This window comes from Apus apus, chromosome 2 (assembly GCF_020740795.1).
Source record: "Apus apus isolate bApuApu2 chromosome 2, bApuApu2.pri.cur, whole genome shotgun sequence".
In the NCBI taxonomy this organism is placed as follows: domain Eukaryota; kingdom Metazoa; phylum Chordata; class Aves; order Apodiformes; family Apodidae; genus Apus; species Apus apus.
Genome location: NC_067283.1, coordinates 52820531 through 52962897, shown reverse-complemented (window position 1 = coordinate 52962897; position 142367 = coordinate 52820531). Strand labels below are relative to the sequence as shown.

The 142367-nt window shown below is 40.8% G+C and overlaps 4 protein-coding genes and 1 long non-coding RNA gene across 11 annotated transcripts; 2 read left to right on the top strand and 3 right to left on the bottom strand.

The window, feature by feature from the left end:
* Window positions 1–3298: 3298 nt before the first annotated feature.
* CDK13 (cyclin dependent kinase 13) lies at window positions 3299–52173 on the bottom strand. Of its 4 annotated transcripts, none has more exons than XM_051610110.1 (14): window positions 50247–52173; window positions 39049–39654; window positions 35618–35785; window positions 35215–35354; window positions 33373–33543; window positions 24220–24409; window positions 21718–21774; window positions 18907–19008; window positions 18709–18786; window positions 16443–16559; window positions 15367–15498; window positions 12970–13175; window positions 9518–10075; window positions 3299–8427 (listed from the first exon to the last, which is right to left on the bottom strand). In XM_051610110.1, the coding sequence occupies exons 1-14, from the start codon at window positions 51446–51448 to the stop codon at window positions 7571–7573; spliced, it is 4584 nt and encodes a 1527-aa protein (XP_051466070.1). In that variant the 5' UTR covers window positions 51449–52173; the 3' UTR covers window positions 3299–7570. The 4 variants fall into 4 exon arrangements, with proteins under 4 accessions (XP_051466070.1, XP_051466072.1, XP_051466071.1 ...); XM_051610112.1 differs by having other exon boundaries at window positions 9518–9895; XM_051610111.1 differs by having other exon boundaries at window positions 13024–13175.
* A 16233-nt stretch (window positions 52174–68406) lies between these two features.
* RALA (RAS like proto-oncogene A) lies at window positions 68407–98028 on the bottom strand. Of its 3 annotated transcripts, none has more exons than XM_051610129.1 (5): window positions 97929–98028; window positions 78025–78179; window positions 77016–77224; window positions 72810–72984; window positions 68407–70372 (listed from the first exon to the last, which is right to left on the bottom strand). In XM_051610129.1, exons 2-5 carry the CDS (start codon window positions 78136–78138, stop codon window positions 70250–70252), a joined length of 621 nt encoding a protein of 206 aa, XP_051466089.1. In that variant the 5' UTR covers window positions 78139–78179; window positions 97929–98028; the 3' UTR covers window positions 68407–70249. The 3 variants fall into 3 exon arrangements, with proteins under 3 accessions (XP_051466089.1, XP_051466091.1, XP_051466090.1); XM_051610131.1 differs by lacking the exon at window positions 97929–98028 and adding an exon at window positions 96983–97095; XM_051610130.1 differs by lacking the exon at window positions 97929–98028 and adding an exon at window positions 95447–95580.
* On the top strand, window positions 72984–76005 carry LOC127380710 (uncharacterized). Its single transcript, XR_007888561.1, has 2 exons — window positions 72984–73068; window positions 75038–76005. It is a non-coding gene; the product is annotated as an uncharacterized LOC127380710 (long non-coding RNA).
* Window positions 98029–111066: 13038 nt separating the features above from the next.
* LOC127380705 (mediator of RNA polymerase II transcription subunit 1-like) lies at window positions 111067–125923 on the top strand. The gene is made up of 15 exons (XM_051610126.1): window positions 111067–111570; window positions 112635–112719; window positions 113070–113124; window positions 113569–113701; window positions 114764–114792; window positions 117065–117136; window positions 117230–117304; window positions 118283–118353; window positions 119175–119240; window positions 119716–119824; window positions 120569–120693; window positions 121013–121125; window positions 123327–123422; window positions 123830–123938; window positions 124971–125923. Exons 1-13 carry the CDS (start codon window positions 111499–111501, stop codon window positions 123402–123404), a joined length of 1083 nt encoding a protein of 360 aa, XP_051466086.1. The 5' UTR covers window positions 111067–111498; the 3' UTR covers window positions 123405–123422; window positions 123830–123938; window positions 124971–125923.
* A 496-nt stretch (window positions 125924–126419) lies between these two features.
* Window positions 126420–130584, bottom strand: YAE1 (YAE1 maturation factor of ABCE1). Of its 2 annotated transcripts, none has more exons than XM_051610127.1 (4): window positions 130448–130584; window positions 129430–129739; window positions 127770–127891; window positions 126420–127374 (listed from the first exon to the last, which is right to left on the bottom strand). In XM_051610127.1, exons 2-4 carry the CDS (start codon window positions 129544–129546, stop codon window positions 126945–126947), a joined length of 669 nt encoding a protein of 222 aa, XP_051466087.1. In that variant the 5' UTR covers window positions 129547–129739; window positions 130448–130584; the 3' UTR covers window positions 126420–126944. The 2 variants fall into 2 exon arrangements, with proteins under 2 accessions (XP_051466087.1, XP_051466088.1); XM_051610128.1 differs by lacking the exon at window positions 130448–130584 and adding an exon at window positions 130142–130319.
* Window positions 130585–142367: the final 11783 nt, after the last annotated feature.

Here is a 142367-nt window from a genome sequence, read left to right as displayed (position 1 = left end):
AGGTACAACACTCAGTACTTCAGCAGACCTGGGGAAGTCTCATGGTGGTTTCTCACTTCCAAAAGCTCCCTGAAGGATAATATCAGTAAGGAAAAACAGGAAAAAACCTAAACACAACCAGATCCTGGTTTGAAACCACTCCCATAACCCCTCTTTGCAATCGGTGAGGATGGAGAAGAATGAAAGTGAAAACACCCTTGCTGAACACATAAGTAATGATCTCTCCCTTGCTCCTTGTTCAGGGAAAATCCCCTCCAGGATTCAGGCTTCTGGTCAGTTGTCTGTACAGCTCCTTGCTCAGAGCAATGAGGAAAAACAGCACTGGCTTTTATGGCACAGATGCTCAGAGAAGTCCCCACAGCCGGGCAGGTAGCCAGCAGTACTTCCCTACCACTGCACTTGGGCAAAACCAAGATCCTCAGAAAACATGTGAGAGGCAGGAGAAATAGTGGGTTTTTTTCCCCCATCTCCAAACCTGCTAATGTATTTTACACATTTGTAAAACAGGTCTGAAAATAACTTGCTGGAGGAAAGCAAAAAGGCACCTGTCCGTGCTAGATCTGCACATAAAACACTTCCAACTATGTGCTCTAGCAACTATTACCATAGCTTAGCATGTAGGAAGGAGTGTAGCAGGAACACACATCAGTACAAGTCAGATACTAACCACAGAAACCAATTAATCCACCAGAGTTACCTTAAGAGTGGCACAGGGCTGTCAGATCTGCTTGTGAGTACCAGAAGCTCCCAGGATGCTTTCTGTAAAGCTTACGCTCAAGTATTCTCTTCTCTACTCAGTCATGTCTCTTCTACACTGTATTTTTCTAATACTGAAAAAAATCTTCACAGAGCCTCTTTGCAAGAAGCCCTATTAAAAACACATTCATCATGCTATGAGAACATGCTGTGCCAATAGTAAGTCCAAAGTACCCGCAGAGGAATTGTTGAAGCAGAACCGAAGCCGTGCTCTGAGGAGTGCCCTGAGTATTGCCCTCACTAAGGGGCTGCTATACCTGAAGAAAAACATTACTTTAGGCTCAGACTCAAAAGTTCCTTCTGAGTTAAATCACACTGATGGGAGTGTTCTCCATGGGCAATAATAAAAAAAAAAAAAAAAAGCCAAAACCAAGCAGCCATAATGAGCAAGTAGCTTTAAAAGCAAAACACTCCAGCTCCATGGAAGTGAACGCAGCTGACTGGGAAAAGAAACAGTTCCCCTCATTTGTCAAACGAAGGTCTCTCTCCCCTTATTTGTTGTCGCTGCCAAGAGCTCTAACTTGCATTTTCTTCCACACAATGGAGGAGTTTGGTGGCTGTAATCCCCTTCAGCCGGATGGCCTGTCAGGGTTTATGGGCATTCCTTAAAAACAGAAGCAACCTAATCCCAGTTTAGCTAATTTAACAGAAGTTTCTGCAAAACTCATGGCTCTCTCAAAGCTAACAGGCAGTAATTCATGACCAAGACATGAATGGTTTGCTTCCTCTCTTGCCACCAATTTCAGATACCTTCCTTGCTCTGTGTTGATACAGGCTGTTACTGTGTAGTTATTTGCATCTCTCCTCTTTCACTTGATGCAATTTTATTTGCCACTGAGGACACTGATTCACATGCAGAACCCACTGGAATTATTACCAGTATGCTTTTGCACAGCTTGGTGGCCATAATGTACTAGCAGCTGAATGTATGGGCTGCAGCACTGTTCTCAAACTATTACAGGTTCATACCCCAACATAAACCAGAGCCAACTTCAAGCCACATTAATAGTCACATTGATAACTGCAACAGCAGCTTTCATGAGAAAAAGAGCAGACAATAAGAAATTGTTTCATGTATCTGTCTGATCTGCGACGTGCAAGTAAACATCCTACGTAACACAGCCTGTATTGGTCATCAGAAAAAAAGAGAACACTCCAGGCTTTCATTGTAGCTGCAGCCCAAGTATTGTCTCCAAAGTGAGAAGATGCTTTGGTCTTCAGCTACATGATTTGCTAGCCCAATGTCAAAGGACACCTATGTAAGTGGTGCTGGCCTATGTACCTTCCTATTGCCCCTTCACTGCCTGTCTTTGGACTCCATCAATGACAAGTTATCAAAGCAGTGACAGCAGCAGTCCATCCAACCTGGAGTTTAAGAGTACTGAAGATATGACAAGTGGCTTATTTCTCAATAGACACAGAGCATTTATTGAAAGATGCAAACGCTTTTGTTAGATTAGGTGAAACAGTGTGTGTGTGTGTGTGGGAAAGCAGAGAATTCTCCAGCATAGGAAGCACAGTTGCTGAAGCCACACCACTCCATTTACACTCCCTCACCAGCAGCACATGTGTGCAGCCAGACACCAAAAATACCAGGCTCCTGGGGCTCCATTTCCCTTTACTTGTAACACACACAGCACCCTCTGTGAAGAGACAGTGGTGGGGACTATGAACTGCACCTCTGCTTGGACAAGCACCAAGCAAAACCATCCAGTTACACACAGCCCCCCATCCTGAACAGCTCAGGCAACTGGTTCTGGAAACAGCAGCAGGACCTCAGCATCAGAGAGGCCCGGTTCCCCTCAGCACAACCCAGCACACCACCTGCTTTTGCTGCACCTTCAGTGCTCACTGGTACCCTCTGCTGCACCTTGGCTCCAGCAACAAGTACTCCTGCTGGCCGCCCCTGAGGTTTTCCTTTGGAGAAAGTACTAGAGCAGGTTTTGTAACAGTTTGCAGAATTTTAACACTTTGAAAATTGTATTTCTTTGGATAGGAAAACAAAACCTCACTTTAACCCAACATTCTTTTCACAGAACCACAGAATGTTAGGGGTTGGAAGGGACCTCTAAAGATCATCAAGTCTGAACCCCTGCCAGAGCAGGACAAAAAACTAGGGCAGATCACTCAGAAAGGCATCCAGACAGGTCTTGAAAGTCGCCAGGAGAAGGAGACTCCACAACCTCTCTGGGGAGCCTGTTCCAGTGCTCTGTAACCCTCACAGTAAAGAAGTTCTTCCTCATGTTGAGGTGGAACTTCCTGTGCTTGAGTTGGAGTCCATTGCCCCTGGCCCTATCAGAGGGCACAAGTGAAAAGAGCTTGTCCCTGCCTTCTTGATGGCCAGCCCTCACGTATTTACAGACAATAATCGGTCCCCCCCTCAGTCTTCTCTCTAGGTTGAAAAGCCCCAGGTCTCTCAGCCTTTCCTCCTAAGACAGGTGTTCCAGTCCCTTAATCATCCCCGTAGCCTCCGTTGGGCTCTCTCAAGTAGATCCCTGTCCCTCTTGAACTGGGGAGCCAGAGAGGGAAAACAAGGAAAGGCTTCAAGTTTTCATGTATTTTATTTACAGGCCGCACAATACATTTTATATACAAATGGCTTAAAATAACAAAGAGTAAGCAAGCTGAAGCGTAACAGTTTTATCAATTAGGTTGCCTTGAAATAACTCCTGCAATAAAGTAATCTTCACCCTGATAAGCAAAAGTTAGTTCAATTTTAAGTCAACCCAAGGTCATTTCGTTTTTAAATATAGAAGTCCAATCAGTTTTCTGGTGATTCCTTAAATCCATTACACTTCTGCTTATATAGAACATGCCAGAACTATCAAGAAGGGAAACAGCCAAAATTTCCCCCTGTAAAAAACAGTGTAACAGAACAGACGGGAGAAATGTTGAACGTAAAACACTCGCGTGTTTTATTGATGAACAGAAGGACGCAAGAAATACATCTGAGATTTTTTCTCTCTTGGAAACAGATTTCACGGTCTGAGATCTAATTTGCCCACAGACAAGAGGTATCCTATGTTACTTCAGTACTTCAGTTTTTACCACACAATTGTCTATTAAACTCATCCAGCTGTAAACTTCACCACAACTGAAACTGCCTCCTGCACCAAGCACCAAAAGCAGGAGAAGAGCACTCAAAACCCTAAGAACTTACATTACAGCACGTATCACCTCTGCTTCTAAAAAGCACCTTACACTACTGTGGTATGGAGAAAATATAACATAGACCATGTTTTATGGAAGCGTAATAAAATATAGAAGTTTGCCATTTAAAAATTATTTTTCCAAGAAATTATATTAATATTTAAGGATACATGTATTTTTACACCTTTCCCCTAACACTGCTTCTTCTCTTCAAGGTAACAACAATAAGCAATCCATGATAAAAGCCATTTCCTTTTCCTTTGGCTGATTTTAGGGATTCTAATACTCTAAGCATTTTAAGTCATAGTCATAGCCGTCCAGTCGTGCTCACTTTCTTCCTCTTGGTATGGCTAAAGACCACTTAATATAAATAATGAAGTATTTGCTACTTGGTAGTCCATGATTACAGTATTTTGCTATGTTTATTTAAAAATACAAACACACAACACTTACTTTTTGATGTAGTGTCCAGGTCTCTGTAGCACACTTTGGAATTGCAGCACAGAAAACGTAAACCCAAAGGGATGGGGGGGGGAGGGAAGTAACAAAAGCCACAGCTCCACAGAAAAATAATGTTGTTTTCAGAATGTCTACCACTGCATCAAAAACGCAAGAGCCACATGATGTAAAATGCCAAACTCCTCTGGATCAATGTGGCTGAGTGAAATTTGTTCAAAAGGGTAAAAATCTGAATTGCCAATCATCACCTTGTCATGTGATGTAGTTAGAAAGAAATTTGGATAGATGATACTCAGGTCCAATACCAATGAATGTGAACCTACAGTCCTTAGATCTGGCCTGCTCCCTGGCTGCTAACCTGCCCAGACACAACTCCTAGGCAACCCCAGGGGCTGCCCTGCAGAGGGAGGGCAAAGCTCCTTCCCCACAGGCAGCTCATGCACAGCCTTGACCTGCCCAGGAGGAAAGGATGCCAGCAGAAGAGCCAAGATCATCTTCCAAGGTGGAGAGAACTCAAACTCTTCAAAGTTACCATCTAGAGAAATATGTCGACTTTCCCTTCAAATTGTCCCAACACTGTTGTCCCAAGCAAGTAAGTTTTCAAAGTCACAGGCTAGTAATCCTTAAACTGAATTTAGGGAAAAGCCTTTGTGCAGCATGCCATCTGCCACGGCGTGCCAGAGTTTTGTTTCTGATTCACCTGAAAGTCAACTGTCTATTGCACCTTCTTCTCCCTCTCTTCGTAGTCAGGATTACTTGTGCTGGGGTGTTTTGTTCATGACCAAAGACTGAAACCCCTGTTGGCAGACCGATGCAACATCAGATTCCTGCCAGTCCCTAAGGAAGCTACACTGTCCTTTACACACGTACAGGGGACTAACTTCTGAATTAAATGAACTGACTTAAAAATTTGCCTCCAAAAGGGAAGCAGCAGGAGACAGAACATCTTCCTCTCATTTTTGTATCAGAAGTGAAATAATTTAGTCCTCTGAGATCTACCTTCTATTTGAACTTACCTGCTTTTTTAGCAAATTATCACCTGCAGTTACATTTTAAGTGCAGGAGAGTAACACCAGACTGCTCATTTTTAGTGACAACAACTGCATAAGAGCTTGACTCTGAAAAAGAGCAAACTGTGTATCACCATGGGGTTGTTGTTTTTTTTTTTAAGATTAGCAAACAAAAAGCCTGAGCTGACACTGCCCATACCTAAATGAGACTAATAATTTTTGCCTTTTAAAATTCTACTTACAGAAAAATGCTACAAGGGTGTCCTTACTCAAGGAAAACTACCAATGCACTGTCATTCACAGGGGGAAGCTTTTGTTTTTCTTAAGCACAGGTTTTTTCAGGTCGTACTTGTTTCTGACCAGGCATTCGTTTTTAGACTGCAGGATTTATCTCCTATGTGTAGCAAAGGCAACTGCCAGACTCACAGGGACATCATAAGCAACTGAGCTCTCTCTCTCCATTTCTCATTTTTCAGATCCTCAAACACTAGGTAGTTAGCAAAGTGAGTTTCCCTGTGCTCTGCAAGCTGGCAGTCAGCCACACGTGAACCACGATTTTCAACTAAAACATAACAAAACACCAACGACTTTGGCTTCTATTCTGAAAATCCAAGAAGTCACTGACAAGACTACATTTGTAATAGTGTAAGTAGAAATTTTACTTTTCAAAAAGTAATCATTAAACACTCAGTTACATAAGGTACCGATTTGTCAACTGGATAATCAGTTGGAAAATTGTTTCCAATATGGGCTTTAAAACATTCTTTGATGTACATGCAAAATATAACCATTCCTCCCTCTCTGCAGGAGAGAGACCACTTGTTGTCAAAGGAAAAGAAAAAAACATGCTGGAAGTTGTAATTAATGTGAGGAGTGGCTCTTGGTAGGAGTTTCAACTACAGTCATCTTATCAGTTGTTCAGACTGACTCAATTCCAGTATTAAAATGTTCTGTGGAATAGCGGACAGGAAATTGATTAATTGGCACAATCACAAGTTTACAGAGAATTAGAACTAGTGTCAACCATTTTGCTGTTGCTTTAAATACTGGTCATTTTTCCTTTGTTACTTCCTATAATGCATTATTTGTGGTAAAAAGATAACAGTGTCTGCTTTTCACACAAAGTAGTTACTGCTGTTGACATTTCAGAGAAAAGCTATTTCATCACTTGGTAAGGACATATAAAGTATAGTTCATTTGGCAGAGGAACTAAAACACTTACTACAACTCTAAGAGGGAGCTGAGGAAAAACTACACTCTTCATTCTTCTCCTCATTTTCAACATTTCTCATGAAGTTCAATTTGGAAATTATTATTTAATCAAGATAAGACTAAGTCTCTAAATGACAGGCCCACCTGAAGTAAACAGCACAACATTATGACCTATTTGAGTTGCCTATTATTAGCTGAATTTTCACGTTAACTACCTAAGTTTAGGTGTTATTTTTGTATCCATCTATAAAGTAATTCCAAATTTTTGCAGACCTTAAGCTCACATGTTAAGGCACTTACCATTCAAGTAAATTTTTTATATAAACAAGCCTGGGAGATGGAGAGAACATTTTACCAGAACAACCTTTTTTTTTTTTTTCTTGAAAGAAAAAAAAAAAACAAAACATTGACGAAGTATTTATAAAATTTTGCATCAAGAGAAAGGTCGTGTTTTATTATCTGAAATGAGCACAAAGTACACCTTCCACAATAACACTGAAAGCAGTGCAAAGACTGACAGTGACCTTTGACTAAAGGTAGTTCTGTAAAAAGAAAAATACCAAATAAATCAGTGCCCTGCTTTGATTGTTGTAAAATTTTTTTACATAAAAGTTGGTCCAAACTTACAAAAAAAGCACAAATGTGCATAGTTCAGAAGATCTGAAAGAGTGCCATAAAAAGCTGATGTCCTTAAATTTAGCATCCACTTAAAACTGCCAAAATACAAAATAAAATTCAGAACTAGAGTTTGTGAACATGTACAATCAATTCATCTAGTTTTCAGACAGCATGAGTTTTAAGCATTTTTAATTTTTCCTACTGTACGCAAGACCCTTTTCCACATAAAAATAAAGCTGTTGAATTAATATTATTCAAGTCTGTTGAACTGCTGCTTTAAACTGCAGCTGGGGGTTGGGGGAGGGGGGGGTGGGGAAAAGAAGTTTTTCCAGATAAAAATGATGTGCCTGAGGAAAAACAGATACTCAAAATGGTAGTCCTCTGCCTCGCCCTCTCACTGCAGATGTGCTAATGTGTCCCCTGTATCCTTGGGAATAGCCAGGTCCTTGGGCAGGAGAAGTCCAAGTCTGTCCATGCATGTGGCTGATGCCACCGGGATTTTCCTGCAAGTTACTTCCATAGCTATAGTTGTGCATCTTTGCAGGCAAAGGGTGCGTGCTCTCCGGCCCTGCGGAAGCGTCACCGCCACTCCCCAGAACCGGGATGGGGCCGTGGCTGTATTCAAACCTATGATCTTTGTCTCCACTAAATAGCATGGGGCCAGCGTTGAGGTAAATGTCTCCATAACCAGTTACTGAGCTGGGAAAGGATTCTGAAAAGGCCGATGGAGGAGGGGCACCACCAGAGTGAGATGAAGCAGTACTGTAGTTATCCAGAGACTGGATATCCGAGTTGCCAAGGAAGCTCCTCCTTTCTAATGCTCCTGATGATCCGCTTCCTATTCCGTCGCTACTGCCGTAATGGGCAGATGAGAAGGAAGATGATCCAAAGTTATCCTTGTAGTCTGGGCCTGTTACATAGGGCTCTCTAGCCTGGTAATCCACACTCGTTTGTACCGGCTCCTCTGTCGTTGCCTGAGCTTGATGCTGAGCAAGCAGCTGCAGAAGAGCTGCTTTCACTCCTGCGTGAGGATCTGCTCCTGAAGAGTTAGTTATAGGCAAATGCTGGTTCTCTGTCCGATAATCAAGGTCTTCATCGGTGAGAGGAGGGGGCTCCGGGGGCTCTGGGGGTCGCTGGTCTGGAGGCAAGATCCGAGGGCGCTCTTGTTCGGGTGTTCGGTTCAGAAGCCTCATCTCAGACTGCCTAACCAAATCCTCTTGACCTAAGCAGAGGAAAAACAAAAGTCTCGGAATAAAAATATTAAACAACAAGACCAGAAAGGAAAGGACTCTTTCCTGGAACAATACAGAGGTTTGTTACTTCAGTTCTCATTAACTTCTTAGTTAAAAGTTATTGGTAGTTGGACAGATTGTTTTGGAGAAGGCAACAGCTCATCTGCCCCAGGAGAGTGATGCAGGTTTCTCCTTAAAGTACAATTACCAGGCAAGCAGTTAAAGAAAAGCAGAAGTTCCTTAAAAAAACCCCAAAACCCACAAAACTCAAGTGAGACACAAGCACTATAAAATTCAAAGAGGGATCAGAAAAGATCTGCAAATAGGAATAAAAGTCGTGATAAAAGTCTTGAGGGACAAAAGACCACCCTATCAAGGAACAGCAAAACTTAAGGTTTAAAAAAAAAAAAGAACAAAAAAACCACCCTCAAACCACTTGAGAGCATTTCTTTCAACAGCTGCCAACACCACAGAGCAATACATAAGCCACCATATGACAAAACTGAAATAACAATCCAAAAAGATCAACAACAGAGCTCTAAACTTTGAGAAGACTAAGGAAGCCACTAGTATACGCCAATGAAAGCCTTCAACAATGTGTGTCAGTGAGAGTTACAGGTAACCACTAACAGAATATGACACCAAGAAATTGCTCTACTCAGCATTAATAAAATAATAATAAAATATCCTCTCCTCAAAACAGGCTTTACCTGAACAAAGTTAAAATTGACAAATTCCACCTATGACTTTTCTAGAGAAGACTGTCTTCCCCACCACAAACACCACTAAGAAAACCCCAAATCCCCAGAATAATGATCCATGCCACCGTTTCATCAGAAATACTACCAGCACCTGTGTACCTCTTGGAGGGGGGAATCACCCTTTGCTCTGCCTGCATGGCACCTGTTACAGCAAGACACAAACTCCATGATCCAGGTGTAAAACACGACAGAATCAATTTCATCACCTCCCTTCTCCTCACACAGATGGATATAGTCACCACGTTAACTCTTTATCCCCGAACTATTACACTTCCACTGCTCAAGGTATCTGCTGGTTAGCAATAAAGACCTTCAGTACCTGCAGGTGTATATATTGACTTGATCAGATGCGGGTAGCCAGGTGCCGGAGATTCCACGTCGTCCCGGCTGACAGACGCAGGAGTGGTGGGCTCTGGAGGCTGCCTGAGTTGTAACGACATTTCATTTCCTGATCCGTTTTCCTTCTCCTCCAACACAAAATCTTTTTGTTTTGTTTGCTGAGCCTTTATTAACTGAGACAACAGAACAGCAAACGCACTTTGCACAGCTGCCTGGGCAGCATCAGTCTCAACTTTTGGCTGGCTCAGCTGAGCAGGTGGCACAGGAGGCTGCGCGACCGGCTGTTTGAGAGGCTCCTGTTCCGGCGGTGGTGGCGGAGGCGGCGGCGGCTGCTGCTGCTGTTCTGACTGTTTTTCACCTGCTGACAAAATTCCAGCAGGAAGATTTATTTTATTTAGTTGCTGCTGAGTCTCTGGGTTTACCTTAATATTCAACACTTGGGCAAACTGTGCCAAACTAACACTTGTTTTAGACTGTAGCAGGTTTAGCAGGATTGCCACTTCATTCTGGTTTAACTGCTGTCCAGTGCTTGTTTTTGCTAAAGACAAAAAAGGTGTTTTTAAGTATTATTTAGAACTGGCATATTTCAGAAACTCAAAAGCAAGACTAATCTAACATGGCTGACACAACTGGCAACACATGGATTTGGACAACATAGAAATGGAATGCTTTTACATATTAACTGCCTTTGGGGGAGTATCTATAGGAAATGGAATAGTAATATAAATAAAGTGACTAGCAAGCAGTGCGCACACCCACTCGGACGGATGAGAAACATCAAGCTGGAGCTCAATTTTTCACAACACAACTAAGCTGGGGCTTAAGGCCACCTGCTTTAGGCAGCTGTAAGATTTCCAGTCCCTGCAAAATTTCCGATCTTTGACGTATTACATTCCTCTGTTACAAAGCGGTCATCTGCAAAACACATTTCCAGTCATATTCTCGGCTGTTCTCATTCAGTATCTGGATTCTAACACCTGTTCAATAGACTAGGCTCTAGGTGACTCAGAAGTTAGCAGTATAAATGCAAAAGCAAGTGCTGAGTTTGAAGGACGAGATGTGAATCACTGAGTAGCAGGAAAATGCAGATTTGCAATGATATCCAATTTCTTCAATGAAATGGAGTCTGCCACAAACAGAAGATTAGGATGATGCAGGTAAGTCAGAATATCAGGGCAGTTTCCTAGTTTCAAACACCTATTGTGGTAGTTTATTTTGAAAGGAGAGGTGAAGCAGCATGGATTTCAATGTGCCTTATGAGCAGATGACTTAGAGAAGAAAACAGTTAAAAATTAAAAAATTCGTTTGTGTGGCTGTGATGGCGGAGTCCTGAATTTTTTAACTCAGATGAACATTCTGTCCTCTTATATTCCTGCCTTTCTGCTAATTCACCAATATATTAATTCACAGCAGGTTGAAATTCATGCCTGAAAAAATGGTCCCCCACACAAAAAGTATTAAGTATTTGTCTTGCAAGGGTAAAAGCAGCACGCCTGGAAAATGCTGCAGAACCCAAAACACACTACCCTAGTTGTGGATGTGTGCCAGGATCCAAACACTTGCAACCTACTCAGGCAGAATCCAGGCATTTCAATGATTTTATGTATTTATATAAATATAAAAATAAAGCCACCTTTTATTTGGCAATACAGAAGAAAACAATTTATAATGCCTTGTACTACTGGCTCTCACTCAGATGTCATGCTTAACAGTTGATTTTGTAACATCTGAGGATGGTATGCTCAAGATTCAAAACTTCTCTCAGACTCTCCGTAAAAATTCAGCAGAAAAATGCCAAACAGAAAAAACAATCTACCAATTCCCTACTCTTAGGTTATTTGCAAGTCCATTCCAAGTGAAAATTGTGTTCTGGGAAATCTGTCAGTTTCTACCAGGACAGAACTATTGATCTCTCATAGCTTCTGTTAAATTGTAAGAAGCAATAAACAGAGGTCCCATTCACAAATCAGAAGATTAAAAATTGATCCAAGGTGTTTTCAACCTTTTCTTTTGGAGTTCTCAGGAACAGTTTTGTTTAAAGCATGAATTTGCACATGCCTTATTGATGATATATTCTAAGGTGCATTATGGCTTCCAGAAGGGTTTTGCTTAATACACAAAACATCTCTATGCTAAACTGTCTAAGCTTCACTGAAAATTCAATAGTCTTCTCCCTAGATATATTTTTCTATGTACATATAGGTAAACAGCAATATAGGTCTGAATTATTCCTTCTCTATTTGTTTAGTTTATTTTTCCTAATAAACATAGTAGTCTCTTATCAGGCTGTTATCCAAGCACAAAGAAAATACCTATTATCCTTTGGATTCTTTAAACTTCTACACAATTCTCATTTGCAGGGTAAAAAATGTAAAGGGCTACAGAAAGTCATGCTTGAAAATGCTGCCAGAACTTTAGCCTAAACATAAGGAGTGACAGAAGCTCACAGCTGGCTTACAGTGACAAACAGGATGAACAGGAGCAAGAAGCTATAAATTGCAATAAAATATGATCAAAAGAACTATTTTCCATATATCTTTGCACCAACTATGTGGAACTCTGCTCTATTGTTAAATGAGGAATTGAGTTGATACTGTCAGTATTACAGAATTTTCAGGTCCTGTGAAGGCACTTACTATTTGTTTTTGTTCAGCTAAAATGCTGTACCAGTGCCATACGATTTACAGTCACTTTGCACAATCAAAAATGGTCTAAATTCAACTTATCGGGTACCCATTTCATACTGTTACTCTGTACATTTCTACATATTATGAGGGAACTATATCACTGAACTGCTGAGTATCTCAAATGGTGTCCATATGGGAAACCATCACTTTACTCCTTATATTACATTCATAAAATGGTCTCCAAGTAGGGTATTTTGGTATGTGAAGTTTATGAATTAATGGCTGTGCAACCTAAAAAGGTAGCTACTTCTTGTTATACCAGGTTTTGGAGGGGGGTTTCCGGTTTGTTTTTTACAATTTACTTCAGCCCCAGCAATACAGAAAGCTGAAGACTAACCTTCACAGGGAATCTGTTTGATTTGAAATTATGGTTGTTCCAAAATCTGCCTTCTGATCAATTTATCAATACTAATAAAGCTCCTCCAATCTATGAAGGTTGTGAGAAACTTGGGAGCAGCAACTGTCTTGTGGGATTACGGAAGAATTACAGATGAGCAAGAAATAAAATCCCTTCAAAATACAGATTAAGGTAGTTGCTCTGAACAGACTGAAAAACAAGTATAACTTTAAAGGAACACCTAGTTTCCAGAAGCAAAGGTGAATCTTTGGAAAAGAAGATTTAACTTACAATACTGTTCCTCCCTCAAGAATCCAGGAGGTGTCAGTACTCTGAAAATAACATCTAAAATTTCTAGAGGCGCAATCCAAGTAGAAGGTAATTATAAGAACTGAAAATATTACTGACCAAGTGCTACACTAGAGTTGCCCTGAGTTTTGAGTTGGGAAGAAGTTTGCATGCCTTGTGGGGTGTTGGTTCTGCTCTCATCCATGCCTAGAGACAGATCCTTCCTGGGGACTTTAGCAGCTGTTGAGTCATCAGTCATGCCCATCTGCTTCTGTCTTCTGCGTTTCTTACTCCACAGCTCATGGCAATCCTGCCACAAAGGAAGGCTGCAAAGAATTATGAGAGATAATCAGTTTTATCTCAGAAATACTTTTTTCATGCTTTTTTTGGACCATGTTGGTAAATCCAACGCTCATATTATACATAATGTAACTTTTGAATGATGAATCTACTGGGACGTGGAAATACATCAGAAAACACCCAAAGCCAACAAAATCTCACATCAGCTTTTTCTGGCTGAAATTTCTTTGTTGATTGCCTATTTCAGAAGCACAGGTTCCTCTGGCAGAAAAGGGGAGCATGCACCTTAAAATGAAAACCAATGTTACTTTCTTGCATTCAGGCTTGTGAAAAGCCTAATTATTTGTGTAATGCAAGATCTGAAAATCAATGCGGCACACTCACTGTGAAACAGAACTTGCAGAATAACAGATAATAGAGTTACCCACATGAAAAGGGTTTTTTTCCGGGTCTGGGTGACCAATTCCTTTTGCTTGCTTATAAAAGTACTACTGTCTCATGAGTTCAAATATTTCTCCACAGTAATAGACAAATCTAGTATTTATAGTTGTACAGCACAGACAACCAAGAAAAGCAGGAGGGAAGTGGCAGGAATAAATACCACTTGACACTAGCAAAGTTAAGATACCAGTAAGAGCAAGGGATATCCCAGTCCTTTATGAGAAATAAAAGCAGAGGCAAGTGTCTCCCAAGGAAGTCATCTGCCACCAGTTCTGTCCTTCCATTATTGCTCCCTGCAGGCATCACAAATCTGATTTCCTGAGGAACATAGAGACCCATCCCACAGATAAAGGAAACACTGAGACAGGCAGCAAAAATAATGCCTACTGTATATTCCTATTGCTTATTAATAACTGTATGAGCAGTTCCCTCCCCAGGAACATGGAAAAATTAGATGACAGATGACCAGAATCAGAAAGGCAATTATGATAACTGCTTCCTTTATTTTCTCCCTCTTGCCAAGTATTTAGTCAAAAACAACTGGAAGCCAGCAAGAACTCATTGTGAGAAGTACCCTACAGTCCCTGCAATACGCAGTCTCACTTTCTTTAAATGAACAGCTGATTCTTCTCAAAGCAGAACTTTTGTCTTTCAAGATAACAGTCACTTTCCTGTGCAGGCTCTGTCAAAGTGTGGTTCCCCTTATATTTTTAAAAGGACACCAGTGACTGGTTTGTGTTGAATTTTCATATATTAGCTTCTAGAATGGATGAACTACAAAGCCCCCTAAAATCTCCAAATTTCTTCCTGTTAACTTACTTTAAAATGCATATAAGCAACATGCTGTACAAGTGGTTCTGAGATTTTTGTGAATAGACTAAGATTGGTGATTACTGATATTCAGACAGTGATACACATTCAGGCAATGAAACCTCTTAGCCTCACGTAAGCAGAAGCATTAGTAACAACTGTGTGTAACAGGTAAGTCTTTTTTTTTAAATAAAATTCTCAGATAAAAGTAAAACATTGTTTCCAGTTGCTAATTAATTAAAAGTTAGTACAGGCTGCCTTGAAGGTACAATTTAATCAATATTAAATGTTCTGTGTTCTGACAGCTGTCTTTAAGGAAGAATGGAACCTGCAGATTCTCTAATGCCTTTTCATTTTTCTAATCAGGGCCTGTTCCAATATTATTTATACTGATTAAAATGACAATTAAGTTACTGCACATGGAAATACATTTCCTCTCAGCAAAACTGACAGGAAAAACCCTGCACAAAGTGTTTCACTTCTCCTACCAGTACTAGCACTGAAAACAATTTAAGAGTATTTCACTTCAACTCTCGGGTACCTTTGCAGAATTCTATACCCAGTGCCATTCTACCATCAAAGAAGGCAATTCAGATTCACGGAGGACCTCAAAACCCTTGGAAAAAGTAGACACTGATAAACAGAGATAAAACAAAAATGATGGATTTTCAACATTAGAAAAATTCATATTGGAGTATTTTTTTAAAGGTACTAATTCTGTAATTAGTTCTAGGAATAACAAATGAAACAGTTCTCAGATCCTCACAACTGCTACAATCATGGTGTATGAGTCACGCAGCTGCAGGACCATTTTTGGGAAGAATCACCATTCATTCACTGCATATATCAACATTTTTGTTCTGCCACCATCTACTTCAACCGAAAGACAACAAGCTTAATGAAACCCATGTGTGTTCACATTTGGTAGAGGTTAAGTAAGGACCATTACCAAAGGCAATTACTTACTCAGGAGGAGGCATTTTAGATGGTTCCACATCTCGCAGGAACTCGCACTGAAGAGCTTGCTCAGCTGTGCAGCGCTTGCTGGGATCCAGAGCAAGCATGTAATCAAATAAATCTAATGCAGCTGGTGGGATGCTACAAGAGCAAAATGGAGAAAAGCATCATATTTTTATTTTGAATCACTTCTGTGCAAAATTCTAATACACACATCCCTTCCAAAATAACGGACTATGAAGTCCTCAAATAACTTACATCCTAAGAAAAGCCACTCACACGTTGAGCTCAGTAGTAAAAAGACAGAAATAAACTTCACCTTTTATTACCTGTGCAAGCATATAACCCAAGCTTTCTTTGCTTTGAGTGGTTTAATTGCTTGAAAGACTGATCTTACCAAACCCTTCCTCCCCACCCTCCTTTTAAGCTAAGACTATATTATTCCTTTAAACTTTGGAACTTAGTGCCTGGGGAGTTACAGTTTTGATTGGTCCACAAGCAATAATTCTATGGCTTTAAAGATATAAGTCTTATTAGTATGAAGGGGATGATACCTTTCTCATTAAACCCACAGTAACTGAAGGAGAGAAACAAACCCTTTAAAATAAGCTTGCAGCTGTTCTTCATAGCTTTCACATTGTATTTGCACAAAAGTAGTCCAATGGTGGTACTTTAGAATACATGGCTCAGGTAACTCCTGTGTTGAATGAATGTATGACCCAAAAGACTGTAATGTTAACCAGAGTATGTATTTAGCTGTAGCCACTTGTCCTTATTACAAACAATTAAGTATTCTCAGCTGGTTTTGGACAGGGACAACAAGCAAGTGTACCAATCATGGAAAACAAGTGTTTCCTTAGGTGAAAGTTGACAGGTGGCTGAAATTCTAGGGCCACCTTCCCTCCTCTTGAAAATTCTACTAAATATGGGTCAATACAAACTCTGTGGGTATCGTGGGAAGGGTAAGAACCTAAAGTCATTTTTTCTTAATGCTTCATCTATGTTAATTCTCCAAAATACAGTGAAGTTCATAAAGTCTCCAAGAAAACATAATGCTATTGACTAAACTAATTCTTCATCCTTACAAAGCAAACTCTTCTCTCAGTTTTCGACGATACTGCTTCTTTGGTTTCATTGTGTTGAAATAAGCTAATTTTATAACATCAGGCCACACTGCTGGACAAGGACTCCCACAAATTCGGCTGTACCAAAAAGAAGAAAAAAAAAGGGCATGAGATCCAAAACCACAAGTGAGCAAAGCAGCCATTTTATTTTTTGTACGTACAGTACATGCAAAAATAATTTTTTTTAATGCTTAGGTTCTTTTAGCTAAAATTTCTCTACTGTCCAATTCCCAGCACCATTAAATTATGAAATGTCTATGAAAGGTAATCATCCTGCAGAGACTAAAATTACTTGAATAAGACCACTGATTTTGCCTCACCCCACCCCAGGAATCCTCCACTCAAATGTTTTGAAAAACTTCAGCAACTATGTCAGAACAGTACTTCAGGTGTTGACTTGGAGAACTTAAGAGCCTGGATTCAGAGTGCTAATTAACTTTCATGTCCTTAGCTTCTAATGCCAGTTGAGAAAGATATAGCAAATGGCTGAAAAAGCACTTTTCACTGAGAATTTAGTTGACACGGAAGACAAAATGGGGAAAAAAAAAAAAATCTCAGTAAGGCCAAAAGACAGAAGCAAGATCCAACCACTAGAAAACCTGCATATTTGTTTACTTCAGTTTTGAATTTTATGTCTCAAGCCTCATCTACCTCTACAAATGAAGTTGCCCATAAGTCTTATTCCTCCCTCTCCATCCCAACCCATTTGTCCAGCCAAGAATGGCCAAGCACAGGTTGACCAACACCTCAATTCTGAGGTGAGAACTACTAAAATGGCATTTTACTGTACATGCAAGGTTTCAAACTCCAATGCATGCAGTCATAAAAGGACATTCTGCAAATATATTTCCCTAGTTCACCCCTCCCATTTATTAGATTGTAATGGTTAATGGAAGAGACCTAATGACCTATTAGCTATGTCCCAAATGCTATGCAAATAAATCTAACTTCATTCTGGTTGGTGGTGCGTAACTTTCAGGAGGGAAAATACAATAAATCTATCTTTTCTTATCAGAATTTACTTTAGCTCTACCTTTGAATATTAAAGTTAGAAAGGATAAATGTAAAATTGTTGACTGTAACATGATGGTGGGAGAGTTGTTGATAAAAATCAATATAATACATTTAAACAGCCAACAATGCACAGCAACAGTGAGGAGGAAAAATGAACTACGAACAGGAGCTTCCAGAAGGAAACGGCAATATTTTAATGCTGTACCAGAGGTGTAACACAAAGATAAAAAACTTCAGGACTGCACCGTGACATGCTTCAATGCCACCTAGTGCTCAAAAGCAAAAATTGTGCAAGTCACAAGTTTAGTTCTTGCACTCAGAATGATCACTGATAAGCTTCACACCTCCTAAAAACTTCGTTTTTCCACATCAGCTAATAACACATCAGACAGAAATATGCTACTGTTTAATAACTTTTGAAAACCATCCCAATATGTAACTTTGCAATCTTTTTTATTAATTTCATTTTTAAAAGAAAGTTGGCCATTTACTGCTCAGGTTCTATCTATAGAACTCATTCTCTCTTCCCCTACTTTCTAGGAAGAGGACCTCTCCTCACTTATGAGGTCAATTACGATATCAGAATCCAGAGAAATTTTTGCTTGCTGAAAAAAGAGAAAAAAAAAAAAAAAAGATGATGTGCTAATTCCACTGAGTTATACCTATCATTCTTTGATTTCCTGAGATAAAGAAAGAAACTGAATTTTTACCTCCATAAAGCATCTGGCAGTTTTAAAAGGAACAGAAATATTCCCACAAAAATAATAAAGCCCAGGTGTGCACGTGGAAGGCTTGAAACAAGAACTCAAGGCCAGTAGCGTGCCAAGTACCTACTCCTAAAACCAACTCGTCCTTATTGTCTGTGTTTTCATTGGATTTGCTGCAAGGAAGTTGTAAGATGATCTTAAAAAATAACAGGCATTTTGACTACTCTCCCTTTAGAGCTTCAGTAATAGGCAATCCCAGCTGCTCTACAAAAAACTCTTACTATTCAACTGCACATTACTAGGACCACAGAATACTCACAAAATACCCCTTTCCATGTCTGAGCAAAAGTCACTTGCTTTACATACCCACTTCTCACTCAAGGTGATAGCTGAGCACTTGTAAATGTTTGCAGTATATTATCTCTGATTTTAACACTAACAAAAGAAACTTGACAGTTTATAAAGCACCTGTGCTTATACAAGCACAAGTAGTGCTTGCAAGTTACCTTATAAGTTCCAGTTGAGCAAGTTCTTGATTTGCTTGAAATATTGGCTTTTTTGTAAAAAGTTCACCCAGGATGCAGCTGTAAAACAGTTTTTGCACAATTCCATCATTATGGCTTTCAAAATAGATTGATAGAAACATTTAAGATTTATTTTTGACCTGTCTTTATGCTTGCTACACTTCAGTACCAAACTCTTACCCACAGCTCCAGACATCGATAGCAGGTGTGTATCTTTCTTCTCCAAGCAGAAGTTCAGGAGGCCGATACCATAAGGTAATAACTTTGTTGGTATATGGTCGGCTGTTGGGAGGAGGAAAAAGAGAGGACTATCATTTTACTACGATCTCATTTCTGAAAAAGTGATACTTTGAGGACATCATTTCTGTGGTGCTGTTAAAGAAGAGCACGATCTTCCGTTCCCTTTCCTAATTTTAGTCCTGCAAAGACACAACTGCATAAAAGCAAATGCAACCATTCGACCAAGGCTATCAAAAGACAGATTTAAGATAAACATAATAATCACATAGCCATCCCAATGCTATGTGAATCCTGTATCTCAATCATTACTCAGATAGCAATACTGTATATTTATTACATTGCTAGTAATTTCAGGACAAGGACCCGCTTGGATAAAACCAGTAATTTCTGGGCAGCTATTGATTGTTAAAAGACAGAATATAGGACTTCTAGAAGCATTTTGAAAAGCAGAAAAAAAAAGCCACTTCCCACTCTGCAAGCAGAAGCAAAAGAGACAAAGCCTTTTTCTTGAACCACACCCTTCTCCTATTTTGATTCCAAACCTGTAATGCTTCCAGTATCTTCCTGTGTTTCACAACACCTTTATTTCTCTACTAATTAGAAGCAGCACTAATTAGAAGTTTTGGTCACTGGAAATAATCCTTTCCACCCTCACACTAGGGCAAGGCTTTCCACTGTCCTGAACACTTGTTTTTTTGTGGACAGGCTGAGATACAGCATCAAAAGTTCAGAATGAAAGGCAGAAAACAGATGCTAGGCTTTGGATTTGTTTCAACCAGGGTATCTTAAAAGTGATCCCAAAATTCTTTCAGTTTTAATGATTCCCTCTTACCAACAACAGAGAACTCTAAATAGAAAGCAGAGTAACATTAAGTGTGGAGTTTGAACAACTGTAGCTTGAAGTCTAACAAGCTCTTGTACATATTCAGTGATGCAGGTATCACTTTTGCAAATCACCCAAGCCTCAATTAATTTTTAAAATGTTATTTAACTGTAGTTTTAAAATCGTTTTTTGAAACAATCCCATCATTTATCATATTTACCTCTGAAGCAAGCATTACTCTATAAAATGTTTACATGGTATAGACTTCCTTTACAGATACACCACTCATATATACTAGTATATGGTGCTTTTTATTTGAACAGATGTTTTCTTACACAATCTGTCACATCTCCTGCTCCAAACATATTAAATCCAACAGATAACATTTAAAGGCACACAACTACAACAACTGATGAGAATTTAAATTATTTTTTTATTTCCTCCCCATTGTGCTCCTACTAAGTTCTGTACCCTTTTATATATAAATCCAAACAACAGTAAAATAAACACAAAATACATTAACTTAAAGCAGCAGCTGCTATACACTGGTTGGTATACATTAATTATATCTGCTACTGCAGGTCAGAAGCTACTCAAAAGGAAAATGAATGACAAAAGTATTGTCAAAAATCTACTAAGGAGATTCTAATTATCCTCTTAAGTTCCACTGGCAATTCTATTAGCTCGTGTAATTACATTTTAATCTTGGTTTCATTTATGTGTAATGGCACAATAATGTTGATGTTTGATGTATGGTAAAATCTGTTATTTGCACTATGAAGACACTGAACTTTCACTGGGTCAATTCTTAATGAACAGTTAGTTTTACAATCAAAATTTAAATTCATTTAAACACAGATTTTGAAAAATATCCATGATAAAGCAGAGAGAAAAAAAAATTAGGTCAGCTTGGTAGACATGAAAATAAGAAGGTAGGGTGGCATAAATCCCTTTTATTATAGGTACATCCAAGCCACAAATGAATTATTCTGCAGCTGTTTAAGATTATCTTACCCTGTTATTATACTCAACAGCTTTCATAACAGTACATAAGCATACATTGCTGAACTAACAGCTCAAAACACAGTGAAACTAATGTCATCAAGTTCAACAAGCAGCTCAGAGCTCTGTGAGAAAACAAACTCAAAAAGCTAACATTATGGATATTATTTCCCAGATTAGGCAGGAAGAAACCAAAGTAAGCTCAGGTAGCTAACATTGTCTGTATCCAACCACCCGATGTACATACTACTGTAATGAAAATTCAGCCTGAATTTTGAAAATCCAGTCCCACATGACAAATGCATGACATTACAATATAAACATTCAAGTTCTTAATCATAAAAACTGTGCACCTGTTTTCTGGAGTATAAGCATAATGAAGCCAAGAACAACAGAAGCACAACTCGCAAGAAGTTTCAGAATTACTTTTATTTAAACTTTTATCTCTGTTTCCAGTAGATTCAACAGCACTGACTGCCTAAGGAATACAATGAACCTCTTCAAATATAAGTTTAAATCTTACACGAGCAATGCTTTTTGAAAAGAAACTATTTCCCTAAATAAACTTTCCCTAGGTATACCAACAGAAATAATATACTTTAGGTTTACCAGACCAGAAACTAATAGTAAAAACCTAATATTGATGCAATCTACTTCAGATCTGCAGTTCTTCACTTCCAGTCAATCTATGGCTGCCCTCTAGAGTTATTTATCCGCAACACATGGAAAAGCAATAAACTTTCACAGAGTTTTATGGTTTTATGCAGTGTAAGACAACATGCACTTCTTTCCATTTCCTAAGCAATTACTTATATTACAGTAACATCTCTGTTAAACAAAACAGTCTTCTGGCCCTCATAATACTTCAGACTTATGCAAAAAGATTAAACTTCTGAATGCTTTTCTAGAGTATAATTATATCTTACCTTTCTTCAGAGTTGTACAGCCGAGCAAGCCCAAAATCTGCAAGCTTTATCTGCCCTCTGGTGGAAAAAGCAAATAATTATTTACTGGTTAAACCTGTTAAGATTTCCTCCCCAAAAATCAGGTGAAGTTTTTGAGATTTTGAGACAGCTGCAAATGATCTTCACTGAACTACAATAATGAAGAGGCAAAGCCTTACAATCTGTGCTTCTCTTCAGTAAACAAATACTCTTAACTTACTGAATAGTAAAGACAAGCAAAATCAGGTGTGCTCATCAAATGGCATTTACATGACAGGATGTCAGTAAAAATTTAGGTATATTCTGTGAAGTATTCAAATTAGTAACTTTGCAGGAAAAGACTGAGGGAGGAAACTGCTACTTTCTCATGCCTTACTGCTAGCATAAGTATTTGTACAACAACCACCCACCAGCAGTCATACTTCCTCTTAGGAAGCTGTCAAAGTCCTGTTCTGCTCTTGTGAAGTTTAAATACAGCCTTTAAATCAGGGTGACTGACCAGATAAGGGCTTCTATTTTTGCCAGCAGCCAGCTTGCTGACTGACACAATCCCTAACCCTTTCTTCAAGTTTTCCCATATATGAGGGAAAAATAGAGGATACAGAGCACCTGCCTGGCAGTTTCCACAGCTAAAAGGCACTGCTCAACAACCAGAAGCCCCCACCATCTCTAAAGTCTGGATGATTTAAAATAGAAAGCTGTCTGGAAGCTTCTCTAGCACATGAAATGAATGTTGGAATGTTACACAAGGTTTTTGTCTTTCTGTACTTACCAGCTTTTAAAAATCCTGCCACATACAAATGTCACTTTCAAATTTTGTTTCATCAAACAAGAGCAATACTTGCTGACGTGTGTAAGAATGACCATTTTATGATAATAAAATATACAGGTTACAGTTTCAATTTAATTTTTCCCTTCAGATGTGTGCTTGGAATTGCTGTAACACTTGGAGAACTCCCATTAACAGTCAATGTTCCCCTCAAATTTACATGCTTATTCCTCAGAGACAGCATTTGTGGAAGATCAATTAATTTTTTAGCAAAGGCATTTAAGCTGTATATCTAAAAGATATATAATTCATGTGTTTGGCTTCAAGCTGTAAATGGTAATGGAATTTTAGAGATATCAGCTAAAAATTATTCAGGTCAACTACCAACTTTTACCAGTGGAGTTGTCTAAGGACGCTCAAAAAATATCCTAAGGGAGAAAACTGCACCCTGCGTTGGAGAAAGCTCCACCTCTACCATAATCCACCCTTCTCCACTGTAAAGTTACACCTCAGAGTGCCTGAAGCTGCACAGAGTCAGCACCACCACTGGAGATGGGCAGACAAGCAAGACTAGGTGTGCGGGCATAGTGAGTGATGCATGTGTACACCTTTTTAAGAGTCGGTATCCTAAACCAGCAAAATTGTGGTGGGATCCAGAGCTGAAAATAGTCTAATATTAGTTCACTATAAGAAAAATAAGAAGGTAAAAAGAGGAAAATTTAAATTGGAGATCACTGGGTCAAAACTAGGTCCCTACCGGAAGAGACTCCTGCTTCATTTTGCCCACTATTTCGTCTCTCCACAGCTGCAGTAGATTTTTAGAGAGGACATGTGATCCTGCTCACTTTGGGGGTCATCCTCCTTTTATTTAAACACCGATCATAATCATTAAGGGTGCTAAAACAGTTATTCCTGTCTTTTCCCTTTAGCAGGTGTTAATGATCCTGTCCATGAAAGAATGGGTCTTGTCCTTTTGAATCTCCAGAAACTAAACAGAAAACCCCTTGTGACAACAAATCACATAACCTTGACTACCTGCTCTGTAAAGATACTTTTTTTTTCTTTGTATTATAAACCTCACTCTGACAGCTTGCTCCCTGGTTTTAGCACTTCTAGATTCAATGAACAGTTCCATACTGAAGTCATTTGCTGTCTTCACAGGCTTTTTATTTACTGCTAATGTGAGCTGAGCAAAAGCATGTTTACTAACACAACTTGTAATTACAAGTGGTTGAAGTAAGGAACAAATCCTTCTCCCAGTTTGATTATGGCTACAACTGTAAGCCAAAGCATGCCTTATCAAATAGTCTTTTCAAGCATTATGCTGACTGATGAAGATAAGGACCTCAGAATTGTCACAGAGAACCAGCCCAGCTACACTTCATCTTGAAATAAGATGGCAAAAAGAATACACATCACTTATGTCCTAAAGTTATGTTTTAATATATTTTAACTCAGATAATTTCCCCCCATACTCTGACCTAAAAGATTGAAGTTTTAATCCTGCTGTTTTAACACAAATATTTTTTTCCAACAATTGCAGGATCCAGTGTTACACAGCAGCATTACCACATCACTATTTTACAACTGATTTTAAAGAAACTAGGCAAGATAAAAAGTCTCACTAATGACTTAAAGCAAGTAAACTGTGAAGATTAAAATATTTAAAGATGTTGTTAACATACAATTTGAAACATTTTATGTAATAGCCATACCTATTATTTAGTAGAATATTTGAACATTTGATATCTCTGTGCAAAAAGTTCTTCTTATGGCAATAGGCCAACCCCTCCATCAGCTGTCTCATAAAAGATTTAATATGATTTTCATTAAAATGAACCAAACCAGATTCCAGCAGTCCCATCAAGTCATGGTCCATATATTCAAATACCAGGTAAAATGCACCTAGAAACAGAAAGGGTGGGAGAAACAGACAGAAAAATTAACAGCAGTTCAAAGCATTGCTGCTCCCTACACTTTTGAAAGTTGAAAGTATTTTTCCCACAACTGTTTACATTTTCTGCAATGCTTACAGCTGTAACTCATGTCCAGTAACAATAAAATATAGTGCAGTAAAATGTTTTCATAAAATTGCTTTTTCCAAGTAAACAATTATACTAGTCAAATGTTTGTGAAAACAAAAATAAGGCTAACACGTGGTGCTTTAATCTAGATGGACGTGTACTCCTCCTATGGCTCTAAATCTCCACCCATTTTTTTAAAGGAAAAATTAACTGGGTTTATATTCACTGTGTCAAGTTCTGTGAGAAATCTAGAAGCTTTCAGCATGGAATTGGGTCAGAAATAACCCTGCCCTTCTCAGACTAAACATATGTGTAAGACAAGACAAAACGAGAAAGCAGAACTACTCTACTAGCAACAGCAGCTCTGCCAAGTCAGAGTTCATATTCCAAGTTGCCACATACATACATTTAAGCATGATAGAATCTGGTCTTATCTCACATTAGCCTTTGTAATTCCACATATAAAGCTATTAAAGCCAAGGCTCTTTGATATATATACATATATATACAAGCATTCTTAAAGTGCTGAGTGCTTCAGAAGCAACAATAACCAATCTGCAGCATAACCACTCCCAGTATGATCTACCTTTTAGTATTCTTGCCTTTCTTCTTAAGTAAGGTAGAGCATGGCTATGCAGAAACCACATACAAGTAGGTCTGTCCACCTCCCGTTTTCTAGTTTCCTCCCCGCGCAAAGAGATTTCAAAAGCCATCACTCTAAAAGTAGAAATAGTTTCTGCCCAACAAGAACTCATTACAGGTTCTAGTTCCTAAAGAGTTTCAATTCAGAAGCTACTGAAAGTTTTGGAGCAATAATGAGAAGTCAGCTTGCCAGAACATACACACGCAGTCAAATTTTAATGAACTGACTTGCTGTCTTGTGTCATAGCTGAAAAGGGAAGAGTGCTAAATTAAACAAATAGAAAAAAGATTACTCAGACAGTAAGTATTATACTTGTAACAAAGATCAGTGTAGAGCAACTAAACCACAGGCCACTGCAGTAAGACAATCAGAGTTCACTGTTTTTAATTTAGGTCTTTTTGTTCTGCTGTATGTTATACAAAAAAAACCAAATACAGATCATAAAATATCCCTGTTGCTGTGTACAGAGAAGATGCAGCAGGAGGTAAATCAAGCAGATACAACCTGATCCCACCACTTCAAAAGGAAAGAAGGAAGTAGTATGAGCCATAAAGAACCAAGAGTTTGCTGTTAAGTTACTATTTGCATAACTGAGTTCACCAATGCAGTTCACCAGTTCAGCATGGTAAAAGCACAGGGGCTCCTAATCTTTGTCTTTCAAAACGAGATGGCTGGCAGCCTGGTGTTAGGTCTGGTGTGAAGCACTGACAGCTGCTGAACTACGAACCAAGACATACTTTTAAATGCCTTGCGACAAAACACCTGACATTGATGCTGCAGTGCCAGAATAATCTAGTTATGCCCTTCAGTGGATGTCAGGTCAACAAAACTGAATACCAGTCATCTTGGTATCTTCTTGCTCTGGAATACAAAGGGAAGTTAAATCTGTCATGGCAGCAGGCTACACTGTGTGTACATGACAAGCAGAAAGACTGGGAAGGGTCAGTGGGATTGCAGACCTGTTAAGTGAGAACAGCTGAACACAGCCTTCCTGTTTATATGCAAAGTAGGCTCCATGCCTTGAGAAATTTTCTGCTCTGCCACTAGCTCCTGGGATTTTTTACCACTATTTATAACTTGCAATCACAATCGGTACCATCATGCCAGAAGGAAAGCTGACAACAAGGGAGACAATCCAGAAATAGAGCAGCACCTGGGAAATGGCATCTGAGTATTTATATTCTTTTCAACTCTCATTAAGAAACATACACTAGAACAGTGTAAACACTAAATGGCCTTCCCTATCAGAGCAAGCGAAAATAGACAGAACTGTTACACTTGTGCATTACTGCCTATGCAATAGCTACATAATACACAATTTGTTTCAAAAAGAAAAACTGTCAAAACTGAATCTTCTTCATTTGTTATGAGAAACTATTAAAATGAGTCTACTAGCTTTGGCAGTCTAACCATTAAAACCTGATCCTCAGTATTACTAGACTATACTTGGAAGTGACTGTAGCTGAAAAAAATGCATCAAGCCAACTGAAATGAAACTTGTTTTTTTCTAGACAAACAGGGTGCCCTTTTCTGATAAAGATCTACAGTTTCAATCAACAAAAGAGTTATGTTATTCCACTTAATTTCAAATCTCCATTGCTTTACATCAGATTGATAGATCTGATCCTTCAGAGAGGGAAAGAAAGTACAGATATTCAGGAAGAAGAAAAAAGTCTCACAAGTGAACTATGCACAGACAGAAGTCTGCTTACTCCAGCATAGTCTGAGTTTGCAGCATCCTTTAGTTCAATTAAAACAAATGCCACAAAAATATCATTTCTCAAAAAGAAAAACATTTAAAAAAAAATCTCCTTTCCTTGATGAGGATTCTCTTTTCCTTACTGAGGATTCTCTTTTCTTTAATGTTCGTTAACTTGGGAGATTACATTTTAAAATGACCCCTTGTTTCATTCTAGCTTTGCCCAATACCCACATTTATGGAAGCAGTGTCCTAAGAAGTCCTAAAGCTCTGTTACAGTGAAGCGCATGCAAATGAAATAAACCCAGAATTACTTATTTGACTTCAGCATTACTCATCTTACTGCTGTTATGTTAAAGACCTGCACATTCTAATATGTAAAAACCTGTGGGGTGGGAGGCAGCCTACAGTCCATTTCCAAGCACTGCAACAAAGCACTAACAAGGGGTTTCTATCTCAGGTGCCCCATTTCCTTTACTAATACTACACAGCTCATCTCCAGTTTTTCATCTACTAAGATAATAAGAAATCTTAATGTCATTGCATGTTGACAAAGCAGCAGCTGGAGTATCTGAACAGCAGTAGTATTGCCTACTTCTGAATATGGGATAAGACTCCATTAGGGAAGTACACAATAAATAAAGGAGACTCACAGGGACAGAAACAATCTTTGCCTTACTGCTTTTGTTTGCACTTAGTAAAATTCGTCTTTTGACCATTTTGTCAGTTAAGATTGGTAAGGGTCAGAAAGTGAGATACCAGTTTAGAATAATTAAAGATTAACACATCTCCTCCAAGCCCAAAATGAGCTGGGGTGTCATGCTGTACAGCTATCCATACAAAATGGGTAACCCATCAAAACATGGCACTGATGATCTGTAGTAAACAAAGGATTTTCTGTGGAGTCGAAAAACCTAACAAAACATACTTTGCATATCTGCCACACAGGCAGGCTCTGGATTTTTATGACTGTCATCAAATCACACAGATACAACAAAGTAGGACATCAAGTTAAACATCTGTTCCCAAGGTAAAATACAGGTGCTTTTGGCTGGGCAGGGCAGAGGAGGAGGAACCAGCAGGGGAGAATGATCCAAAAGTATACACAGATGACAGCTTTTAAGCAAATATTTTCCAAACGTAATTTCATAGGAAAGGTGTTCGGGTTTTCTCCAGATAGCTGATTAGATATAGATCAGAGGAACTAGGTGAGCAGAAATGCTTTATTATGTGCAAATTTTAATCCAATCCTTCCATATACACATTATGACAATAACTCAAAATCTAAAAATGTGCTTTCTTGTTTAAAAAAAGGATCCCTGCCTCATTCACGGCATGATATACAAAATGCTGAGTTGTTGAACAGGTTTTCAACATTTTGTTCTGTACTCACTTTTCAGAATGAGACTCCATCAGAGTTTCATTTTGCTAATAAGCCTCCTCAGCTTCTTCTATGAAATATATACATTTTTTTCCCCCTTGATTTAAGTTAATTAGATTATATTTGCTCTTCCATTTCCTTAACATTTGTTTTCTAGTACTCATGATACACTAAATTCCAAGACAGTTTCAACCAGAATTTTATCGGTTTGAACAATAAATTGTCCGGTAATACCTTGAAGTTCCTTGCATTAAAACTCCTTAAAGTCCCTTAAAGAGCTATTAATCTTCTTTACAAACCTATTTTCTAATTTGCAAAACACCAAATAAAGGGTATAGCCACTACATTAATCCCTTAAGACTGAAGAAAGCATTGCTGCTACACTCACTTTTCCTTTTATATATCATAACATTTACAGTTTAAGACAAATGTAGCATAATAAACCCATTACTTTTACTTTTTTTTTTTTTTTTACATTTTCACCCAGCATTATGTTTTTGTTTTATGACAGTATTGCTTTCTCCCCATCCTAAGTTCAACTGCATTCCCCTCTTGAAACAAGTCTAACCCAAATGCCACATACATGGAAACATGTTCTGAAACAGGCATACCCAAGCCCTGGGAATAAATACTGTCTTTGTTTCATCAGATACTACAGGGAAATAAGAAACCAAACAATAAACTTAAAGCGGAGGAAAAGTAAACCAAATGTATCAGAAATATTTGATTAATCATCAAGGATTTTTCTCATTTTAGCATAACATGAATCAAGTTGAAGAGCCACACAATTAGGTGTGCACTCATCCCAGACCAGAGTTCAGCACAGGTCACACAAACAGGAAGCACCACTCAAGCAGTCACACCATTCCTGGTAACTTTGCTGTAGCATGAAAACTATTTGGGTAAGAAGTTTCTATCGGCTATTTCAGGAGCAGCAAGGCAAGCTGCAGATCTTTAGAGGCTTCTGAAATTCAGATCACTTTGGTTTTACTCAACTTCCCAGGAAACCGGGATAAAGTTAGCTATGATGTAAGTAGAAAAGGAACCCTGCAGTGAAGTACTCTCTGATGACTTCATGATTGCTGTCACAGACTCCTTCTAAACCACAAGCTTTCAAAGTGGTTCCTTGACAGCTGTGAGAAAGTAACCTGCTAATCATACAACAACATACCACAGAGTCAATGTTCTCAGTACTCTGGAGGTAAATACTGACTTACTTCCATAAAAAGATTTGTTAATTTGTATTGCAAATAAATTCAAAATTTAATATATCTAAAGTAAACTTCGAAAATGACACACACACAATCCGAACAGGCAATCCACACCTGGAAAAAAGCAAACAAACCCAAACAAATAAACAAAAAAAACAACCAAAACCCAAGCTGTGATGTTAACCAGATCTTTTTTATTAGTCTCCCATTCAAAGTTTTATCTCCTCCCTCAGGTTAGCAATTAAAAATGCCCCTGTCAGTCAAAAGGAGGAAGAGCAAGAGCTGTCATTCAGTACACCTACTCATTTTACATTCACAGCAACAAAAGTCACGTATTCTCATGTGTTTAGTAAAAAGAGATCATAGGTAGACTGTTGAGCACCTGCAAACAGCTTCTAGCTGATAAAGAGGCAACTGAGAAATGAAGGACCATCTCAGGTGCCTAAAGCGAGACATCTAGGTCATATAAACAAGACTCACTGAGAAAACAAACAAACTGACAAAAGCCTAAAGTAAGAAGGGCCTCTTTTTCCCCAATTATTCACTTTATAACTAATGGAGTGGCTCAATTAACCTAGTTTATGAGGTGTATAGATTTGAATATACCTAGGAAATAGCTGTTTTCTGCTTCTGTTTTAAATCTTGTTTTCTTCAATTACTGTTGCACAGGAAATGTCACACACACTTTCTCACACAAAAACACAACACTAAGAGAAGACTAAGAGCTTCTGTGAAGTACAATCCCCTCCTGCTCCAAACTCTGTTCCAAAAGGATATGAACTGAAGTTCATGAACATGAACTTCAATTAATTTGAACTACCATCAAGCAAACACAAAGGAAAAGCAAAGTCCAGTTGCAAGCAGATTTGATTGCAAGCACCAATGAGGTCAGGCTGCTTCTACTACTGTTGAAGACTGATACCCACAACTGCTCCTGCATTAGCTCACTAGAAGAAAACTTTTTCAACAAAAATAACCAGACTTCTGAGACTTAAGGAAAAAAACTGAATGGAATCTGTAGCTCATCAGTGCTATCAAGTCAAATACGGCTTTATGACCTGAGATAGGCAGAGGAGAATTCAACAATATGTTCAACAAACTTTTAAGTCAGCTATTATGCAGATACACACCCCAGACAGAACACAAACTATGAGTCATGTACTCCCATCCACAAGACGGTGTGTGTCACCTGTCTCCCTCTGAATTATAGGTAGGGAAGAAAATCCTACATGACAAACACACAAAATGGATACACCTAATATGTAAGTTTTATCTGGCAGGATCGTGCCTCAGAAACAAGATGTTACACTACCAACCAGTAATCAGTAATACCGTTCTCCAATTTCATCATCAAGCATATCTCATACATAACAAAGACTGCAAAAGTAAAAACTTCAGATCTTTAGTAGAACAGACCCACTCAGATGTATGTGCCCAACCTACACAAGCAATCGTGGTGACTGATGTGCTGCATATCCACTGATGGAAATACCCATATAACATATGTACAACACTGCTCCGATGTGTTAGGCTTCCTTTTTTAATGGTTGGTCTAGAAAAAAATAAAGCAAATCCTATCTATTAAAGCTGTTCTTACTGTTAAACTTACACCCTAAGTTGACCAGAATAAACCACAGATGTACTTCCACTTTACTTAGAAGTCAAGTGCAATTGAAAATACTGAGACAAGCCAAATACTCAGAAGTTTGGAAGACATATGATTACGTATGTCACCTAAAAACATGTAACACAAGCTCAAAGTATCAAGGACAAAGTCATACAAGCCACACCATTGCTGGTTTGCTGGCCGATGTCACTATCTTAAAAAGCATCCTTCAAACAAGCACCAAGCGTGCCCAATATTTACACAAGTGTCAGAAAACTAAATTTACTGCATTTTAAACACTGAGATCCAACAAAAAGCAAAACAAAAAACTTGAGTAAGTAGACAAGTAATAGGTTAGGACATGACAGGTGTCCTTAGACACAAAATTAACTTTACTGATATTAACTAGAGGAACATGTGTTGGCAGAAATGTTCTTGTTCCCTCCTTTTACAAATGGGATGTCAGTGGGGTTTTGAAAGAGCTGTATTTCAAAGCTAAGACATGCATATAACATGTTAAGCATAAACATGTTCAACACAGGGCAAAACACTTTGCACGTCTACTGTAAGCTCTAAGACATTACTAACACTTTTATAATGGTTCCTTCTCAAGCTAAGCAGCCTATTTTTTTATTTGCCATGGTTTCCTGTGAAAATGACCGAACTTCCTCTTGCTTGCATTCATTAACTGCACAGAGTACAATTTGGCCACAATGTCTCACCTATAAATCCCCATTTCATAATGAACTACTCATTAGAGAAATGCAGTGCCTGAATAAAAAAAAAAACAACACACAAAAAAACCCCACTTCCATCTTTTTACAGACAAATCATAATAGCAGTGTCTCATTATCATGCTAATGCTCTCAAGCGACTATCAGAAACTAATTTTACTCTAGCATCTCCAGAGAAGCCCCTTCCCTTGCAAATTTTCTAAAAATGTGTTTTAATAAGCTGTTAAATAAGAATAAGAAATTAAATTGAAAGCAAGATCAAAAGCACAAATATAGACTTGGACAAAAAAAAAAAAAACAACATGAAATTAATGAGACACACAGTTTGAAGTACGCCAAAAAATTTACAATTCAATCCTGGACATAGCACCAAGCAGAAAGGGAGAAAATTAATTAATGAGTCATTAAGTTTTAAGTCAAGACTCGGTGTGGTCTCATTAGCCAAGTGGGTTAGACCTAATTAAAACTCAGTACAAGATTCACATGAAAAGCCTAAACTGGCTGTTGCAGACTGTTAGGGTTCAGAGTGGGTGCTGACCACTGAACCTGCACAGATCTAGAGAAGCTCTCTTGCTAGATGCTTTCTACTTTTAAACACAATAAAAAAGCCTGTCCATGCTGTATGCCCTTCGAAGTATTATGCTTTCTAAAGATGCTAGGAAAAAAACCAACAAATTCCTGCTTAGTTTTGACAGCCATCTTCTGACTCATCACAACATCACCTGGTGTTTCTGCTGGCTATGCAGTACATGCTGGTGCTGGGTATGCTGTATACAAACTCAGGGAGGGAGAGCAGGGAAGCAGCAAACGTAACACACTCCAAACACCATCCTCAGACAAACCACGCATCAAAATTTCCCACAGGATACTAAAATACCTCAAAATGATAGGTTTGTAAGACTTGAAGCCAGAAGGAAATGGCCTCCAAAGACAAAATGACTAGTCTAAAATGTACTACGCAATTGCACAGCATGATTTCCACTCTGAGCCTCAAGGCTAAGGAGGTTGCAGTAACTCAAGCCATTGGGAAAAACACCACCACCACCCAAATCTTGCTTTTCATTTTTCAATTTATATTTCTTCTAGCCTTCAAGATACACATGCTCAATTATGAAAAAAAATAAATAACTGAAGCACAACTCAAATAAAACCAAAGCCTACAATGAAAAGCATGTCTTCAGCACTGAACCTACAGTACTCCAAATAATATGATGAAATACCACAAGGAAAATAAAAGGCTAAACAAGATCACAAGAACTTCCTAATGTTGCTGGCCTCCCTAATCTATGACTGTCAAGTCAGAGTCAAATTTCTGTTCCTCTCCAGCAATATGGAAATAAAGTAATTTTTTTTATCCGACAAAGTATTTGCAAACATGTTTCTAAGAGCAAAAGGCATAGCTGAGTTAAATGAAGGAATTCTATTAGTAGTTAAATAAAAAATTAAGCCCTTCATCAAGCATCAGGATTTGCAAACATTTTTAAATGAAGCTTAACTTTAAGTCCAGTGTAGCAGACCACCGTATTAAGAACAAGATCAGAAAGAGTTATTGCTGTGGTTGTGTACACACCTTTGTCCTTCTTGAAGTCCAAAGCATCTTCCTTATCTGTCACTATTTCCTTCATGTTGATAATGCTTTGGTGATTAAGCTGTCGAAGAATCTTAATCTCCCGAATAGCTGTAATTGGAAACCCTTCCTTTTCATTATCTAGACGTACTTTCTTTAGTGCCACCATTTCCCCTAAGAGAAAATTTAAATAAAAAACATTAAGATTAACAACCAAACTATGGGATTTAGTATTGAATGTGCTTGTTTGTTTTTAAAACCTTTCCCATTTGTTACTATTTCTGAATGGATTAAACAGCTAACATTTTGATACTTGCATCAAACACTATGTTGAATGGAAACAGAATTAACCATTGCTGAGGAAAAAAAAAAAATCACACAGAGAAGCAGAACTACAGATGATTTTCAGCTGCCTACTGTAAGTCCTGTCTTCTTTCTCCCACATATATCACTCACCTGTGACCTGATACTTCACACTGATTCTAAAAATAAACTCCCATATAAGAGCGATTACCAACAGCAAACTTAGAGACAGACCTATGTCTCCTCTGGATTTATTACTGCATCACCACTGGTCAGAACACATATCTAGCCAGAAATACTACACAGTTGAAGATATGAGCAGACAACTACAGAGTTCTCAATTCCTCAATATGCTTTCTACAAACAGAAGTGTCACTGCCATGTTTACAGTGAACAGCAATTTTCCTTATTATTTTACTGCAGGCTGAGTTTGAAGAAGCTAGATTCTGCAAAATGGCAGGAGCATGATCTACTGATGATGAAGAATATCTGAAGACTGAATGCTAGCTCAAAAAGTTCATTGCTGTGTCTGGGAAGTTAACTGACAGCACAAATATCTTTTTTAGCTCTAAAAAGGACTTATCCTACATCAATGTGTATGACACACACAATAAATCACTTTCCAGTATGACACTTGCTTTGAAAGCCCATTGCACAGCTTGTTATAACGTATATCAAAGGCCACAATGCCACTCTTTGCACACAATTTGAACCCAGAGCTAATGGAAGGTTTGCTAGAACTGTAGGGACTCATCCAATGCAGAGCAACAACTACTGGAGGTTAAGAAATTACTGCCACACACAAATAACCTGAAGCTTACCAAGGAGACAATACAGTTATGATAGGATAAAAAAGTTAACTGTGTGAACAAGCGAATCGCAGGAGAACAGCAAGAAGCTCCTGAAAATTGCCTGCAATGGTTCCCAGGGTAGGAGGCAAAAAAATAAAGTCTGTGACAGTCCAACTTAAGAACTAAAGTTTGCAAACTGAGACAAGCACAGATGAAGAATGAAAAAGAAATTATAATTACACTGCTCATTCCTCCATAGAACAGAAAGAAGGAACTGAGGCTGGTAAGTGATCCTATATGATTCAGTTAGTGCTGAGGCAGAAATCTAACCAGTATTCAAAGCATGCACAAGTAAGCAAGAAGTGCAAGCAGTCACAGAAAGAACTACTACTTTAACATAAAATGATCAAGCAATGTACAGCACATATGAAGAATCAGTTTCAAGGCACTATCTATTTAGAAGCAGTTCTAAAGTATCATAATGCTGACTGCTTGCTCATATGAGCAATAGCTTAACATGAAATTTAAACATTATGTCACTATTGTAAAGTCAGTTATACTGCAAGAAAAATACCCAATCTGCAACACTTCAGGGCCATGTTGCAAAGGCAGATTCTCTTCCTACTATCAGCTAGTGACTGTTAAGAGACAGTAGACGGTAGAACACCACAGATTTTATTAAAGGTAAAAAAAAATAATAAGATCATGTTTACTTTAGAATTGTAAGATTACATTTACTTTTTGAACTTACCTGTGTCTTTATCTCTGGCTTTGTAAACCTGCCCGTAGGTGCCTTCACCAATAATACCAATGATATCGAATTTATCCACACAGCGCTTTCCCCAGTCTATTTCTTTTTCTTTCGTTTCACCATGTCGTGGTCCACATATTCTAGAAAACAACAAGGATTTCTAAGTATACAGCTAATATAGCTAAGAATTGTTTTACTTTGAGAAAAGTCTCCACACTGAATATTTATGAGACATTATTAGATAACTGGCTTACTACCATTAAGTGGCAATAAACTGCAACCTCATGAATATTTAAAAAAGTCATTAAAAAGCAGAAACATTTTAAAAATAATATATTTCAAAGAAACTATTATCACTTCTATTTGCCTGATAGGCTTTAAAAAAAAAGTCTAATAAACATACTTTGGTCTTCTCTTGCTGTGTAACTGAACTACTGGTTTCTTTTCTTCAGGACTTTTTGTTAAGTCGCCTCCTCCAGGCAGCTCAGGTGGAAGAGGCAAGTCTGCAAGCAGATGGCGAAGCTTCTTCTCTGCTTCTTTAACTGACTTCACTGGAATATTCTCTCGCAAACTATTAAAAGACACAATTTTGCTAATAAGTTGAACACAGCAGAACTACATTAACATGCATAAAGGAAAACTTATTGGAACTATTTTTCATAAATACGTTTTAGGCTGTCGATGCATCAACAAACGTGAAATCTCTGCTCTCAGAATCTGCAGGACTTTGATTCACACGTTACAAATGGCTCACAAAGAGGTCTCTGGAAGATGTATAGCTAACTACCAAACATCAACAGTAACTATGAAATCAGACCTTTCTGGTGAAAGCTGAGGTTAGATGACAAAGCAAGCCTTACTAGGCCAAACCTCTTCTGCCACATAAGCTTCTTCTCAAGCTTATGGCCTAGACTATTAAAAATATTTAGAGCTCAGGTGCTACCAGGCATCAGAAGCATAGTAGTAAATCTGTACACTGACTTCTCACACGAAAGAGAAGATTACCCTAATCCAGTTCACTGCAATGTTGCTCTCCAGAGATAACAAGCTTTGTGGTTACAGTAACACTGCAGGGCATTACCAGGCAGTCCACATCACCTCATTTACAGATTTCAACCTCATACATTTGCTGAAAAACTCCAGATTGATCTTGTTTCTAGTGATCAGCATGCAAATCAAGTGAATAAAAAAATCAGATTGAAAAAATTCTGCATGTTTTCCTGCCATGGGTTACTGATATCCGACTGTTTTTTAATCATCAGCCATAATTAGGTAACAGATACTGACAGTCAATCTCATTCTTGAAAAATCCCCTGAACACGTGTACAGTAATGTATTCTTTTATCAATTACGAGACAGTGATTCTGGAGATGCTCTTCCCATTCTAATGGGTAAATTCTGAAAACATTATACTTGTGCAGGTTGGTTTTTTTTAAGCACTTGGTTCCATTTTACCAGAACTTCCTTTAATTTAGCTAGATTTGTGCAGCTATTCCATATCCACCAATTTTAAGGCTACTTTTGCAATTAGCAAGCTTTTAATACTTAAATAAAGCATTCTAGTGTTGGCATATGTCTGTGCTTCCCCATGAAAAAAGAACACCTGAATGTGTTCTACCACTTCTCAAGCTGCCACTGCCTGAATTTAAAGAGGCACCTTGAGGAAGCACATACTGCCCTCATCACAAATATAATGGTTAGCATGCTATAAAGAGTATATCACCTTTGGATGGTGCATGTTATTATCATAGCACAGAAAAAGACTTAATTTTGAAGTCCATATATTTGTATTTCTCTCACAATTTTGACCCCGAACTTTCAATACTAGTGAAAGTACAATGTAAGAGAGGTTCTGATTTTAAAAGCAATGCATGTAAACAGATCCAGCTAAGAGCAGCCTTTTTTTCAGGTCTGTTAAATCATGTGTCATTGACCACAAGAACACTTTTCCCATTCTGCTAACCTACACAGTGGTTTTGCAACACTGCTATTCCATTAGGAAGTTTATTTGTGGATTTATCAGATTCTTACTGAACGTCACAACTGACACAACATTAGGAACCAGCCAGCTCTGCAGAGCACCAAGCTTTCTTTGTTGGCACAATTTCCCCATGTAATTCTGAGCCCAAGGTAAATACCTCTGCCCTCTTCCCCTTTAAAAAACATGTATCATTTTCCTCTGATAACTTAAGCTTTATCATTACCTGTTCACAACCATTCTGATCTCAAATGTGTAACATCCTGTAAACAAAACTAAGCAAAGCATAAATGACATTCTAAAAGTTGTCACGAATCTTTCCAATGCAGCTATTTGCAAACATTAGGTTTGTTTTTTTTAAAGGAGACTGAGCCCAGAGCTGATAGAACCATTTAATTGTAGTTTAACTCCCCTGCAATTTAGCTATACTTAAAAACAGGTATTACACTAAAAATACTACTAATAATAAGCAATTAGCTTCAAGATGAAACCTCATTTCATATTATCACAACTAACACCGCAAAGCCAGTCATATATTTAGTTAAACTAGTTAGCCTAGCTTTGTAGTTAAAACAGTGAATCTCTCAAATAACAGTGTCAGAACTCCCATTCACCTAGAGAAGATGTTTGTCTCAAATTTAAATGCAACCATACATTCACCACATAGATGTCATTCTGGGCAACTGGAATGACATTTGTTAGAGTGCTGAAGGGCAAGAAACAAGATTTCTCTTTTACTACTAAAAAAAATAATAACATTTGTCTGATACTTTGTTAGGTTGCATTTATTCTCCAAGGCCTCCTGTGCATCCTAACATTTAAGATCATATTAAAAGCACTAGCAAACACAAGATAAGTAATTGGCTGCTTTTACTAATCAAATACTACACCCTTCTAAAAGAACAAGAGAAGACACACTAGTTTCCCAGATATCTAATATAAACAGAAGTAACTCATAAGGTTTTGAATTCTTCTTTTACAGTTTGATTTTTTACAAAGATACATCACACAAATTAGTTACTACTTCAATCCTAAGAAATTTGTTTTACTTGTTGTGAGAACTTGAATTCTCATACATATCTGAGAGGCACTAAATATCATGAGTGAAAACAAAAGTAAAAGTAACTCTTCTCAATTTCATCACCAAAACCAAAACAGTAAATTACTGTTCAACAGCATAATTTTCCAATACAAATCACAGCACATATTCTCTGTTAGGACTACAAAGAGACTGAATGTAGTCTAAACTCAGATGGCACTTGGAACACAGACATTAATTTCTTCACAACAGACCGATTTTTAAACTTCAAAAGGTAACACAAATGACATTTCCGTTATACATACTCAAAGTAATACTGGTCTCCGAGATAGATTACACTAAAATAATGCACAGTCCTAAAAACAATTGTCTTCCAAAGGGAAGAGAATTTTCACAAACCCCAGCTACTTTAAGTATTTTCTGCTATTGAATTCAACATTTCCCCCAGAAGTGTGTACGTTTGTACTGAATTTGAATTGTTGAATCTTTGAATGCACCCTAGCAGTAGTTCCAAAACTGTTATGTATCAGCAATTTCACATCATCTCTTTAGCGTGCTTTTTACTAAAAGATTCTTTCTAGACTAAATACCTCTCTTTTTGAGAACCAGTTATATAATTTTTAGAGATCATATCCCATCAGTTCACTAACCTATGGAAGATTTAAGAACTACCTAATGCACCAGTCACCTCAAGCAAGTAGGATTGTTTTTGAAAGGAAACAGTAGCAACAATAAAAACAGACACTAACAACAGCAGTAGTAACAATAAAAAAAAGGAAGACAGAAACCCGAAAAGCAAATCTATGTCACAACTCACCTATCTGTTTCTTTATCTTCAGGCAGCGTGGGAGGCAAAGGCAAGGGTGGCAGTGTAGAGGTTGGTAGTGCAACAGTTCGATCCTTCTCCTTGGTAACTACACTTGGTGTAGTTGGTTTGCTTTTCTCTTTTACAGTGATTGGTGGCTGTTTTACAACAGTTAATTTATTCTCTTTTACTGCTGCAGGTTTCTGTTTCGTAATTTTGTCTGCAATTAAATTATTTTCCCCTTTTGTTTCAGGAAGTGAGACCTTTGCTTTTGCCTTGTCGTTTTTCAAATTTGTGCTGCTTGTAGGAGAAGGTGTATGCTCAGTTTTTATTTTCTTCAGGTCCTTTACATTGTTCACTTGAGGTGCACTTGCAGCAGTATCAGTGTTTCCCTTAGTAGGTGTTGAAGTATTGGAAGCTTTTGCACTGGCTTTGGCTGCCTCAGCAGCTCTTGCTTTTTTGTTTTTGTTCAGTTCAGCAGCCAGGCTACTCTTCAGAGTCAATGTACTAGGAGAAATACTTGAATGACGACTTCTGGATCTAGACAATCTGTGTCTGCTTCGAGACCTCGAGTGCCTTGATGAATATGGACTTCTGCTTCGAGATTTTGCTGATCTCCTGTTTCAAAAATGTTAAGATTTACCCAATTAAGAATTAGTCTTAGCTGCTTTCTCCATCCATCTGCTTTTTTGACTGCTTTATCAAACCAACCATAACATTATACTTCTAGAACAGAGAAAGTGTATTAAATAGCAGAGACGACGCCTTAAAATAAAGAACCTACAGAGTCAATTCATCAAGATTTTGTATCCAGATTGTTAGAAAATGTTAAAGCTTTCTTAGATGTAGTTTCTTAGTGTCTCTCATTAAAGAACTGCAATACACAAGCAAATCTATAGCACAGAGATGTTCTTTTTCCATCACTACTTATCAGAGCTACTTTTCTTCTTTAAAGAAAATCTGATCCTATGCAACTTGTGCAAACACCTTCAGCACACACAGTACTTGAGAAAAATTCACATGGCTAGGTAACCAGAATTCCACAAAATGAAACCGATGTTACAACAGGATAGGAGAAATCTAAACACAACACTGAAGCAGTAATTGTAGCAATGTCTTAAGTTTCAAAGTGTTCATTAGGATAAGTTAGTTGAAAAAAAAATAGTGACTACTAAAGGATGCAATGTAACCAACTGAAAACAACAATAAACCCTTTTTTCAAAATGTAACTGTATACTTTTTCTCCAAAAAACAAAAGTATCCAATACTTTTTACAGCTACTGATAAGCAAACACATAACCCACAAGCAGGCCCTATGCTGCCTGCATCAGAACAGAGACTTAAAAGGGGGGAAAAAATAATAATCCAAGCCATCTACAAAAATCATAGCAGGAAAATAACCTAGAACGATAGTGAAGGAAATCTTAAAAGTTAGAAAAGCAAACTTTTACTGTGAAAAAATACCATTTAACATTAATTATTCAAAGAGATACCCTGATTTTTCCTAGTAATTTTGATTCAGTTCTTCATTTAAAAAAAAGGGGGGGAAAACCCCATAATTGAGGTGAAGGGCATGAAAACGGGTGAAGTGGCCTAATCCACTGCTACCACACAGAAAAATTATGTAATAAATGAAATGTGAGGGCTTTAATACATTTTACCATACTAAGAATAGCAAGGGTATTCACCAGATTTACAAGTATGCTCTTGATTAAAATCCAAACAAAATCTACTTCTCTTGAGTATAACACTTGAAGGGGAAGAAAAAGTATAATCAGGATTAAAAAATGTATATATAATATAGATTAGAGTTGACCTGCTAGAAAGCAGCCCCATGGAGAAGGACCTTGGGTCCTGGTGGACAAAAAGTTACCCATAGGTCAGCAATGTGTCCTTGTGGCCACGAGAGCCAATAGTATCCTGGGATACATTAAGAACAGTGTGGCCAGGAGGTCAAAGGAGATTCTCCTCCCCCTCTACTCTGACCACATCTGGAGTATTGTGTCCAGTTCTGGGCTCCCCAGTTCAAGAGGGACAGGGACATGCTGGAAAAAGTCCAAGGGAGGGCTACAAGGCTGATTAAGGGACTGGAACATCCGTCATATGACGAAAGGCTAAGAGACCTGGAGCTGTTCAGTCTGGAGAAGAGAAGACTTAAGAGGGGACCTTATTAATGTCTACAAATATCTGAAGGGCGGGTGTCAAGAACGGGCCAGTCTCTTTTCACTTGTGCCCTGTGATAGGACGAGGGGAAACAGCACCAAGCTACAACACAGGAAGTTCCACCTCAACAAGAGGAAAAACTTCTTTACTGTGAGGGTTACAGAGCACTGAAACAGGCTGCCCAGAGAGGTTGTGAAATTCCCTTCTCTGGAGACTTTCAAGACTCATCTGGACACATTCCTGTGGCCCTAGGTGGTCCTGCTGCAGCAGGGGGGTAGGACTTGATCTTCAGAGGTCACTTCAAACCCCTATGATTCTATGATAATAGCAAAAAGAAGATTTTTTTGGAGATACAAAAGCTTCAGAGTTCAGAACCAGAGTATGACAGCTGCCAAAAATTAAAAGAAAGGGAAAAAAAAAAAAAAAGGCAGCCAACTACAATCATTATAGTCAAGCACTACCCACCTCTATGTCAAATTTAATTTTAGTAAAAATAAAATGTATTCAATTTTAATTACTAAAGGAAATTACATTAAATGGTTCAACTGAACAAATATTTAATATAGCACAATGATGTTTCTATTTTCTGTGTAATGTTTATGAATTTCCAAATTCACACTGTTTTCCTGCATTATAAAATGTTTTATTTCTAAAGCAAGATTAAAAACTCAGGTTTCATAGAATTTTCTGGCACAGCAGGATAACTGACACACGATGATGACAATAATAATGTTTTTTACATTTCTCAATATTAGTTTGGGGTTTTTACACTTATTACTTTGGAAATGTAAGTACTAAATCTTATTGAAAATTTTCAGAGATTGGGCCAAACTTCAGTAAAAGTAAAAAAGCACAAAGTTCCATAATATAGAATTATAGAAAGAAAAAGGAGGGCCGAGACTATCCAGACAATACACACACTTCAAAGTCTAGGTCAGAACTCTCTTTACACTGCTGTATCACATTCTGAGAGGAACTGTTATCTTAGGAAGCGATATACCACCACTGATCTGCACCGGCTGCAGAATCAATACAATTATATTGCTCCAGCATCAAGCACAAGCTAATAAGCCCCATTAGTCCTAAACTGACTTCTATAAATGGCACAGCATTTGCAAGGATGTCACTGACTCGTCTTGGAAAACATCTGCTGGAACATCTTGTTCCTAGATCAGCTATTTTCAACTGACTCTTGCTCCAGTTACCTGTAGAGAACAATCTCTGTCCCAAGGACTTCACTGCAAACTGCCTTATTATTTTTTAAAAACTGAAGACATGCCCTAAAGGTCTCAAAATCAGTTATATTTCTTTCCAAGTACAATTTCTGCTTGTTTTGTTGTTTTTTTAAAAAATAAATGAATACCCAATTTCTATTGTTTTTTGAAAGGTGCCCAACACAAAGAAAGTAATCCACGTCAACACCAGATATGTGGACATAATCCCACACGTACTAGAAGAGTAGCAGCTTAGAACACTACAGTTGCTGAGATACCATGCCTGACCACGTTTCTTTTGTACAAGAATACAATACACCTCTTTCTTGTCCACTTCAGTTCAAAATAGAACAGTTTCCTTGAAATCAGTACTAAGGACAAAACAAGAAAATCTGTCCATATTAGTGACACTCAAATGCTCACTTATCTGCTACCATAACTCGGTGGGGAAGAGGGCATTTTGAAAATCTGGGGCAAGAAATAATCAGAATCTTTGTACCTTCTTCAAAAACAAACATAAGGCAGGCGAGCATTGGAAGTGGTTTGGTTAAGTATTTTATCAACATTAGTCAAGAGAGCCTGGGTCATGAACTTGGATTTATGCAAGCTCAGCACAAACCCACCATTCTCCACCTCACGTTTCACACTCCAAATGACAATAATATAACTTTCTTATGTCAGAATTTAATCCATGTGGGAGACCACAAATACACATGCACACAAATATCTGCTTCAGTTCCAGTACAGACTACAGCCCTTAACAGCAGATCAAAATTATAATAGCCTAGTTATGAAATATGATGACTAAGTACAATCCCTGCACTGGTTTAATTTTTCCAGAACTTTTTAATTATTTAATTGGGGGGGGGGGGAGGGGGAGGGGAAAAAAAAAAAGTTGCATTACATATTCCATGTCTGTGCTAATAACAAACCAGAACTTCCTTCGGTATCCCAAAGACCTGTGCAAGAATCACTTGCTGTACCTTGTCCACTGGGCTAGATCCAATGAAGTTGCAGCAAAAAAGCCTAACAATTTCAATGAAACAAATGCTGCACCATAAGTAAAAGGCAGCTTTGTTGAAGTGCTAGTTATTCAAGTTACAATGATACAATCTGTTGCTTCATAAGCCTAATGTTATTTCAAATACTCAACTGACTTTCTTTCATCAGTGTTAGTCCAAAAGTCCCAAGAGAAACTTCTAGGCTGGACAAAGCCTTAAGTACTAGTTCACCTCCATAAAAATGGCACAAAACCACTTATGGACCACTAAGCTTTCCCTCTGAAGTGTATATAGAACTCAAGAGTGAAGAAATACTGCCTTAAATGTAACAAAACCATCCAATTCACTCTGTTCAGGGCTAACAACGCTCATTTGACATAAAAGATGAAGACACAGCAGCACAGAAATAGGCTCACACAATAGCCAGTGTCTGACATTTAACAGGACACTGACATTTTACTGAGACCCTGAAAACACACCAGGAGAGACATTCAAAATACACAGTACTCTCTAAATCTTCCAATAGATTTATATTAAATGTGCACGCATGTGCACACACACACAGAGAAAATACCTTATCTGACATTCATTTGTCAACAATTATTTCATCTTTAGTTAGGAATTTGTTTTTAACACAACAAACAGAACAACAAAAAAAAGATGTGGCTATAACTGCACAGAACTGCATTGCAAATGGCAAACAAATCCAACAAAACATTCCAAACTTGTCTTCCTCTTCCCCATGCCTGGAGAGATCAGGAAGTGTACTAAACCTAAGGGCCACATCCCAGTCCCCTAAACTGGAAGCACCAGCATCTGCTGGTAACACACATGGGGTGAGAGTACTAAGAAGCCCCTGTTTCAAGTAAGTTTGTTCTGGTGCTGCTTCAAATTTGCACCCAGAAGCTCTGCCTCATTTACAAGTACCTTTGTGATGCTTGGCCATGAACGGTCTAACAGGCATCTTGCATTCTCCTCACACAGGTCTGTATACCGACACAGAGGATAACTGCCAGCCTTCGTGACATTCATAAAATCACTTCTGAACCACATATAGATTTCAATAAGCTTTTAATGATGGGGGCGAGTGGGGGGGAGAGAAATAAAAAAAAAAAGAAAGCTGATTTGCCAAAAAACTGTAAGTATCAGTAAGACTAGCCTGTATTAGAACTAAAAAGTTCCTTACATAAAAAGCTGCTTTTTTTTTCTTTCCCAAAGACAGTAACAACGGAGACTAGGAGCACAACAAGATTAGCTGCAAAGGGAAACTGAAGTAATTAGAGACTATAATGTGTGGCCATAAAACCTGAAAAAAAAACAACAAACCAAACATTTTAAGACATTCTCTACAACACACATACGAAGAGGCAGATTTAAAGTAAGAACTAGTAAGCAAGTAATGCTGGAATTAAAACTCAGCACTGCTCTTCTCCTTTTTTCAGAACAACAGAAAGAATTCTTCTCCCCCAAAGAAGAAATAAATATTACTACTACTACAAATAATAACAATAATGTTGGCTTAGGTATCACAGTTTTTTCTAAATTTTTTGCTTAGCACCCTAGATTTCATAAAACAAACCAATATTAGTTTTTTTCTCTGCTTACTGAATAGAATGTACTTATTCACTGTATAAAAGCCTACTTGAGATACCGAAGTGTTATTAGTTACAAGTGTCAAAACTGTTACAATGTTCTTCCTTCTGCAAAGGAGGAAAACTTTCTATTGCACTTCACTGTTAACATATCAATTACCGAACAGTAGATTTATTAATGAATTTGACAAAAAAGTCTACTGATAAAATCACTTACATTCTAAAGCCAAGAACAAAACAATTCCAAATAGCAACTTAAAGGTGCTACATTTTACTATCTTGATATTGAAAAGCACAGAAGAAAGGAAAATAACTGTTAGACATCTCAGATTTCCAGAAATACAGGCCTCACTCAGCTGACATGTTTTTTTGTGCCATGCTATTTTTCTAGGGGTTTCTTTCTTTCCCATTCTGATCCTTCCTTTAATTAAAAAAAAAAAAGCATTAAATTTTATTGACAAATCAAAACAGTCATGTGTTATCTTCTCATGTTTCTAAACTTGAAAACCTCTTTTCTTCTTAACCGCTTTAAGAACAAGCTAAATCCAACACGCTGGTACCCAGCTACGTGTGTTATCTAAGTGCAAACATTACACTCAGAATATATGAATGGAGTTAAACAAGGAAACTGATTTTGTCTGTAACTTTTTGACAAGCTGTAACACAAAAGGATTCATCAGAGTAAGAAGAAAAAACAAGAAACCAACCAGACCAAAGGAGGTTAAAACACCCACTGTAGCCCAGCTCCTTCATTAACTACCAGTAAATGCTGAACTACTGACTAAGCACTGCCATCTTCCCCAGCACTGTAAGGTCATACTGTATTTGAACAAGGAGACCTAAATGTAATCAATTTGCTTCACCACAGATCTTCCAAGACTGTTATAATCACTCAGTAACATAAACCACACTGACAAAACATTCTAGTTCATTGTATAGCTCTTCCACATTGCACTAGCAGGCAAACATGAAATTAATTTCTTTAAGCCATAACAGTAACAGTGCTCTATCACCTGATATCTTTAATTAATATTTTAGTCATTTTTCTCTAGCCCCTAGTTCAAGGCTGTATTCTATGCAGCTCTGCAACCAAGGACCCACGCAGCTGTTTTGTGCATGAAGATTACCTAACCTGCCTTACCAATTCAAACCACAAATCTTCAAAAGGGTCTCCAACATACACACAGCATAAGAATGCTGTTCTTGTTCAGCATTGTTCAGCAATGTAATTCTGACCATTAATTTTATTTGTTCCTTAAATCTGGTTTATAACTCTATGTTTTCAGATGAGAACTCTGCCTACAAAGAAATCAACAAGCAAGAAGTCAATTAAAATCTTCTGAACTAAACCCATTAAAAGTAATTTTTTTTCCAAAGTTCCTTCTCACAATAAGGAAATAAGCAGCACAATGAGGAAAAGGAAAGGTACATCAACATCGCTGGGCAAAAGGCAAAGTCCAATGCCAAGTAACAAAAAAAACCAGTAATTTCAGAGTATGTACTAGAGTGAGAGCCTCAATATGCACTGGAAAATTAGCTACTACAAACAGCAAAAACCTACAGTTTCCCATTTTTATTTCTGCAAAATACAGTTCTACTAAACAAAATTAGACAACTTTAGGTAAAAAAATCTATTTTCACCAAACAAGGGGAAAAAAGTCTGAAAATCTCTCCTACTCCTTTAAGTCCAAAAGTAGCAGAATCACCATATTCAAACCATGTCTTCTCCATGGAGTGAGCATTTACTAGCTGAATATGTATTTTACCATTTTCCCTGTGCTTCTTTTGGTTTTGCACATACATGTTCCATGTACTACACTCACTACTACAGACTAGCTAGAGCTAGAGAATGATCTGGCTCTACAGACCAATGAGAAAAGACATCTTTTATTTTTCCCAAAAGCAACATCCATGAACACAGTAGTACTATGCTAGTAGTGCCCCACCCACTTACTTCTTATCAAGGCAGATGGGTAGGTGTAACCAAATTCGGGAAAATGTGATTACTCATCTATACAGCTAACTGAATTAAGAGTGTGATCACATAGCATATGACCTGACTGAAGTTATGAAAAATAGTTCTTCTCTTCCTACAGTTTCATGCTAAGCTAGTTTCCACAGACAGCGTCTGCTTATTTTGTCAGCCATGGGATTTTCTTTTTCTTTTTTTTCCTTTCCCCTTTTTTTTGTAAGTTGTTTTTTTTTAATCCAGTCAGCTCATCAGTAGAGAAATAAATACCTCATACTTCTGGTATTATGGAAGAATTTCCATTAGAAAATGTGCACGTGCTGCTTTAGAACAGCTGTGTTGCTATCCACAAGAATATATAGCAATACAAATCCACCAGCAGCAAGTCAGGAAGTTTTTTCCAACAAGTGGAAACAGTGTAAGCAGTCTGCTGAAAACATTTACAGCTCTTATAATGGAAAAGGCAATTAGTCTACCATTCAAAGATAATTTTCTCTTCGCTTCTCTTCAGAACCCACATCCAGGCAACACCACCAAAAGACAGCAGTGAGAGTCACTAATGCAATGCAAAATTCTCAACTCTCTGCAACGGAGCTGCTGCTACTGCTTGAGAAAATTAGGGGTTTGAAGCTGACTTGGTTGTCCAACTGTTTACTGCAAGTTTCTCCTTAGCAGCTCAGAGACCCAGATGAAAAAAATCAACACCCTAGCTACATGAGCTTTCTAAGCACACTAGAACCACTTTGTTCTCCTTTTCTACATACCAAAATAACCAGATAATTTATAAAACATAACGGAAGACACATATATGAGATAGAGAACGAAAAAATGCAAAAAGACTTGCAGCCTGGAATGCCCAGTCACATACAAAGTTCTTATTGTCTTGACACCATTATAGCTGGATACAAGCCCAGAATTAAGTCTTTAAATCACCCAGATGAAAACGACAGGTGTTTTAAGAAGCTGTTGCCTTCATGAAGCTGTAATATTCTACCAAGTGTAAGGCCACTATACTGTTAAACAAACAGCACAGCAAAAACTTTTCAGCATTTTGGGTGCAGTACTAAGCAAAAAAAAAAAAAAGGCAATAAAAACACAGTTTTGAACAGCAAAACCAACTGTATAAATACCTTTGCCATCTTTTATTTTCCCCCTAGTACACATAATACACAACACCTGTATGGGAACAAAGGAACACCAGCTTGCATTTCTCCACACCAGGCAAACCTTATGAACAACTCAGCTTATCTACACATTTTTGCTTTCTGTGAAAATCACATTTTTACAATGAATGCCATGTTATGACAGACTAAACTTGCCTTCTACATATAGCAACCTCTTCTTTCCACTCGGCCATTCCAACCTCTCTCCAGTAAACCTGACAACCTACACTTGTTAACAAAGTACTTTATCTATATGCAGTTAAAGATGGGATGCAAATGACAGTTTAAATGGAGGAAAGCAGGCATGAAGGCACAAAGCTGACTTCTGGAAAATGATCTGCAGCTCAAGAAAGATTTACACACTTAACCACAGAGACAATACAAAAATCAGGAAGATGTAAGCTCTCATGCTACAAATCACAGGCCCGCTACCAACAGAAAAAAAGAAACACAACACTCCAAGAGAACTTTGCTCTGTAACTGTCCCCTTACACAAGGAGTCCTGTACCTTTTACTACAGCCCTATCAGACAGTGCTTAAGACAGGATCCTAGTGTACATAATTTTGCTTGTCATTATAGCTTTCTTATTCCAGGATATAAGTATCTACAGAAAATAACCTGATTCCTAGAGTGTTTAAGTCAAAGCATGCACATAATATCCCTGCTATTCTGTTCTTCAAATTGTCTTGGAAGAGTATCCTTAGGAACTTGTAACAGGCTCTCAGGGAACAACCACCACGATGACAACGTGCTGTTTTTCACAGTATTCACAGTGTTTTCTGCTTGAAACACACAACTGTTTACAAAAGTATTCCATACAACTATACCTTAAAACAATCCCTATTTTTCTCCAAAGGCACCTTTGTGCTATCCCTCAGAACAAAGTCAGACACGGTTTTGTTACTTTGCTCTTTAAACGGCATTTGATGCACAGCCAGGACAGCAGACCTTACAAACAGCCAGTGAAACAGAGGAATGGATTCATCATCCCTACTGGACACACAGCGGGACACCCCAAATGGTAACTGACACAAAGTGCTCATTAGAAACAGCAGAACACCAGTCAAGACACCAGGTAATGCCTTGCAAACAAAGTTCCTGCCAGTAGAATGGAAATACATGATATCTTTAAAATTTAAGTCCAGATGTTAACTTAAATAAGTCTAGGAACAATGAGGTAAGGGTAAGATTCCAAGATGGGAAATAAAATATTCAGTTATAAATACATCCTAAGCAAATACCTTACATTCCCACTGATTTTGTTGCAAGTTTAACTATTTTGAAGAGCTTTAATTCTGCAACACTCTACCAAATTAGAGAGATCCAGCCCACGTTTCCTCTCCATATAAAATTCAAAAGGTCACAGCAATACTGATCCTTACATTCCGAGTTCCCACTAACAGTAAGAAAGTGATGGGCAAGCACACATCAAATATATACATGTATATAAGCTCACTGCAAACAGACCATAAATACATTTCCATAGGCCATATAAGCGTGAAAGACAATTTAAAGAAACCTGACATTGGCTAATTTTCTTAGCAGAATAAAAAGTCTTTCTACAGACTCCTAAAATGGACAAGAAACACTTGTAACACAAATTGCCCATCAGTTTGTTTGCTCTTTAGATCAGCAGGAATTAAACAGAACACAAGCATATTTAACACTCATCCCCTCATATGGGAGAACAGGATGCCTAAAAATGTGCCTGAGAATCTCCATACTTCTTAAAAAATCAAAACTGATCCTTCAGGAAACCTGTCCTCTGAGAAGCATTCTCATTTAATCTCATCTGAAAATACTCTCATGCCCTTTAATGTTTAAAGAGCCTTTTTCCAGCTAGGTGGTCTCCCACAGAGAGAAACTGGCTGCAGGAGTGTTACAGGCATCCTCCTCTCCCTTTCTCCCGAGACAGGACAGGAAGATCTTTGTATCTGTCCTGCTCCCCTTCCCCCACCCCAGCTTTCAGTCAGCAAGAGGGAGGGCTTTTGTTGCTCCATGCAAGCCTGCCCCTCCAGCCCAGACCCAGCCCTGACTCCCCTCCTACCCACGCCAAGCCCCGTCCCCGCTTCCCTCCCTCCCTCCTCTCCCCCCGGCCCAGACTCACCGGATAACCGGGCTGTAGGGGCTCCGCGACCGGCGCCAGCTGCTGTAGGGGCTGGGCGACACGTCCCCGCCGCGCTCGTAGGAGCTGTGCCGGCTGTAGCTGGGGGAGCGGCGGCGGCTGTAGGGGCTGAGGGGCGACCGGCCGCCCACCGGGCTGAGCGACTTGCGGCTCCGCTGGCTCTGCGAGGAGCGGTGCAACGGGGGGCTGTCATCCCGGCCGGGGCTGGGGGACGAGCGCTGCCGCCGGTAGGCCTTGGGCTCGGGCTTGTCGTCTCGGTAGGCCTTCGGCGGGTCCTTGTAAGCTGACGGCGGCTCCTTGGCCGCTTTCGTCCGGCTTCGGTGCGCTTTGCTCTCCCGCTCTTTCCTGCCGCTGCCGGGCGAGGAGAGGGAGCCCTTCCTGCGGCCGTCGCTGCTGCTGCTGCTCTTGAGTCCCTCTCGCTCCTGGGCCCCGGAGTGATTGTGGCGGCTGCGGGACTTGGAAGAGGACGAGGAGGCCTCGGCCGCCCCTCGGCCCGCCGACCCCCCCTCCTGCTGCGCCTTCTCCTCCCCCCGCCGGCGGTGCTCCCGGTGCCGCTCCTTGGAGCGGCCGCTGCTGCTGCGGTGCTCCCGGCGGGACCGGCCGCTCCGCTCCGCCTCGCCCCTCTGCCGCTGGGTCCCGCCGCCCGAGGAGGAGGCCGGGCTCCCCCCGCCGCTCCCCGCGCCGCCGCCGCCGCCACCGGCCGCGCTGCCGCCCACCAGCCCTTCGGACTGGGAGCTCACGTCGTCGTACTCCTCCACCAGCGTGCTCAGGCCCCCGCTACCGCGCCGCTTCTCCGCCTCCTGGGTCCCGCCGCCGCCGCCGCCGCGGCCCCGCCGCCGCTTGTGCCGGGAGCCCGAGCGCCGCTTGCCCCGCGGCCGCTTGCGCTCCCCCCCGTCCCCGCAGCAGGAGGAGGCGCCGGTGGCCGCCAGGAAGAGCAGGGACTGCGGCGGCAGCGGCGGCTGCAGGAGCGGCGGCTGCAGGAGGGGCGGCTGCAGGAGCGGGAAGAGCAGCGGGTGAGGGGCCGGCGGCGGGGGGGGAGGCTGCGGCTGGGTCGCGAAGCGCTTTCGTCTCCGGTGATGCAGCCGCTTCTTGTCGGCCGCCGCCTCCACCGCCGAGCTGCCGCCGCTGCCCCAGCCCCGGCTTCCCCCGCTCCCGCCAGCCGCCGCGTCCGAGGTGCTCGGCATCGAGCTCGCTCACAGCCGGGGACGAGGACGCGGCCTAGGGAATCCGCCGCCGCCGCCGCCCTCCTCAGGCCGCTGCCGGCGCCATGGGGATCCGGCGCCGCGCACACCGAGGGGGGGGACACCCGCCGGCCGGTACCGGGGCCCGGCCCGCCGCCTCGCAGCTCCCCGGCCGGTACCGGGGCCCGGCCCGCCTCGCAGCCCGCCCGGCGGCGCCGCCTCACATGGGGCAGCGCCGCCACATCGGAGGGGATGGCGCTGCCCGCGCTCGGGGCCGGTGTTCGGCGGCGGCGGAGCGGCGGGAGGGAGCCAACCGCGGGCCCGGCGCGGCCTCCCGCAACGCGGAAGTGTCTGCTGGCGGCGGCCGCCCTCACTCCATCCCGGGCCGCGGCCGCCTCGTCCGGCGCCGGGCGGCGCTGCGCGGGGCTTCGGCCGCCGGGAGCGGACCGCGGGGCCGCCGCCGCCTCCTCCTCCTCCTCCTCCCGCACCCGCTCCCCGTCCGGGCGGCGGGGTCAAGCCGGGCCGGGCCGCCTCCGGGCCAGGACGTCCGGGGCGGCGCGCGGCCCTGCGCTGCCCCGAGCCCGCTTACCCTGCCCGGCAGGTCCCCGCTGCCCAGTCCCGAGTCGCCGGCGGCCGGGAGCGCTGGCGCGGCCGGGGCGCTGCGCGGGGTGACACACGCACGCACACGAACACACACACACACACGCACCGGGGAGCACGGCCCGGCGGCGCGCGGCGCATGCGCGGGGGCGGCGGGACCGCGCCCCGCCAATCGCGCGCCGAGGGGCCGCCCCGGCCCGCATGCCCGCGAGAGCCGCCCCGCTCGCGCGGGATCTCGGCGCCCGGCTCTCGCGACGCCCCGCATCACGCGGCGGGGGCGGGGGGGCAGCGGCGGGCGGGGAAGGGGCGGCAACCGGGCCCGGTGCTGCCCCCCCGCGTCCCGTCCCGTCCCGTCCCGCCGGGCCTGCGCCCCTCGGAGGTGCCGGGGCCGCTGCGGGGTGGCGGGGGCCGGAGGGGCGGCGGGAGGCCGGGCGCGGCTCTCCCGCAGAGGGGAAGGCCTGGCTGGCCGGGCGCGGCAGCCCCGCAGCTGCTGGGTGCCCCCGAGGAGCTCTGCTGAAAACCCCCGAGGCTGAAGGCGGCGCCTCGTTTTTGTTTTAGTATTTTCCTTAGCTTTTGTGTATGTTTGCAAATAACATACTCAAGCAAAAAACAACAACAACAACGAAGCCACCTCCTTGTGGGCCTGACACCTCCCCCGTGCGGGTAACCTGCCTCGGCAGCGCAGCAGGAGTCTTGGTGGCCGGGAGGTGGGTCTGGGCAGACCTCGGGAAGCTCAGCAAGAGCGGGTGGAAGGTGCTGCGCCTGGCTCGGGGGGGTCCGGACCACAGATACCAGCTGGGCGGGGAATCGACTGGAACAGCCCTGAGGAGAAGGGCTGGGGGGGTGTTGGTTGGCGAGAAGCTGCAGGTGAGCCGGCAGTGTGCTCTTCGCAGCCAGCCGTGCCCTGGGCTGCATCAAAAGCAGCGTGGTCGGCAGGGCCAGGGAGGCGATTCTGCCTCTGCTCCGCTCTCCTGAGAACTGCCCCCTGGAGTACTGTTTCCAGTTCCAAGAAGGGGTGGACGTGGAGCTCTTGAAGTGAACTTCCTCCATAGGAAGGCCACAGAAAGGGTCAGAGGGCTGGAGCCCCTCTCCTATGAGGACAGGCTGAGAGAGCTGGGGCTGTTCAGCCTGGAGAAGAGAAGGCTCCAGGGAGACATAGCGACCTTCCAGTGCCTGAAGGGGCTACAGGAAAGCTGGGGAGGGGCTTTTTAGAAGGGGTTGTAGTGATAGGACAAGAGGTAGTCGCTTTAAACTGGAAGAGGGGAAATTTAGTTTAGATATTAGGAGGGAATTCTTTAGTGTGAGGGTGGTGAGACCCTGGCCCAGGTTGCCCAGGGAAGTTGTGGGTGCCCCCTCCCTGGAAGGAGGGTGTTCAAGGCCAGGTTGGATGGGGCTTGGAACAACCTGGTCTAACGGGAGGTGTCCCTGCCCGTGCAGGGAGGTTGGAACTGGGGGATCTATAAGGTCCCTTTCAAGCCAAATCTTTCTGTGTTGCTTTCTGAGTGGCTTTTAGTTTAAAATGCTGTGATAGAATGTGGATTGCCTGTAGAGTCTATCAGAAGGTGGCAGGAAAACATACAAGCTCAAGCTTTCCCCTTCCCCCAGGTTTGCAGTGTTCCTATCCTAAGAGCCTTTCATGTTTGAAATCAGCATTAAAAACATGGAAACCTGTAAGGCTCCAAGAATCGGCACTTTTTGGAAAACCTGTGAGTGAAATGCCACAGTGGTCAGGGTATGGAGATTGCTGGGGGGTTTATTCATTAAATGAAGAAGTGAGAATACCTGTGGTTTTAAGCATTTTTGCAAAACAACACGTTTGGGAGTTTTTCTCTATATTTCTACACTGAAAGACTTAACACGTCACCCAAGAAGACAAAATTCAGCAGAGCTGTTGAAGTACCCTTTAAAAGTGAACTGTGTCAGACGAGGAAGGTTTATTTCAGCTACAAATGTATAGAAAGGTGTCCACTGCACCTGATAAGAAGTAGTTCTCAACTCTCCATGAGCTAGATAAGGCATAAATTCCTCTTCAATTAGTCATTTTCATGTGAAGGATGTCATTTAATGCCAAAAGTTTTAGCTCTGGTAGCAAGTCTGTTTTCCTCTACTAAAGCTCAATATGAGCAAATCCCCAGCTGGTGCTTGCCCTGCCTTACCTGATACCACCTGGTGGTTACAGGGAGGGTGCATCCCTCCAAGGCCTCAGGTGAGACCTGGGGCCAGAGTAGAACTGCAGCAAGCAAAAATGCACCCCATCCCGAGATCTGCAGGTTGACATTGCAAAGAAGGACCCACAATATTCACTTGTTAGCTTGTGTAAGCTTAGTGGGACCACAAAAACATAATTTATAATTTTTTTCCAGTAAGTGAAACTGATAATTTAGGATTTATAATATTCTAATCAAGGAAGGCACCTTGGGCAATGCACCTGTAATTTTCACTGGAGCCAATTCACATATATCAGCTCACCAGAATTTACAGCCTGTTATGTGAGATGAGAGAACAGTGACACTTTATACTTTCAGGCCCCTCTCTCAACTTCTTGGAGTCTGCAAGGGAAGCAAAAAAACCCACACGCTCACAGGTGAAGGACAAAATTATGTTTTCTCTTAGATAAAGGCAGTGAGTTAAGCACAAGGTTTAGTGATGCATGCAAGAGGATGTAAACAGACTGCAAAGAACAGTTTCCTTCCTGCTAACAAACTGCTCAGTCAGTGCTATTGGTCGTGATCAAAAAGTGAACATGTGTTGGAGTATGTTGCTTTCTTAGTGATTCAGGTAAGAACAGCAATAAGAGGAGAGCTAATAAAATACCTCTGAGATGCCAGGTTTGCTACTGCTGGGCTGGTGCATGGTATTGCTAATGCGATTCAGACCCAGTACATCCTCAGTCTGATTGCTGTTAGCAGCAAGAGGCAAATGGCAGATTTAGGATTATCATCCCTCTATCTTTTGTTTTATTATAAAAGTTAATATAATGCAGAGAATCTCACATGAGCAGGTCTCCTCTCTGTTCTGTTTCATTCCACAGGGCAACACCAGTAACTCCTTTACAAAATTAAGAATTACAAATCAGGTAAAACCAAGCAGTTTCCTACACACAGTATAGTAAAGAGTTGTTTTGTTTTTATTTTAGCAAGGTTGTGGGAGTTACACAATTTGTTCATTTACAGAGTTCATATGAAGTGGCCTAGTCACTCTAGGGGGTGTGATGCCCCTTGCCTTTCCCAGTTTACCCCATGTACTATTAGCTCACAATCACCAAAGCAAATCCAGTGATTATATCTTGAGTATCCTTTTAACTGTTTTCAGAATTGAGTACTGAACTAACAGCTGATTTCTATACAGAGAAAGCTGATTTCTAGATGGGTGATGTTCTCCAATCTGGCAGTGGAACCAGGAGCAGGTTAAAATTGGTTTCTCCATCCAGTCAATGTAAGAATATTTCCAGGGATGGGGCTTCTACCATCTCTCTGGACAACCTGTTCCAGTGTTTCATCACCCTCACTGTAAAAAATACTGTCCTTATGTCTAGACTAAATCTACCTTCTTTCACTTTAAAACTATTACCCCTTGTCCTATTGCAATAGGCCCTGCTAAAAATCCTGTCCCCATCTTGCTTCTAGGCTCCCTTGAATTATTGAAAGGCCACAGAACTTAAAGGCTGAATACTGGCTCAAACACTCAGGATATTCCACAGTAATAAAGTGGTTCCTTCCTGGAATAGCACATAGACTGGGAGAGATGCTGGTGAGTTGATTCAATCCCTAGGATTGATCCTAAAACAGCCTTGATGTGAACCTTGCTTTGTTTCCTCTTTCCTAACCCTGTAAAGCAGAGTGGTACCCTGGCCTCACCCAGCCCTCGGGCCAGAGCTGTATGGCACTTTGCCCAACTGAGGCTGGTTCTTTGAGTGTTCCACATCAGCTATGAGAGCAGGGAATGGCCATACAAGGCACCAAGGCTTCACTCAGACCTGTTATATCTCCAATAATAGTGAACACATGCTACATTTTGGTCATGTTTAATATTGGTCAGGAGAGTTTTGCAGGGTACATGATTGTTCATCTACTATGTTGACTTGCTTTAGTCAAAATAGTGCCTGGAGAAAAAAAAAATGCACAATGCAACCAAGGAGTAGTAACTGGGCCAACTTGAAAGGGAGCTCCAGAAGGCAGTGTAGAAAAACCTACAGCCAGGTGATTTTTCCTAGTTTTATTTTATGTAGGTCCTGATTATTAACTTGGGGGTGTAAGAACACTTGCTGAACAAGCCCCTGGGAGGAAATCACTCCTATTACAAAGCATGCTTAACTCTGAACAGTAGAGCAATTTCTTTGCTTCCTGAAAAAGAAATTTTTGCTGAAACTGATTTCAGTTTAGGGCACTTCAGGTTTCATTCCAAACTTTGACTTCTGATTTCAGACTCTAACAAAGTTTCAAGCTCTTTCTTCCATTGTTCTGCCCTCTCTTCCTTTTGCTTTTCTGTGAATTTATTGAATTTCAGGACTGGAGCTGTCCCTCTGCTGCCTATATTTCAACTCGAGTTCTGAAGCTGATTTTGTTTCATCATAGATATTGTATATATTTGTAAATATAAAAATTAATTTGTGTGTATATATATATATATGACAAGTATATCTGTTGTACCATCTTGAGTGTCATTCTAAGTGCTTTAAAAGCAGCATTAGTTGTCTTTCCTTAGGGATATAAGTCTTCTCGCCACCTAATTGTTGTTAGCTTGCTTATGTGTGCACTAATTATATTTCTATGTAAAACATAAAATAAGATTAAAAACAAACAAACAAAAAACAACAAACAAAACCCTCCCTCACCTGTTTTCCATTGTTCTATTTCAACCCCTTGAATCCCACCAATTATTTCCTCTCTTTTTCTAAACCCAAGCAAAAGTATTCCTTCTGTCCAGGTCCTGTACCTGTATCATCCACTTCAGGCAAGCCTCCTTGTGTTGTTTTACTCCACCCTTCATCTCTCTGTTCCAACTCACACTTCTTACAAACACTATCATCAAAGCATTTATTACATATTTTGCTGGTTATGCACACACACACACACACTTTCCTTCAGTCTTCAGAGCCATGCCCTGTGGAGAACAACCGCATTCATTTTTCTCCTCTTTAATGATGTCCCATAGAATGATGCAGGGAGGAGCCTGGTGTGCTGGAGCACCTGCCATTTGAGGAGAGAAGGTCACGGTCCAAGAAGAATTACTCTCACCTAGATGATGATGCATTTATACTTTGTCAAACTGTTTATGTATGAATATGCTGTGCAGGATGATGGTTCTATGCAGCATGTAGCAAAAGGACAAGGAGTCAATGGCTTAAAACTGGAAGAGGGGAGAGTTAGATTAGACATGAGGAAATTCTTTAGTGTCAGGGTGTTGAGACACTGGAACGGGTTGCCTGGAGAAGCTGTGGATGCCCCATCCCTGGAAATGTTCAAGGCCAGGTTGGATGGGGCTTTGAGCAACCTGGCCTACTGAGAGGTGTCCCTGCCCATGCAGGGGGACTGGAACAGGATGATCTTTAAGGTCCTTTCCAACTCAGCACCATTCTATGCTTCTGCACAACTTAGGGGTCAGTAGCAGCATACCCTGTCTCTTCCCCACTGTGTTAAGTGCTGAACTTCCGAGACTTCACTGGTGGCTATTGTGGAATGACTTACTTGTCCTTAGTGTCCCGGAGGCTGTTCTCAGCTTTGTCAGTACCCTTTGCTGCTCCTAGCGTGCATGAATATTCAACGACTGTGAAGAGGTTCTCCAGTATGTGTTGCAGCACACCCAGAAATGCACTCAACAAAACAACTACACCATCAGGCTTGCGGCATATTAAAAAGAAAAACAAAAAACAAAGCCAGGAAAGCCAACAACACTCCATCATAGGGGCAATTGTAGACACCGTGGGTAATGACACAGGACAGATGGGGACAATTCAACACAGGCTGCAATTTTCAGTGTGCCCCCAAGCATTCACTTGCATTTCAGGAGCAGGAATATATTATTTGAAAGAGTTGTGTCATTAGTAGAGCGGTGGCGCTTTCACATGTGGAGCGAGCCTCGTGACTTGTCCGAGAAGCTTCTTAACTAGAAGCTAAGCTGCTAATGACAACAAGTTTACTCTGCCTGGAAATTGGCTACACCAGGTTGTAGAAGGATCTGCCAGAATCAGTCATGTCAGCGTTGGCAGCTCTCAGCTGTCAGTTGATGGTGGCATAGGATTTGACAGTGAAAACCTTTAGAAATCCTAGAAATTGCTGGCGTAGCAAAGCAGACCTGAAACACGTTCCTTTCAGAGAATGAAATCCTTCAGAAGCGTGTAGGACATTGATGGCATAGTGCCAGTTGTTGGCTTCCCAAAAAGCCAGAAAATTTAAGGTGCATTACAACTTCTTTCCACAAGGCTTGGTGGGAAAGAGTAAATAGGAGGGAAAGGAGCACCAGATGAGGTTGGAAGGTACGTTTTGGCAGTGGCACCTGCTGTGGGGAGGGAACCAGTGCTCTGAAGAGGTCAAGTCTTGGTTGCTCCACCACAAGCTGAAACCTTGTAGGGATGGTGTTCGCAGGTTATCTCTTACCCTGCTAGGTATCATAAGGCCTGCACATGAAAGCAGTGGTTAACACGCGAGAAAAACACACTGGAAAGGTGCAGCTAAAATACCATCAGCTCCAAAATTGTTTGGGTGCCAGCTCTAGAAAATGAGCCCTTAAGAGAAGGACTTCCCTAGCAGCCAGCCCACGGAGGCAACTCGGCCTAATCCTTAGGTAATTTTTTATTTAAAACCTCAACTCATATTCTGGTTTTTTACTTAAAATATTTTACTGGATCTGCAGAAGTGCTTTAAGGCACCCAAGAGTCTACCCTGACTATCCACCATCTTTACTGTCATACAGTTGATGCAAGTAGATGGACACGCACTAAGGAGCTGCTGTGCTACATGCTTCATGGGCACTGTTACCACTGTTTATTTTTTGTTCAGTTTTTTGTTGTACTTCCTTCCTTCCTTTTTTGAAGTTTCTGTGTCCTGTCTTTGTCACCATGATGTGTAAAGTCCTTAGCAACATCCTTCTGGTACAGGACAATCGATTTATCAGGATAAAGAGAGGTAGGAAGAGCTTTGGTTGTTTGAGGGTCTTAATTTTTCAGCAGAATTTCTCAGGGCTTATTTTGTTGACCTACTGGGGATTTTTCCTTAGGGCTTTTTTTGTGTGTGTTTTTTTTCTTTTTGGTTGGTTGTTTGGTTTTGGGGGTTTTTTCGGGGGGTCTCCTGAGCAGTAATAATTATGTAGCATTCTTTGAAGTTTTGCTTCCAGTCTTCCAGTGTCAACCTGCTTTTTATCTTACAAAATCAATATCATTCCCCCAAGCACAGAGACCTAGAAATTAAATTTTCTGTGGTGCCTCTAATACCTGGCCTGAATTTAGTTATTATCCTAGGGTACTTGCATTTTTGTTTTGGTTTTCTTTGGTTAAGCGTGCAAATCTTAGAAGACATCTTATTTTTACTCTCTGAAGTACTCTGTGCATTCACTTGTCTTCTAACCATTTTACAGAAATAGTCTGAGGTCTACATGTATTGTCTTTTGTTTAGTTTTATGTTGTTTTTTGTTACTACCTCTGCTATATCTTGACTACAGTTGTACTTGGATCCTGCCTCAAGATTGTCTAGTGACTGAAGTGCAGTTATTTGTGTTTCCCAAGGCACTGTGGAAAAGCTGGCTAGATTAAATAAATCCGTGTTTGTTCTTCCCAACCAGAATGTTTTTCTAAACTGGGAACTCAGCTCTTGGAAAAAAAACAGAGGATAAGGACCTATGTCTTGGTTGATCAGGAGACAGTTCTGGTCATTCTTATTCAGAGAAAGAGGAATTCACCACAGGAGCAGAAAAGACTAAAACTTGGTATGACTGATGACTTTCATAATTTCAGGGGAGACTGGTGGAGCATGGTCAGTCTAACATAACAAAGGCAAGAAGGAAATCACACTGTTCTGTAAGTTTAGCTTGAGGGTAGGAAAAGAGACAAATACCTAGAAAGAAGAACTGTTTGCACTAAGAGACAAAGTTAGTGCAGGCAGCTATAAACAAACTGTCAATTCACACAGCCTAGAAATGCATGGATTTTATTCATTAAAAGAATGGGGGTTTGGAGTCATCTGCTAGTAGAAGAAACCAAACTGAAATCCAGCAAGGGAGGGAGCTTTCCCAATTTATGAAAGGGATTTAATTTTTTGTGAAATTGATGTAGTTGCCTATGATAGTAGGAGCCTGAACTTAGTGAAAAATAAGAGCCTTTTTCATTGTATGCCTTCATAGATAATTAGTTACTGTTAGGGTTTTGGCTTTTATAATAGTCCATTGAGCAACGGAACTAGAGAGCACTGATTGTTCAACAATCATGCTGCCCAGAAACATTGTGGAGTCTCCTTTTCTGGAGACTTTCAAGACCTGTCTGGATGTGTTCCTGTGTGATCTGCCCTACGTGATCCTGCTCTGGCAGGGGGGTTGGGCTAGATGATCTTCAGAGGTCCCTTCCACTCCCTCACATTCTGTGATTCTATGATTCTACTGTATGCAATTTTCCACACTAGGATGGTGTTCAGATCTTCTACTGGAGCAAAAAACTGAGGTAGGAGCCTGAAGCAGGCTACCTGAGAGAGGAAAAAAAAAAATAAATCACTGTTCTAGAATAGTCATCGTTAGTCAATATGACCTACCTTCACCTTTTTCCATCTAGAAGAAAAATGCTCCTACTCCTCATCTGTCAGCAGATTTTCCCTGTTAACAGGAGAAAAAGAAGTAAGATCTCCCAAGGCTTTTCCTATGGGATATGCACATCTCTCTTAACATCTCCTCCTCTAAGCATTCATTTCAAAGCAAAACAAAGAAACAAAAAATTTAAATCTCATGCCTTTAGTCTTTTGTTTCCTTTCTTTGGGCTTTATTGCTAACTAGCATCAAACTAAGCAGAGCTTCTTGGCTTTTCAGCCCATGAAATCTCTCTGGAACGGCTCATTCCCTGCCAATGGGCAACACTTGCACAGTTGCCACTCACCACAGCTCCCTCCAAGGAAGCAATCCATTCATTCTTCCCAGAGCTGTCAGGCTAGAACTGAAGTGGTTGATACCAGCTTTATTGCTGAAACAGCCCCAGCAATAGATGAAAAGCTATCCTCTGCTCTCCACAAACTCAGAGCATAGAGTCCTTTTCAAATTTTTAACTTCCCAGTTCACAGTATTCAGAACAATCACTCTGTTTCTTAACTCAGGATGCGTTTCCTCTGCTGACTGAGCCCTGCTCACATGGACCAGGCCCTTGACTCACCCAAGCATGCTGGAACCAGCTGAGGGAGTAGCAAACAGCATGCAGCTTCATGTGAAGGCCTACTTTGGATTTGACAGCAGATGCCTGGTCCCTAAAATAACAAAGGCAGTGATGAGTCTGAAGCCAGGATAGTTCCCTATACTAAGGCTTTGGCAAAAGGTTTTGCAGAAAAGTTTCCCTAGAGGTCAGCACAGCAAAACACAAAACCAGAAACTGAATTCACTACTGCTGCGAGAAATCTTCATTAGTCCTCCAAGTGCTTTCACAGGCTTAGCCACTGAGTTGCTGCTCTTGGGATACATCCTAATTCTAAAAGTAAACTAAAACCATTCATGCCATTCCCCACTGAAAATTAGGAATATAAGCTAACGTTTTTAACTTTATACTGCTTGTGAATGCAATGTGATGATCCTACACCTGAAATAAAGGATTCTGCCTCAGAAGCTATGGGCTTTAACTTTTTTTTTTTTTTTTAACATTTATCTCTATAAATGAAGGTTAAGAGGGCCATAAAACTGTTTCTAATTTGGCAGCAGACATGCTTCTCACTTCTTTGTGTCACTTTTTCCAATAATAAAAGCAGGTAAAAGCCTACTTTTTGACATGAGCAAAACACATTAAAAAAACCCCAACTTTCCCTTTCCCTTCCCTACTGAGGAGATCTCTCACAACATTTCTTCCCAGCCCTGCACTATCAGAGGGCATTGAACACACATAACCACATCCCAGCTTAGGCACTGGCTCTGTCACATTGCGGGAAAGAGGCATGTACCTTCTGACGGAGGTGAGAGCTGTGGATCGTCTTGAGATAGCACCCAGTCGGGGAGGGTTTTTGCCTTCCTCTGCAGCACTGAGCACGGCCCCTTGCCAGGGCTCCTTTGGGCCATTTTGGCCAGGTGCCTGCTGCTCCTGCTCCATGAAGGTGGCCTTTCTGCCCCACATCTTCTGGGGGGAGGAAGCTTTCTAGACCCCCAGGGTGGCCCCCAGAGGTTGGAGCTTTTCCTCCGTAGCATGAGCAGAGCCCCTCGTCAGGGCTCCTCTGGGCCCTTTCAGCTCAGTTCTCACCTGCTGCTCTTGCCCCTCCAGGCCCCACTCGTGCCCTGGCTCTCTTGGTCCCTCTTGCCTATTGCAAGTCTGGAGCAGCAGAGAGCTCTGCTCTTCCCCGGGTTCCGTGTCCCCAGGGCTTCTTGCTTGTGCTTGGAAGGGCTCCAGCCTGGCTGCACCATCCAGAGCTGCCCCATTCCAGCTCTCTCTGCATGCAACACCAGCACAGGGCAGGCACAAGAGCACTGCCCAGGCATCACTGGACAAGGAGCTCAGCAGTGGAGCAAGTCTGGGAAGGCAAAGTGTGTCATTGTTACGTGTCATACTTTGGACAATACTCCATGGTACCACACATCACTTCTTCCTCATCATCTTTTGTGTGTGGTCAGTTGTGATCCTCATTCTTCATGTTCTTGCTCTTCAGGAGAGAGGCTCTGCTTGGCCTGTATTCTTGCTGCTGCTTTCTGCAGCTCTGGGACTTGCCTTTGCCAGATGACAAGGGATGTTCTTTCAAGCTAAGCTGAAGGACCCATCAGCCTGAACTCCTGGCTGCACATGAGCATCGTGTTAATGCTTGTGAGCATTGGCTCTGAAACAGTCAGAAAAATAACAATGAAATCCTGTTTCCACTTGGAACCTTCGTGTTGTGTGTCCTTGGAAGTGGGTTTGGAGCTGAACAACCCCCTGATATTTCAGGCAGGTAATACTCTCATTGTTATTCGAGTCATTGTGAGCATAGGAAGTAATAGAACAGAATAAAACTGAACAGTTCTGCTGTGTTATGCCTCAGGTTCTGCCTGACAAGCTCTGACCTGTGCCTGAGGGCTCCATCAAGGAGAGCAGGTCTCTGCAGTGCAGGTCCCAGGCCCATCCAGGAGACAGGGCCGGAGAAGAGCACACCTACAGCATCACTCAGGCAGGGACTGGATGCCCCAGGCTGAGCTGAGACACATCCCCGTGGCCCTTGGCAGGAGACCCTGGGTGTGGGGGTCCCAGAGGGGGCTGGTCCCAGACATGGAGGCCTATGAGCACCCCCAGGACCCTGGCAGAAGTAGACCTGCATGGCTCATATGCTCCTCTGTAGCCATTTCTGCATGGCCACTGTGGAGACAGAGTACTGGGCCAGAGGCACCTTCTCTCTGAGGGAGAACTGCAGTTTAATATTTGTGTCTTTAATCCCCCTTTCCACACAAAAAGATCAAGTTCTTATAATAAAAATGAAATACAAGGTAAAGAAAAAAACATTCCAACCTTTTCTTCTGCACTTCTTAGTCATAATGATATTCCTGTGACTAAAGGATTATAAATTGTAAAACAAATCTTCACACAGAGAGCTTCCTCTAAGCCCTTTTTTCTACCTGCTGATATTGTAGCAAACAGAAACATTTAATGGACCAACTGCACCGTCTCATTTAGAGTTGCTTATTGCCCCTGTGACAACCACATTCCCGATGTAGGATGCAATATGCCATGATCTCTTTTTGATGCAACAAAGGGAAACAGCATTAGAAAGAAGAGCAGATCAGCAGGGGTCTGTATGGATCACTGCCCTCTGTGTAGGACCTTGTGGGCTCACTTATTAACACCCACGCTCTAAGCACCTTATCTATAGATATTTATAATTTATAAAGCTTTTAGCAAGTTAATGAAAAATATCCACATTACATTGCAGGCTTAAATAACACTGCCAAACCAATGGCACACTCTTGTTGTTTTCTGCTATGTCTCAAATGAAAAATTACTTGTGTAACAGCACAGGGGCACCCAAATTCTCCCAGCCTCCTTCATGTTAGATGTAGTGTAAGTCTGGCACAAGCAGCTGAGGGCATCTACACCTACCTCCTCAAGTCAGTTGTGACACTCACAGGAGTTACAGCCGCCCACAGCAAACTGCTATCCGTAGACATGGTATATTATTTTTAAGTGCTCTTTTGACACTTCCCCAGGCTATTTCAGTAGGCATTTTGGCAGTTATCAGATAAAGCAGAAGGAGTACTGTTTCAGGCTCATTTTTTAGAGATGACTAATACTTTACACGTTAGTCTGGCAGCATTTCAGCCAACAGGTCTCCTATTTTGTTGCATTGAAAAAAACCCTCAAAACTACCTGTCTTCGAAGTAAAGCAAAACTAACTGTAAGAGAAGCATACCAGGCATGCTGAGCTCACTTGAAAGCAAACATCAATTCATACTTTCATGACAGCAGTCAGCGTCTCAAATACAACACTCCAACTGCTGGTTATCACCATGCATCCACTGTTGGCCAGGACATCCATGAGGCACAAGCTTCATCTTATCAGGATGTCCCTCCTTCATGCCTGGGATACTGACAACAAACAAGCCATCATGACATCAAACAAGAACAAGGTGGAAAATGCACAACTTCCAGCCTTCTACACTCATAAGAAGCATAGGGAGAAGAATAATTCTGCACCACCTTGAGATCCTAGGTCCTCCTCCAGAGCTTCAGCAGAAGAATAATGCATGACTGTTCTCATGGCTGCTGTGGTCTGTGGCTGAGGCTTCTCCCAACCTACCTACTTCTTTTTAGCTCTGTGAAGTGTAGGGCAGAGGGGTGGGGAAAACCTAGGTACAGCACTACTGCAGGTGCTACCTCACCTGTTACTCAGATAATAAGAAAATACCTGAAAATTAGTATTGATGTCACCAGGAAGAGAAAATAAAGAGAGGGTGTGTACCTGGTTTGCAGCTCAGCACTGTTAGACCCAGGGGCCTTGCTGTCTGTCCCATTTTACTTCTGGTGACAGGAGCATGCTAGTGCTTTGCTCCCATCTCTGGTGTGTGCAGTTTTGGTTCCTGCTCTTCATCTTAGCTCACAAAGCATTGCAAAGACCCCCTGAGCTTGTGCTGGGGTTCTGGCTACTTCCTGATTTCTCTTTTTGCCCACTATGTGCTTCCTCAGCTGCCCATGCATGATGGCTACTTCTGATCAGGTAGTGCTGAAATTAGCTTCTCCCATCCTCTCCTTACTCTTTTGCCATTAATACGGTAAAATCCAAATAGAAATGGACAAGAAAAAAAAAAAAATAAGCTTGCCACCAAGCTAAAAAAGTGAACAGATAAGTATTTCTAAATCAATATTCTAGTATGCCTTTTTCTCCCCCTCCCCATTTCCAACCTAACTGGTTCCTAAACAATCCATGATTCATCTCCAAGCACTGCTCAAGGTCACATTTCCACAGGCATGCCACCCATGTCTGTCTCAGTAGATGGATGCAGTTCTCCCAATTCTGATGCAGCTGCATCCATCATCCTAACAGCAGCAGTGTTGGCCTCACCACCTTGCTTTATTATCAAACAACAGATTTTGTTCCCAGACCTGATGAGCCCCTTGCCATTCCCCTGGCTTGCTTACCTCCATCTGCAGACCTTGAGATCGGTGGCTCTCCTCTGAACATGCTTTGCAGTGAGAGCTGTATAATCAGGTTACTATTCAGTAAACCATTACAGGACTGAGATGCCATCAATACCACTTCTTTCCTTCTCATCTCGGATTTGTATCGCATTGTTCAACTCCCAAGAGATTTCAAAATCCCTCATAAATTGTTCTGGAAATAATTGTTTTACATGCAGGAATTAAGTCTGCATGTGTTTTCATGCCGTCGGGGTGCAAACAGGACCTCATTTCTTAACACTTGAGAGACCATGGGTAGGGGACCTGGCAAAAGGTGTTGTTGTTGGTTTGGGTTGGGTTTTTTTTGCAGTCTTGCAAAAGTTGAAAAGCGTAACTGGATGCCATGGTTTGAAACCTAATCACTCAGGTCTTCAGATACTCCCATCTTGTCTGCTTTATGGTACATGTGCAGGTTCATACACAGTCTTCCCAGGTCAGTAAAGAAATTCAGCAGTTGCCTTGTGTGAGGCAGAATGAGAGGCATTGGAGCAAAACCAGAGCACTAAGCTTGCAAATACTGTTACTGCTGCAAAAAGTCACCTTGCTAAAATTATTGTTGTTTGCATCTGCAAGACAGAACAAGCCTTCTGTAAAACTGGAACTGTCCTGCTCAAATCCACAAACAGGTATCACATACTCAGTGCTCTGGGAGTGTTAAATACTACTGAGTGCAATCTCAATCAAGACCCTAGCACATACAAACCAAGTTAGATCATTCGAATATTTTTCCCAAAATGGATTGTACCAGTTAGATGACTTGTTAGGTTCAGTCAGGATGTCTTTAAAAATGAGAAGAGTCTTGAGATCTGCCTGGGATCAGACAGATGCCAAGTGGCATGCATGTCAGCATTTCTTTGACAATGCAGATTCAACCAAAAATATTCCAGTCTGGTCAATGCATTTAGATCAAAGATTAACTTGCACTCTGGCATTCACAACATTGGCACCTTTCCTACTATTCAATTTTAGTATCAAGCTGAAGCTCCCACAAAAATAGGCAAGAAGATTCTTTCATGAGTCATCTCTTAAAAACAGACCCCATCATTTATTTAAGTTAAAATCCCAGACAAAAAAATTGGCAAGAGCAAGTCTGGAAAGAAATATAGTTTATGTACATGACTGACTCTGCACCCACATGGCTAGAAGAGCCAACGTGTCCAACAGCAGTGGGAGACAGGTTAGAAATGAAGGTGTTATATTAGCTTTCCCTGTTCCATTCTCAATTGTTTTAGGCTTAATCCTACCTTCTGATCCAGCTCTGGTACAGCCAAACGTATCATATGCATTGATGAAATACCAGCTGTGTCTCTGCTGCTCTGCATTTTGCACTGCACTGTAACAATGTAGAAACCATCTACCCTCTCAGATTCTGGAACCAAAGCATCATTGCAAAGCTTGATGTCCCAAAAAGGAACTCATGATTTTCAGTAGGCCCATTTCACGTACTTACAGTTAAAATACTGGGCTCCTGCAGATGACTATAGGGAGCCTGAAGCTCAGATATGGATATTTTACTGCATTAAGTTTGGCAGTGGAATGGTCAGCCGGGTCATTCTACATGCTACTCATGTTCACAAGATCACTATGGGAAAGCACTTCCTCCACACTGTGATGCAGTTTCAGAATAGTTAAAGAAAACAGCTGGGCATTACTGTTGTTAAATTACTGTATGCTCATCAGGAGGCTACAGAAACTACTGAATAGACCAAAGATTTCTTAGCATTTTTGAAAGTGAATTGAGTTTTTAAAGCTATGAAAAGGAAAATCAGAGTCAGGATAAGAATTCAGTATTAGTTTCATACCTAACGGAAGACTGAACTTTGTATCTTGTCAGAAATGAGCGTGTCACTTTCTGGTCATCAGTTTTACAATCCATTGCCTTTCACAAAAGGTAGCAACAGTACTGCCAGTGTTGGACTAACTTGGAGGGAAGTACCATGGGAGGCTTTTGAACCTGCCAATGTAGGAAAGCATCTTCAGCTTCTTGGAGGAGAAACAGAGGAAGTGCTCTCAGGCACAGCAGCACCCTGACCAGATAGACCTAGGAGTTTCAGGCAGAGAAGCAGGCTAAGCCAAACACTCCATGGTGAAAATGCATCTCTCAACTTGGATGACTCCCTCAAGGTGCACCCAAATCTAATATACACAATTCAAGCTATACTCCTTGCAGGTTGAGGAAGCACACTTACATTCTCCCTGAGTGTGCTAAAAAAAATTACTTTGATATATTTTTATTTTATTATTATTTAAAACCTATGTCAGTTGGGGTTTTTTAAATCTCACTTTCTCATTCTTATGGAAAAATTCTTACGGAACAAGTTTACCTCAGTTTGTCTGTATTCTGATAGTCTTTTTTATAGCCAGTAATAAATTAGTTCTGGATTAAAGGTAGCACATGCATAGTCTCAGCTTTTACAAAGTAGCTTTTTAGTAGGCTAATTAGGTTTAATCTACAATTTTGTTCACACACATGAAAAAGACTACTGAAATATTTCGGTTTAACTGCTTGACAGCTGGCTCAAAGTTTATCAACAATATAGTTATCAATTAACACTGCACAGATATTTTAAAAAAATGGAAGTTTATTCATCTTTCAATGGCTCAAATAGCAAATAAAAGGACAGGATAAGGCATCAGCCAAGACAAGTTTCATGTGTCTGTTGGCTTCATAACACCTCAGTTCCCAGTATACAGGTTTCAAAGCAAAGTCACAAAGTTAGTGGTTAGACTCCCTGGCTAAAGAGACCCAAATGAGTACACAGTAAGATGAAGACTGGCTTATTTGCCATAGTTACATGAGTAACTTTAATTCAGCACTTGGCAGTCTACTAAATGCACATACAAAATTCCTATTGATAAATATTTAACATGACAAATATAACTTTTAAGTCTTGAGTCCCTAAAATGTCTGTTAGCATGGAAGTTAAATATTTGTTACCTAGCTTGCTTGAGCACAGTTTGAACTGTCAGTTATAGGCTTACACATGTATAAAAAGTATAACGGTTTGTGGAACTGATCTAGCCTGGTTTACCCCAGAGGAGTCCAAAACCCTCAAACATTCTGGTATATTTTTAGTTAAGATGCAGCATACTAACCATGTGCTAGTATTCTTGCTGTTCCGAAGCAACTGAGGCAGTATGTTTTGTTTGGGGATTTTGGATGCACATGGTAAATGTTTCTGTATTGCCAAGCATGTTTGATTGTTTAATATCAACATTAACTAGAAAAAGTAGCTACAATGTTCCCCAATTGAAAAATCAACATAAACTAAAAAGTACAAAATCTGCAAAGAGCTTCAGCGTAACACACCATGATCCCATAGCCAAGTATTAGGAACACAAAAGAAATTATGACACCAGAATTTCCTGGACAACATCTTAACTCAATACACATTAGCACGACTGAATCAGCTCCACTCCACCCAACTCCAGGGAGTTAAAACCCAGTGAACATCTAGACAAAAAAAAATCTACTTGTGAGAGGGAAATGTCAAGGTATCAGCACATGAAGTTTTAAACAACCATTTCAGGCTTAGATGTGCCATAGGCTTATGACTTCAGTCTTCTATGTATTCTGAGCTTTTAGTTTTGAGCTACCATATTGTTTACCAAGTTACAGATGACAGAATATGCTCTGTATTACTCACAATACCAGAGTATGGCACACATTTAAAAAACAGACACTGCTAGCAGACAGCTAGTTAGCAAAATCGTTCACATAACTGCAGTCCACGGAGAGGGGCAGCCTCGCACAGATGCGCAGGGACAGTCTCCACGCAACAAAATACACCCTTGATTAAGCAACCTGCTATCTTTAGGTTTTTAAATTAAGGCATATTCAAATGTTTCAATGTAAAAGATTACGTCACTCTTCCAGATTAATCAGGTAATGCAGAACCACATAATTGTCCTCACCAGAAGTGTTCGCATATACATCATTCTTTTCTAATTTGCATAACTCCATGGCAAAACAACTGCCTCCCGCTTGGTTAGGTATCACGTTCACAATTGGTATTTTCAAGGCAAGAAAAGACAAGATGAATTGACAATTACCAGTGATAAAAAAAGGTATGCTTTACAAGAACCCACAAAAGAATACTTCCCCCCCTTTGTTCACTATTAAAGAAAAGACTGCCTATGAAACACTACATTCAGAAGAAATGTGAGAAGGTAGGCAATTATGAAATGGACTGAACTTTGCTTCTCTTGAAGCCCCATAATTATTATTATTTTTTTTTTCAGTGAATTTGACTTTCAGTGCAGCTCCAATTCATGCTTTTAGTGGTACATTACAATTTCCAACATGTTAGAGTAATTTCAGTCACTTTAGCCTTCAATGGCATGCTTATAAATTATGGTTTTTATTAGTATGGTCAGGGTAGGAAAGAAATTCAGGGTTTTGATTATAAAATACAACATCTTTCTCTGATCCTCTTGGCTAGGCTTTTTCTTTTCTTCTTCCCATTCTTTTCTTTGCTGTCTTCCATTTTTCTGGCTCTAATTTCTCTCATTAAATCGAAAAATACCTAAAGAAGACGTAAGAACAAAAATGGAAAAACAGTCACAGACATATAAGTTAATTTCAGCTATCACTGATGATATCTATTCCAATTGTTTAAAGTCAATCACATGCAACCAGTTTGAGCAAACAAATATTAATCCAACAAATATTCCACTGGTTTTGAGGGTCAAGCTGATCCTGCTTCCTTCATGGTACCATAATGTTCCCCTGTCTTCTGGTATTCTCTAATGAATCCTGTCAGACAATTTTCCACAGGAACTAAAAGAAGAGTCTCATCACCAGCCAGTATTTTTTTAAAATGTATAATCTGCATCTTGCTGCAGAGACTCAACGACATTGGTTTATATTTTGAGTATTTTCTGTGATGAGCTAGCTGTATAGGATGAAAAAGTGCATAATGCAATTCTAGAAATCCATTAATGGAGTAGTAGCATCCACTGAACATTTCATGGTCAGTATGTCCCATCATGCAAGTCTAAACACAAAGTGTCTAGAGGATAAAAATTAGCATTTCCTTTAAAGAAAAGTTACCAATCATGCAACTACAGAAATAATATTTTAGACCAGGTAATCTCAACTATCGTATTGCAAACTCAAAGTACATATGAACTTCATTTTCATCAAGTGGTTTAGCAGGAAACAAAAATTACAAAGTTGGAGATACATCAATGACTTAAGAGAACCTACTGTCAGTTAAGGCTTTATGATTCAACTGCTTAAAGCTACTTTATTAGTTTGAAAAGCAGATCTTGACTTCACTTGCAGGAGGCTATAGCAAATAATTTCATCTTTATAATTTTACTGCAAGAAATCAGTTGAGCAATTCTAAGACTTATCTCTGAGGAGATGGTCTCTAAATTTATATCAGGAGACTTGATTCATTACTGTTAAACATGGACAGCACAGGGACTGAAAAGGTGCTCTACAGAGCTCAGTAAGTTTTTAACTGCAATAACACTGATCTCACATGGACCATAGCAAAAGCATCCACCTTTGTGACATGAGATTCAAAGAAAAATCCATGTAATTAGACATTTCCATCATGAAATTAGATTGCCTTTAGGTTTCTAAATGTGTGCTAATTTACTTGCTTCTGCTTAAATCTGTGACAATGGCATGATGTAACTCTCAGCTTGGTTAAGCACTGATACTATGCTACAGTATTATCTGCCTGAGGTATACAACCTTCTGAGAAGATGCTTACTGGGTCACCTTCACCAAAGCAAGAGGAAGCCCACTGTTTTCCCCAGCTAAGCAAACCCACTTTTCTGGAATTAAGAAAAGCCTGATTTCTTACAGAATAACAACTTCAGTTTGCGTAGCAAACTCTATAACTTCAGATGCTTCAAGTAATTATGACTACCCTGGTATGTACTAGTGCCCACAAAGCTTCATTATGGCCTGTCAAACCTTAATTTCATATGATACATGTTAATATGGACCCACAATGCCATCAGCTCCAAAAGGAAACTTGTAGCTCTGTAGCAGTCTACCTGTTCTACAAGAAGTCCTGTCTTTAAGAGTTATAGCTGAAATACTTACAACTAATCAATAATTCATCTTCTTGGAGGCAAAGATTCTGCCTCTTACCTCAAGACCTTCTGAACCAGGTTTTAACCCTTAAAACTCAGAGGCACCTTCTTGGCTATTCAAAAATTAAAAGGGTTCATCCATTCTTCAAAGCAATGTACAACCAAGCATATGGTTAGATGAGGGTAGTGAGGGCTCCAGTCTCTCACCCACTTTCATAAGCTGTTTTATTCTGGCTGAAGCTCAGACAGCATTCCTCACTGTTCAGAAGCAGACTGTCTTCTGGTTATAGAAAATGCTGTAATAAGGCTAGGCCAAAATAGCCACCTCAAGAAATTTTTAATGAGGTCTTGTAGAATGTCTTGTATAATGACAGGATCATAGAATCATTAAGGTTGGAAGGGACCTTAAAGATCATCAAGCTCCAACCCCCCTGCCATGAGCAGGGAGCCCTACCACTAGATCAGGTGGCACAAAACCTTATCCAACCTGGCCTTAAAAACCTCCAGGGATGGGGCATCAACAACCTCCCTGGGCAACCCATTCCAGTTCCTCACCACCCTTAGAGTGAAGATTTTCTTCTTAGTATCTAATGTAAATCTCCCCTCTCTCAGTTTAAAACCATTACCCCTTGTTCTATCACTACCTTCTCTGATGAAAAGCCCCTCCCCAGCTTTCCTGTAGGCCCCCTTAATGACTCCTTGCAGTTCAGAATGGGATAAACTTGTTATGCCTAATACTTTCACTGTTCTAAATGAAGTCACCTAGTCATGCACTCCTTGCAAGCCAAGGGAGAAAAACATTCTATTCAAATTTCACAAAAATAATTGCTAAAATAATGAACACACAGAGTATGACCCATGGAAAAGAGGTATAAAGTTAAAACTGATGGAGAAGCAGCAAGTTTTTACCTTGTCAACATTAGCTCGTGTTTTTGCAGAAGTTTCCACATAGTTAACATTCCACTGATCAGCTCTGGTTTTTGCTTCTTCTACAGAAACTTGCCTTTTATCTTCCAAGTCTGATTTGTTACCAACTAGCAAAAAAGGAACATTCTCATCTTCTTTTACTCTTAAGATCTGCTCCCTGGAGGAAAAAAAAAAAAAAAAGGAGAAAAAGAAATTGAGCTTGGAATGGATTGCTATACTTAGAACACAGAAAGAACTCAGAGTAAGTACCCTTCCATCTTACAGTGAAAACTCACTTATTCCTTTTATGAAGCTTAAGTAACAGTAAAATCTTAAACCTCATGATGACATTATAGAGAATGAAGACAAAGACAGTCTTGCAGGAAGGAGTGAGGTGAGTCAGTAAGACACTGAAAGAGTAGAACAGGATTGTTTTAGATGACAACTTTTATGAATAGAAGTAACTCCTTTTACTAAAGGTGTTACTTGAGACCATTTATCATTGTATTTATATTACCATTTGTAATTGCCATTTGCAAAGTACCCAGACTTCAGTGTTATGCTCTATTTCTTCCTAATAAAACATATGTGCCATTTTTAAAGCTGGTAAGATGGTCTACAGCATACCAAGAGAAAAATATTTCAGGAATCTTCCTGAAGTCAGTTATATTCAGTCTCTGCAGAGATCTTCATTCAGTTATAATCCAGTGTACAGATAAACATTGTACACCATATTTTTAAGGACAGACCCTTCTACTGCTTGAGCAGCTAGGATGAAGGGCTTTGGACATAAACCTCAAACACTGAAAAAAAAAAAAGAAATCTTTCTTTTAATTAGAAATGCATTAAAAGTACCAGGAAGAACAGTTTTCCCAGAAGAGGGATATTCTCTGTTTGGCTCAAAAAAGTAGGAATTCAGTAGTGAAAACCAGCCCTTTATCATGGAGCAACTTCTGAAAGATTGACAAAGTGCACAGACACAAATCCTTTTGCTGGCTGACGTGAAACCTGTGACTAACTTTAAAGCTGCGTGGAAAGAAGCTCAAGATAACTACTTAACTGATATTCTAAAGAGCCTTTATTTGGTGTACGGCAGGATCCTCCTGCTCTTATAAAAAGCTCTGGATAGCATGCAGTCTTTTTGAGGAAGCCTACTTCTACTGCAGTTAGCCCACATTTCAAAACCAACAAATATGTAGTTGAGGCAGTTTGTAACACCACATTCATCTCTGAGATGTAACTAAAGCAACATTCCTCCCCTCTCCTAAAACATAAGTGCAAGTGTGACACCAGCAGGTCCAGGGAGGTGACTCTCCCCCTCTACTCTGCACTCATGAGACCCCACCTGGAGTACTGTGTCCAGTTCTGAAGCCCTCAACACAGGGAGGACAGAGTTCTTGGAGCAAGTCCAGAGGAGGGCCACAAAGATGATGCAAGGGCTATGAAGACAGGCTGAGAGAGTTGGGGCTGTTCAGCCTGCAGAAGAGAAGGCTCTAGGGAGATCTTATAGCAGCCTTCCAACACCTGAAGAGGCTACAGAAAAGCTGGGGAGGGACTTTTTACAAGGGTGTGCAGTGATAGGATGAGGGGTAATGGTTTAAGCTGGAAGAGGGTAGATTTAGGTTAGACATTAGAAAGGATTCTTTAATGTGAGGGTGGTGAGACATTGGCCCAGGTTGCCCAGGGAGGTTGTAGATGCCCCCTCCCTGTTAGTGTTTGTTCAAGGGCAGGCCTTCAAGCAACATGGTCTTGTGTGAGGTGTCCGTGCCCATGTAGGAGGATTGAAACTAGATGATCTTTAAGGTACCTTCCAACCCAAATCATTCTGTGATTCTATTATTCTATTAAATGTTTTAACAGGGTCTACAGCTATCCAAAAGTAATTTGAATAGATAGTGGACTATGAAGGGTGGCCAGAAGAAAACTCAGGGTGTCACTGCAGTATCTGTGCAAATAAGACTTCTATTAAAAATAGTGGCTTGCAACAAATATGTTCAGGTGATGCTAAACAATTTCACCATGTAAAGTTAATCTAACATCAATCCAGATGACAACAGACTCCCCTTGAGCCCTGTCTGAAGACTGATCTTTTCTAAACAAGAAATACCTAGCCAATGACATGCCAGTTTGAAATCTAGAACTTAAAAAAAGAAATCAGAGCCAGCCTAATTCTACTCAAAACAAAACCACATTTTTTCAAACTTCCTTCCAACTATAAATTTAAATTGCAGATTTGCTTTTTATTGAAAAAAATTACTTGGAGCAATGGCATTTCAGAGCACAGCAGGAAACTCATTGAAGACATTGAATACCAGTGAACAGTTCTACTGCTGGAGTTCTGCCATTCCAACAGAGCAAAATTCCATGGAAACAATCAAACATGCAAATTCTTCTTGTCACTTTCTTTCATATCTGTCTCCTAAGTAGTATTCCCTCAGGGTGGTCAACAATGCCAAAGGTGTTTTAACTGAACCTTCAAGTAGATACAGATTACTTTTACAGACGCAGAAAGAATAGTTTTCCTGAACTACATTTTAGCATTTAGGCTTCTGCAGTTTCAAGAGCAACTTGAAAGGCACTTGCAGATTCAGACTGGGGAGAGTTGTAATTTCTTCATTTGAATAGATTTTTTTTTCTTCCATTTTTGCTGTTTCAGCACTCACCTTTGCTGGAAAAGTAGGATTTTTTCTAGAGCCATAGCAGTAACAGGATTTTAAACAGATTTGAATAGGTTATTTTGCACCCTAGAGGAGCTCAACTATATTAAATAGTCCTCCAGGACTGACAATATCTAGCAGGAGCCTGCAAACCTCAAGGCTTGCCTATCCCTACTTCCCTCCCCAAAAGATATGCACAAGCACATATAGAGAGACACAAAAAATACACCAGAAGAAGAAAAACTCACCTTCTCCTCTCTCCATACCTCTTCCTCCTGCCTTGGAGATATTAAACATATTCTGATACTTGTTGCTAATTAAGTTGAACAGTGACAGCATCTAAGCAGTCTGATTTCAGTGGGATGCAGATAATTTCTTTTTATATTTGTTTCCTTTTATCTCAAAAGGTTCTTGCCTCTCCTATTTCACTACACTTTAAACTGTTTTTGTTTTTTTTCCTCATCTCGTGTCCTTTTGTAATAAAGTGATGAGTGATTTAAATAGGCATTCTTTCTCAATCAAAATAAAACACCTGTAACATACTGCTGCTCATTTAATGGTCTCCTTCCTAAGGGTTTTAATAGACTTCAGGCCTGAAAAGCATCTTAAAAAACCTATCCTGATAAATCTTTATTACACCAGAAAGATTCAGTCCCAAATTTTGGTTTTACCACGTTGTTCCTTATTAAGTGAAATACTGACTTTGATGAGATGTTATGCAAAACTCTAGGTAAAACTTGTCTTGTAAATTAAAAAAATTTACATCAGTATATTTTACAGAGAAGAAGAATTCCACCCAAGCAAAACTGAAAGGACAGGTTTACAGCACAGGTTTACAGGTTTACACATAATGCAGAATATTCAAAGATACTTCTTATAATTTTTAAGAGGTAGAAAAATTTGTGTTGCTGATGCTACACATTTCAGTCTCCCACAATACAATGCACATACTCCACACAGGTTAAGACTTTGCAGACAGGCATCAAATGTGGTTCTTCTACACAGTTTGCAATCTGGTCACATCATCTTTATAACTATGCAGTATTCTACCATAAAACAGCCAGGCATGCAACAGCTGCCCTTTTGCTCCAGGTGGTGTTTCACAGGTTAAAAGAAACAACAAAATCCTCTGTATGAAGCAAGAACTAAAAAAAGGCAACTCTGGGGATTATGCAGCATTGTACATAAATTACATGCAACCACACAGTCTATAAGCAATTTTTCCAAGATACATTACTTTAGATGGCAGGGACGTCTACTCACAAACACTGCTTCTTAGCACAAGTGCCAGGCAACAACAGGCAGCAGTCTTTTGAACACTGCTATGTATGTGTTCTGTGGCAATAGCCTTTCTGGAATTCAGAAACACAGTGAGGAAAGATATCTGAAGTGGCAGAGATAGCAAAGGCATGGCTAGGCATCTGTTCAAAATATGTGACTACAGTAAGAGCTATCATCTAATCTGGACTAGCACAAGGATGTTACAAAACAAAGGAATTAATTTATAATTATTGCACTGTAATTAGAATAATTAACTTGCCTTATAACTTACCTGAAGTCTGCAGTTGCTGCAAAGGATTCCAGCTCTGTAATAGAGAAGACACAAAGAAAGCCTTCTCCACTTCGAAAGTAGTTGTCTCTAATTGCAGCATAGTCCTCTTGCCCTGCTGTGTCCAGTATATCAATTTGGACTTCTTCTCCATCCAGAACCACCTTTTTTCTGTAGCTGTCTGCTTTGGTGGGCTCATAATCTTCAACAAACTAGAAAACAAACCCTTCATGATATAAAAATCACACCTGTACAAGGCAAATGCTTCTATTTGCACAAAAGGATACAACAAACATCTTATATGGTTACAGTAACTAATAAGTAAGCATATATATTTAGGCTACATGAAGTACTCAAATGATCCATAGCTAAAGCAGGCTCTCCACCAGCCTGAGCAGTTTGTGGGTTTTTGTTTTCTTCAGCCATTACAAGGAAATTCTAGAGGTACCTGCAAAACATCAGTGTCTGTGCACTACCCAAGCCTCTGCTTCTGGTCAAGCAGAACATCTGGCTGCATTCCACTATACTATCAGGTAACCTTGACTTTGAATATATTTAGTATCAATTTTTAAAGAACACTGAAGCCCTAACTTCAAGCCTTTTAATCAGAAAGAATTACTTTCACTGGAAAAAAGGAAACAAAGATTTTCCTTCTTCTCGTCAACAGCAGCATTATAAATATAAAAAATGGGTCATAATTTTAGGCATCGTGCAACTCAACTAAGTGAAGAAGATTTGAGCTGTAACACCTAAATAATATCTAATAGATCTAGTGAACAGTAACAAAATATACTGATAAAAGGACGTAGAATGCTTAGAATGCTTAGCTATGTCTAGAGGGCAAATCACGAAGCTCAAAAAATATTTTTGTTCAATTTAATCACTGACTTTCATTCCACATATACATTTAGATCCTTTCAGAATATAACTGTACTAATGAATGTACTAACAACTGTACTAATGAAATAACAGTATGTAGCATAGCAAAGAATTTTTTAGTGCAGATTCTTACCTCATCATACATAAATTGTAGTGTTAAAGCAGATTTTCCTACACCACCGCTTCCCACCATGATGACTTTGTGTAAAGCCAAAGAATTCTGTCCTTTAGGCTTATTTGCTGCCATCTTTGGATTGCAGAAAATTCACAGGTGTAAAATGAAAAAATCTAGAAAGAAAAAATATTGCTTCATTAGTTTTCTATTCCTTCTCCCACACACACTGTTTAAAGTGAATTTGTTTTAAATCCCTTCACATCTAAGGACTTAATTTCAGTTCTGCTGTCTTCAGTGAAAGCTGTTTTTTCACTGGAAGCCATTCCACAAATTATATAAGCTTATCTTGTTTGTAGCATGGGCAAAGAAAGCCTTCACTACTTGGACAGGGCACAAGTGGGTTCCCAATGTCCAAAAACAATTAAAAGAAAATATTTACACTTTGGTATGCAGTGTTTTCTTTTAGAAACACAGTATTTGTCAAGAATTTTTGTTACTTTACTAAGCAAGAATTGAAAAAGCAAGCCACAGTGAGTCAACACCATACAAGAAAACATGAGATACAACAGCTGCAGGGGAAAGAAAACAGACATCTGAAGGAATTTCCAGCTTAAGCATCAACCACCAAGACACAGCAGCAGCAGCAAGGATTAACTATTGTACTTTTTCTAAGAAAATCAAACAAATATATAATTTTACACCTAAAAATACTCTGTTTCAGTAAGTCAATGAGGAAATGAAAAAATAAGTTCATTTATGCAGAGTGGAAAGTTTCAAATTGCCTTCCTAGGCTACAAATGCCTTTATTCCGTATGTTTGAAATAGTTGTCTCAGTCCCACAACCACTTGTTCAAACACAAACCCCTCCACTTTGCCAATATCAATGGCTCAATGACAGTTAATTCACATACAGTCTAATATGCATGTGTGTACGTACAAAAGTAACAATTCCACTAGCTTTAATTTAAAAAATAATCTTATTGTTTCAGCAGATCTTGAGCTATCTACTCACAGCTTCATTTCATTCCCTGCCTACCTAGCAGTAATGTTTTGCTGTTTGTGTTATATGAAGACAGAATATTTTATCTGCTTGCACAGTTCTTAAGACATCGGAAAGTCACTGCACAGTGTCAGAATGTACCTTCCTCTAGAGATTTATGGTCAGAACAAGCTTTGATGTTCAAAAAACACAATGACAGTCTACATTACAGAAGATGTAAACACAAGAGACATCTATAGTAGCAACTGAGAACCAAATATAACTTAGATTTTGTTCACTAGAAAGCTCAAAACGAGCACATTCATAGCAGCAGTTAAGTTATATACAGAACTTTCAGATAGTATGAGTGTAGTAACAAGACACCATTACCTCATTACCTTTACCCATCATGACCATTTGACAATCTCACACTAAAATTACATCCTCCTGCATAAGGAATCACCCTTGTGTGCAGCTTAATCAGAATGTGAAGCATGACAATTTTATTAAAACCTACACAAAAATCCCTGGTTAAGGACATGCACTAAGGTTTTTTTAGCAGCGAAGTAGTTAAGTGTAAATGCATGCTGACTGAAGCTTCTTTAGAGATTAGCTGATCCTTCCTGGAATTAAAAAAATAAGAGGCATAGACATTTTGGCAGGAATAGAGTTAATTTTCTTCAGAATAGCTCATATAGTGCCATGTTTTGGATTTGTGATTAAAACAGTGACAATAACACACAGATGTTTTAGCTACTGCTGAACAGTGCTTACACAGTGTCAAGGCCTTTTCTGGTTCTCACACTGCCCTGCCAGCAAGTAGGCTGGGGGTGGGCAATCAGATGGGAGGGACACAGCTGGCACAGCTGACCAAAGGAATAATTCTATGTCATAGCTTAGTAATAAAATCTGGCAGGGAGGTTTGATGGGGCTGCTACTGCTCAGGGGACTGGCTGGACATTGGTTGGCTAGTGGTGAACAATTATTTTATTTTCATCACTTGTATTTTGTTTTATTTTTTTTCCTCCCTTTTTAAACTTGTTAAAATGTGATTATTTCAATCCACAAGTTTTCTCACTTTTACCTAATTCTCTCCTCCATCCCACTGGCAGGGGGGAAGTAAGCAAGCAGCTGTGTGGTGCTTCGCTGCCTAGCAAAGTTAACCCACAACCTATGTGAAAAACCCTCCAGATCACATCAGAAACAGTACCCATTGTGAAAATGCAATTGAGAATTAAGTTGCTTAAATTGCTCTCCTCAGAAAGGTTATCTAAGTGAAATAAGCATGAGTAAGCTGGTATACTGATTATGGAAATGTAGCAGAGAAATAAAACATCGTGCTACAAGTCCTTTTTAAAAGAAGATGGATGACAGCAATAAAAAAAACCCCAAACATTTCAATTTTGGCCATCATGGCTTAAAGAGAACCATTGCTTTCCTTTTACTCAAGAGGGAGTACGAGAACATGAAAATAGCTTCAAGCCATGTGTCCATTTTCAATCTACTACACTGCATTTTTAAGTACTCTCCATTGTTTTGTCTTTGCACTTTTCTATTAAAAGAAAAAATTTCTCCTGAAAGTCATGCTTTCTTGTTTTTAGTACATGTTTCAGACAAGTCATATAAAGCAAATTCCTCTGAATCCCAGACTTCAGTTGACAACAGCTCAGTTTGCCAGGTTTAGATTGCAGTTAATACTCTCAGAAGCATAGAAACTGAAGCATAAGTACACCTGGATATAGCCTATAAGAACCTTACTAAGCAAGAAAACTGTCTATTCTTCTACAAGCACTCCACTAATAGAAAAAGCCCAAATGAGTTCAGCAGGATCTCCGACAGGTGAGTTAGTGCAAAATGAATACTACAATCTGTTAAATTCAAATACACAATAATAATGTTTCACTGTAATTCCTTGTAAATTAACCTACAGTCTTTAAGGAGATTGAGCAATGCAAAAATTTGTATTTTACTAGAAGTTACAATTCAACAGGTAGTGTTCCAGTGTGAAAGAGAGAAGCTGCTATCTTTTGTACCTTGGGCAACAGCTGACAAACTTGAAAAGCCAAAACAACCATATGCAACTAGCAAGATCCTATCCAGTTAGTGATAATGCTCCTGCTCAATGAAAATTCTTTAACCAGGAAGATTTTATGGCAGCCAATCATTTTCAGAAGACTTGCTAAAATCCTTTTAAAGCAGCATAAGAGATTGAGTAAAAAAGAAATGTGGAATTAGAAAAACCTGACCAAACCAGTTAAAGCAGTATCCCGAGTCATCACTGTCAGTGAGCAACATTCCAGTAAGACACTGAAGACCTCAAAACCTGAGGCTACTGCAGACTTCAAATCTTAAAGATAAGCTTGCCATAAAATCTTTAACATTTTGTAGTGGGAGGAGGCTCAGGGAGGTCAGTTTGTTCTCAAGTTCTTTACAACGCAAATCCAATGTTAGTAAAATTCAGGCCTGCTGATGAGTAGACAATGCGAAAAGAAAAATAAGTTACAAACAAAGCAAGTACAATCTGATACTGTGCAAACGACACTCAAACCAGGGCCTGCTTCAGAGCAAGTATTCTGCCGGAGAGGAGAAACCTTTTAAGTGATAGGTTTTAATCTACTTCCACATACTTCTACCTGTTTTAGTATGCTTTCAAAAGCAAGGAACAGAATCCAATTTTAAAAGTAAAGCTCCCAAGATGGAGCTTCACACAAAGCAATTTTTTTCCACCCTTAATTTATATACCCCAACTTATTTTCATAAGTAATATTAATTTGTGTCTATCTAGTTTCTGAATTGTCCTACTTTTAATTACGACAAAAGCGACCAAGGCTATGACAAGAACCCTTTGGTATGAAGCTCAAGAAATGGATACTTTCATATTATGCACACTTTTTTTAATCTTCACAGTGCAAAATTGTTTGGGGACCAGAAGATAAACACAGTCTTATCCTGTAGTGGAGTATTATGGCACCCTACAGCAGAAAGAGGTTCTTAGTCAAGCAGGGTGTTGTCAAGAGCTGTACAATCCATTTATATAGGTCAGCTTTTTACCACACCCAGTGGTAATCCCCATCGCAGCAATACAGCTGATGACTTATATGAAAGTTTATTTTTAAACAGTTCTTTGTATAGCCCCACAAGTTGGAAGGGAAGTGGAAGCTTAACTGGCTCAACAACATACTACCTTCACTCAGAAGGGCGAGTGCACTGTCTAACCACCATGCTATGGATCACTCCTCACCTCACTGTAGATAAACTCCTAGGAAACTGCCCTTTTCCAACATGCTTAAGCTGATAAGGGCACAAACAGTTGAATCTCAGTGGCCATTCCACCAAAATAAGCAGTTCTCAAAGCTCCTACAGCTGCTCATTGCTTGCTTGCAGATAACCACCCCCACAATCCTGTGTTCCATTTAATGGCAGGCTTCCAGTTGGAGCCAGGTTCATTTCTGTAGAGCCAGGTTAGAGAGCAATTAGATTAAATTAGAAGAACAGCAGGAGTAGGAATTGTAAGTTATGTTAACATCAGCAATGGCATCTTGTCCAACAGTCTAGAAATCTGGTCAAGGGAAATAAGAGTAGGTAGCTAAATAACTTTTGTGATCATCCTACATGATTAAGATCATGTAGCAACAGGAACCTGTAGCTGCAATTATAAAACTGTTGCCTGTCTTGAGTGATCCACAAAAGTAGGTAAGATGATCAAGTGCCAGCAATGAGAGGTTTTAATCTCCAGGGATGGCATGTTTTCCAGGAAAATCTTTGCAAATACACAGTAGGGAGGAAGAAAAAAAAAGGTAGTAAGAATCTTTGGTCTCCCTATTACATTAGTTTTCATTTTGTCCTTGCATCAACTTCTTCAGTCCAATAAACTGAGACCTAAAAAAATGTTTTGGGGTGAAAAGACCCCACTTATGTCCTTTTTATCCCCTCACTCATACTGCTTTATCTGATCAAATTCCAAAGACTCCTCCTAAATTGTCCTGTTCCTCAGATGACTTTTTCTTACAGAATAACTTGCTTAAAAACAATTACTCAGAGCATGCTTACTTACACATGTGCCACCTGCCTTCTACATGCCTTCTCAACACAATAATCCCAATGTTCATACACTGAAAGAGAGCAAAAATATGGCCAGCAGGGTAGCTGTGTATCAGCCCAAACTGGACACAGAGCACTGGTTCAGGTTTCTCCCTCTTTAGCTAGCAGCATGCATTCAGGGGAACAATCACATCCAAGACATCTAAATCTCCATCAAAATGTACCCCAAACTGGCCAACAGGCCAAGAATTAACGAAGAATGCAGAATATTATCAGATCACTTTTCTTAGAGAATGTGGCTGTAAGAGGTAAAGAAGCTACTCTGCCTATTCTGATCCCCCGGAGTCTCATAAACGCAATGTCAATGAGAGCAGGCAAGGGAATGAGAAGCATTACACTGAAGTCACATCACTACAGGCACAAGTTCAGCTGGCACCTTCTGCAGTGCTATACATAAAGCTGAATGCAGCCTTTGTGAAAATGCAGTTGTGCTTAACAGGAGGACTTTGATTTGCTGCAGGCATTTGTTTGAAGGAGAAGAGTTAAACATAGCTTTGTGTTTAAAGATAGTACAGTTGGCATAGTAGATTCTAGTTAATAAGTAGAGATAGTGGTGTCTTTCTTCAATTACAAAACAATTTCTTATATTGTCATTTTTATAGCCTTCATAAAACTGACATCAAAACTTAATTCCAGTTCTTTTGCTTTCTTTAAGAGAAGATTACATAAAGATTTGCAAGACTGTCATATCAATCTCATTACCCACTCACTTTTATGATGAGTAACTTTCTTCCCTTAAGACTGTTTTATATAATGAGCATCAATTACAACCAGTAGCTCATACATCACACTTGTTTTTATTCTGCTTTTTAACCAAGTTAGAATTTGATACATTTGAATAATTTTATTATTTAGGCTACCTGCATAATATTAAGAATTACAGTTAGTATACTTTGACCATAATACTTCCAAAAGGCAAAATATTTTCTAACTCACTGAAAGAAGAAAATGTAGTAGAGATTCATGTCCTTCTAAATAACTCCATCATCTTTTTAACTAAAGAAACCAGTACCTGCAGTACTGTGTACTTTACACTTAGCATAACCTGTGAACTCCAGAAACATTAGCTACAACTTTATTCCATTCTGAAGTGAAAATGTATAGTAATTATTTGACAGCAACCAAATTCTCTAAAGTGAGTTTGAATATTACCCAAATTTTCTTGATTTCCACAAAGTGATTCACAACATTGCCTTGCATGACTTACAAATTACAAGTTCAGCTTTCTGAGAAAAAGTGCAGTACCAAGAATTCTGAAGTGTCAACTTATTTCATGTCCTCAGGGACCATTAAATAATGTAACTTTATCTGTTATTAAAATATCACCATTTTATCCAGTTACTTCATTGTTTATTGAGTTCCGTAGTTTCAGCTGGGTTAACCATTGCAAAATTATGCTTGAAAATGTATTGTTTGGAAATGATCAGCATAGAATAGCATACTAAATGCAAAATATCTGGAAGATACCTCAGGAATGACTCAGATATTCCTGCAACAAAACTGTTCCTGGAAATGGAGGCAGGCAGCTTGAGGCAAGTAAGGACTAACCCTCCCAACAGCTGCTTCCAATCATGATATTCAGCAGAATCGCCCCATGACCCAGAAACAGATAGAATACATGAAGACATAGGACAGGATACATGATGCCAGCTGTTTAAAGAACTGGAGAGTAAGGAATTTTTTTTAGGTTAGATCAGCATTATTATAGTAAGTGTCATTCCATATCTCAAGTTTGACTGGTGTTTTTATTACAGTTTAAACACTTAACATCTGTCAAGCTCTGCACAAAGTAGCATCAGTATTTTATTAAGGTAGAATATTTCAAATATAAAATAATCACTATAAATTCTAAGTAGTAGCTTAAAGAGGAAATCAACCCCAAATATTCAAACCTATGTTAGAAATTACTAGTCTCATTTGACAATGAAACAGGCCCCCTGAACCTCAACCTCAGAACAAGTTAGAAACACTTTCACAGTAAGTCCTTTCCTTTCTCCTGAAAATAATCCTTTGACATAAACCTGTTTAACTGGGAATTAGGATTCATAGCTTCCTGGGATTTTAACAAACAGTTAAGCCACATTCAAGGTTTGGTAAGAACCCTTCCTTGCAAAGCTTTCTAGTGCACACCATGAAAGGTGCTTGACTCTCCCACACCCACAAAACAAGTTTACTAAGGTGCCTACACATCTACTAAGAAAAGTAAGGGACAGAAAATCAATAAAAGTTCTCTCTCTGAGCTGCAGCAAATCTCCTCAGGCAAAAACCCCATATTTCCCAGCTTCAGGAGGCAGGTACTTCAAACTGTAACAATATCCATACACTGAAACTGGAAGAGTCAACTAGTGAACTCTTCACTGATTAACTGAGGCTCCATTCATTCTATAAATTACATCATGCTGCTATGAAAAACAGTAGTCCCCACATGTCCACAGCTCCATCTCTTCAGACATCTTAGCAGGAATTGAGATCTCTCCAACAGGAAGTCACTAATTCACTAGTAAACAGTAAACAAATTCATTACCTTCCAGCAGTCTGCCCGAGGCTCCACAGGACCTTAATCCCAGCTTCTGGGCACAGCCATGAACTATACAGCAGCTGAAGTGAGAATACATACACGTTCTAGATGTTTTAAGCCATGGTTTCAGCATTTTGTTACCAAAAAGCCTCTTTGACGTCCTTTAAGACAACTTCTGGGGAGGCACCTCCATAAAGAAATTTCATGAAACCCATATGGAAAAACACAAGAAAACCCCAGCAAACTGAACAGCAGAAATAGTCTGGAACAAAATTAAAACCTTGCAGTATACTGAAAAGAAAATTAAGCAGCTACCTTATTGTCCACATAAAAAGCTGACAAAACACGCAACACTTGAGCCCAACCATGTGTGTCTGCAAGGCCAATATAAACTGAACCTGCCACAGTCTGACTGATATTGGTAATATACACATTTAACTCAATCTAGAACACTTTTTGCTTCCTCTAGTTGACTACTTGCTGGTGCCTTATCTCAGTCTATTCTAACCACTAAGGGAACTTCACTTTGAGGTTGACAGGGTTGACGTGTTGCTTTAACACAAAGTTTAAGAGTCATGTCTCCTCTTATATTAAATTTCTAGACATGGAGGTCTGTAATCTAGAATATTAAGATAAGGCTTTTTTTTTTATCGATTTAACATTACATACTATGACGTGTGAATTAAAAGTAATAGCAGCTGTGGCAGAAAAATGAAAAATTACATGCCACTAGCCTGTCAAAGCTATTCACACTAGAGACTTGCACAGATTCAGAGGCAAGACAGACAAATGTGTGCTATGGTACTACAGCTCATTTTCTAGCAGGAGCAAAACTAAGGAGGAATTAAAAGGCTGAAAGAGGGGGATATCTGCAGAAGAGGCTCCCCTACCAAATACCCATAATCAAGTCTGACAAAAGTCAAGTTACATTCACAGGAAATGCTATGTAAAGTAGCTGATATTACTTAATTTTATTCAGCATTTGATACATGAGATATTTCCCCCCCTTCATAAAATGCAAGTGGCAAGGCATAGCCTACAAGGACAAATTTTAGTAACACAGGATCAACAACACAGGTTCTTAAGTCAGTGTTATTCAACTAAGGCCTGAAGGAAGCACTTCAAGGACACATTAAAGCTAGTTTCACCTAAGACATACAGCTACAGCCATTTTCACCCTGTGTTTCAAGTGCAAAAAAGCATATTTGGAAGCTAACTTTTGACAGGTAAGTCAGGCACCACTCACACTTGCACAGAGCTGCTACTTACAGCTATTCTGGAAAGTAACAAAAATGGAGCTTACTGGAAGGCACTATGCAAGAGATTGCAGCATGAGTCTCAGCAGTTCATTTTTAAAAGCAACTCAAGAGCTCTGCATTCAAAAAGTTTCCCACAGCACTTAGTATCTAAAACCAGCTTTTTTTGTCAACCATACTTCAAAAGAAATCTCACCCACATCACTGTGTACTTTTTGTCCCTGTACACTTACATCAACATTCACTGAAGAAATGTAAGCAAAATTTAAAAGCAAGCATTTTGACATGATTTGATGAAGTAAATTCTTTAAACAAAGTCTGAAGAAGGCTTCCAAAAGACATCCTTGAAAATGAAAGGTTTGTCAGAACAAGTCCATAAATCAGACTTCCTGTAACACAAGTATCTCATTGTCAACTACCCTATGCTCTTAGTTAGAAGTTAAGCATTTCAAATGTGCATTTTATAGAAAAAGCAAACATTCGTACAGATGCACACCCTACAGGCAGGAAAGTTAACTTGTGACAGAGAAATCAAAAACAAACAGTATCTGCAAAGCAAAACCAAGTACCCACTAGGCTCATAGCAAGCTGCACTCAACACTTAAGGAATCTGTAGCAGTCATGCCATCCACGTAATCTGGTTGGTAGAAGCAGCCTTGTTGTGTTGCAGACATCTTGCTTCATGGTGACACAAGTTCTGATGTTGATAGCTCACAGAGTCTATCCTACTTAAAACAAGTTATTTTACCTCGTTAGGCAGTCATATAGTATTATGGCGAAATCTCACATGAACAACCTTAAATTCTTTCAAGGTATTAGCACAGACAGAATGAACACAGAAGCCTTGTTTGAATAACGCTCCCATGAAATTCCTGACATAGAAAAACTTCAAGCTTTCAAATAAAGCATTTTTGAGCCAGGCACCACTTTCTTCCATGTGGTCAGTTGGTAGCTGCATGAAGCTGCTTCTGTAGTAGGAAGAATACCAAAACACACTACCCTTCACATTTTACTAATTGGTTTCTCACAACGAAGGATGCAGGGAACAAGTGCTTCAGCGAGTGCAAGCATATTTATATGAAAGGCCACAGCACAAATCGTGCAAACACACAGGACTGAACACAGGTCATTAGCAAGAGACATCAAGAAGCATATACCACCAAATCCTTCATCTCCTCTTCACAAAGGCAGGCAAGCCTTCTCTCCCCACACACAAGCTGACTGCATCAATACACCAGCCAAACAGAACCTAATAAAACACGAACATGCTGGATTTTGCATCTCAAAAAATTCCTTTTATTCCTCTAAGGAATCATCCAGCTGTAGCAAGCAAATTTCATTAGTGAAATCTGACTTGGCAAAATACATTACTTCATACATTTTATGACCTTGCCATCTGTTTTACTACCCAATTACAAATGTGTAAGTACTCTTTTGTAGTATTACTGTAAGATCATTACTTTTGTAGCTATACTTTGTTCCAGTAACTTCTCCTGTTTACATTCTATGCAGTGCCAATTGCTCCTCCCAAAATCCTGATCATTTTTCTGTTTTATTAAGTGGAAGAGGATTTCACACGCCTGATTCACAGAATGAGACTGGTTTGCAAATACACAAGGACTTGTAATCAACCTTTTGAGCAGGTGATTCAAGGACAGAAGTGGTTATAGACCTGATGTTGCATGGTATTACAGCATTCATTAAGTTGAAACACTGTTCAGCCTAATCCATCCCCATTTTTAGATGCTGTTTACTCTAAAACTATTAGATCTATGATTTGAAAAATCAGTAGAGTCAATCTAGTAGACCTAAAACACCCAATCAGGCAATTAATTGTCTTTAAGTTCAATATATACTTGCCAATTGTATGATAAACAGTAGTTTCATGGCTGTTTTACCTATTACAGGCATAAAACATGCAGTGGCTAGGAACAGATGGCATTCAATTAATGAACTTACAATGAAATTACTAATTTTCAGGTTGATTTATCAATTTCAATATTAAGTGCCAGTGCAAGATGGTTATGATCTTGCCCTGCTTAACATACTCAACTTTCCTTGTAGTACCACAGAAGACACTTCCAAGTTAAACGTTCTCAAACTGTGAAGCTGTAACTTTTAAATACTGCTTTTTGCTCCTACTTGAATTCTTACAGCTCTTATCAGGCACACGGTAATTCAGAACACAGCAGAACTGTTAAATGGCTTACAAGAATGTAAGTGTGTAAGATCTAACAGAACAAGCTATCTAAAAAATGTTCTTTATGCAGCAACGTGTGTGGAAATCATGGATCAGTTTCTGAACACAGAAGAAACCCTACGGTTCATTTTAGACTGTCTGGGTAGCCAAGTGAAGCTGCTATCTGACAAACAACCTAAAAATTAGTTTTCTAATCACACTCCAAAGGCAAGGAGTCTTGGAAAAGGCACTGTTAAGGATGGTATACTATTGCACATTGCTAGATGGGTCTCAAGTGTCTCTCTCTTCCTATGGTCAGACATGTAATGCAAAGCTGAAGGCATTCCAGCAGTAGGCACAGACCAAACCCAGCATATTTTATAGGTCAGCCTTCCCAGGAGAGAGAGACTATAGAAAATGTCTATGGTGAAACCTCGTATCTTTATGAAAAATGAACTCATTTAATTCTACACATGCTGCAATACTGAACACTACCAAGTGTGAGCTGTATTCCTTTCTATACACATGAACTCTTAAATTCCAGTGAGAAGTATGTGACCTAATACCTTTTCAATGTTGCATGGTGTAATATAGGATTTTCTCTGGCCTACAAAATCTTCACTACTGCTGACTTAGAAAAACATCTTATTTCCAGCTGGTCACTTGCATGCGTTCAATTCAGCTGTGGTACTTCTACAAGCATCAGTTCTCCAAAGTCAAAAGCTAATGTTGCAGCTTTTCTTTTTCCCTTGAGGAGTTGCAGCAGTTTGTACAGTTGCTCTGTCATCTGACACCACTCAGGAGGGGGAATCGGGAAAAGGAGAACCACGGGCTGAAGTGAAAACGATTTTTATAGGATAATAACAATAATAATGCACTAGTACTAACCCAAATATTACTATAAGATACAAAGTTATACTTGGCTCCAGATAGCAGTCGGGGAGCTGTGTGCTCCTAACACTGCAGGCTGAATGCCCATGCTGCCAGCATGACAGCTCCACCGAGAATGCCATGGTCACAGCAAGCAGAGGAGGCTTCAGGCATGGAATGACCCATGAGAGAGATGGGACCCTCTCGGAAAGACAGCCATAGTAGAAGACCCCAAAATATCCTTGCAAACTTCCTAATATATAGTGAAGGTGATGTTTTTGATATGGAATACTTTGGTTGGTCAGCCTGAGTCAGATGTCCTGGGCTTCATCCATCCTACCCCACTGCACCTGCATGGTTCAAAACTACCCTTGACCCTGGGTCACTACAGAAACCCAGATACCAGAGCATCTTATCTCTTTTGTTCTCACAGAATTGGACTCTGCAGTCTCTCAAAACTACAGATTCTCTGAACACAAAAATGATTTTAGAATTCTTTCCCAGCCAAACCAAGACAGGGGCTTATTTCCTTTACCTTAATACACACACAGTCCAAGTCCTGCATAATTTCTGGAATGATTCCAAAACCAAACATTTAATATCTCACTCTTTGGTTCTTGGGTGAAAAGGAGTTGAGAAATTCTAGCACTTTAGTGAGCAGCAGCAGAATAAAAATCTAAGTGTAATTCTAACTGTAAGCCCATCAGTAAAACTACTAACTACACGCTCAAAGTTAGTGATTAATAGAGAGCCAGTTGCATGGAAGTATGCATATAGGCTTTCCTAAAATCTTTTGTGGATCGGCTACTGGTCTTGAATAACACTATCAATCTACATATTATGACCTCCCTAGCTCTGAACACAAGAAATACCAGTTGGCAATGCCTGCAATGGGATTCCTTAACCAAGTACAGGGGCCTTGAAAATGTGTAAATATGTTGGTTAAAATAGAGTATTTTCCCCTCACAGAGGTAGCAAAAGGGTAAAAAGTTGAGATCATGCCTTATGATCCAAGTTATTATCAAAGCAAGATGTAAGAAAGAAGACTGAGACACAGCTTACATCACAATTTAGAAATTAACTCCTGCAAATCTAAAAGGCAGCACCAACTTCTGTTTAACTGTTACACAACTGCACCTGAGAGAAGTTCTTCCCAAAAGGAACACTGCACCTGGAAAAAACACTCGGTTAACTTCATGCTTTTTAGCATTTATGAAACAAACGGACCTGTATTTTTAATTGTTCTAAAAACAGTCCTTTATATGACAGTATACTCAAAATGAATACTGAAGCAAACCAAATAAATAATTCAGACTAGTGGTTTTCTTACTGTTCTTTATCACAGTCTTTGTTGAACAGGTAAGAACAGTCAAGCACCAGCATTGTATGCATCTCAAGTTACAGTGGTCATCTTCCTACCGGGATATTCCAAAAAGTTGCAGACCACACTGAATTTCATTATCAAAGTTACATGTAGCCATCTTTTCTTCCTTGCAACACTAACCATTATTAACATTTTAAAGGGTGAACTTGCTTAACAGAACACAGTTTCTCATGTTTAGCCTCATGCATCTCCTCTTTAAAATCTGAATGACAATACTGGATTGTACAGAGGAGTCCAGAGTACAGTGTTTTCTTTCCATGCTAAGCTTTCCTATTTTATTATATACCTTACTTCCAGTGCATATGAGTGAGCTGAAATCTCAAAACCATCATAAACAAAAACACAAAACAGACAGCTTCAGCATGAAGATGCTTTAACAAATCATGCTCATACAGACCATGAACTATATAAAACAACTTTTATATTAATTTTCAAATCAGTGACAAGTTCAACAGTGTAAATGCATAAAAAGTCTGAGAATTCAAGTTGCAATAAGGTGTACTGAGCCATAACCTTACTGGACCAGTCACTGAAGCATTACAATGAACTCTCAATTTGGATATTGCTAAAGATAAATTTTGACGTCAGAGAAACCAGTTATGAGTGCTTGATTACAACAGTTATCAGGATTAGAATGAATCTTTATTTGCATGTCACACTACAGAAGTGGGATTAATTTAGGTGGCTAAGTGTGTAAAAACTTAAGTGGTATCGCACTAAAATAACTCTTTCACACAATAACCACTTGAATTCAGTATCCGATTTTTGCTTACTTTTCTCTCCATGGGTAACACTGACAGATGGTTAAGGATGAGTTCCCACCAGCCTTGCTTTAAACAGTGCCTCTGGATCTGTCTACTCAAACATCTCCCATGGTGTGACCTCACCAGTCAAGGGCGTTTTTTGTGACTGACATAGCATGCCTGTAGAAATGTCACATTAACGTTGTTTTCCTGTCTGTATAGTTTCTTTCTATTTTGAGGTCTAAAATAAATCCCACTAGGGAAAGTGTTGCTGGAATTAATTACTTCCATACTAAAAGCACTTTCAGGACACAGCACAGCTATACCAACAGGACTGCACTGATACAGCCCTGAAATGACAAATTAACTTTACTCTGCACTGTCTGATGGGATTCGATAGGAGCACTAGCAAAGAGAAGGACTATTATACCACACAACTGGCTTTCAACATTATTCACAGAAGTTTCACATCTGGAAGACTTGCATGCTTACTACACAGAATCACAGAATCCTAGGGGTTGGAAGGGACCTCAAAAGATCATCTAGTCCAACCCCCCTGCCAGAGCAGGATCACCTAAAGCACATCACACAGGAATGTGTCCAGGTGGGTTTTGAATGTCTCCAGTGAAGGAGACTCCACAACCTCTCTGGGCAGTCTGTCCCAGTGCTCTGTCACTCTCACAGTAAAGAAGTGTTTTCTGATGTTTACGTGGAACCTCCTATGCTCCAGTTTGCACTCGCTGCCCCTTGTCCTACCACTAGACATCACTGAAGAAAGCCTGGCTCTGTCCTCCTGACACTTGCCCTTAACATATTTGTAAACATTGATGAGGTCACCCCTCAGTCTTCTCTTCTCCAAGCTAAAGAGGCCCAGCTCCCTCAGCCTTTCCTCATAAGGGAGATGTTCCACCCCCTTAATCATCTTTGTGGCTCTGCGCTGGACTCTTTCAAGCAATTCCCTGTGCTTCTTGAACTGAGGGGCCCAGAACTGGATACAATATTCCAGATGTAGCCTCACCAAGGCAGAATAGAGGGGAAGGAGAACCTCTCTTGACCTACTAACCACACCCTTTCTAGTGCACCCCAGGATACCAGTGGCCTTCTTGGCTACAAGGGCACATTGCTGGCTCATGGTCATCCTCCTGTCCACCAGGACCCCCAGGTCCCTTTCTCCTACACTGCTCTCCAGCAGGTCAGCCCCCAACCTGTACTGGTCCATGGGATTGTTCTTCCCCAGATGCAAGACTCTACACTTCCCCTTGTTGAATTTCATCATGTTTCTCCCCGCCCAACTCTCCAGCCTGTCCAGGTCTCGCTGAATGGCAGCACAGCCTTCTGGTGTGTCAGCCACTCCTCCCAGTCTAGTGTCATCAGCAAACTTGCTGAGGGAACACTCTGTTCCCTCATCCAGGTCATTGATGAAAATATTGAACAGCACTGGTCCCAGTACCAACCCCTGAGGAACTCCACTAGTCACAGAGCTCCAACTAGATTCTGTCTGTCCCATTGACCACAACTCTCTGGCTTCTTCCTTTCAACCAGTTCATGATCCACACTCCCTTTAATGTTGACAGAAACATTTCTGCCTGGTTATATGTGGATGTTATATACATAAGCATTCTCTGACTACTGGAGACTAGGATTGGAGTTAAAGATCAAGTCTAACAGTGGCACAGAAAGGTATTAAGTTAGGATTTCAGAGAGCAAAATGAAACAGGTACCACGGCCTGTATGCTCAGCTGATCCCTGTTACCTACCTAGTAAGCACACATGCCAAGCTCCTTTGCAAAAATCACTTTTTCCATAATTTGTGGAAATACTTGTTTGGTCGTATGATGTATTTACATGCTGTTTTTTAGGGAAACCATTTGGCCACTGCACCAGACATTCCCATACTCTTGCATGAAATGGCATAGTAAGCTTACAGAGAAAAATACAATACAGTAAATGAACTGTATGGGTAGGATTTCCACGTATTTTGTAATTGCTCGCACCAAGGAGCCAATATCACAAAACAAGCAGCATCAATTCCATAAAGTAACAATTGAAGAGTTACTATGCGCAATGAACTCTCTTCAAGTCTTTTGTTTGTGCTACCTTCTTTGCATTCTTGGCTCCTCTCCATTATAAACTGATTACAGCATAGCTTATTTTGAATTCTCTATAGTAACCGTCTTTTTCATTACATTTCCTCTCTGTATGTTGTCTAACCTCTCCATCCTCCCCTCTATGCACCACTTTGACACTCCAGTGTTATCAATGTATTGCCCCAAAGGTGATGGGAATTCTGATAGACACAAAACTAATCCTTAACAAAACATTAGTAGTAATGCAAATATAACAAATTATTGTAATAATGATTAGTAATACTAAGACACCCTCTAGGCAAAGGCAATCAGTTGTCCCATCAGGCAGTGCTACTTATCTTATACTACATTTCTTTCCAACTTGCTCCCACTTCTAAATCCAGTACTGTTTTTCCTGTAGCAATTTAAAATTTTTTTGCTGTTGTATAGAGCTCCTCAGACTCAGCAGTATAAGCCTAACCTGCTGGTTGTGGGTTGCACATCTACCAAAGATATTCAATGAGCAGCTGTGTCCACTGACAAATCCTCAGTTGGTAGGCGCTTACCCTAACTGACAATACTTAAAAAAACATAAGCAAGACAGGATTTAAGAACACCTTGGTCTGTCTGCAACACACTTTTGCTAGTGTCAAAGTGACTTTTAAGTTCTTTACCTCCACAGGGACTAAAAATAATTTCAGACTCTGCAGACAGTAAGACTTACCAGTAAGATTTTAGAACTATCCTAAGAGCTGATTTTAAGTACTGCAACAGACTAATAACATATAACCATTTCTTCCCTACTGAGTCATTTATAAAATGTAAAACATTTTTCAGAATGTTCAGTGGATGGACAGTAATTATAGCAACTGTTCTAATATCTTGACTCTTCACATCAATTCTTCATAAGGTAGGAAGGAGATTTAACACAGTTGTCCTGTAATTGCATGCGTGATGTGGGCAGGCTATCATACGTTCAGGTAACGCTGTTTCTAGCCTACCAAACTACCCTGTTCTGTTAAAATATACTTAGTTTTATGCAAGGTAATTTCAATAGCTTGGAGCCATTAGAAGTCTCCTGGAAGCTGGCTGTAAGCACTCTTGAGGGAGTGGGGAGTTCCCTGTCCAGAAGACACCAGGCATGTGATCAGTGACTTTCTCCCAGCACCAATATATCCTATAGCAATTGCTAGGTTGACAAAATAAATCACAAAGTTCCAAGATTTCTCTCATAAAATTATTTCTTCTTCAATTTTGAAGCTGCAGGGAAAATAATGCTGTTCTTGATTAGCTGAAATGCAGTTGCCTAAACAACTTTTAATGTAACAAGACACTTGTACCTACATTATTCTTTGATACTGGAGACTGCCATACACCAGTTTCTAAGACAGTACCATCCTTTGCCTCAGCAATTGTTTTCTTCCAAGTCAGATGCATTTGAAATTTAACAGGAGTAAAAGCTCAGCTTAGACAGAACATCTCTGTTTGAGGGTAATCCTGTAGAAAAAGCATACACGACTTGACTGAGGTGAAGAACGTAACTGCTCTTACGGATGTCAGTCTGAACACCAGAGACACACGGATCACTGCAAGGTCTACAGCATCACTTATTTAACAGTCTTGTGTTCTTCCTGGGTTTCTTTTAGCCAGCACAGCCTTATCCTCAGACACGTCTTTCCCTGCCCCCATCCTCCATATTTTTTTTCTCCCAAATAGACTGCTACTATTTCTAGGGATTATTTATGTAAAGAGTACATGCCCACAGGTGACACAGATAAAAAAAGGCATAGCTAGGGGACATTCCAGCTTTCTCTTTCATGTTTAAAGATCCTCTCTTCTAAGTTCTAAAAAAACAAACAGAAAAAAGACTACATTATTTCAACATTGCCAAAATGCATGCAACTCAAAATACTGACTTCACCTTAATATGGTACTATTTTTTCCCTTTCTCAAATTCAGAAGAATGGGACAAAGTGAAGATGGAGATAAAGGAATTTGCAATAGTAAAGGAGTACATACACTATTCAGTTTCAAAGCTCATTTAACTCCCCTGTTGACTCCACACACTGTGGACTGAAGGGTTTTTTCTGACCTAGTGCAATCGTATGTCACATTCTCTCATTTTTTTACAGAAAAGTAAAAAGGGCAAACATTTTGAGGCTTCTGAAAAAAATATTTTACAAGCTCAGACTAATGGGTTTAAATCTACCTCAGAGATTTATGCATCACATGGTTGTTCTGCGTTATCTTGCGAATGCTCACAATTTCCCAAGGTTTACGTGTCAAGGTGTGTGCTGTTAGATAAATAAATTGGCTGGAAAGAAGAGAGAGGATTTTTACTTAAGGATCCTGTCATAATCACCATTAATTATACTGGTAACTAATGGTATGCTAGTATCTTCTCCCAGTGCATGCAGCCCCCCTCCCAGGAACTCTTCTCTTTCCGGGTTAAGTTTCATTAGAAAAGACAAACAATTACTGGCAGCATTTTCTGTGCAGACCTCTCCACAGCCCATCTCCAGACACTGAAATCCCAGCAGGCACACGCATCGCTTCCACTTGTGGGAGTGCAAAGGTTTGCACTGCAGAATGCAAAGCCTCTTTTCAGTGAGAAATGGAAATGCAAGCTTGAAACTAAACATCAGCCTAATTTTGAGTCTGAAAATAAACATTTTAGCACTCTTTCCGCCAGAAGACATCAACGGTGCTGCAAAGCAGGCCCACAGATCACACACTTAAAAAAAAGCCCCCTCTCCAGGTGACTCCCGAGATACACATGGCCCGTTTATCTTCGTGTTGAGAAACTCGATTACGGGGAAGGAGCTGGAGCTGTTAGCTTCCTTTTAGAGGAACCCCAAAAGTAAACACCAAACGATTTACCTAACCAAACACACCGGCATCGAGAGGCTCTGCTATTGCGGGAACTCCACCGGCACACCTGGTACTCCTTCCTTTTGTTGCAGGCAAGCGCAAGCTGTGGTCGGCAGCAACGCCTTTCAACGCGCACCACCGCGGCAGACGAAAGCGAGCAGCAATGAATCGTTACAGAAACACCGCTCTTGCTCACCCTCCAACTGCAACGCGCACACACACACACACACAGGCAGGCAGGCTCCGCCGCCCGGCCGCTGACACGGCAGGAGCCGCCGCCCGGCAACCGCCCCGACCCGGGCCGACTCGCCCGGGGGCTGCGAGCCCGACCCCGTCCCCGCCGCACGCCCCCCCCTTCCCGAGGCGCGGTCCCTTTGTTCGGGGGGGAAGGCGCGGCCCCGCCGCAGGTGCGGGCGCTGCCCGCGGTCACCCCGGGGACGCCGCACCTGCCCTCGCGCCGCCGCCGCTCCCGCCGCAACAGGAGGCGGGCGGGCGGACCCTGCCACCCCCGCACCGCCGGGACCCACCGCCGCCCCCTCCCCGCTCCCCGCAGCGCCCGGCAGGCCCGGGGCGGTGTCTCCCAAGGTGGGCGGCCGTCACCTTCAGGGCGCGGCCGGGTGTCGGCCGCTGGGCCCCGCCGGAGGCTCGGGGCTCCGCCCGCGGGCGCGCCCGCATCGCCCGGCACCCGGCGCGGGGCCGGCGGGGCGGCGGCCCCGAGCCCCGACACCGACCCCCGGAGCGGGGAAGAGCGGCGGGCTGGGGGCCGCCGGGGCCGTGCCGAGCCGCAACCCCGCCGCCCCCGCGCTCCGCCCGCAACCGGCCGCTCCCCCGGCGGCAGGCGGGGAGGGGTCGCTGCCCCCGCGCCCTGCCCTGCCCTGCCCCGGTGGCGGGGCGCCGGGCGGCTCTCCCGGCCCCGTCCCTCCCTCCCTCCGTCGCGGGCTGCCCCCGGACTCACCCGCGGCGGCGGCCGGGCGAGCTCCGCTGCCCGCCGGAGGAGCGAGTGGGGCGGGCGGGGCGGGCGAGGGGAGCCCTGATGCCGCCTGGCGCCGCCCCCGCGCGCACTGCCGGCGGCGCGCGCGGCCCGCCGCGGGGGGGGGGCGGGGCGGGAGGCGGGGCCGGGGCCGCCGCAGAGGCAGGAGGAGCCTCACCGGGCGCGGCCCCGCCCTCCTCCCGCGGCGCGCGGGCGGGGGCGGGGCGGGCGCACGCGCCCCCGGAGGAATGACGGAGGGGGGGGTGGGAGGGGGTGGAGGGAGGTTAGAGGAGCGGGGGCGCGCGCGGCGGGGCGGGGCGGGGCGGGGGGGGGGAGGAGGGTCCAGGCCGCCGGTGCGCGCGCAGGCGGAACCCGCTTCCGGCAGGGGGCGGGGCGTTCGGCAGACGGCTGCTTCCGGCGGTGCGCGCGCGCGCTCGGGGGGGGGGGGGCCGGGCCGGGTGGCGGCTCTGGGCCCGGGCCGGGAGGGGCGGGGCCTGGCGGGGGGGCGGGGCCAGGCGGGGGGGCGGGGCCTGGCGGGCGGACCAACCGCCCCGGAGCCAACGGCTGCCCCGGCGCCGGCGCTGCCCCCCCGCCCCGGTCCCTCCGCGCATCCCCGCGGCGCCGGGGCCCGGCAGCCTCCCGGTGCCAGAGCTGCTGCTCCGAGCCGGGCAGCGAGAGAAGCATCGCAGCGCCGTCTCCGCTCCTCCTACCCCCGCCCCCCACACCCCCTCAGCTAAGCCCCGGCCCGGCGAGTAGAGGGGAGGCGTGTCCTGCCGTGGTAAGGAGAGCAGTCCTGACACCCGCCGGCAGATCTGTCGGCGCCCTGGTGGGGAGCGGGCTGTCCTCAAGGGGCGAGCGCAAAGCGGAGGGAACACTGAATAAATGCCCCGAGCTGCGGAGGAGTTGCCGCTGGCAGAAGGGAGCGCGAAGCGCTGAGGTTGCTGGCGGGGTGGGGTTTGTAGTCCAGGACCCCTCGGTGTGCGACGGGCTTCACAGGTGCCCAACAGAGTGGGGAGGTGTGAGAGGACGGTTTCCACGTTGATAACAATCGTTCAAATAATAACGATGCCTTAGTAACCGTGTATTTCACAGTTTGATAATTAGCTTGAGTGGGGGCTTTGTGCAAACACAGAATGATTTAAGCTCCTAACTTCAGCGGTGTTTCTTCACCTAAGCGTGATGCAGAAACTGCCCAATGTGGGGTTTTGTTTTACCAGGCTGTGAGCGTGCAGAAGTTACACAAACTGGCTTGAACTCTTTCCTCCTCCTCCTCCTCACACTTGCTTGGCTGAAAGTAGTTTCTAAGTTTGGAATTTCCAGTTTTTATCGCCTCAGCTGGAAGCCTTTTAACTCGGTGTTGGCATCACGCAGCCCTTGCGCTCTATTTGCCAAGTAGCTGCACTTTAAAATCTTCTTTATTGTTCTCTGTGCTCAGTTTTCTGCAGTTCCTGAGATCTCGGACATTCAGCCAGTGTTTAGTCCATCTCCCTCTAGGGTCTAGTTTCATTTGCCTCACATTTCAGCTTTAGCTAATTTTTGCATTATTCCACCGGGTCTGAGAAACTGGTAGCAACAAAGGGGCAATCCAGATTCAGCTCATTCTGATTAAAATCCCAAAATATGTTAATTTACACACATAAATGTTGGATTCTGTTAAAAGGAGAGGAAAAAAGGTGGAAGAGGGGGAAGGAAAGCTGACAATACTGCATCGACAGAACAGCCAAAACAAGACACTAAACATTTTGGATATTTCACAACTGGGAAAAAATGTGCATGCTAGGTAGGATTAGCCTTTTCATGAGAGCAAGAAAATGTTGGAAGAGTCTTAGCATGACCCTAAAGAACTCTTCTCCCAACTTCTGCAGCCCTTTGAGTATCTGTACACTGCAGTGCTACTTAATACATTTTGCAGAACCCTTCAGTTGGAAGAGTGGCTGAGTCATAGCAAAGGCATCATTAATACTATGGTCTGCAGCCATCCAATACTTCCTAGTGCACAGAGAAGCCAATAACGGGACGTTAATTTTGCCTCCACTGATAGTTCCTTGTCTTCGACACCTGCATTCAGTCATGCCCTGAAATCTCACAGTTTTAAAGATTATTATTTGCAGAAAAGGTGTCACTGGTGGTTGACAAAATGCACATGCAGTCAGTCCTGTTCTCCCTCTCTTGCTCCCTCCATTTTTTGACCAGTAGTCATGCCCCTTCCCTTCACATTGTGTGGAAGAGAAGGGAAACTCGACCGCTGAAGTTAATCAAGTCTTTGAATTTGTTTTCATAGCAGTTTGGGTCATGCCTAAAAAAGGATCAAAGACATTCTTTTAGTCATTAGCGTTTTGGTTCAGATCAGAACCGCACCTCTGAGACTAAGCTTTCGATTGTCCCAATTTGCTTGGCTTTGATCTGCACTGTAGAGTGGTCTTGGAACAGGAAAATTGGATTTGTGTAGGGTAGGACGGTGACACGCACTGCAGGAGTGTGCCTCAGGCACTTCTGCTGTTAATGGGCATTCTCTCGTGGGCCCAGAACAGGGCTAATCCAAAATAACCTCCTCCCTGCAATAGAGGTAATGTGATTGCCAAGCCCTTGATGCTAAATGTTTCAGTCAATGGAAATTCTCTTTTTGCACCATGCTGCTTGCTAATGGACATGACCTTTGTCCTTTTGATCTCCCTTTAGGATTGTCTTGTTTGAGACAACAAACGTAATTCTATTTTGAATTTTTGTCCCATTGCCAAAGCACGATGAAATAAAAACCAGTTTATACTATCCCCCTCATCCTCTGTTTGTGAAATGACCCCTAGGACCTTGCCTAAACCAAGTGGAAAAAAATGTGCTCTTTAACCCAAAACTAGCAGAAATATTTCCATGAAAATTCATTTGCTAGCAAATCACCCTAGTGAGAGCATCTCTTGTAGCACGCGTCACTTTTTAGGGCGTGACTCTGGCTCCTCAGTACAAGAGAGCAAATGGTCAGAGGGGAGCAGGTATTGCAACTATCCCACCCCATTGTCTGCATAGGAACTTAGGGTTGGGCAGCCAAGGTAGCAGCATGTTTGAATTGCTCACTGCTCTCTGGTGTCTGAATGCCACAGCGAGCACCTAACAGCATATAGACAGTGTAGCAGGCATTTGCAGTGTGGCCCTAACGATGTACACACTGATTGTCTTTTGTTATGCATTAGCATATGTGCCAGTACAGCTCTGCATGTAAAATACTTGCAGAGAAAAATTACAAAGCCTAATTAAGCAGAGATGTAATCAATTGTGTGCTACTATAATTTGCATTGTGTACCATGATACAACTAAGAAATCAACTGATACTGACAAGAATTTCATTTATTTAAAAAAACTAAAGATAGGATGGACATGTCAGACAAAACATGTCCAAATCTTTGGGAAAAAACATTCATATGTAACTACCTTTCCTAGGAAACAAACAAAAAAACCCACTTGTTCCTTTTACTTTAGCATACAATTTATAGAACACAATATATATCTAAAATATGCATAATTTAACATTGTAGTTTTATCTTAGATTTCTGTTGACATAAATTAATTAATATTGCTCTTTGGAAAACTGTCTTATCACGCATAAAACAGCTGTTCTTCCTTCAAGATCTCACTGAATCATCTGGGATGAGGGAGACTTCATTTTTCTAAGGAACAACATAGAAAGGGACCAAAACCACTTACTTCAGCCCAGAATCGATTAGCCTGGCATCTGCTGGGTCTGTGGGTATGTGGGCTTTCATGTGGTGAAGTATTGGTGAAGTGAAATCAATACAAGGAAGTAGGATTTCCTGGTATTACAGATAATTTATTCTCTTTTATGCTGATGGCACAACTATATTAGAATTTATTAGACAATGTTGTATTACCAATGCATAAGGTCCTGAGGGTGCTGGCGGATGCAGTTGCTAAGCCTCTGTCCGTCATATTTGAGACATCATGGTGATCTGGTGAGGTTCCCACCAATTGGAAAAAAGGTTGCATAGCCCCTATTTTTAAAAAGGGGAAAAAGGAAAACCTGTGGAACTACAGGCCATTTCGTCTCACCTCTGTGCCTGACAAGATCGTGGAACAGATCCTCCTGGAAACTCTTCTAAGGCACATGGAAAATAAGGAGGTGATTGGTGACAGCCAACATGGCTTCACTAAGGGCAAATCATGCCTGACCAACTTGGTGGCCTTCTACAACAAGGCTACAGAGGTGGTGGATAATGGCAGAGCAACTGATGTCATCTACCTGGATTTGTGCAAGGCGTTTGACACTGTCCCACATGACATCCTGGTCTCCAAACTGACAAGTCATGGATTTGACAGATGGACCACTCGGTGGCTAAGAGATTGGCTGGATGGCAGCACCCAGAGGGTTGTGGTCAATGGCTCAATGTCCAAATGGAGGCAGGTGATGAATGGTGTCCCTGAGGGGTCAGTATTGGGACCAGTGCTGTTTATTATCTTTGCTGGAGACATGGACATTGGGATTGAGTGCATCCTCAGCAAATTTGCTGATGATACCAAGCTGTGTGGTGTGGTTGACACCCTAGAGGGAAGGGATGCCATCCAGATGGACCGTGACAGGCTGGAGAGGTGGGCCAGTACCAAACTCATGAAGTTCAACAAGGCCAAGTGCAAGGTCCTGCACCTGGGTCGGCACAACCCCAGGCACAAATACAGGCTGGGGGGAGAATGGCTGGAGAGCAGTCCTGAGGAGAAGGACCTGGGGGTGGTAGTAGATAAGAAGCTCGAAATGAGCCACCAGTGTGTGCTGGAGCACATCCTGGGCTGCATCAAAAGAAGTGTGGCCATCAGGGCCAGGGAGCTGATTCTGCCCATCTGCTCTGCTCTGGTGAGACCCTACCTGGAGTGCTGTGTACAGTTCTGGGGCCCTCAGCACAGGAAAGACATGGAGTTGTTGGAAAGGGTCCAGAGAAAGGCCACCAAGATGATCAAAGGGCTGGAGCACCTCTGCTATGAAGACAGGCTGAGAGAGTTGGGGCTGTTCAGCCTGGAGAAGAGAAAGCTCCGGGGACACCTTATAGCAACCTTTCAGTACCTGAAGGGACCTACAGAAAAGCTGGGGAGGGGCTTTTTTCAAAGACTTGTAGTAAGACGACAAGCGGTAATAGTTTTAAACTGAGAGGAGATTCACGTTAGACATCTGGAAAAAATTCTTCACCGTGAGGGTAGTAAGGTGCTGGAATAGGTTGTCTAGAGAGATTGTGGATGCCCCATCCCTGGAGGTGTGTAAGGACAGGTTGGATGAGGCCTGTGCAGCCTGGTCTTAGTGGGAGTTGTCCTTGCTCAGAGCAGGGAGGTTGGAACCTGATGATCTTTAAGGTCCCTTCCAACTTTAACCATTCCATGATTCTATGATTTTATCAAATGCATTTGTGATTTAATGATTTTTCTAAGTAACAGGACTAAAGGAAAGAAACCACCCAGCTCAAATTTACCACGTGCTCTGGGGAGAATTGCTCACCCCAACAAAAGGAAAGAGCAAGCAGCTTTCACCTGCCTCCAGCTTGTAGCAGTTGTGCGAAATCCTAAGTAACAATGAGGGAAGAATATAGCAAACTATTACTTGGCTAATTATCAGCCTTCTCATACTCCTCAACTATGTAACTCTGTGAGGTTTTGCATGTGTTTGTGCAAGGGATGGTCAGGTTTTAGGGACATACCATGCTTGAGGTATTATAACTGATGTGCCCAAATGCAGACTTGGCCCATGGCTCCCACTTTATACAACAGAGAGTGATGGCTGCCCTGAGAAGGTGGTGCATATATTGGGGGGTTAAACCTCCCTCTTGAGTGTGCCTGTTTCTCTCCAAAAACTAGCAGGAGAACTTGATGCGACAAAGCTTATTTTAGTCCCTACAGTTAGGCAGAACAACTCCAGCTGTTAGGGGACAGCTTACTGCGTTGGGATTCAGGTAATTTTAATTCTGCTCTGTGCTGGTTTTGGGTGGGATAGAGTTAATTTTCTTCATAGTAGCTAGTATAGGTCTATGTTTTGGACCTGTGGTGAAAACAGTGTTGATAACACAGGGATGTTTTCCCTATTGCTGAGCAGTGCTTACACAGCATCAAGGCCTTCTCTGCTTCTCACACCACTCCAGCAGCAGGGAGGCTGGGAGTGCACAAGAAACTTGGAGGGGACAGAGCTGGGAGAGCTGACCCCAACTGATTAAAGGGATATTCCACACCACTTGGCATGATACTCAGCATATAAAGCTGGGGGAAGAAGAATGAAGAGGGGAACATTTGGAGCGATGGTGCTTGTCTTCTCAAGTGACTGCTATGTGTGATGGAGCCCAGCTTTCCTGAAGATGGATGAAGACCTGCATGCTGATGGGAAGTAGTGAATAGATTCCTTGTTTTGCTTTGCTCATGTGAGCGGCTTTTGCTTTCCTTTTTAAAACTGTCCTTATGTCAGCCCATTAATTTTCCCACTTTCACCCTTGCAATCACTACCCCAACCCTCCAGGAGAGAGTGAGTGAGTGGCTGTGTGGTGCTTAGTTGCCTGCTGGGGTTAAACCACAACTTACTCTTACAGCATCACTTTATCTGCTCTGATCTTGGACAGTCCACTGTTCCTCTATGTCCCATCCCAACTTTCCTATTTAGAGGTTAAGCTCTATGAGGAGTAGTCTTTCTTGTTCTGTGCTTTTGCAGCACATACAGCCCAGGGAGTATTTTAGTGATTTGCAGAGATAAACATCAGCTATTCTCAAAATGGAGCAATCCAGTTCAGTTTCTGAACACTACAAATCAGTGCGCACACACAAAGGTTGTGTGGGCAGTTGTTCCTACGACTCTTCTTCAATGAAAGGACATCTTAATCTGTCACCTGACAATGGAGCTTTCCTTCATCTGTAACTGTCTCCAAACCTGCCACACTTCTCACTACACTTGCAGATACATGCTCCCTAAAAACAAGATAGTGGGATCACTGCAGTAAACTGTTGGGTAATGAGATACTTTAATTTGCTTAGCTGTATTAGCTGTCCAAATGATGCTATCCTCAGTTCTGTCTGAGCTAGTTATGGTGCTTCACAATCATAGCTTTCTTACCATTTTGAAAATATTATCTATCCCTAAACGCTTTGTGCCTATAGAGAAAAATGCAGAGAAGTGACTCGAATGACAATGAATTCAAGAATAATGATGAGTGTACATTCATCATGTCATTCATCCGAGCTAGGAGAAATTACATGATTCTTTAAGGTGACTAGGAATCTGGAAATCTAAGATTTGAAGGTTACAGCACTGTTGGTTTGTGACAGATTAGAATAGAGGAAAACATTAGGAACTCAGTTAAGAAATTACCAAATGTCTAAAAATATACAGGCACTAAAATGCATAATAAAATGTTTACTACATGAATGTATAACAAGGCTTCATAGTTTAATTAGGTTTGGGTTTTTTAAAACATATTATATGAAAAGTAGTATCATATTGCTTAACCAACATAGAATGATGTGAAGTATGTCATTTATATGGAGCTATGTGTCACTGCTGTAACATATTTAATTAACATTTGTTGGGATTGAGGTCCTTTATAATCTTGTCTTTCATGAAAAATGTGTCCTTCCCATATACTATTTTACTGAAAGCAGTATTTGCCACTGGGTGCTGCTTCTTTTTTCAGTCTGCATGTTATATAACCCATATCCTGATATATATTCCATCAGAACACTTCAGCTTAACATCTCTAAACCAATATTGGTTTAAAATAGCTCAAAGTAGACCTACAATCATTTCACTTTTTTCTCATGAAAATAACACAAAAAATATTGTAAAAATATGTTTATATTCTTAGATTTGTTTATATTAATATTTCTGTCATATTTCCTTTTTATATCTTTTTTGCTTTCCATATCCTTCCTTTTCTATTGACCCTGTTTCTCTTATTGCATATGGTTTCATACTTACTTCATGATTTTTACGTGTCTGTACAGCCTTTCCTCTTGTGTTTCTCTACTAACTTCCCCCATCTCTTTCCTGCTTTCTTTCTTACTTCTGATGGGAATGTGCTACAGTGGAGTCAGGTAAATTGCAATTTGGTCACTAGTTCTGCAGCTGTGGCCAGCTTCAGGAATCACTCCTCATCTCCCTGTTTCCCAACCTGGAAAAATAATTAAGCTGGCTTTCTGTGTGGTTAGCTTTGAGACATACTGGTGGAAAGCTCCTTTAAGTACAATTACTCTCCTTCTCTACCTCACTTACCTCCTCAATGCTCATTGTGATTTTTAGCTCATCAATGAACTCTTAGCTCCCTTATTTTTCTCTCCCTCTTCCCCCATTCTAACAGCAACATTTTCAATGTGGACCTTCAGCAAATCATGGTTATCACTTATTCTGCAGCTCATGTGCCCAATGCATTCACCTTGTCTTTCTCTCGAAGGAGAGCTTTTGCAGCTCCTAAGTGATGGGTTCCATTGATTTCAGCTGACAGCTGTCTGCAAAGAACATGAGTGATGGTGCAACACCTGTTTTTAGTTACAAAAATTATCAGAAGAGTCTCAGAAAGATGGTATATGGGATAAGCAAGAAATGTTCAGTTACAAACACCAGTTATGGTGCGAAATGATGCCCTGGAACGGGATATGCATGCATGTGAAGCCAGCCCTCCTGTGTTTGTTCATGAAGTCATTTAAATCATGGTTGATTTTCCCTTGTACCCTTGGAAAAAGGCTCAGATAGTAAGTACTTGGAGATTATAATGCTAAAGTCAAGCAGAAATCAACTGTCAAGCAGAAATCAAACATCAAGCTTTACCTTGACTATGGTCTGAGGAAAAGATTTGCCCTGTCAGTGTCAATGAATTTCTACATCCATGACCATTTGCTATGAACCTATTTTCCTGATGTCAGTCTACATAGCCTTTAACACTGGAGGATCCTAGTCACTTTCAGTGCAGGAATAAGACACACTCAAAGCCTACCAGTGTTAAGTGTTTCATACTACAGTGCCAGAAGTGCTACTCAGTAAATTGTGAAGTAAAACTGATTCAGTCTATGTGGCTGTACTGGAATAAAATACAGACACCAACATTGTGATGTTACTGTCCAGGACAGAATATTTACACTCTGTAACTGTGGGGATGATGTAGAGAGTGAAGGGAAAAAGAACAAAACTTATCGTAGTATTTATGGGTTATAAAGCCATAATCTATAGACCACATCAGACTTAAGATATGGTTCACAAAAGCTAAGCAGCACTGGGTTTAGCCTACTTTAAATGGAAGAACAACCAGGATAGATAAAGGAATTGTTTTAAGGCTCACCAGTTTTTATAAACACTGATTCATGTTCCAGTTACATGCCCATTTTATAGTTGTGTCACTGCTGATCAGTCTAAAATCCCATGACACTTTGTAAAATAACACAATATTACTTCTGATCCCCTGGTCAGGTATCAATTCAGATAATCAGGGACACCTCCTTCACGTCCTGCAGTTCTAAGTGGAACCACTGTTGTTTTTTTTTACTGCCCCAGGCCCAGATTTTGTATATTGACTTACTGTGGGCTGCTATCTGGCTGCTATTTTCTCTGAAAGATGGTTCAGCTGAGGGCTTCTGGAAAGATGCAATTCCAAGAAAGTGCTGGAAGCAGGCCAGTGAAGATACTGCTGATGATTTATTTTAATTTTTATTCTTTAGATGAAAAGAAAATCAACACCAGATGTAAGATTAATAGAAAAAAGCAGCTCCCAGGCCCCCAGAAGAAATAATAATAATAAAAAATACACTGCTGTTGCACCTAATGTAGAATTCCTGGAATCTTTTCCAAATTGCTGTCATTAATATATATCAACTGTATGCAAAGTATTCCCTTGTTCTGTATTAAGTCTAGAATATTTTAACTGAAATGAATAGATTACTTGAATTCTTGCAAGAACACAAATCAAAACTAAGTTGATCCTTTCTCAGAAAACCAAGTACCATTCAATGAAATGGAAGGACTATGAAATCACAAAAATGTTGCTTTACTGTGAAACACAGTGTTCCCAGGGCATACATTGTGAAATATATTATGGAGTCAGGATCTTAGCAAGATGCAGAAAACCTTGAAAAAAAATAAACAAAGTAGTATAAATAATCAATTCCTCAAAAGTTCTCTAAAGAAACATGTAAGTTTTAACCCACTAAAAGGGGTTAAGATAGCCTCCAATTTTTTGAGAGTACAAGCAGATTTTCTCTGGGGACAACTTATTTTGTAACCGTGTACATCAAAGTTTCTTTCAGCACCAGTTTTTGCTGAACATACAAAGAGAGAGTGGTCTAGAGCAGGTGGGCATGCAGGACTCATGCTGTAATTCCTGTTGTCTTTTATAATGATGATAATGTTTGGCTGGTTCCTTTTTTTTTTTTTTTCCCCATGAACTGACCCAGTTCAACATTTGTGTATCTAATATGCCTGAGATGCTATAATTAGAACATTTTTAATTATTCAACATGCTTAACTCTTCTCTTGACTGTGGTAATTTGATATGACAGATCTGAATACTAGAACAACACCTTGATCCAAGGAGCTATTTGACAATGCATAAGCTGCTGTTTCTCATGTATGATCTTAGTCAATGTTACAAATTTATAGGTGTGAAGGCTACTACTTGTCTTGGAATATTCATCTTGTTATGAAAATCTGGCACTATCCTGTACCTGGAAAAGTGATGCAAATTCATCTACTGAAATAGATACGTTTGAACAGAAAAGAAAAGGTTATCTTTCATTTAAAAATTAAAATGAATTTTAGGCTTATCAGGCCTGCTGAACTACTGTGACTATTTAAACTCCAAGCCCTCTTTATTTGCAAAACAGTTTCTATGCAGACTGGGTAAGTAGTGACAAGTTTCCCTCCACTACTTTGGAAGTGTTCTCTTCAAGAGGGTCAGCAAATATTTTGTTTTTCTACTTACTCAGAACAAGATCAAAACACTGGAGTCAGCAGCAAGATCACAAAAACTCCAATAAGCTCTGGATCAGAGCAAACATTTATAAAAGTTACCACAAAAATATGAAACATTACCATGCTGTGGCATGTCATATGTGCACACACCCATTCATGTGATCTGAAGCAAGACAATTTGTTTACTTTACACAGGCCATAGTACAGGTTATTGCCCAGCAGAAAACATTTCAATACATTGATCAAGCAAACCTTTGCTAAACTGCCTCTCAAGAACTGCTGAAAACAAGTTTTTACATGAATGCACGAAGACACAGGCAAAGCTCATGATTATACCCATAGTCACTTTTAATGTTGGTTTTAAAAATAAATGAGTATTTAATGGCATAAGCCAAGCTAATTATTTTATGGAAGGGTGATCTACCATAAGTGTGGAATTACATCATCAATTTACTTGATCACCTTCCACCTCTTCTGTAAAGAATGAAATGCAAGCATATTTAACTCTCTCAGCTGCATTGACTTTCCCTAAGTAATATGCTTGACACCTGCCTGTAAAATATTGCTTTTTGGCACATACCTTCTACTTGTCCTGGGATTCCCAGATCCATGTGTAGTTTACTCTGTAATCTTACTGAAGCCAAAAACAGAAAGTATGCTGTAAGACATCTTAAAACACTACCAGACAGAGCTATGTAAGAGACACACTCTTCTTGCTGCAGAGCTGGCATTCCCTGGTGACCAATCCTCAAGGTAGCACCTATACAAAGGTCCAGGATTAAACCTTAAATCTCACACTGCCATTGTGCACTGATTCCTATGTGTAAGGAGACTAGCAACAGGAGGTGGTCACAAAAGGGTGCAAAAATACAGTACAAACATTATACATAGCTATAGTCTCTTTCTCCACCTCCATTCCTTCCATCCCTGAGTTAGACTAAAAGTTCCCTTACAGAGAGTTTCCATTGTTGTTGCTATCATACCTCCCCTTGCCTTTCTCACCAGTTAAAGACAGACATTATGCCCTCTGCTCAGGACTTAGATATAGAAAAGCATGACTGACAGGGTGTCTCACCCCTTCTAAAAGATAGCAGAGTTGAGAGGTGATGTGGCTGTGCTTATCAAGCTTCTCAAGTTCAAACACTAATCCCTGGGGACCAGTTTTGTGAGGGAGCAAGCCTTCTGCCTTGCACAGCACCTGTGAGTGCTCTGGTGCAGGTGCTACAAGTAGGAGCCCTGGTTTCTTGTGGTGTGGATGGAGATGAAGGCACAGGGTGGGCTGCAGCCCTCCTGTAGACATCAAGGCATGGGTGAGTGGGAATATTAGCAGGGGCATGCTCCCCAGAAGTGGTGTTTGCAAGGGCTGGTTGGGGTCCACTGCTTTCCCTTTCTGCAGCTGGTTGAGGTGGCCTACTTTATAGGGGACTGTGGTTTCTGCTCTCTCATCCTCTCAGCAGAAGGAAGATGCTGCCAGTCCCCACTCATCATTCTTGCTTGATGTATGCAAAGGGTAAAGAGGTTCCCCTCCTTGTCTGTCTCCCTCCCCTGATTGTATTGCTGCAATCTCAAAGGGTACAATTCTCTGTGGCTGCTGTATCCTTTAGGTCAAAGAAGTGCTTTGTAATGTTTCTTCTGGTGCTCAGCAGCAGAGCAGAGTGGGTGGCATGTTGCAGGGACTCAATTTCCTCTTATTAAGCAGTCTGGAGTCTTCCTGCCTGTCTTAGGCTGATGCATTAGGAAGTTCACTCCAGCTTTACTCCTGATAGAATTAGTGGTTATGGATGAACCATGTCCCTGCAAAAAACTTTCTTTGAGCCTCTGGATTCTGTGTAAGGCCAGAAAGAATATTTATAAGGGGATATGGTGGGCTGAAGATGTTTCTTCTCCTGGCTGAATTCTTCTTCCTTGCCACCCCAATGAGAAACAAGACAAAAACCAACCAACCAAAAAAAAAGTCAAAACTCTGCTTTGAGTCTACCCTTCTGCAAAATCAAAGAATCAAACAATAGTTTGGATAGGGACCTTTAAAGGTCATCTAATCAAAATCCCCCTGCAATGAGCAGGGACATCTTCAGCTAGATCAGGTTGCTTGGAGCCCTATCCAACCTGACCTTGAGTGTTTCCAGGGATGGGGCATCTACCACCTTTCTGGGCAACCTGTCCCAGTGTTTTGCAAATCTTAAAAAATTGTCTCTAATTTTTTATCACTAATCAAAATTAGCTCTAATGAACTCTAGGTGGGTGTAGAAATCTGAATGCCTGAAACCATGGCAAGGTATTTATTAAGAATACACAGATGAGATTGTGCATAGGTAGTGAAAGCCTAGTTGTTTAACAAGATGAGGATTGGGCTGCATCTTTGTAGTTAATATTGAGAATATATGTCTATAGAAAATCTCTCCCTGCACTTTTTCTCTCAGAAGTCTTACAAAAATTAGATATCTGTATGCGAAATTCAACTAAACCATTTTTTTTCTGCCTCCTCTTTTGAAGCATAACATCCATGAACTTAGCAAGTTTTATATTTTTCCTCTTCCAACTTTTTTAGTTGCCAATGTAAATGCATGCCTTTATATTTGGAACATTTTGACATGTTTTTCAGGTGCTGTGGCAACTATTTCTACAAATGCTTTAATGGAACAGTTGCATTTAAAATACCAACAAAAACCATGGTCTGAAACTCTGAAACTTGTCCATTTTTGCATGGTAAGAATCACAGATTACGGGAGAGTAGGATATGTGGTGTAAGAGCAGGTTGCCAAGATGGTTCAAAAGCTGGTGCCTATTATAGCGTGGCTCCTGATTTTTCTTACAACAATGGATTAAAAAAAAAAAATCCTGCATCATTTTAACACTTTAGAGGTTGTTTCTTGCATTATTTTAATTAGTGTTGATTGTCTAATATTTCAGGTTGTTTTCCATTCACTATCATTAGCACTCTTATAGTATGTAAAGACAATTTCTTGCCCTTAGGAGTTGGAGAAAGGATTGCTTTTTAGAAACTGGCCTGAAAGCTATTTAGACTCCCTCCTGCTGTGTTATACCTTAAGTCATTCCAATGCTTCCTGCACTTCCAGTAGCTAATTATACTCAAGAATCACCTTTGTAAAAAGCAGATTAACACAACTGCTGTAAGTTTAGTATAAAAAGTTCCATTTTTTTCCATTTTTATTTTTATTAATGTTTAACTAAAGCCTTACGCTGAAAACAATGTCCCGAGTTTGAACGTATTTTCAGCAGTGAATGTTCTTTGTAAATTGAAGTGCAAAGTATGAGAAGTTTTCAGACAAGTGCCAGAAGAGAAACTGGCAGAATTTGCTTGCTACTTAGTATCTTCAGCTGGAACTTGCACTCTTAGTCTGACCAAGGATACCCGTGGGGCTTACTGATCTCTCCTTTTCACTTAGACAGAGGCCTTGTAAAATTAAAATCCAAGTATTTGCTCAGTTGATCTCTAGTATCACAGTGAAATGAGCTGACAGTTTGTGTTCAGCTCAAAAGAAAAGGGAATGGAAAGGCACTCCCTGATCCTAAGGCCTCTAGTACGTAGCTATTGCTCAAGCGGGTCTTCTCAAATCTATTCAGTGCTGCTACTTTAAAGAGAGCTACAGCCATAGGACACCTCCATGTATGACAAAAATAAATCAGTAGTGTTCTCCTGAACTGGGAATCAGTGTATCAGTGTTCTGTATCTCATATACAGTGGTATTCCTCTTTGACTAGTAATTTAAGGAGTCTTTCATTGTCTCTTGTTTTCACAAATGTGCTAGGATAAGCCACCTCGAGAGCCTGTCAGGAGTGCTCCAGACCGCCCATTACTCTCTTGCATGGAGAAGATACAGAGGACATTAAATGGTAACAAGTGGTTGGATAATTCAAGGTGTAATTTTTAATATTCTATGGAAATTTCCCATCCTCCATTGGTGAGAAGGGGTCAAATGAATAAACACAGAGGTGGGTATGACATAGGAGGCTTGTGACTCATCTTTGGGCTAAGCCTTCAGGCTATAGCTATTCTCAAAGTCTGAGCTCTACTCAGCACAGCACTCGTTAATCATAGGGTAATAGTTGCCATTAATAACAAGAAGTCATGCAAGAAATACTATTTTCTCATTACTTAAATCATACCCTTTAAAGCAGGGTAATACTGGTTCTATTTCTTGGTCATGCAGCCTGATTATATAACATTTCCTCTTTTTTTGCAGCTAAATCCTTGTTTTCTGTGATGAACAGATTGGAATCTTTATCCAAACAAAAAGGGTAAGTTTGTTTATGAATAAATGCAAATGAGCAAGCATAGCCCCAGTCCAGTAAGGAGGACCATCTGGATGGCTTGTCAACAATAATTCTTTTTAGATCAGTGTTCTAATGGGATGTATTACTTGGAACAGGCATAACTGCCTATTTTTATTAGCCCTTTGTGAGAAGGTTGTTGGGTGAAGAGGGGGCATGCATGCCTGTGTGCCAAAACTACAGACTGAGGTAAACAGTTTTCAGCAAACCAACATGATCATGCAAAGAGCAGGGTGCAAATATATTGCCTGGTTGAACAGCTGTCAGGAGCTGAGCCAAGAAAGAGTTATTTCTGAAGCATCCCTGGTGTCTCTTCCCACGACCAAGTAAACTATACTCATTTCCTTTCTTCATGTGACAGAATTTTTTAGACATACAAGCCTTTTCCCCCCCTCCTCCCCCTCTTTTCAGGCTGAACGCTCACATTAGCCCCAGTGGGAGTGCCTGCTACATAACATCAGACATGTTCTATATAGAAGTTCAGCTGGAGAAGAATGGAAACGTGGTGGATGTCAAGTTGGCTCATCTCGGAGAAGCTCCTGTGGTAAAATTTGTTTTCTCTGTCTCCCATCCCCCTGTAGGCTCTCACCTGGCCTCCAGCTGCCATGTCAGAAAGTCTTTGGTTTCCTTTTGGTCTTGGCACACCTGCCAGCTTCTACATGACGCTAGCTACCTCTTTAGGCATCCGAATCTCTCACCTAAACTCACAGCTTGGTTACAGACATCAAGTACTGTAGACCTAAATGTGAAGGTAAAACTCGGCTGACATGCCCACCATCCAAGAATTGTGTAGTACCCTACATAAATATTTGTATTCTCATACTTTGATGTTATCAATATACAGTAAATAACAGGATCTTAAAATAATCCCAGTGGATGTCTTGGAAATGTTACCAGAGATTGTTTGTCCTTCTGCCTTCTTTAGGAGTATGTGCGTTCCTACTGATAGGGATGTTTTTCTTTCACTATTCCTCATTAAAATATTGACAAAATATCACTCTGCAGTTCACATGCCATGTTCTGCAGTTGCACAATGTTAGACAATCCTTCAGATCAAAGATATAACAATAAGCTGTTGTGAGAGGGCAGGGAGCATAAACTCTGATTTTTATCAGTAAGTATCCAAATTGTTACATTAATTTAGAGTTAATTTTGTCCCTTTCTCTCAGTTGCAGTCACCCCATTAGTTTCAGGTTGTTCTGTTTAACCAGCACAGTGCTGTTAATCAGTGAGTGCTGGGCAATGTCATTAGGATGGAAATGAATATTCAGGAAATTTTGGCACAGTAACTGCCAATTAAAGAAAAACTGGCAAAGATGTAATTTTTATTTTTTATTTTTTCTGGAAAGAATTTAAGAACAAATTATTCTGTTACTTTTATCCTCTTCCACTGAGTGTTTGTTCTTCTAATTATTATATTAATATAGTGTTTTAACTATTATAATGCTACTCTGGTTTTTGTTGCTGTTTGGTGGCTTTTTTTAAGGTTATGATCCAGCTAATTAAAAGTAATGGGGAACAACCTTATTGCTACCAATGAAATGCTTCTAAGAGATGTTTCATAAAGAATGGTAAGAAACATAAAAATCCTTTCTTATTCCTGTAGGTTTGTGATGACTTGGTGCAGCATCTCAGGTAAAGTATCATGTGCGGAGTCTGTTGTTAAGTAGAAAGGAATTTCTGAGTCTTGTTTTTCTTTGAATGTTGTGGAGAAGTCAAGGCTAGAGTGGTGTAAGAACTGAAGAAAAAAAAACAACAAGAAAAAAAACACAAGAAAAAAGCAAGAATCAGGAAACAAGAATATAAACTGGAAAGCAACAGAAGAACTCACACCTATTTGGTTTTTATTTTATGTGGGAAGATGTTTCCAGTGCTCCATATTGGAGGCTGGTGGCTACTGTAACTGTTATTATCAACTTCCAATTTGTAAATTCAATGCTTAAATTGCAGCAAATTATGAAAAAATACTCCAAGCACTACTAATTTCTCAAGTTGTTCCCTTGCAAACAGGTAAATTACATCTACCTCAGTGGAGTGAGGATAAAGAGTAATCCCCAGTTCAGTGGCTCTTGCTACCAGTTGAACAGTCTTTGAATACTGGCATTTGTGTTGATTGCAAGAATATAGAACTACTTGGACCCAGGAGTTTGGAAATGGACTGATGATCACAATTCAGAACTGGCAGATTTACAGGGCCAAACCAGATATTACTTTTCCCCTTCTTCTATCAAATGCTAAATAGTCTTTGTTTATCCTTATGCAACTGTCTTAACTACGTGTCCTTCAGGCTTTTATCATAGCAATGAAAGCAAGGTAATATCACATGGCGTGTTTTTCTTTGTGAATGTGTAGGAGGAGATGTTACTTTAATTTTCTCATGTAGCAGTGGGGCAAAATTCATTTATTTATTTATTTACTTACTTATTTGTTTACTTATTTTTACCATATTTTGTTCTGTCTGAATAGTTGCTGTTCCAGGTCAGGCCACCACCTTTAAAATCTGTTTCAAAGTCTCTAGCCAATATGATCAAAGTTCCAGGTTTTACTAATACTGAGTATCCTTAAAAAATTTAATTCTTATTTAAGTATTTTGGCAGAACAGTTGAAAGGAAAGGTAAAGGGAGAGACAATAATCATTGCTCTTGCATATTTCATCTGTCTTCTATGTGGACCTTATCAGTTTTTCCAGCCCTCTCTTTGCTTAGAAATGAAGTTATATTAACTTTCTGGGTGTAAGCAGCTATGCCTTCAACTTGCATTTTTCCTAGGTTTTTTACTTCCAGTGATGTTAACTGCCAGCAGTTTTGCTCTGAGTGATGGCATATAGTTACCTTTTGGACTGTGGGTACTACTTGTCTGCCTTCCTGTTTTTGTTAGAATTTGGCATGAAGTGCCAATATCCTGTCTACGCCTCTTAGTGTAGTATTTTATTTGGTTGTAAGGAAGTTTGTTTTATGTGTAATGTTTCCTGTGAGTCTCAAAGTAACCAAAATCATGATGAACCAGCCAACTAATGCATACACTGGTGCTGTGTCTTTGCCCTTACCTGCACGTCTACTTCCCTCCCTTTTCCTTGTTTCCCCACAAATCCAGTTAGAAAGAGTTGCTGAAGAGGTGAGAGATTTGTTTAGGCTTCTGTTTGCAAAGGATTTGTCTCAGTGTGAAAGTCCAGGCAGGCTTATTTGGTCTTGCTGCTGATCCATATTGCAGCCACATCTGCATGGAAGGGGGAGGTATGTCTTCCAGAGTACAGCTTTCTTTGTAACTCCAGCACTAGAGTTTAGTAAGACTTGTAAAATCTACTTAAGCAGGTGAGTAAATAGCTTCTGGTTTATTACAGCCAGTAGGAATCTGCAGGAATTCTGGGGTTTCAGCAGTCTGAACCATTCCTTAACAAATTCCTGCAAGCCACTTTCCCCCTGTTCTTTTGTTGTTGTTTTTTTCTTTTCTTTTCAAATTTATGTATCTGTCAATTGTATTTAAAATCTGTCTCTCTCACAGGGTACTGTGAAGTGCAATATTAACACAATCCTTGATATTTTGAAGAAAGGAGACATTTACAGGTGCATTGTATTAGGGAAGAGTTACTACATGACTAGCTTTGTTGGAACATCAGGAAACTGTGCTTCGCAGCTGATGAGCTGTCAGCTTTGTGTATTATGCACATCTATTGCCTTCAGTAGTGCATATTTAACCAGTGTCAGCTATAATTACATTGTTTTTTTGCAGTGGAGCCAAGGATTAACATTTCCTGGTATCTTCTAAGAACATTTAAAAGCAGTGCTGCTGCTTGCCAGATCTGATAAGGAGGGGGCCCATGTCACTCTGAAATAGTGCTCTTTGTAGCAAATTAGATATGAAAGACTACTAATTTAGCAGTGTAATAGCACTTTTTTCTTTTTGGTAGGATGAAGAACTATGATGCCTTTGGAAAGATTCTAGAAGACCTGTCAAATCTGTACCAAATTCCAGGAAACAGGTTACAACTAGTTTTTACTTGTAAAACTTTTAAAATAGATATCCTAGCTTTGTTTACTTACAAAAATAATAATTTGTCTTCTTTCTTTCCCAGCGAAATGAAAGCTAAGGGATACCTTGCTTTGCAGGCCCTTGAGAAAGATCTTTATTCAGTATCTCTTCTAGACAGGTAACTTGAAATCTACCTCTTTCTCCATTTCCCTCCACCCCCACCCCTTCATTTCACTGAAAAACAAGTTAAGTGATCTAATTACAGAGCAGGATGTAGAAGGCTAATGAGTTTTCTCCCACTGGAAAGCTTGAAGCCTTTCTGCAGTTTGCCAACCCCAGGCATGCAAAACATGATGATCTACTGAACTCCTGTACTTTATCTGTAAGGCTTGCTGGGAAACTGGTTGGTTGTGGCAGAGCTTGGGTGTGTGTGCATGAGAGAACCCACTAGGAGCAAACAGCACATCTGAAAGTCATCAGTCATGTCGAGATCTCCCTGTAGCAGAAGTAAAATGCAGCTTTTGGGGTCCTGATGTTTGGGTATCTCATTTTGTGCTCAGGTTTTAGATCAGGAGCGGTGGATTCCTTCTAGATCCTTCTTTTTCTCATTTTCCCTTTCAGACTAGGATTACAGATAGATGTGGAACAGATTTTCCAAAATCCTTTGGTAATTGTACAGTGATTTTAATTATTTTAAGAAAATATGAGTTGAGGGCAATGCTTTCCTTCTGGATTACTAAGACACTGCAGTATCTTAATACACAGCTTTGTAATTGTTTGGCTGAATGTATTCAGCTGTATGATCACATCTGAGGTTAGAGGCTGGTTCTGTTTGACTTAGTTTATTCAGGTTGTGTCCTCACTCTTTGCTCGAACTACCACTTCAGTATTTTTGTCCCCCTTTATTTCTGGTAAATAGCACATCAAATTGCAACACAAAACAGCTCTGATGCAGGGTTGAAACTGGAAGCCCAAGTTCAAGGAGTAACGCATGAGTGGAATGATGGTGTTTAGGAAGCTGTCATAAAAAGCGAAGACACAATCTAGTTTCAAGAAAGCATTGTCCCCCTTTGATTAAGGGTGCAAATTACTGTGTATATTAGCCTAGCTAGGACTGCAACTCAGGAAACACTAATCAAGATGTGTTTTGAACTAGAACACAGGATGTAAACAGAATTACTGAAATACTTCATGGAAAAGTAGGACACCTGGTGCCAAGAACTGGAGGTGATTTTTTTTGTTGTTTTGTTTTGTTGATTCAAAGAATTGTAAAAAATCCCAAAACCCTAGTGAGTTGCTCTTTGTTTACAGTAAAGATCCTCTATTAAAAATAAAACATGCTGTGGGGACTTACTGTGTCTGTATGCTCAGATAATGTTCAGACATACAGAAGGAGAAAATACAAACAAGTCAGATGGCTTATCAGCTACTGCAGCACTGCCTTTGTAGCAGCCTAAAAGCAGACCCAGCAATATTCTGAGGTTATGTGGGACACCACGACTTGGGAGTCACCATGAGATGACAGTGATAGTAGCCGAGGTAATACTCATGTTGCCTAAAAGGCAAATACAGTCAGTTGCTAAGTTTTTTGGCTCATCTACACTGTCAGAAGTGAGCTTTAACTGTTAATGTGTTATAGTTCATAATTTTCTTCTAATACATGGCTGCTGTTATCCTGTTGCACAGCTTGATGTGTGTCCCTTATGCAACTATTACAGCTTTTCCTTCTGTTTCAGACTAGTCACTGAAAGCCAGCAGTTCAGCTAGTATTTTTAAAGCTGTAAAATAGGTTATTTTGCAAAAGATAGAATCTTAATTTAATCTTTTCAAAGATGTTTGCTGACTTTATGGCCTGGTATTTTAGTTGTTAAATGCTGACTAAGAAAATGCTGTGATTTAAAGATATACTGTAATTAGAGATGTACTCTTAAGAGGAATCCCTTTCTGCCATCTACACTGCTCTTGTGTTTTTTCCCCCTTTGTGTCAAAATGCCTAACATACTTCCTCTATTGACATGTGTAGTAACTAATTTTTTTTTATTCCTCAGGAACTCCTATGACCATTGAATTTTATATTTCTCCCTATCAAGTTTTGGAAGCAGAACTGAATCCTGGTAAAAGCAGGAAAGCAGAAATAACTAACCTGCTAACTTTTTTAGCACTACCTGTTTCATTAAGTAAAGTTCATTAATGAAACCCAGAAATGAGATTTAAAATTCTGGCTGAGCAGAAGGATTTATGTACTGCACTTTAGCACAATTATGAGGTACATCAGGAAGCTACTTTTCCATTTCTTGGCTCTTGACCCAAATAGAAGTGAGAATGGTATCAAACAAAATAACTGCCTAGCCAGGTTGAAAATGACAGATGATCTCTTGATCTTTGTCATGGCATGTCCCAAAAGCAGCTACTGCTGCTATCACCATTGGGCAACTTTGGCCATTAGTGTGTGGTCTGTGCAGGCTTCTCCTTGCTGCCCAAGCTGTCAGTTGTACCTGACCTTTGAAAGACCTGACCACTCCACATTTTACATGCATAGGATTAATCTACACTGACACGAGAAAAATAATTTAGTTCTCTTTCTCTCAGGTTCCCAGGTATGTGGGACAAATGCAGTTGTAACTGTTGAAGGCACAGATATGCTACACAAACTTCCCCTTTCTCCACTGCTTGTAGATCCTCAGGCTGGAGGGGACAGGTGAGGCTCTGAACACTTCTCAGTAAAAAAGAGATTTACAAGTCCTTGGCACTAACCTTAGCATAACACACATTTAGCCTCTACTGGAACAGGAAGCTCTGCTTTACTGATGGCATTATGCTCCATAGCTACACCCTCTATAACGTGTGGCTGTAAAAGTTTCCCCAAGTGGACTTTTAAATCCATATTTAACTGTGCCAATCACATTACACTGTGGATTTATTCATAGACTTGAAACCAGAAGGAGCCACTGGAACAATATTACTTTACTTCCTAGTATTCAACAAGCAACTTCTGCATAGTTTCAGAATAGATAAAGCATATATTAAGGGATATTTCACCTTAACTACATACAATAGTTTGCTATTCTGCCATGAATACTGACACCTCATCTCTCACTACTTCAGTGCTAGGCTGCAGGGAAATTCTGAAGTCATTCTCTAAAAGAAGTCACTAGAGAATGATTTATAGCAAACAATCTTTGTGCACTCTTTATGTTTCTAGTGGCTCACTTTTCTGCCACCCTTCACATTAACTTTGTTTTAAAACACTAAAGGCTATAGTTGCATTTATAAAGCAAAACTTTTCTCAAGATAGAAAAAGCATGGAATGCAGTAAACTGCTAGGGATCTTATGGTGACCTTGCACTAAGAGTCCTCGTTATGTCAATTTCTGTAACAAGCTTTCATTCTGACTTCCTTTTAAAATTTTTATTATTATTATTTTAATATATTTTTTTTTCAGCAACCCTACTTTTTTGCCACTGACTGATGAACTCAGCATGGATTTGCCAGCTTTTTTTGTGCTCAAGTTTCACCAACCTATTCCTATGTCCTCATCCAGTATTGAAGAGATACAGGGGCTCACAGGCATGTTATAACTGTTTTTAAGGCTAAATGCTTCTGTGACTATGCACTGCTTGTTTGCTTTTTATTTCCCTGTGTTAATGCTGTAGGAGGAAAAACTGGTTTCTGGGGCAGAATGTGTTCTGTTCTTTAAGCCTAAGTGTAATATTTTAGCAACCAGTGCAAAACACAAAAGTTCTAAGAAAGATACTAAAATTACAGGGGCAGCTGTTAAACACTATCTCAAATTCCCATTAGCAAAAAAGAAAGGAGATTAATTTTTAATATTAGCTTTTGTGTCCAGTCATAACCTAAATGCTAATAAATAAATTCCTGGTTTCAGGAATTCAGATTACTGGTTTGAAACTATCTCCTCTGTATGAGCTGATTGTTCAGTCTAACCTTAAAGAAAAACACAGTGAAGACTTGTCTACAGATAAATCCTGTTTCTTTGTGGTGAGTATAGTGTGCATTTGATACACATTCTGCCCTTGTATGAGGTACATACTGAATTATATTTCCCCTTTAACCAATCCATGCAGACCTCCCAAATCCCAACAGTATTTAAATGATCTTTAGGAAACAGCTCAAGTAATTTACAAAACAATGCTCCACCCTTTCAAGTAATGACCTTCTCATCCTCATTAATGAAACAGCACATGCATAGTTGCTGAATCTTTATGTGTAACCCAAGTAGTTAATCTATTAAAAATTGCTTGGAACATCATTAATACCTTAAAAAGGAGGTAATTTACTGGATGAGCAAGCTAGATTTTTTAAGGTCTTTATCATGCTGTTTTAACAAAAGAGATTCCTTGATAACACTGAGAATATGGATTCATTTTAAGGGGATGGGCGGGAAGAAAAGTGGAGTGTTACAACAGTGATGCCAATTACTATCTAGAGCCATGGTTGTTTAACCTTAGACGTCTTCCCTTTTAATGACTTTTATTAAAAAATATTTAATTTATGCTGCATTAGATGTAGAGGAAAGGTTTTAGAATAGAAAATAGTGGATAAGATGCTTTCTGCCAGTTTTATGTACAGGGCAACTACAAGACAAGCTTAAAGATCTACTTTTTTTGATAGAAAACATTAATTTTCAGTTCATGGCAACAAAACAAGAGGACACTTCTTCCTCTTCTAGCAGTGTTGTTAGAGCTCATTGCCTACATATTTCTTGGACTTTGAGGTGGTGATACAGAAGGTGGTAGTAGTAAGTTTACACCACGCTAAAATAAGGTTTGGCAAAGCTCTCCTCTATAAAACACTTAAGATGAGACGAATGTTTCATTTCTGTAAGATATACAGGAAAAGCTTTGTCACTCTTTAACAATTCCCTACAATATTAGTACTTGTTGGAAGACAGTTTTTTCTGAGTTTAAAGATTTTATTTCTAGAAATAAATTTCTAAATTGAATTCCAACCTTGAAATGAGTGTTGAGGAAACCCTTTCCCTCTGTGGACACATGAGGAAAAGCTCTTTTATTCTGCTCTTCATTTTTTCTTAATGTAACTAACTTCCCTGCCCTATTCTTAAGGTAACAGTTGCCATTGGGCATACTGAAGTAGGTAACACAATGTTGCACTTCTGTTTGAGAATCACTGTCAGCATGGAGAAGTGGCAAATACTTCTTACTATCTCCTCCTCCTCAAATGAATCTTCTCCAAAGATTCTCCAAAGAAAGAAGCTTCTCCAAAGAAAACATTCGTGATGGAGGGAGGGACAGGATACAATGTCCAGAAGAGATCTCAGGCAAAAACTGCTGTCCTATTTGTAGAACTGTCAAGCAGCACTACAATGATACTCTTCTGAGAGAAGATCTTGGTTTTTACAATTTCTATAGCCTACAGGGCTCTTCAGAGTAGTTGGAAGAACTTGAACTACTGAACACTTGGCTCTGGGTGTATTAATCTAATTTGGACACATTTGGAAGGGAGAGTGGATCAAATTTAGCTTCCTCTAATGATTGCATTTCTACTGAAATGCAGATACACATGATGGACACGCTAGAAGTGTGTCTTCCAAAATTATTTTCGCTGTCAGATTGTGCAGTTGCCTGATAACTTAAAGCTTTACATTCTTGTTTTCAGTGCTTGAAATATCACCGTATTTGTTGTTCAGTCTTTTCCAGATTGCCCAAAGCACTGTTACTTCATAAACAAGGGCTCAGAAAAATCAGATTTAGCTGGAGCCTTGGTCAGTAAAATCCCATTTAGCCACCCAAACTGCGTGCCAGGCATAATAGAGATTCTTCGACATCAAGTGGCATATAACAGTCTGATTAGCAGCTGTGTCTCTGAGAAGCATGTAAATGAAGGTAAATTGCATGGCTGGAAGAAATGGCAGAGTATTAGAGAGAAACTAGCTTCTAAGCTGGGTGTTAACAGATTTAGTGCTTCTTTGCCAAAGCTGTCATTACTTGTGAAGTATTTTAAATGACAAAAAAAAATCCCTAATTCTAATACTTCACTCTGAATACATACATATTTAAAACTCCTAGGCCTGACACTTCTGTAAGCATAAACTAAGTTTCCAAAGTAATGAATAATTAGATTCTACTGTATCAATATTTTTTAAATTCTGGCATGTGATTCAGCCCAAAAGAGTCTAGGTTCAATGGGTGGGTACCACTAAACAGTAATTTTATTTCTAGATGATTCAGAACTGCTTCACTTTGAAGTGCTACCACACAAGAACACCAGCTTTTCTGTCTTCTTCCTTCATCCTGTGACAGAGAATTTAGTCTGTGGTATGTGTGGAATACTTGTTACTTTCCTCTTTATTGGGCTGGAATTTGGTTGTTGCGCTACAGTTTTGGATTATAAATTCATTCTCAATGATGTGCAGCCTATGAAAAGCACAAAGTAGCACTTGTGTATAAATTGCTTTCTAAAAAGAATTCTGTAATCAGCATAAAACAGGAAGTAAATGCAAAAACTGAAATCCTTTCTATCTCAGCCTGCAGTTAATTAATAAATTGTAACTTTTTCTCATTTAAGTATATTAGGAAAAAGCAAGTCTTCCATGAGAATATTGATGCAAGTCCAATCCCATTGGCTTCAGTCTTATCTCTCTTGAAGCATCAGAATGAAAGGATGGCTTTCAATGTTTAGTAAAACGTGCATTTTAAAATACTTACACTCTGGTCTTTCTTAGTGATAATTGATGTTATAACCTCCAGAGAAATTCAGTGTCGCCTTAATTTAAATCCTCAAGATCCAACTCTGAATTATAATGATGACTTCATAACCAAAGCTGTGAAGCGGTAAGGAGTTTTATTTTATTTTCTAATAGTTGGAATGAACCTCAGATATCCATTTAATGGAAGTACCATGTACATTCACAATGCCAGAAACTCAGCAACCAGAAAACTTCACTCTAGCACCAAGTTATAATATAAATATGAGAATAAGTTACTTTACTGTCTTAAGCAGCTCTTTCAAAAATTTTAAACCTTAGTAGTGATGGGAAGTGTTTCTAGTAGAAAGCACATGGAGCAGGAAAACACTTCTCAACAAAGAGTTTTACCTTTTACAAATATGCTTTTTTCTTTTGTAAACATGCTTTTCTGAAGACTGTAGCTGATGACAGTCTTATGAGTGGTATAATTTAGAATAGCAAGAAAAGGACTTTTTCCACATGTACCTAATACCAATCAGTGCTGCTTTTCAAAAAGTGAGGTGTATATGGCATGTCTACAACACTGTCTCTGGCTGGTTTTCTGAAGCAAATTCAAAGAGAGGCAAGTTGCTGTGGTATTTCAACATATGCAAGAGAAAGGACTGAGTGCACTATTAAATTTGACATGAGCTAGTATACAAATATTATCTATTTGATGACAGCAAGATCAATGCAGGCTGGATTTAACTAGTGTTTTCAAGAAGGTATGCTCTGTACCCGTCTTATACAAAGCATAGAAGTTACAACTATAAAATTCAGCAAGAATTAATAAATTTCAATTAGTTTAGGTTTTCATTAAAAGCCCCATTCGGACTTTTTAAACTTTTTTGTTACCAAACCCTCCCACTTTGTATCAAAGCTCCTTTGCAATGGGAGGCTCAAAGATCCAGCACTTGATTTCATTGTGTCAACACACCTTTCCATTATAGCATGTAGTTATGCTGTAGCTATAATGGAATACCTATTAGGTTGTACAAAGCAAAAAAATGCAGGGAGATAGCACTGCTTTCCACCACACCTATCATTCAGGTGCCAGGCACAGTCTAAAAAAAGTAGCATGTTGAAGAATGGATGAAGTCTGTAATAGTACTAACTAATGTTTCATTTCCTCCTTCAGTTGCATGTCTGTCCCAGTTGTCATGAGAGCTATTTTCAGGAACGCTGCCAAGGTGAAAGCTGATAGAGAAACAAAAGACATGGAAGTAGACACAGAACAAAAACTTGAACCACCCTGTGAGACAATTCTGGATTCCAACAGTCTTGAAGAAAGTCTGTCTGTGGCTGAGCAGCAGGATTTGGTAGTGACAGCTAAGCCAGGTATTACAGACAGCCCAGAAGAAAGTCTCTCCACAGCCAAACTGGAAACGCCAGGTGACAACATGGAAAAAAGTAACCCCACAGAAAGCACAGAAACTTTGTGCAGAGAGGAAGAAAGTAGTTCCCCAGCTATTACAGAAGGTGTTATGACAGATAACTAAAACACACCATCTATTGTTTGATAATCAAACAAGAAGGAAATACTTTCCCTGGTGTAGATTGCTTTTGCAGAAGTAGTTGGAGAGAATTTGGCAAGCTCACTGTCTACTTAATAATTTGTGAATGGAGTTTCCTCTTTGCACACTATTCAGTACACAGAAGTTGTACTCTTGAATTTTTATGTTTAAACTTCCAAATTTGGAAAGTCTAACGTTGTTTTATTAACCTTTTATTTTTGTCTGCACCATATTCTACTGCAATATGGACAAAACTTCTGTCTGGCTGTAATGTAACACACGTACTCACAGAAAAATAATAGTATTTATCCATGTCAATATTATGCTAAATAAATTAAGAAAAATAAAAGCTGTTTTAAGTTTTGTACATATATAATGAATGCAGACAGCCCTATTTGTTCAGTATTTCAGAAACAAGTTCTATAAGATACTCTTAATTTCAGTTCTTGTTTTGCCCTAATGCAGCAGTGGTATTGAATGGCATCCAAACTTAACAGTCTGCAAGTGACAGGATAATAGAGTCTTTCTTATTAAAATTGTAAAGTCAGCCTCTGAAAATAAAGTAATTTTCACCTTAGTTTCTCTTCTGGCCTCAGTTTTGTGATTTAAGTTTTTTTTTTCTGAAGTATAGTTAGGTCAGCTATTCAAAGTTCAGTTTGTCTCTGTCTAGACCTGCTTAGTCTCAGACATGAATCAGTGTAAAACAGAGGCATTCACAAATGAAAGGCTTCTTGACCAGAGCAAGTTGCAACTACAGTTAAGGCAAGCAACAGGAAAAGGAGGATTCCCTGAAGAGTTTGGGAAAAACACTGGGAATGAGAAAAAGAGTTCAGGCTAGAGGGACTGGCAAAATAAATACAAAAATAACACAAGGAAGTTCTTTAGACTGGAAATGTGTTCAGTAGAGTAGATGGTCTAATAGTAAAACAATGGAATTGTCAGTGATTCAGCATTTTTAAGAGTATGTTGTGTCTTCAGTAGAAGTGAAAACAGAACTGTATAAGGAGGGAAAAAGCAGTTTTTAACTGTGAAAGTGCACTGCATAGTGTTCACAAAAAAGGAAGAAATTGACAAAAGGTGAAAAATGCCTGTATTTTATATACCGACTAGAGAGTCACAGCACTCTAGAAATCAGCAGCAAATCCTGTCCTATTTTGTGTAGACTTAGCATATAATCAACAGCAGCTTGTTCTGCAACAATAGTTTGTCCATAGCACTGGTCATTTATTTTTTTAGATATTGGAGGGAATATATTTAAAGGGGTTATTTAAAGGACCTGCTCCAATTCCAAACTGCTGACAAAAGAGAAAGCAAGGGTGAAATTATAGCTTCTGACACAGAACAGGAATGTTTTTAGTAAATCTTTGTTGAGCTTTAAAAGTAATTTCCCCTTTCTGTGAAAGTTATGTTTAAGACTGAAAGCAAGGGGTTTTTTTGCAAGGAGCCAAAGCATGGTGAAGATTTACAGAAATTACCTCCACTGGGAAGTACCAAGATCAGATTTCCCTAAAATGAAGTGATGCACCAGCCTGTACATATTCCACAAACTCAGTATCAAATCCAGTTGAGATGATTTTAAATACAATGAAACAGAGAAACTAGTTTTCCAGTTGCTGGACATGATGGAGAATATCCAGTGATAAGCCCAGTTGCTCTACTAGCCAAACAGTCTGCTTTTTAACCCAAGCAAGAGTTGACCTTTCAGGATCTGTGCAGAGTTTTGCTGTGTTGCACTCAGACTGCAAGGAACCAACCTCACCAATATTTCTACAGCTGGTTTCAGCAGAGGTGCCAATGTCTTCGTGTCTTCCAGCTTTAACTTCGTTATACTCTGTCTCAGTTGGAGCTGTGTGATTGAGGTCCATGTCCTGAACAGAATCTAAAATGTGTCCAAGATGTGGCTGTTGTTCAACAGAATTCAGACACTTAAGGACATCTTCTTCATGCTTTCCAATCACATCGAGAAGATTATTTATCTTACTTGAGGCAGAATCGTGTCCATTAAGATGACACCATGACAAGAGAGCACTAAAGAGTGAAGAGCAAAACACCACCACCAACGAATTATTACATGTACCCACATAGAGTTGTTAAAGAGAGATAGCAATGTGACAAGGTATCTATACTGTATAAACGTATATGCTTCCACATTTTCTGGGAAATTCAAGCAGTAGAACTGAGTATTAAGCTTAAAGATGCTGACTCAGATGATTCTCAAAGAGCAGCTGAAAGGATATTTTTAAGAATGACCACTCTACACCCCCATATTCAAGACTGGAGAATTCTCTGTTTGTTCACTTTGGACAGATACAAAATGCACCTTTTTTTTTTTTTTTCCAATTAAAACAAGCAAAAAACTGCATGTACATTCCCTCCATACACACCGTCCACCCATACATGACCTTAAAAGGTTTTTAACTTACTTCAGGGTTCCTCTGAATTGGCCACAGGTAACCATCAGCTCAGCACCATGTCTATAACCTTGATTGAAGCCTTCCTGGAGTGCAAGCTCTTTCCCAGCCTCAATTCCATCCATATAGCCCTCCTATGGTAGAAGTAGTGAAACAGGTTGTTTACAATGTGAAGAAAATAATCTATGATGATTTCACAATAAAAAAAAGTTTAAACAAGTATTCAGTCTCTTAAATTACAGCTTCTAGGTTGGAAGATCTCTCCCAGCTACTCCCCAGCTGCCAAACCAATTTTTTGCAGTGCGTTATGATTTACTGATCTGCAAGATTCAGTTCCTTTCCAAAATGGTCCCCAGCAAGGGGATGAGAAAAGTATTTCTAGAAACATCAAAAATTGAGACACATCTGCAGGGAAACATGCTTGCTTTTGTGATGGCCAACTCCCTTATGAACATTTTTTTGAAGAATAGCTTTGTGTAGTTTCGTAGACATTTAAAAATAGATAGGATGCAGAACCTCCCCTTCAGCAGAGGGTGCTCTCATAACTGTAAACCATGTACCTTTTTCACAAAATTAATAATTAAGCCTTGTTACTCTATTTGCAGGATCTCACTCAATTCAAGAGTTACAGGGGAAAAAAGACAGTGATGGGAGTGAGCCACATATACACATAACATGTCATTACTTATTTTAAGAAACAGCAGATGACTGCAATGCAAATTGTTTTCCTTATATCCTAATCACGTTACCGTATAATGTAGAATAACTCTTAACTTGTTTAACATGAAAATTGCAAGTTGTAAGAGTGAAAACTTCTATTTACTCACAAGACAAGAAAACTTGTGGCCTTGCTAGAGAAATAGCTGGGAATGAGAATGTTTATTTTGCCCAACATGTGGCTCTAGCCTCAATAACATTTTATAATTTTGCAGTATCTACTCATAAAATAACAGAGGAATTTGGGTAAGAACACTAAATAGTCCCTTAAGAAATCCAGTCTTTTCAAGGGATTCAGATGCAAGAGACTTTTCCTTGAAGAGTAATAAAACAGCTCTGTTGCAATACCCTTCCTCATCAACAACCTACACAACAGCTTCCATTCCAGCCCCAATGATCACGTACCTGTTGAAGTAGCCTGGGTTTATGGATTTGTTTTGTTAACTGAAGAATTCCAAGAAGGAAAGGGCTGGGTAAACCAGCTTTGATAAAACATATTTTCACTAGGAGAATAAGTAAGCCAAAGAACTACCCCAACCACCATGTCCAATTGTAGTTCCACATGGAACCACGTGTCTTAAATCTGACTGAAGATCTCTACTTAAAAAACCCAAACATCTCATATTTCTTAGTAGCATTGTTTGGCTGTGTTGCCCTACATGAACTAGTGGTATACCTGCAAGTAGGATGCGGATGGCTTGCACCAGAATTTAGTACTGCCTTTTACAAATGCACGTCGTTGTCTCTTGGCAAAACAGTACTTTGTTGTGACAGCTACTAGGGTAGAGTTTCTGTGAAACCCCCAATATATTTTTCCAACATTCAGAAAAAACTAAGCCATGATAACTCTTACACAGTCACTCTTAGTCTTCCCCTTTAAATCAGCCATATGTATATCAAGGTATGTGTCAGTACATCTAAAATGGTTAAAAAGACTAGTAAGGCAGAGAAATACCTTCAATCTTTTTTTCATGGTGCTGTTCCATTCTTTCTGTAGTAGACACATCTCGTCTGCATCTTCATCAAATATATCCTCACTGGATCGGCTGACTGCAACTTGTACCCAGGACATAACAGCAGTGGTGATGATGACCTCTGTTAATGTGGTTCAAGCACACTGAGAAACTCTCAAAAGTCCTTCTGGCTAAATGTCAATTTAGACATATAGGCAAAAAATGCACGTTCTGATGAGAAGTGATGTATGCAGCTGACTATCCAACTGTACATTTGCTCCCATACGGATGCTGTTTACCATCAGGCTGCACCTGCCAAGAGAAGGCAGTAAGATCATCACTGGTAAGGCAACTTCTGTACTTCACAAGGACAATGACCTTTCCTTCCCATGGCAGTGACACACACCTGCAGGTCAAACTAACATTTTAAAATGTTGCTAGTACACAAACAGCAGGCAGAAACAGCTTTATGACTTGATTCTGATAGCAGCTGATGAATAGCCCCATACAGTCTCCCTGCAGCGCACGAAGTTATACAGAGAGGTAACTGCCTGCAGAGTCAATAACTGGCAATCACCTTTGATTTTCAGCTTTCTGGTCATGCCAGATACTTCAGCATCTTATAAATCTTGAACAGAAATACTCGCGTATATTTGGAATAACGAATTAGCTAGTTCTACTCTAGAGGGAAGAAGACGTAACGGATTATTTCACCTTTGCTGCTGAAAAATCACCTTGAAAGCCCGCTCGCCGATAACCAGTCACACTGCTGGGAGTTCTCACAGCCCACGACTGCGGCTGCTGCTGCTGCTTGAGGAGACACCACCGGCCCGAGGGCCGCAAGAGCCACCCCGCTCTTTCCCGGGACACTCCTGCCCGCAGCCTCGCAGCCTGCGGGCTCCCTCCCTGCACCCCACCCGCCCCACACGCTGCCCAAACCCCGCCCGAGCCCGCAGGCCCCGCCGCGGCACCGCCACCAGCCAGGCCCCCACCCGCCCTTTCACCCGCCTCTCCACAGACCTGCGGGAGGCCTCCCCGGCCGGCAGGCGCGGCTCCGCCGCGCCTCTCTCCGCCGCGCCTCTCCCGGCTGCCCGCTCAGCCCCCGCCTCCCGTCCCGTCCAGTCCCGTCCCGTCCCGTTCCCTCACGGCAGCCGCGGCTCCCTGCGCGCCGCCATCTTGGCTGTGGGCAACCTCGCCGCGCTGCGGTCGGAAGCGGTAGGGGAGGGGCGGCCATGATGGCTAAGGGCAGGCCTCGCGGAAGCCGCCGGCCGCCATCTTGACCAGCAGCCCCGCGGCTTCAGGGCCCGTCTGGGACCTTGGGCCGGCGGCCATCTTGAGTGCGGGCGCAGCCCGGCAGCCCGCCCGGGGTGCGGGGTCCGGAGCCCGCCCGGGGGTGCGGGGCGGCCGCCGAGGCCGGCGAGGAGCCCTTGCTGCGAGCCGCTGTCCCGGCTCTCCAGAGCCAGGGGCCTGTGGCTGTCCCGGGCCTTCCGCAGCGCCCTTCGGCCAGCCCCGGTCAGAAACGGTGGAATTGAATAAAGTCAATTAATAATAATAATAATAATAATAATAATAATAATAATAATAATAATAATAATAATAATAATAATAATAATAATAAAAAAATTACCTGCTTGGCTTCTGAATCCTCAAGGTCCTTGCACGGCAGGTGTGTCCTTAGGCTGTCCTCTACGAGATTGAGGGATTATGATAATAAATCCTCTCTGAAGGGTGCCCGCAGGAGTCAAGGGGCTGTCAGGAGGCCGTGGCTTGCTTCTGTCGGAAAAAAACGGCAATTCCCTTGTACAACGTGTTTCCCAAATTCCCCAAATACAACCTGTTTTTCTCGGTGCATGCTGCGTTTGCCTTCGGAGCGTAAGCTGAAGTTTGCCTCATCTTCACGAACACACGTCAACCCTGGGTTCAAGGTTTCTCGGAACCGCCAGCTCCTTCGCCAGCAAAGGCCGCCGCGCAGCGGGTGCTGCTGCGGGGCCCTGCCAGGAGGCCTCCCGGTCTGGAGGGGCTGGCTCCCCACTTACGGGGCTGGCCGGGGCACCGCGCTGGCTCCCCACGGTTGCCAGGTGTCCCACCTCCTGTCCCACCCGTGGCTGATGGGGCTGGCTGCAGCAGGGCTTAAGGGACGCGGCTGCCGATGGAAGCAGAACCTGTCCTCACGCCGCAGGGGCTGGAGAGATGGGTGACCTCGCCGAGAAGAAACACCGCGTCCAGCTCTGGTGCCCCCAGCACCAGAAAGGTGTGGACCTGTTGGAGCGTGTCCAGAGAAGGGCCACGAAAATGATCCGAGGGCTGGAGCAGCTCTTCTATGAGGACAGGCTGAGGGAATTGGGGTTGTTCAGCCTGGAGAAGAGAAGGCTCCACAGAGACCTCAAATCAGCCTTCCAGTACCTGAAGGGAGCCTACAGGAAAGCTGGGGAGGGGCTTTTTACAGGGGCATGCAGTGAGAGGACAAGGGGTAATGGTTTTAAGCTGAAATAAGAGAGATTTAGGTTAGAGATCAGGCGTAAATTCTTCAGTGTAAGGGTGGTGAGACACTGGAACAGGCGGCCCAGAGATGCTGTGGAGGCTCCATCCCTGGAGGTGTTCAAGGGCAGGTTGGATGGGGCTCTGAGCAGCCTGTTCTAGTGGGAGGTGTCCCTGCCCATGCAGGGGAGCTGGAACTCAATGATCTTTAAGGTCCCTTCCAACTCAAAAAATTCTGTGAATTCTGTGAGAGATGAATGATCCTATGCCACAGCATCCTGATTCCTCTTGTCCCTTCTGTTTTGCAGAGACAGACTGTCCTTCTGCTTGTGGCCCTTCTGGGACCTCGATGCTGGCTGCATGCTGAGGTACGAGTGGACAAGTAACCCACACCTGTCTAGAAACTAGTGTGTTAGGGGTTGCAATGACACCGGTGCCTCTGTATGGCCAGAACTGTGGATATCTCTTCCTTAGCATGTCCATGACTGCTGATCTCCTAGCCCAGTTCCATCTCCTGTCAGATATTTAGCTAGCTCTGCCATTTTTTTTAAACAAGTCACAATGCTGAATATAGCCCATATACACAAATGCTAGAAAAGGATTCTAGCAACAGGAACTCATGATCCCTTCTGACTAGTCATAATGGTGCTACTAAACCTGAGTTAACCCTTTGCTTATCATCTTGCATTCTGTGCCCTCTTTCTCTTCTGGAAGAGAGACACAGGTCATGGCTCAGAGTCACTGGGGGTGAATCATTTGATGAATCATTTTGTATACATTAAGCAACATTGTGGGGTTACGAAGTGCAGTTGCAACTTGAAGGAAAACTGTGCTGACAGCCTAGACAGGGCTGCTGGCACAGCTTGAGGGTGAGGCGTAGTGCCTCATGGTGTGGATGTTTTTCACACCTCTCTGTGTTCTAAATAAAGCAGTGTCTTCATATTATGGTGACACTTTGTAATCACAGAATCACAAAGGCTGGAAAAGACCTTTAAGATCATCAAGTCCAGCCTGTGACCTAACACCACCTCACTGGCTAGACCGTGGCACTAAGTGCCACATCCAGCCTTTCCTTGAACACATCCAGGGACGGTGCCTCCACCACTTCCCTGGGCAGTCCATTCCAATGTCTAATCACCTTCTTTGTGAGGAAGTGCTTCCTAATATCCAACCTAAACCTTCCCTGGCACAGCTTGAGGCCGTGCCCTCTCATCCTGTCACTAGTTGCCTGGGAGAAGAGCCCAGCCCCCACCTGACTACAACCTCCCTTCAGGTGGTTGAAGAGCGTGATAAGGTCCCCCCTGAGCCTCCTATTCTACAGGCTAAACAACCCCAATTCTCATGGCACATACCAGAGGATCAAAATACAAGAACAGTATTTCATAGGCTACAAAACAGTTCTGGCATTTTTGTAGAATAAAGAAAAGTTATGTGAAAAATATAGAAGTAGCTGTTTGTGACCCTTTGTAAAGTTTGTCACTGCCATATCTAAGATGAAAAACTGGCTAATTCTAGGCTTATGGTATCTGTTATACCAAAGGTACCTCTGAGTCATGAACATACTCAGCTCAGCAGTTACTCTGTGCACACCTGAAGTACTGGGGAGAGCTTCCAGAGGGGCCAGTACACAGCCGTGCAGAGTTTAGGACTACTGAAGGGTTGCAGGAGATCATTACACAGGTTTTCTACCAGCTTTGTCTCGGAAGTAAAACTTTCTGTTAAGTAATCAGCCACGAATGATAACCAGAAGTAAAATACGTGAACACAGTGTCACGGGCGGGCTCCTTTACACCTTTATTACTGTACATAATGTGTCAGATAAAACATTGCTCCCAGTCAGATGATCCTTACACACTTTTGTCTTTCAGTCTTCAGTGCCTCAAACCCAAACTATTGGGAGGACCCAATGGGTTTTGTTATAATGCACATAGACACGTGAAGATTTCAAGATATTTTTTGAAGGGTGGTTGATTGCCATAGCCAGAACTTGTGCTGTGTATGGGCTACTCCTAGAGGCAGGAGGACCACATTTTCATTAGGGTAATTTCTATTGCTGTGAGCTGCTGTCTCTGGCAGAGCTGAGCTAAGGCTTGTGAAGGGCCCAGGTCAGAGGACTTATTTACTCCGTAAGTTATTTTCCCCTCATAAAATGACTATTGTTGTGGACAGACAGAACAATGTTTCATTTGCTCTAATTTTGGGACTATTATAATCCTTTTAAGAAATCATCTCTTTGAATTAATTTCAAGAACACTTAAATCACTGTTCACTTGTTTTCTCTAGTAAACAAGACAAAAACAGAATGGAAAAGAATAATCTACTGAAATGTGAGGATAATGAAAACCATCAATATTTAATAAAGGTGGTATAGGCATTGTCACCAAACATTGCACCAAGTTTCACAAGAGTCCTAAATCCTAAGTCCCTCCCAAAATTTGCATTCTGCCTATTGTCAGGTCTGTAGTCTTTTCCATATCTGGCTCTACTGCCTGGCCATATTCTAGGCTTTTTTCCTTGAATATAGTAACAGGGCATTGGTAGGACTTCCTACAAAAGCAACGAGACATACTCTTGCTCACATTCAGCCTATGCCTCTGTCCTGATACTGGCTCTCTGTGCATTTTCCTTTCATGCAAAGGGTGGTGGGGTTGTCTACTGCTGGATGAGTGTTGCAATAATAATCCAGTGACCTCCAGTGCTTAGATCTTTGCTTCCAGACCTATCCCTGAGAAGGAAATGGTGAACTAAAAGGTTAACTATAAGGTTGGAAGCTTAAGGAGGTTTTAAATATTGCAGCTCACAGCACAGAAGGCTGTAATGACCATAAATAAAAAAAGAGGGTTAAAATAAACCTATAGGATCAATGATTATTACCAGGACACAGTAAACAACATACATTCCTGTATTTTCCTATAGCATCTCTCTTTCAGGTTATTAAGGCAATTTACTAGTAAAGCCCTATCACCCTCTTGTGATAAAGGTAAGCAATACACAGAAATCACTTCCCTGTTTTTGTAAATCACTTCTCTCCTCTTTAATAACATACAATAATATTACATAACATTTTGGGTCTAAATGTCTCAAATAATGTCAGAAGAAAATGGAAAAATATGGAAAAGAGCTAGACATATATCAGTCTATCAAGGGTAAATGTCTAACATCCACTTCAAAGCACCACAGGAACCTTAATAACCATTTCATTACTTCTCACATGAGTGTTTTCAAGGGAGGGGATAGTCTTTTGCCTCTTCCTTCCCCTGTATTACCAAAGCACAGAACTTTGATAATGAAATATTACAACAGGGCAGAGCCATTACCTTTTCAAATCCTGGCTAAAAAAACCCCAAACCTTTCCTTAATATTCCATGGACTGCCAGCAATTTGGCTTATACTGAATTATAAATGAAAGTGGTTAAGCAAAGGAATATGCTTCCCCCCCCCCACCCTGGCCCTGTTTTCCCTAGGCTTGCTTTGAACTTCCCCAGGGAAGCCAGGCTTGCAATCTGAAAAACTGCACTCTTGAGTTGTTGGGTTGTAAACAGAGCAGTAGGTAGAGTTGTTTTTTTATGCAAACACTGCTCCCCTCTGTCTATCATTTTCCTTGGTTTGCTCTTCATATGAGTGAAAACTGTTGTCCCCAGATGTAGTCCCTATTTTCATTCTGGAACTTCAATAATGACTCTAACATTGCAAAAAAAGCTGGTATGGCTGAGATAAAAACGAGCTATGTACATGTTCCAGCTCAAGATTAACGCTGACAGAACAGAGTGTAATATGAGACTACACTATCCTTTTTAGAGCATACAACAGAGAAGCAAGGAAGGAATATTCCTAATTGCCTTCAATCTGTTGATTGTGTGGTGTGGAATTCCACATGAGCAGAAAAAGGTTATGTCAATAAGGATAAGAAAATATAATAAATTCTACATTTTAGTTGTGTAGCTGAATCACCGGTCTACTGAAATTGTAAAATCAGTGATGAGTCTGAACTAGTTTTGAATCATCAATAAATCAGGACCCTGTGGCTCTGTGACTCAGATATACTACAATAAGATTTTTATATCTTATTGATTACATTTTGTGATGCAAAGTTGCCTTTTTTGTTTGTATAATAATTGATCATAATGTGCAAATAATTACTGTAGTTGGTCCAAGGGGAATGCTGTATTGTGCTTATGAGTTTTCCCAGCGAATTGCATCTCCATTCAAACCACACAGACTTTTTGTCCACACTTGTTTCCATGGGAGAGAAATGCCAGCTCTTTTCCTTTGGCTTTTTTCCATCTTTTCCATCTCTAACTTATCCCTTGTATAAACTCAGGCAAATGATGAAAACCTGCAGAAAAGGCAGCTGTACAATGCTGATACCACTGTCTGAAGTGAACAGAACTGCTAGAAGGCATAAAACTTGTGGAGTGCACCTGATTTATCTGGTACCTGAAGCCATGAGAAAACAGTTGTTTCAGTGACAAAGCACAATTTCTGAAAGGTTGAGGTTATGACAATGGTGGTTAAATGGTGGCTTTTGAATTGCATGTGGACTGTGAACAATTCCAGTACAGCATGTATGCTGTATCTGCAGTGTTAATTGGGTGATGGGCTGTGTGAGCACAAAGGCTGCTGGAAGAAAATGAGCTGGCTTTGCTGGGCCTCTTGAGACCCAGCTATATATGGGGGCTGTAGGTCCTTGTGGTAGAGAGCCACAGGGAGCTCCAGCCCCCTGCAGAGTCATTGTCACCTGTAAATGACTGCTGAAGCTCTCTGAAGAGGGCTCTGCTAGGTGAGACAATGCAGTTGCCCAGGACAGTGTATTACTGGGCATGACAAAATGTTTGTGCCCCTGTTGCCCATTTTTACCTTATGACCATTGCTGCAACCAAGCGGGGTGTTAATGTTACTGCACCAACCCTGTCAGGGTAGTTGGACAGTGACTTTCCCTTCTGCTAGCTCCTCTCTTTCTCCCATTCTTAGTCATGTCCTCTTAAAAAATGCTGGAATAGCAAGTACAGCTTTGTTTATGGCTCAGCCACCTGGATGCGAAGGCAGGTAGCTGAATGCTCAGGAATTTATTCTCTTGCCTTCCCTTTGTAAAAGATAGGGGCATCTGCCAGTGGGATTTCACAGCATATGCTACATCAATGTTAAAAATGTGGTTTTACAAGTCCTGCAAATACAGATCTGCTCATCTTTCACAATTATCACTGGTGTCCGTGTAAGGTGCTACCTTCAGTACCAACTGCAGGTGCCATGCAGCTATCAGAACAGGGAACTTAACATTTAAACAAGACAAACGATTGCATATGGCATGTCTTGAATGTTACTCACCGGTCTGGAACTCATTGTTGCTCCAAGTTTATTTCACAGGACTTAACTAGATACATTTACATGCAGTAACATGCCTATACTTTGCCATTTAAACTGGAAGAGGGTAGATTCAGGTTAGACATTAGGAAGAAATGCTTTTGTGTGAGGGTGGTGAGACACTGGAACAGGTTGCCCAGGGAGGATATAGATGGTCCATTCCTGGAGGTGTTGAAAGCCAGGCTGGATGTGGCTTTGTGCAACCTGGTGTAGTGGAGGTGTCCCTGCCCACACAGGGTGTTTGGAACTAGATGATCCCTTCCAACCCAAGCCATTCTATGATTCTATTATTGTATTTTGTTCAGGAACCAAAAAAATGCGGTTCATCTGGTCCAACAATAAACCACAATCTAAACAAGAAACATTAGGTACATTTTTTCATTGAATTATTGTGGTCAGTACCTGTCACTCCGATTTATGCTGAGAAGCACATTGCTATTCAGGTTATTGATTTCTGTGGTTTTGCACTCAGGATAACGCAGTTCTCAGCATGCAGGATCACAAAGAAGGTGAACTTTCTCATCAAATTTTCAGCAGCAGAGGACTTGCTAGCTCTTTAAGAAAACTGTAACAGTGGTCATGTTACAAGCTCAGGTCCTGACTAATCAGGACTAATCATATGATTCATTCCAAGTCAGAAGCTGCTTTTCTTTGCTCATCAAAAAGCTGCAATGAGTAGAGTGGCTCAGTGGGATATACCAGGCGGGCTTGGCTCGTATTTTAAAGACCTTGATAGAACTTCAAAGTTCTTCAAAGAACTAGAATTAAAAAAAAGAAAAAAGCTATGAACTATCATTCTGATTTGTGAAATAAAGGAGGTCACACCTTCAGCAAAACTATGTTTTGTCACTGACTCAATGCATCAGCTGACTAATTGTGACTAAACCATTTTACAAGCAAAGCAACAATTATGTAGCAAACTCAGAATGAATTCAGCACTTTCTGAAGCCTGGGAATCAAATTCCATGGCAATGTGACAGGACTCTAAGTTACAGGAGACAAAATGTAAGGGAAGCTTTTCTGTGGCAATTTGTGTGCAAACACGGTAAAAAAGCTCTCTAGAAATGGGCTACTTAATTTTATTTCTTCCTAAGCCCAGATTCTAGGCATTTCTTTTACTCCCATACAGATACCAATTCCTTTGAGAAACCTATCTCTCTGCAATAGCTTTGTTTGGATAGGTCAACTGAGGTGAAAAACACAACTCAAAATGGGAACTGTGTTATAATTGCAATTATATCACAGTTGCAAACTGATCACATTGTATATTGCAAGGTTTTAGAGTATCACCTGTCTGTGGAATATTAGTATCAGGGTCTATTCCATGGTATAAACAGAAGGTAACTGTCAGTTCTGTTCCCAAAACTTTATGAAAATGTCACCTTTTAGGTTTGTGTTGGGTTTGGGGTTTTTTTGTTTTTTTTTTCTGTTGTGTTTTTTTTTTTTTCTGTATAATCTAACTAATAACTTTTTTTCTTATTGTGAAATATCATATGCTATTGAGAAGCAGCATTTATCACAATGTTTGGTAAGGGCATTTCAAGTTTATTAAAGAGACTATCTGAGAATCATTTTAGCACATGTGGAATAGGTGTCCCACTACCCTCTTTTTTTGTTCCCCAGCAAGAAAGTAAGCAGTGTAAATGTTTTATTAATATGTTGGGGACAACATTTTATCCCCATGCAACATCAGGTTCTCAAGAAAATTCTCAGAATATATTAAGGCATAAGATGGTGCAGTCTGTGATTACTTGAAAACATAAAACCTTGGCTTTGTCTGTTACTCCTACCCCCATATTCCTGTGCAATGGCTGTTTTATCTTTTCAGAAGCTAGATCAGCACAGACAAGCCTTGTTTCCTGAATGACTGATGGGGTAATGAAAATTAATAGTAGCCCCTACAAACACAATTGATTTTTTCAAAGCTCAAAGACTGAGACGTTATCTTTGTATTGGAAACAAGCGTATATCTGCTTGTTGTAATAAATGTAGGAATGCATGTATACCCTGGTACCTACGAGCAGTTCCTGCAGACTCTGAGGAGCTCAGAGGCATATTTCAAATGCACTTCAACAAGGGCACCAGGCTGTGTTATAAGGATTTCGTAAAAATCCATGCCTTGGAATCTTGTAAGTAATCTCTTGGATATCCTACAGGTTTTCTTTCATACAGCTTTCAACACAGAGCTGAGTGGGCTGCGTGCGTGTGTGTGAAGCTGCCCTGATTGAAATGCCAATATTCTCTCTCTCTCCCTATGTGCTCTGAAATTTACTACTGCAATAAAATGGAAGCATGCCCTTGCATACGGAACTGAAGTGGCTATGAAGAACAACCACTGAAACCCCTCATTTGTTTCATGGTTTTGGTTTAATCGACATCAGCGTTCAGTCCTTCCTACTGGACTATTCATTGTCTCCCTCTCCTGGAGATTTCAGTCTGGATTCAGGGTACAGCAAATACATTACTGAACTGTAGCACCTTCCCTCTCTGAAAAGGAAGGGGAAAGAAAGAAGACACACTGTAGCTAGAACTAGAAGCATCTAATTTTAATGTTTTTCTCATATATATATATACACACACACACTTTTATGTATTTCCCACTACACCCACAGCAACCAACCCACAACACCTCTCCCATCTCCCAGTCTGAGTATCTGTTGAGGGAGAATATGTTAACAGGCTATTTATCTGTCTTCCTCACTCCAAATAACCAGTACCAGAGACAGAGTAATACAAATATTTCTGAATAATTCATGAAATGAGTGATGGGCAAAAAATATTGCAAACAATGTATTTGAGGCATATTATTTAATCGGCAGCAATAAAACTGCTCATTTTGTAAGGAACGGGAATATTTTTTTTAAACACTAAAGGATGAGAATTTCTGTAATGCATGATTTGTAAGAATGACACAACCAGTCTCTAATCAGAGACTGGGGAGCATGTGCAGGAGTAGCATGAAGTGTGTAAATACGTCGACAACGATGAGGGGAAAAATAAGTTGTTCAGAATGGTGAATGGTCACTGGTTCTGCCCAGTCCCTCTGCAAGAATGGGATCCAAAATGTGTCTGAAATTAGGGTAGAAGAACTGTTGTGGTGTGAAATAAAGGGGGCGAGGAGGTAGATTTGGTAAAATCTCACTTGGGGAAATAAAAACAAGTATCACTTGTTCAGAACAGAAGGATGATATGGTGGGGCACAGTACATGGAGCTTAGCCTCCATGTTAATTCAGTTTCTTGGGGAAAATTATTGGGTGAAGGATGTGGTAACATATTAGGGAGTTATGTGCTGCAGAAGTTATTTTTAATACTGAACACACAACGATCCTAATGCTCTTTTTAGCATAGCACAGATTGTGTGGGGGAAAGATCCCTGAAAACCTGGCTTTCTGGTAGCTCTCTCCTCTTCATGGGACAAATCTACAGCTATCTCAGTCATTTGTATGACATTAGTTGTCTGGGAACCATGCAGCCTTAGAGCTCAGCTGTGGTTGGGATGCTATTGTGGAATAAGATGATAATGGACTCTAGGATAACTACTAAGAAACTATTAATTTATTCTGCACATACAGCTCACCCCATTTCTAAAATGCATCCAAAATATGGTAAAAGATAGGGGCATCTGCCAGTGGGATTTCACAGCATGTGCTACATCAATGTTAACAGCATACCAGCATGGTATGGATTTACTCCTGGTGAGAGAAGAACCATTTACCAGATGTAATAAGTTTGTTGTGGCTTCTCTAGCTGACAACATAGAAAAGGCCTTAACATGTCACATTACTTCTGGTTAAGTGAAAGGACAACCTCATCTTCTAGTAAGGGCTGAAGCTGCATTGGTACCTGATTAGGAGTCAGTAGACTCATCTGAACCTAGTCAAAAAAGTGAGGTAGGTGGTAGATGCTCTGTTTCTACTCCATTCAGTGGATATTTCCTGAGTATCTGGTCCTTAAAAAAAAAAAAAAAAAGTAAAAAAAAAGTGGAGGCACTGTTTAAAAATATCTACAGAATCTAAAGCCCTTCAAAAGAGCACTCTGCTACTAAATAATGTAACAGCATGTATCACTCATTCATTAAATATCAATAAATAATTTAAAATTATCTGTTACTTGACACGCTCCTGAAATTATATCCATTCCCCTATTTGTTCTGTATAAACCTGTAAAGGGAATTATGTGGACTTTCTTTATTTTGAACTCTTGATTTTGAATTTTTTATTTGCAGTCAATAGCATTAAGAGAAAATGGAAGAACAGTGGATAAATCATTATTTATTTGAGGTGACTGCAAGGACTGGAAAAAAGAAAGATTACTTGAAGTGAGAATAAACCCTCTGTAGCAGATTATCTGCTGGCTTTAAATCTTCCTCCTGAGAGGAGAGTACATGGGAGGTAACAGGATACTGTGTCTTTGCCTTTGGCTGGCTGCTAGCAGACTTACAAGAAGTCCAGGGCATCCCTTCAGCAGCTCTTCTGCCCTGTTTTCAGGAAGCAGGGTGTGATAGCAAGGCGTGGGCCTTGGGTGAAACCTTGGCTTTGCTGACATTGATTCAACAATTCCTTGACTCAGGAGGCAGGGTATCAACCCATGTGCCCCAGCCAAGTGCAGGGCACAGACTAGTCCTCAGTGTTTAATTAGAAGGTGTAGGTTGTTCAGCAGCATTTTAGGACTGTGACCAAAAGAACCATCAGTCAAATTTTTGTCACTAGTTGATGTGTTGCTCCTTCTTTGCAAGATCCTAAGTTGTGGCCTGACCTTAACCATGTCACTGTCTTCCTGCTGCATACATTTTCCACCCCCGGAAATGTAAAGCAAGAACTTCACAGATTCTGAAGCTAAAATAATGAGAATTTGTGGATGCACATGAAACAGGTTTCCCTGTACAGTGCCACAGATAAGAATCACAACAAATCTCCTTTAGAGTAAATGAATTAATGAAATTTAAGACTGACACTGCAAAATAAATATGGACTGGCTTTTTTTTGGTGGGGGAACTCATTAGACTGTGGAAATTAATCACTTTGTTCATAGTACCCCACTGGCAAGACATTACTCACTGCAAAATAATTCTGTTGCTCTGGGACTTTGTATGTGTACTAG

What these genes read in the sequence shown, in the direction of transcription:
- CDK13 (XM_051610110.1), bottom strand. Translation starts at nt 51,448, where the DNA reads ATGCCGAGCACCTCGGACGCGGCGGCTGGCGGGAGCGGGGGAAGCCGG. An exon ending in AGCCAGAGATAAAGACACAG is followed by an intron (nt 33,544 to 35,214) that starts GTAAGTTCAAAA and finishes ATTTTCTCTTAG; the next exon opens with GGGAAATGGTGGCACTAAAG. An exon ending in GGACTTCAAGAAGGACAAAG is followed by an intron (nt 24,410 to 33,372) that starts GTGTGTACACAA and finishes TTCTGTTTCTAG; the next exon opens with GTGCATTTTACCTGGTATTT.
- RALA (XM_051610129.1), bottom strand. Translation starts at nt 78,138, where the DNA reads ATGGCAGCAAATAAGCCTAAAGGACAGAATTCTTTGGCTTTACACAAA. An exon ending in GCAGCAACTGCAGACTTCAG is followed by an intron (nt 72,985 to 77,015) that starts GTAAGTTATAAG and finishes TTTTTCCTCCAG; the next exon opens with GGAGCAGATCTTAAGAGTAA. An exon ending in CACGAGCTAATGTTGACAAG is followed by an intron (nt 70,373 to 72,809) that starts GTAAAAACTTGC and finishes CGTCTTCTTTAG; the next exon opens with GTATTTTTCGATTTAATGAG.
- LOC127380705 (XM_051610126.1), top strand. Translation starts at nt 111,499, where the DNA reads ATGGAACAGTTGCATTTAAAATACCAACAAAAACCATGGTCTGAAACT. An exon ending in AGAGATACAGGGGCTCACAG is followed by an intron (nt 120,694 to 121,012) that starts GCATGTTATAAC and finishes TCCTGGTTTCAG; the next exon opens with GAATTCAGATTACTGGTTTG. An exon ending in ATAAATCCTGTTTCTTTGTG is followed by an intron (nt 121,126 to 123,326) that starts GTGAGTATAGTG and finishes TTTTATTTCTAG; the next exon opens with ATGATTCAGAACTGCTTCAC.
- YAE1 (XM_051610127.1), bottom strand. Translation starts at nt 129,546, where the DNA reads ATGTCCTGGGTACAAGTTGCAGTCAGCCGATCCAGTGAGGATATATTT. An exon ending in CCATGAAAAAAAGATTGAAG is followed by an intron (nt 127,892 to 129,429) that starts GTATTTCTCTGC and finishes CTTCTACCATAG; the next exon opens with GAGGGCTATATGGATGGAAT. An exon ending in CAATTCAGAGGAACCCTGAA is followed by an intron (nt 127,375 to 127,769) that starts GTAAGTTAAAAA and finishes TTCACTCTTTAG; the next exon opens with TGCTCTCTTGTCATGGTGTC.